Here is a 144179-nt window from a genome sequence, read left to right on the forward strand (position 1 = left end):
GGAATACTTAACGAAAATCTTAGTTTTCTAGAGGGAGAAAGGCTCATTTCATTCCAAAATGCCCAATTGAGCTTAGTGAAGTTAACACAAGTATCTCTCCAAAAAGAACAATGTGTGTTGGAGGCTGCAGCATCTTGCCACGGGTTTCCCTGTGTGAGTTCACTTAGTTTTTAATGGAATTCTTTCTGCAATATGGGTTTCTCAAGGTTGTGATAGGCTCTCTAAATTGCAAAGAGGCTTATGCAGCTGAGTTGAGGAAACACATGTATCTGTCTAAAGACAACCATTGATGTTAAAAGCAGTAGCATGTAGAACATTGTTTCCCTGTGAGAACCGAGTTAATTGTTGAAAGGAATACTTCAAGACAATCATAGTTTCCAAGCTGGAGAAAGGCTCATTTAGTTCCAAATAGGCCTATTCACCTGAGTTGAAGGAAAACACGTACCTCTGCAAAGACAACCATTTCTGTTAGAAGCATTGGCATGAAGAACATTGTTTCCAAGCAAGAATGGAGTCGTTTTTGACAGGATTACTTCCTGCAACATAGGTGTTTCAGGGTGGGGATAGGATCTGTTAGCTCCATTATAGGCCTATTCAGCTAAGTTGAAGGAAAACATATATCACTTCAAAAAAACCATCTTAGTTAGAAAGTGAAACATTTTGCATATTGTATCCTGTGACTGTCGATTTAGCTTTTGAAAGGGATCCTTCCTGCAACATAGGATTTTCAAAGAGGAGATAGGTACGTTTGCTTAAATAGGCCTATACAACTAAGAGGAAGAAACACATATATCAGGCAGAGGAAAACCATCTGTGTTCGAAGCATAAGCATCTAATTCATTGCTACCCTGTTAGAATTCTGTTAGTTTTTGACAGCAATACATCCTCTAAATCATTGTTTTGAAGCAGGAGAAAGGCTCTGTGTGATCCAGATAGGCCTTTTCAGCTATTTTGAAAGAACACATCTATCCTTCAGTAGAAATTCATCATTGTAAGAAGCACGAGTATTAGAACCTTGTTGCCCAGTGAGAATTGAGTTCATTTCTCACAGGAATACTTCCAGAATATCACAGTTTTCATGATGGGGAAAGGCTCACTTTGTTCACAATAGACCTATTCAGCTGAGCTGAAGAAACACATGTACCTGTCCAAAGACCACCAACAGTAGTAGAAGGATTGGCATGTAGAACGTGGTTTGCAAGTGAGAACTTAGTTAATTTTTGAAAGGAATACTTCCTGGATATCATAGTTTTAAAGGAGGAGAAAGGCTTATTTTACTCCACATGGCTGATTCAACTGAGTTGAAGAAACACATGAATCTCGCTAAAGGAAACTTTCTGTCTTAGAGGTTGCAGCGTCATGCACATTCTTTCCCAGAGACTTGAGTTGTACTTGAAGGGAATACATCTTGCAGCGTGGTTTTTCCCAGGTCGGGATAGGCTCTATTTGCTTCAAATCCGACTGTTTAGCTAAGGTGAGGACACAATGTATCTCTCGGTAGGAAATCTTCAGTGTTAGAAGCAGGAGTTTCAAGCACATTTTTTCCCTGTAAGTAATACATCAATAAAATCATAATTGTCTAGGTTTACAAAGCCTCTTTTAGAACCAAATAGTCCTGTTCAATTGAGTTGAAGAAACACATGTATCTCTCCAAAGGAAACCATCTATACTAGACCTTGCAGTGTCCTGCACATTGTTTCCCACATAGTTGAGTTAGTTTGTGAAAGGAATACATCTTGCAGCGTGTGTTTTCCTAGGTCGGGATAGGCTATGGGTGCTTCCCATCGGCCTGTTTAGCTAAGGTGAGGAAGCACATGTATCTCTCAGAAGGAAATCTTCAGTGTTAGAAGCAGGAGCTTCAATCACATTTTGTCCCTGTAATAATTGAGTAAGTTTTGGAAAGGAATAATTCCCTAAAATCATAATTTTCAACACTTAGAAAGGCTCATTTTGTTCCAAATTGGCCTATTCAGTTGAGTTGAAGAAACACAAGTATCTCTCCAAAGACACCCATGTTTGTAGAACAGAATGATGTAGAACATTGTTCTCTGTGAGAATAGAATTAGTTTTGCAAGGTATACTGCCTGCAACTTAGGTGGTTCAAGTTGGAGATAGGCTCTGTTTGCTCAAACTGGGCCAAGTGAGTTTCGATGTAGAAACACATGCATCGCTCCAAAAAATCATCTTTCTTAGAATCAGGAGGCTCGAGAACACTGTTTCCCTGTGAGAATTAAGTTAGTTTAGGAAGGAATACTGCCTGAAAACCATACTTTTCATGGTGGAGAAACGGTCACGTTGTTGCAAATAGGCCTGTTGAACTGAGTTGGAGAAACACATGTATATCTCCACAGACACCCATCTGTCCTTGAAGCAGGATGATGTGGGCTACTGATTTATTTGAGAATTGTGTTAGGTTTTCAAGGAATCCTTCCTGCAAATTAGGAGTTTCAAGGCGGAGATACACTGTGCATGCTCCAATTAGGCCTCTTCAGTGAATTTCAAGACACACATGTATCTCTCGGAGGACAACCTTCTGTGTATGAATCAGAAGCAGATAGCACATTGTGGCATAGTGAGAATTGAGCTAATTTTGAAAAAAAACACTTCGTGAGAATCTATGTTTTCAACGGATATGTAGGTTCTGTTCATTCCAAATAGGCCATGTCAGCTAAGGTAAGGAAACCAATGTATCTCTCCAAAGGAAAACATGGGTGTTTGAAGCACGAGCTTCAAGCACATTGTTTCCCGGGTATAATTCATTGAGTTTTTGAAAGCACAGCTGCCTGAAAATCATCATTTACAAGATGGAGAAAGGCTCATTTTGTTCCAAATAGCAGTATTCAGCTGATTTGGAGAAACACATGTGTCTCACCAGAGAAGACCTTGTCTGTAAAAAGCAGTAGGATGAAGAACGTTGTTTTGAAGGGATAACTGTCTTAGTTATTTAAGGAATACATCCTGCAAATCATAGTTTTCAAGGTGGATATGAGCTAAGTTTGCTCTAATTGGCCTACACAGCACACCTGAAGAAACACATATATCACTCCAAAGAAAACCATCAGTCTTAGAAGCTGCAACATCGAGAGCATTGCTTTCTCTTGTGAAACGGTTAAGTATTTGAAAAGAATACCTCCTGTAACAAAGGGCTTTCAAGGTGGAGATAGGCTCTGTTTGCTCCAACTAGACCTATTCATGTGAGTGGAAAAATCTCATGAATCTCTCCAAAGTAAACCATGTGTGTTACATGCTGTAGCATCTATCATCCTGTTTCCCTGTGAAAATCAATTGAGGTTTTGAAAGGAATACTGCCTGCTACTCAAGTGTTTGAAGGTAAAGATAGGTTCTGTTTCCTCCAAACAGTCCTATTCAGACACCCTGAAGAAACACATACATCTATGCATATAATCCATTTCTGTTTTAAGCAGAAGCATCTAGCACACTGTTTCCCTGTGAGAATTCAGTCAGTTGTGAAAGGAATACTTTCTGCAACGTAGATGTTTCAAGGTGAAGATATGTTCTCTTTCTTCCAATTAAGCCTATTCAGCTGACTTGAAGAAACACATATATCTCTCCAAATAAACCTACCACATCAGAAGCTGTAGCAGTTACCATATTGTTTCTGTGTGAGAATCGAATTCTGTTTTTCTTGGAATGTTCCTACAACTTACATGTTTCAAGGTGAACATAGGCTCAGTTAGCTCCAAATAGGCCTGTCTATCTCAGCTGAAGAAAACCATGTATCTCTCAAAGTAAAACCATTGGTGTTAGAGGAATGACAGTCCAGCATATTGTTCTTTGTGAGAATTGAGTTAGTTTTTCAGAGGAATAGTTCCTGCAAATCACACTTTTCATGGCAGAGAAAGGCTCATTTCTTTAACAAATGGCCGACTTAGCTCAGTTGTAGAAATGCTACCTACCTCTCCAAAGGAAACCATGGATGTTAGTGGCTGCAGCATCCTGCACATTGTTTCCCCGTGAGAGTTTAGATAATTTTGGAAAGGAGCACTTCGTGCATTGTGGGTTTTTCAAGGTGTTGATAGACTGTCTTTCTTGTAAATGTGCCTATTCAGCCGAATTGAAGTAACTCATGGATCTCTCCCAAGACAACCATCTGTTTTAGAAGCAGAATCATGTAGAATATCGTTTCCCTTTGTGAACTGAGTTACTTTTAATTAATACTTGCTGTAACTTAGATGTTTCAAGGTGGGGATAGGATCTGTTTGCTGCAGGTAGCCATGTTCTGCTAAGTTGAAGAAACACATGTATCTATGGACAGAAAACCATGTGTGTTAGAAGTGGGAGCGTGATGCTCATTGTTGTCCAGTTAAAATTGTGTTAGTTTTGGAAAGGAATACTTAACGAAAATCTTAGTTTTCTAGAGGGAGAAAGGCTCATTTCATTCCAAAATGCCCAATTGAGCTTAGTGAAGTTAACACAAGTATCTCTCCAAAAAGAACAATGTGTGTTGGAGGCTGCAGCATCTTGCCACGGGTTTCCCTGTGTGAGTTCACTTAGTTTTTAATGGAATTCTTTCTGCAATATGGGTTTCTCAAGGTTGTGATAGGCTCTCTAAATTGCAAAGAGGCTTATGCAGCTGAGTTGAGGAAACACATGTATCTGTCTAAAGACAACCATTGATGTTAAAAGCAGTAGCATGTAGAACATTGTTTCCCTGTGAGAACCGAGTTAATTGTTGAAAGGAATACTTCAAGACAATCATAGTTTCCAAGCTGGAGAAAGGCTCATTTAGTTCCAAATAGGCCTATTCACCTGAGTTGAAGGAAAACACGTACCTCTGCAAAGACAACCATTTCTGTTAGAAGCATTGGCATGAAGAACATTGTTTCCAAGCTAGAATGGAGTCGTTTTTGACAGGATTACTTCCTGCAACATAGGTGTTTCAGGGTGGGGATAGGATCTGTTAGCTCCATTATAGGCCTATTCAGCTAAGTTGAAGGAAAACATATATCACTTCAAAAAAACCATCTTAGTTAGAAAGTGAAACATTTTGCATATTGTATCCTGTGACTGTCGATTTAGCTTTTGAAAGGGATCCTTCCTGCAACATAGGATTTTCAAAGAGGAGATAGGTACGTTTGCTTAAATAGGCCTATACAACTAAGAGGAAGAAACACATATATCAGGCAGAGGAAAACCATCTGTGTTCGAAGCATAAGCATCTAATTCATTGCTACCCTGTTAGAATTCTGTTAGTTTTTGACAGCAATACATCCTCTAAATCATTGTTTTGAAGCAGGAGAAAGGCTCTATGTGATCCAGATAGGCCTTTTCAGCTATTTTGAAAGAACACATCTATCCTTCAGTAGAAATTCATCATTGTAAGAAGCACGAGTATTAGAACCTTGTTGCCCAGTGAGAATTGAGTTCATTTCTCACAGGAATACTTCCAGAATATCACAGTTTTCATGATGGGGAAAGGCTCACTTTGTTCACAATAGACCTATTCAGCTGAGCTGAAGAAACACATGTACCTGTCCAAAGACCACCAACAGTAGTAGAAGGATTGGCATGTAGAACGTGGTTTGCAAGTGAGAACTTAGTTAATTTTTGAAAGGAATACTTCCTGGATATCATAGTTTTAAAGGAGGAGAAAGGCTTATTTTACTCCACATGGCTGATTCAACTGAGTTGAAGAAACACATGAATCTCGCTAAAGGAAACTTTCTGTCTTAGAGGTTGCAGCGTCATGCACATTCTTTCCCAGAGACTTGAGTTGTACTTGAAGGGAATACATCTTGCAGCGTGGTTTTTCCCAGGTCGGGATAGGCTCTATTTGCTTCAAATCCGACTGTTTAGCTAAGGTGAGGACACAATGTATCTCTCGGTAGGAAATCTTCAGTGTTAGAAGCCGGAGTTTCAAGCACATTTTTTCCCTGTAAGTAATACATCAATAAAATCATAATTGTCTAGGTTTACAAAGCCTCTTTTAGAACCAAATAGTCCTGTTCAATTGAGTTGAAGAAACACATGTATCTCTCCAAAGGAAACCATCTATACTAGACCTTGCAGTGTCCTGCACATTGTTTCCCACATAGTTGAGTTAGTTTGTGAAAGGAATACATCTTGCAGCGTGTGTTTTCCTAGGTCGGGATAGGCTATGGGTGCTTCCCATCGGCCTGTTTAGCTAAGGTGAGGAAGCACATGTATCTCTCAGAAGGAAATCTTCAGTGTTAGAAGCAGGAGCTTCAATCACATTTTGTCCCTGTAATAATTGAGTAAGTTTTGGAAAGGAATAATTCCCTAAAATCATAATTTTCAACACTTAGAAAGGCTCATTTTGTTCCAAATTGGCCTATTCAGTTGAGTTGAAGAAACACAAGTATCTCTCCAAAGACACCCATGTTTGTAGAACAGAATGATGTAGAACATTGTTCTCTGTGAGAATAGAATTAGTTTTGCAAGGTATACTGCCTGCAACTTAGGTGGTTCAAGTTGGAGATAGGCTCTGTTTGCTCAAACTGGGCCAAGTGAGTTTCGATGTAGAAACACATGCATCGCTCCAAAAAATCATCTTTCTTAGAATCAGGAGGCTCGAGAACACTGTTTCCCTGTGAGAATTAAGTTAGTTTAGGAAGGAATACTGCCTGAAAACCATACTTTTCATGGTGGAGAAACGGTCACGTTGTTGCAAATAGGCCTGTTGAACTGAGTTGGAGAAACACATGTATATCTCCACAGACACCCATCTGTCCTTGAAGCAGGATGATGTGGGCTACTGATTTATTTGAGAATTGTGTTAGGTTTTCAAGGAATCCTTCCTGCAAATTAGGAGTTTCAAGGCGGAGATACACTGTGCATGCTCCAATTAGGCCTCTTCAGTGAATTTCAAGACACACATGTATCTCTCGGAGGACAACCTTCTGTGTATGAATCAGAAGCAGATAGCACATTGTGGCATAGTGAGAATTGAGCTAATTTTGAAAAAAAACACTTCGTGAGAATCTATGTTTTCAACGGATATGTAGGTTCTGTTCATTCCAAATAGGCCATGTCAGCTAAGGTAAGGAAACCAATGTATCTCTCCAAAGGAAAACATGGGTGTTTGAAGCACGAGCTTCAAGCACATTGTTTCCCGGGTATAATTCATTGAGTTTTTGAAAGCACAGCTGCCTGAAAATCATCATTTACAAGATGGAGAAAGGCTCATTTTGTTCCAAATAGCAGTATTCAGCTGATTTGGAGAAACACATGTGTCTCACCAGAGAAGACCTTGTCTGTAAAAAGCAGTAGGATGAAGAACGTTGTTTTGAAGGGATAACTGTCTTAGTTATTTAAGGAATACATCCTGCAAATCATAGTTTTCAAGGTGGATATGAGCTAAGTTTGCTCTAATTGGCCTACACAGCACACCTGAAGAAACACATATATCACTCCAAAGAAAACCATCAGTCTTAGAAGCTGCAACATCGAGAGCATTGCTTTCTCTTGTGAAACGGTTAAGTATTTGAAAAGAATACCTCCTGTAACAAAGGGCTTTCAAGGTGGAGATAGGCTCTGTTTGCTCCAACTAGACCTATTCATGTGAGTGGAAAAATCTCATGAATCTCTCCAAAGTAAACCATGTGTGTTACATGCTGTAGCATCTATCATCCTGTTTCCCTGTGAAAATCAATTGAGGTTTTGAAAGGAATACTGCCTGCTACTCAAGTGTTTGAAGGTAAAGATAGGTTCTGTTTCCTCCAAACAGTCCTATTCAGACACCCTGAAGAAACACATACATCTATGCATATAATCCATTTCTGTTTTAAGCAGAAGCATCTAGCACACTGTTTCCCTGTGAGAATTCAGTCAGTTGTGAAAGGAATACTTTCTGCAACGTAGATGTTTCAAGGTGAAGATATGTTCTCTTTCTTCCAATTAAGCCTATTCAGCTGACTTGAAGAAACACATATATCTCTCCAAATAAACCTACCACATCAGAAGCTGTAGCAGTTACCATATTGTTTCTGTGTGAGAATCGAATTCTGTTTTTCTTGGAATGTTCCTACAACTTACATGTTTCAAGGTGAACATAGGCTCAGTTAGCTCCAAATAGGCCTGTCTATCTCAGCTGAAGAAAACCATGTATCTCTCAAAGTAAAACCATTGGTGTTAGAGGAATGACAGTCTAGCGTATTGTTCTTTGTGAGAATTGAGTTAGTTTTTCAGAGGAATAGTTCCTGCAAATCACACTTTTCATGGCAGAGAAAGGCTCATTTCTTTAACAAATGGCCGACTTAGCTCAGTTGTAGAAATGCTACCTACCTCTCCAAAGGAAACCATGGATGTTAGTGGCTGCAGCATCCTGCACATTGTTTCCCCGTGAGAGTTTAGATAATTTTGGAAAGGAGCACTTCGTGCATTGTGGGTTTTTCAAGGTGTTGATAGACTGTCTTTCTTGTAAATGTGCCTATTCAGCCGAATTGAAGTAACTCATGGATCTCTCCCAAGACAACCATCTGTTTTAGAAGCAGAATCATGTAGAATATCGTTTCCCTTTGTGAACTGAGTTACTTTTAATTAATACTTGCTGTAACTTAGATGTTTCAAGGTGGGGATAGGATCTGTTTGCTGCAGGTAGCCATGTTCTGCTAAGTTGAAGAAACACATGTATCTATGGACAGAAAACCATGTGTGTTAGAAGTGGGAGCGTGATGCTCATTGTTGTCCAGTTAAAATTGTGTTAGTTTTGGAAAGGAATACTTAACGAAAATCTTAGTTTTCTAGAGGGAGAAAGGCTCATTTCATTCCAAAATGCCCAATTGAGCTTAGTGAAGTTAACACAAGTATCTCTCCAAAAAGAACAATGTGTGTTGGAGGCTGCAGCATCTTGCCACGGGTTTCCCTGTGTGAGTTCACTTAGTTTTAATGGAATTCTTTCTGCAATATGGGTTTCTCAAGGTTGTGATAGGCTCTCTAAATTGCAAAGAGGCTTATGCAGCTGAGTTGAGGAAACACATGTATCTGTCTAAAGACAACCATTGATGTTAAAAGCAGTAGCATGTAGAACATTGTTTCCCTGTGAGAACCGAGTTAATTGTTGAAAGGAATACTTCAAGACAATCATAGTTTCCAAGCTGGAGAAAGGCTCATTTAGTTCCAAATAGGCCTATTCACCTGAGTTGAAGGAAAACATGGACCTCTGCAAAGACAACCATTTCTGTTAGAAGCATTGGCATGAAGAACATTGTTTCCAAGCAAGAATGGAGTCGTTTTTGACAGGATTACTTCCTGCAACATAGGTGTTTCAGGGTGGGGATAGGATCTGTTAGCTCCATTATAGGCCTATTCAGCTAAGTTGAAGGAAAACATATATCACTTCAAAAAAACCATCTTAGTTAGAAAGTGAAACATTTTGCATATTGTATCCTGTGACTGTCGATTTAGCTTTTGAAAGGGATCCTTCCTGCAACATAGGATTTTCAAAGAGGAGATAGGTACGTTTGCTTAAATAGGCCTATACAACTAAGAGGAAGAAACACATATATCAGGCAGAGGAAAACCATCTGTGTTCGAAGCATAAGCATCTAATTCATTGCTACCCTGTTAGAATTCTGTTAGTTTTTGACAGCAATACATCCTCTAAATCATTGTTTTGAAGCAGGAGAAAGGCTCTGTGTGATCCAGATAGGCCTTTTCAGCTATTTTGAAAGAACACATCTATCCTTCAGTAGAAATTCATCATTGTAAGAAGCACGAGTATTAGAACCTTGTTGCCCAGTGAGAATTGAGTTCATTTCACACAGGAATACTTCCAGAATATCACAGTTTTCATGATGGGGAAAGGCTCACTTTGTTCACAATAGACCTATTCAGCTGAGCTGAAGAAACACATGTACCTGTCCAAAGACCACCAACAGTAGTAGAAGGATTGGCATGTAGAACGTGGTTTGCAAGTGAGAACTTAGTTAATTTTTGAAAGGAATACTTCCTGGATATCATAGTTTTAAAGGAGGAGAAAGGCTTATTTTACTCCACATGGCTGATTCAACTGAGTTGAAGAAACACATGAATCTCGCTAAAGGAAACTTTCTGTCTTAGAGGTTGCAGCGTCATGCACATTCTTTCCCAGAGACTTGAGTTGTACTTGAAGGGAATACATCTTGCAGCGTGGTTTTTCCCAGGTCGGGATAGGCTCTATTTGCTTCAAATCCGACTGTTTAGCTAAGGTGAGGACACAATGTATCTCTCGGTAGGAAATCTTCAGTGTTAGAAGCCGGAGTTTCAAGCACATTTTTTCCCTGTAAGTAATACATCAATAAAATCATAATTGTCTAGGTTTACAAAGCCTCTTTTAGAACCAAATAGTCCTGTTCAATTGAGTTGAAGAAACACATGTATCTCTCCAAAGGAAACCATCTATACTAGACCTTGCAGTGTCCTGCACATTGTTTCCCACATAGTTGAGTTAGTTTGTGAAAGGAATACATCTTGCAGCGTGTGTTTTCCTAGGTCGGGATAGGCTATGGGTGCTTCCCATCGGCCTGTTTAGCTAAGGTGAGGAAGCACATGTATCTCTCAGAAGGAAATCTTCAGTGTTAGAAGCAGGAGCTTCAATCACATTTTGTCCCTGTAATAATTGAGTAAGTTTTGGAAAGGAATAATTCCCTAAAATCATAATTTTCAACACTTAGAAAGGCTCATTTTGTTCCAAATTGGCCTATTCAGTTGAGTTGAAGAAACACAAGTATCTCTCCAAAGACACCCATGTTTGTAGAACAGAATGATGTAGAACATTGTTCTCTGTGAGAATAGAATTAGTTTTGCAAGGTATACTGCCTGCAACTTAGGTGGTTCAAGTTGGAGATAGGCTCTGTTTGCTCAAACTGGGCCAAGTGAGTTTCGATGTAGAAACACATGCATCGCTCCAAAAAATCATCTTTCTTAGAATCAGGAGGCTCGAGAACACTGTTTCCCTGTGAGAATTAAGTTAGTTTAGGAAGGAATACTGCCTGAAAACCATACTTTTCATGGTGGAGAAATGGTCACGTTGTTGCAAATAGGCCTGTTGAACTGAGTTGGAGAAACACATGTATATCTCCACAGACACCCATCTGTCCTTGAAGCAGGATGATGTGGGCTACTGATTTATTTGAGAATTGTGTTAGGTTTTCAAGGAATCCTTCCTGCAAATTAGGAGTTTCAAGGCGGAGATACACTGTGCATGCTCCAATTAGGCCTCTTCAGTGAATTTCAAGACACACATGTATCTCTCGGAGGACAACCTTCTGTGTATGAATCAGAAGCAGATAGCACATTGTGGCATAGTGAGAATTGAGCTAATTTTGAAAAAAAACACTTCGTGAGAATCTATGTTTTCAACGGATATGTAGGTTCTGTTCATTCCAAATAGGCCATGTCAGCTAAGGTAAGGAAACCAATGTATCTCTCCAAAGGAAAACATGGGTGTTTGAAGCACGAGCTTCAAGCACATTGTTTCCCGGGTATAATTCATTGAGTTTTTGAAAGCACAGCTGCCTGAAAATCATCATTTACAAGATGGAGAAAGGCTCATTTTGTTCCAAATAGCAGTATTCAGCTGATTTGGAGAAACACATGTGTCTCACCAGAGAAGACCTTGTCTGTAAAAAGCAGTAGGATGAAGAACGTTGTTTTGAAGGGATAACTGTCTTAGTTATTTAAGGAATACATCCTGCAAATCATAGTTTTCAAGGTGGATATGAGCTAAGTTTGCTCTAATTGGCCTACACAGCACACCTGAAGAAACACATATATCACTCCAAAGAAAACCATCAGTCTTAGAAGCTGCAACATCGAGCGCATTGCTTTCTCTTGTGAAACGGTTAAGTATTTGAAAAGAATACCTCCTGTAACAAAGGGCTTTCAAGGTGGAGATAGGCTCTGTTTGCTCCAACTAGACCTATTCATGTGAGTGGAAAAATCTCATGAATCTCTCCAAAGTAAACCATGTGTGTTACATGCTGTAGCATCTATCATCCTGTTTCCCTGTGAAAATCAATTGAGGTTTTGAAAGGAATACTGCCTGCTACTCAAGTGTTTGAAGGTAAAGATAGGTTCTGTTTCCTCCAAACAGTCCTATTCAGACACCCTGAAGAAACACATACATCTATGCATATAATCCATTTCTGTTTTAAGCAGAAGCATCTAGCACACTGTTTCCCTGTGAGAATTCAGTCAGTTGTGAAAGGAATACTTTCTGCAACGTAGATGTTTCAAGGTGAAGATATGTTCTCTTTCTTCCAATTAAGCCTATTCAGCTGACTTGAAGAAACACATATATCTCTCCAAATAAACCTACCACATCAGAAGCTGTAGCAGTTACCATATTGTTTCTGTGTGAGAATCGAATTCTGTTTTTCTTGGAATGTTCCTACAACTTACATGTTTCAAGGTGAACATAGGCTCAGTTAGCTCCAAATAGGCCTGTCTATCTCAGCTGAAGAAAACCATGTATCTCTCAAAGTAAAACCATTGGTGTTAGAGGAATGACAGTCTAGCGTATTGTTCTTTGTGAGAATTGAGTTAGTTTTTCAGAGGAATAGTTCCTGCAAATCACACTTTTCATGGCAGAGAAAGGCTCATTTCTTTAACAAATGGCCGACTTAGCTCAGTTGTAGAAATGCTACCTACCTCTCCAAAGGAAACCATGGATGTTAGTGGCTGCAGCATCCTGCACATTGTTTCCCCGTGAGAGTTTAGATAATTTTGGAAAGGAGCACTTCGTGCATTGTGGGTTTTTCAAGGTGTTGATAGACTGTCTTTCTTGTAAATGTGCCTATTCAGCCGAATTGAAGTAACTCATGGATCTCTCCCAAGACAACCATCTGTTTTAGAAGCAGAATCATGTAGAACATCGTTTCCCTTTGTGAACTGAGTTACTTTTAATTAATACTTGCTGTAACTTAGATGTTTCAAGGTGGGGATAGGATCTGTTTGCTGCAGGTAGCCATGTTCTGCTAAGTTGAAGAAACACATGTATCTATGGACAGAAAACCATGTGTGTTAGAAGTGGGAGCGTGATGCTCATTGTTGTCCAGTTAAAATTGTGTTAGTTTTGGAAAGGAATACTTAACGAAAATCTTAGTTTTCTAGAGGGAGAAAGGCTCATTTCATTCCAAAATGCCCAATTGAGCTTAGTGAAGTTAACACAAGTATCTCTCCAAAAAGAACAATGTGTGTTGGAGGCTGCAGCATCTTGCCACGGGTTTCCCTGTGTGAGTTCACTTAGTTTTAATGGAATTCTTTCTGCAATATGGGTTTCTCAAGGTTGTGATAGGCTCTCTAAATTGCAAAGAGGCTTATGCAGCTGAGTTGAGGAAACACATGTATCTGTCTAAAGACAACCATTGATGTTAAAAGCAGTAGCATGTAGAACATTGTTTCCCTGTGAGAACCGAGTTAATTGTTGAAAGGAATACTTCAAGACAATCATAGTTTCCAAGCTGGAGAAAGGCTCATTTAGTTCCAAATAGGCCTATTCACCTGAGTTGAAGGAAAACATGGACCTCTGCAAAGACAACCATTTCTGTTAGAAGCATTGGCATGAAGAACATTGTTTCCAAGCAAGAATGGAGTCGTTTTTGACAGGATTACTTCCTGCAACATAGGTGTTTCAGGGTGGGGATAGGATCTGTTAGCTCCATTATAGGCCTATTCAGCTAAGTTGAAGGAAAACATATATCACTTCAAAAAAACCATCTTAGTTAGAAAGTGAAACATTTTGCATATTGTATCCTGTGACTGTCGATTTAGCTTTTGAAAGGGATCCTTCCTGCAACATAGGATTTTCAAAGAGGAGATAGGTACGTTTGCTTAAATAGGCCTATACAACTAAGAGGAAGAAACACATATATCAGGCAGAGGAAAACCATCTGTGTTCGAAGCATAAGCATCTAATTCATTGCTACCCTGTTAGAATTCTGTTAGTTTTTGACAGCAATACATCCTCTAAATCATTGTTTTGAAGCAGGAGAAAGGCTCTGTGTGATCCAGATAGGCCTTTTCAGCTATTTTGAAAGAACACATCTATCCTTCAGTAGAAATTCATCATTGTAAGAAGCACGAGTATTAGAACCTTGTTGCCCAGTGAGAATTGAGTTCATTTCTCACAGGAATACTTCCAGAATATCACAGTTTTCATGATGGGGAAAGGCTCACTTTGTTCACAATAGACCTATTCAGCTGAGCTGAAGAAACACATGTACCTGTCCAAAGACCACCAACAGTAGTAGAAGGATTGGCATGTAGAACGTGGTTTGCAAGTGAGAACTTAGTTAATTTTTGAAAGGAATACTTCCTGGATATCATAGTTTTAAAGGAGGAGAAAGGCTTATTTTACTCCACATGGCTGATTCAACTGAGTTGAAGAAACACATGAATCTCGCTAAAGGAAACTTTCTGTCTTAGAGGTTGCAGCGTCATGCACATTCTTTCCCAGAGACTTGAGTTGTACTTGAAGGGAATACATCTTGCAGCGTGGTTTTTCCCAGGTCGGGATAGGCTCTATTTGCTTCAAATCCGACTGTTTAGCTAAGGTGAGGACACAATGTATCTCTCGGTAGGAAATCTTCAGTGTTAGAAGCCGGAGTTTCAAGCACATTTTTCCCTGTAAGTAATACATCAATAAAATCATAATTGTCTAGGTTTACAAAGCCTCTTTTAGAACCAAATAGTCCTGTTCAATTGAGTTGAAGAAACACATGTATCTCTCCAAAGGAAACCATCTATACTAGACCTTGCAGTGTCCTGCACATTGTTTCCCACATAGTTGAGTTAGTTTGTGAAAGGAATACATCTTGCAGCGTGTGTTTTCCTAGGTCGGGATAGGCTATGGGTGCTTCCCATCGGCCTGTTTAGCTAAGGTGAGGAAGCACATGTATCTCTCAGAAGGAAATCTTCAGTGTTAGAAGCAGGAGCTTCAATCACATTTTGTCCCTGTAATAATTGAGTAAGTTTTGGAAAGGAATAATTCCCTAAAATCATAATTTTCAACACTTAGAAAGGCTCATTTTGTTCCAAATTGGCCTATTCAGTTGAGTTGAAGAAACACAAGTATCTCTCCAAAGACACCCATGTTTGTAGAACAGAATGATGTAGAACATTGTTCTCTGTGAGAATAGAATTAGTTTTGCAAGGTATACTGCCTGCAACTTAGGTGGTTCAAGTTGGAGATAGGCTCTGTTTGCTCAAACTGGGCCAAGTGAGTTTCGATGTAGAAACACATGCATCGCTCCAAAAAATCATCTTTCTTAGAATCAGGAGGCTCGAGAACACTGTTTCCCTGTGAGAATTAAGTTAGTTTAGGAAGGAATACTGCCTGAAAACCATACTTTTCATGGTGGAGAAATGGTCACGTTGTTGCAAATAGGCCTGTTGAACTGAGTTGGAGAAACACATGTATATCTCCACAGACACCCATCTGTCCTTGAAGCAGGATGATGTGGGCTACTGATTTATTTGAGAATTGTGTTAGGTTTTCAAGGAATCCTTCCTGCAAATTAGGAGTTTCAAGGCGGAGATACACTGTGCATGCTCCAATTAGGCCTCTTCAGTGAATTTCAAGACACACATGTATCTCTCGGAGGACAACCTTCTGTGTATGAATCAGAAGCAGATAGCACATTGTGGCATAGTGAGAATTGAGCTAATTTTGAAAAAAAACACTTCGTGAGAATCTATGTTTTCAACGGATATGTAGGTTCTGTTCATTCCAAATAGGCCATGTCAGCTAAGGTAAGGAAACCAATGTATCTCTCCAAAGGAAAACATGGGTGTTTGAAGCACGAGCTTCAAGCACATTGTTTCCCGGGTATAATTCATTGAGTTTTTGAAAGCACAGCTGCCTGAAAATCATCATTTACAAGATGGAGAAAGGCTCATTTTGTTCCAAATAGCAGTATTCAGCTGATTTGGAGAAACACATGTGTCTCACCAGAGAAGACCTTGTCTGTAAAAAGCAGTAGGATGAAGAACGTTGTTTTGAAGGGATAACTGTCTTAGTTATTTAAGGAATACATCCTGCAAATCATAGTTTTCAAGGTGGATATGAGCTAAGTTTGCTCTAATTGGCCTACACAGCACACCTGAAGAAACACATATATCACTCCAAAGAAAACCATCAGTCTTAGAAGCTGCAACATCGAGCGCATTGCTTTCTCTTGTGAAACGGTTAAGTATTTGAAAAGAATACCTCCTGTAACAAAGGGCTTTCAAGGTGGAGATAGGCTCTGTTTGCTCCAACTAGACCTATTCATGTGAGTGGAAAAATCTCATGAATCTCTCCAAAGTAAACCATGTGTGTTACATGCTGTAGCATCTATCATCCTGTTTCCCTGTGAAAATCAATTGAGGTTTTGAAAGGAATACTGCCTGCTACTCAAGTGTTTGAAGGTAAAGATAGGTTCTGTTTCCTCCAAACAGTCCTATTCAGACACCCTGAAGAAACACATACATCTATGCATATAATCCATTTCTGTTTTAAGCAGAAGCATCTAGCACACTGTTTCCCTGTGAGAATTCAGTCAGTTGTGAAAGGAATACTTTCTGCAACGTAGATGTTTCAAGGTGAAGATATGTTCTCTTTCTTCCAATTAAGCCTATTCAGCTGACTTGAAGAAACACATATATCTCTCCAAATAAACCTACCACATCAGAAGCTGTAGCAGTTACCATATTGTTTCTGTGTGAGAATCGAATTCTGTTTTTCTTGGAATGTTCCTACAACTTACATGTTTCAAGGTGAACATAGGCTCAGTTAGCTCCAAATAGGCCTGTCTATCTCAGCTGAAGAAAACCATGTATCTCTCAAAGTAAAACCATTGGTGTTAGAGGAATGACAGTCTAGCGTATTGTTCTTTGTGAGAATTGAGTTAGTTTTTCAGAGGAATAGTTCCTGCAAATCACACTTTTCATGGCAGAGAAAGGCTCATTTCTTTAACAAATGGCCGACTTAGCTCAGTTGTAGAAATGCTACCTACCTCTCCAAAGGAAACCATGGATGTTAGTGGCTGCAGCATCCTGCACATTGTTTCCCCGTGAGAGTTTAGATAATTTTGGAAAGGAGCACTTCGTGCATTGTGGGTTTTTCAAGGTGTTGATAGACTGTCTTTCTTGTAAATGTGCCTATTCAGCCGAATTGAAGTAACTCATGGATCTCTCCCAAGACAACCATCTGTTTTAGAAGCAGAATCATGTAGAACATCGTTTCCCTTTGTGAACTGAGTTACTTTTAATTAATACTTGCTGTAACTTAGATGTTTCAAGGTGGGGATAGGATCTGTTTGCTGCAGGTAGCCATGTTCTGCTAAGTTGAAGAAACACATGTATCTATGGACAGAAAACCATGTGTGTTAGAAGTGGGAGCGTGATGCTCATTGTTGTCCAGTTAAAATTGTGTTAGTTTTGGAAAGGAATACTTAATGAAAATCTTAGTTTTCTAGAGGGAGAAAGGCTCATTTCATTCCAAAATGCCCAATTGAGCTTAGTGAAGTTAACACAAGTATCTATCCAAAAAGAACAATGTGTGTTGGAGGCTGCAGCATCTTGCCACGGGTTTCCCTGTGTGAGTTCACTTAGTTTTTAATGGAATTCTTTCTGGAATATGGGTTTCTCAAGGTTGTGATAGGCTCTCTAAATTGCAAAGAGGCTTCTGCAGCTGAGTTGAGGAAACACATTTATCTGTCTAAAGACAACCATTGATGTTAAAAGCAGTAGCATGTAGAACATTGTTTCCCTGTGAGAACCGAGTTAATTGTTGAAAGAAATACTTCAAGACAATCATAGTTTCCAAGCTGGAGAAAGGCTCATTTAGTTCCAAATAGGCCTATTCACCTGAGTTGAAGGAAAACACGTACCTCTGCAAAGACAACCATTTCTGTTAGAAGCATTGGCATGAAGAACATTGTTTCCAAGCAAGAATGGAGTCGTTTTTGACAGGATTACTTCCTGCAACATAGGTGTTTCAGGGTGGGGATAGGATCTGTTAGCTCCATTATAGGCCTATTCAGCTAAGTTGAAGGAAAACATATATCACTTCAAAAAAACCATCTTAGTTAGAAAGTGAAACATTTTGCATATTGTATCCTGTGACTGTCGATTTAGCTTTTGAAAGGGATCCTTCCTGCAACATAGGATTTTCAAAGAGGAGATAGGTACGTTTGCTTAAATAGGCCTATACAACTAAGAGGAAGAAACACATATATCAGGCAGAGGAAAACCATCTGTGTTCGAAGCATAAGCATCTAATTCATTGCTACCCTGTTAGAATTCTATTAGTTTTTGACAGCAATAAATCCTCTAAATCATTGTTTTGAAGCAGGAGAAAGGCTCTGTGTGATCCAGATAGGCCTTTTCAGCTATTTTGAAAGAACACATCTATCCTTCAGTAGAAATTCATCATTGTAAGAAGCACGAGTATTAGAACCTTGTTGCCCAGTGAGAATTGAGTTCATTTCTCACAGGAATACTTCCAGAATATCACAGTTTTCATGATGGGGAAAGGCTCACTTTGTTCACAAAAGACCTATTCAGCTGAGCTGAAGAAACACATGTACCTGTCCAAAGACCACCAACAGTAGTAGAAGGATTGGCATGTAGAACGTGGTTTGCAAGTGAGAACTTAGTTAATTTTTGAAAGGAATACTTCCTGGATATCATAGTTTTAAAGGAGGAGAAAGGCTTATTTTACTCCACATGGCTGATTCAACTGAGTTGAAGAAACACATGAATCTCGCTAAAGGAAACTTTCTGTCTTAGAGGTTGCAGCGTCATGCACATTCTTTCCCAGAGACTTGAGTTGTACTTGAAGGCAATACATCTTGCAGCGTGGTTTTTCCCAGGTCGGGATAGGCTCTATTTGCTTCAAATCCGACTGTTTAGCTAAGGTGAGGACACAATGTATCTCTCGGTAGGAAATCTTCAGTGTTAGAAGCCGGAGTTTCAAGCACATTTTTTTCCCTGTAAGTAATACATCAATAAAATCATAATTGTCTAGGTTTACAAAGCCTCTTTTAGAACCAAATAGTCCTGTTCAATTGAGTTGAAGAAACACATGTATCTCTCCAAAGGAAACCATCTATACTAGACCTTGCAGTGTCCTGCACATTGTTTCCCACATAGTTGAGTTAGTTTGTGAAAGGAATACATCTTGCAGCGTGTGTTTTCCTAGGTCGGGATAGGCTATGGGTGCTTCCCATCGGCCTGTTTAGCTAAGGTGAGGAAGCACATGTATCTCTCAGAAGGAAATCTTCAGTGTTAGAAGCAGGAGCTTCAATCACATTTTGTCCCTGTAATAATTGAGTAAGTTTTGGAAAGGAATAATTCCCTAAAATCATAATTTTCAACACTTAGAAAGGCTCATTTTGTTCCAAATTGGCCTATTCAGTTGAGTTGAAGAAACACAAGTATCTCTCCAAAGACACCCATGTTTGTAGAACAGAATGATGTAGAACATTGTTCTCTGTGAGAATAGAATTAGTTTTGCAAGGTATACTGCCTGCAACTTAGGTGGTTCAAGTTGGAGATAGGCTCTGTTTGCTCAAACTGGGCCAAGTGAGTTTCGATGTAGAAACACATGCATTGCTCCAAAAAATCATCTTTCTTAGAATCAGGAGGCTCGAGAACACTGTTTCCCTGTGAGAATTAAGTTAGTTTAGGAAGGAATACTGCCTGAAAACCATACTTTTCATGGTGGAGAAACGGTCACGTTGTTGCAAATAGGCCTGTTGAACTGAGTTGGAGAAACACATGTATATCTCCACAGACACCCATCTGTCCTTGAAGCAGGATGATGTGGGCTACTGATTTATTTGAGAATTGTGTTAGGTTTTCAAGGAATCCTTCCTGCAAATTAGGAGTTTCAAGGCGGAGATACACTGTGCATGCTCCAATTAGGCCTCTTCAGTGAATTTCAAGACACACATGTATCTCTCGGAGGACAACCTTCTGTGTATGAATCAGAAGCAGATAGCACATTGTGGCATAGTGAGAATTGAGCTAATTTTGAAAAAAAACACTTCGTGAGAATCTATGTTTTCAACGGATATGTAGGTTCTGTTCATTCCAAATAGGCCATGTCAGCTAAGGTAAGGAAACCAATGTATCTCTCCAAAGGAAAACATGGGTGTTTGAAGCACGAGCTTCAAGCACATTGTTTCCCGGGTATAATTCATTGAGTTTTTGAAAGCACAGCTGCCTGAAAATCATCATTTACAAGATGGAGAAAGGCTCATTTTGTTCCAAATAGCAGTATTCAGCTGATTTGGAGAAACACATGTGTCTCACCAGAGAAGACCTTGTCTGTAAAAAGCAGTAGGATGAAGAATGTTGTTTTGAAGGGATAACTGTCTTAGTTATTTAAGGAATACATCCTGCAAATCATAGTTTTCAAAGTGGATATGAGCTAAGTTTGCTCTAATTGGCCTACTCAGCAAACCTGAAGAAACACATATATCACTCCAAAGAAAACCATCAGTCTTAGAAGCTGCAACATCGAGCGCATTGCTTTCTCTTGTGAAACGGTTAAGTATTTGAAAAGAATACCTCCTGTAACAAAGGGCTTTCAAGGTGGAGATAGGCTCTGTTTGCTCCAACTAGACCTATTCATGTGAGTGGAAAAATCTCATGAATCTCTCCAAAGTAAACCATGTGTGTTACATGCTGTAGCATCTATCATCCTGTTTCCCTGTGAAAATCAATTGAGGTTTTGAAAGGAATACTGCCTGCTACTCAAGTGTTTGAAGGTAAAGATAGGTTCTGTTTCCTCCAAACAGTCCTATTCAGACACCCTGAAGAAACACATACATCTATGCATATAATCCATTTCTGTTTTAAGCAGAAGCATCTAGCACACTGTTTCCCTGTGAAAATTCAGTCAGTTGTGAAAGGAATACTTTCTGCAACGTAGATGTTTCAAGGTGAAGATATGTTCTCTTTCTTCCAATTAAGCCTATTCAGCTGACTTGAAGAAACACATATATCTCTCCAAATAAACCTACCACATCAGAAGCTGTAGCAGTTACCAAAAACAGAATCGAATTCTGTTTTTCTTGGAATGTTCCTACAACTTACATGTTTCAAGGTGAACATAGGCTCAGTTAGCTCCAAATAGGCCTGTCTATCTCAGCTGAAGAAAACCATGTATCTCTCAAAGTAAAACCATTGGTGTTAGAGGAATGACAGTCTAGCGTATTGTTCTTTGTGAGAATTGAGTTAGTTTTTCAGAGGAATAGTTCCTGCAAATCACACTTTTCATGGCAGAGAAAGGCTCATTTCTTTAACAAATGGCCGACTTAGCTCAGTTGTAGAAATGCTACCTACCTCTCCAAAGGAAACCATGGATGTTAGTGGCTGTAGCATCCTGCACATTGTTTCCCCGTGAGAGTTTAGATAATTTTGGAAAGGAGCACTTCGTGCATTGTGGGTTTTTCAAGGTGTTGATAGACTGTCTTTCTTGTAAATGTGCCTATTCAGCCGAATTGAAGTAACTCATGGATCTCTCCCAAGACAACCATCTGTTTTAGAAGCAGAATCATGTAGAACATCGTTTCCCTTTGTGAACTGAGTTACTTTTAATTAATACTTGCTGTAACTTAGATGTTTCAAGGTGGGGATAGGATCTGTTTGATGCAGGTAGCCATGTTCTGCTAAGTTGAACAAACACATGTATCTATGGACAGAAAACCATGTGTGTTAGAAGTGGGAGCGTGATGCTCATTGTTGTCCAGTTAAAATTGTGTTAGTTTTGGAAAGGAATACTTAATGAAAATCTTAGTTTTCTAGAGGGAGAAAGGCTCATTTCATTCCAAAATGCCCAATTGAGCTTAGTGAAGTTAACACAAGTATCTATCCAAAAAGAACAATGTGTGTTGGAGGCTGCAGCATCTTGCCACGGGTTTCCCTGTGTGAGTTCACTTAGTTTTTAATGGAATTCTTTCTGGAATATGGGTTTCTCAAGGTTGTGATAGGCTCTCTAAATTGCAAAGAGGCTTCTGCAGCTGAGTTGAGGAAACACATTTATCTGTCTAAAGACAACCATTGATGTTAAAAGCAGTAGCATGTAGAACATTGTTTCCCTGTGAGAACCGAGTTAATTGTTGAAAGGAATACTTCAAGACAATCATAGTTTCCAAGCTGGAGAAAGGCTCATTTAGTTCCAAATAGGCCTATTCACCTGAGTTGAAGGAAAACACGGACCTCTGCAAAGACAACCATTTCTGTTAGAAGCATTGGCATGAAGAACATTGTTTCCAAGCAAGAATGGAGTCGTTTTTGACAGGATTACTTCCTGCAACATAGGTGTTTCAGGGTGGGGATAGGATCTGTTAGCTCCATTATAGGCCTATTCAGCTAAGTTGAAGGAAAACATATATCACTTCAAAAAAACCATCTTAGTTAGAAAGTGAAACATTTTGCATATTGTATCCTGTGACTGTCGATTTAGCTTTTGAAAGGGATCCTTCCTGCAACATAGGATTTTCAAAGAGGAGATAGGTACGTTTGCTTAAATAGGCCTATACAACTAAGAGGAAGAAACACATATATCAGGCAGAGGAAAACCATCTGTGTTCGAAGCATAAGCATCTAATTCATTGCTACCCTGTTAGAATTCTATTAGTTTTTGACAGCAATAAATCCTCTAAATCATTGTTTTGAAGCAGGAGAAAGGCTCTGTGTGATCCAGATAGGCCTTTTCAGCTATTTTGAAAGAACACATCTATCCTTCAGTAGAAATTCATCATTGTAAGAAGCACGAGTATTAGAACCTTGTTGCCCAGTGAGAATTGAGTTCATTTCTCACAGGAATACTTCCAGAATATCACAGTTTTCATGATGGGGAAAGGCTCACTTTGTTCACAAAAGACCTATTCAGCTGAGCTGAAGAAACACATGTACCTGTCCAAAGACCACCAACAGTAGTAGAAGGATTGGCATGTAGAACGTGGTTTGCAAGTGAGAACTTAGTTAATTTTTGAAAGGAATACTTCCTGGATATCATAGTTTTAAAGGAGGAGAAAGGCTTATTTTACTCCACATGGCTGATTCAACTGAGTTGAAGAAACACATGAATCTCGCTAAAGGAAACTTTCTGTCTTAGAGGTTGCAGCGTCATGCACATTCTTTCCCAGAGACTTGAGTTGTACTTGAAGGCAATACATCTTGCAGCGTGGTTTTTCCCAGGTCGGGATAGGCTCTATTTGCTTCAAATCCGACTGTTTAGCTAAGGTGAGGACACAATGTATCTCTCGGTAGGAAATCTTCAGTGTTAGAAGCCGGAGTTTCAAGCACATTTTTTTCCCTGTAAGTAATACATCAATAAAATCATAATTGTCTAGGTTTACAAAGCCTCTTTTAGAACCAAATAGTCCTGTTCAATTGAGTTGAAGAAACACATGTATCTCTCCAAAGGAAACCATCTATACTAGACCTTGCAGTGTCCTGCACATTGTTTCCCACATAGTTGAGTTAGTTTGTGAAAGGAATACATCTTGCAGCGTGTGTTTTCCTAGGTCGGGATAGGCTATGGGTGCTTCCCATCGGCCTGTTTAGCTAAGGTGAGGAAGCACATGTATCTCTCAGAAGGAAATCTTCAGTGTTAGAAGCAGGAGCTTCAATCACATTTTGTCCCTGTAATAATTGAGTAAGTTTTGGAAAGGAATAATTCCCTAAAATCATAATTTTCAACACTTAGAAAGGCTCATTTTGTTCCAAATTGGCCTATTCAGTTGAGTTGAAGAAACACAAGTATCTCTCCAAAGACACCCATGTTTGTAGAACAGAATGATGTAGAACATTGTTCTCTGTGAGAATAGAATTAGTTTTGCAAGGTATACTGCCTGCAACTTAGGTGGTTCAAGTTGGAGATAGGCTCTGTTTGCTCAAACTGGGCCAAGTGAGTTTCGATGTAGAAACACATGCATTGCTCCAAAAAATCATCTTTCTTAGAATCAGGAGGCTCGAGAACACTGTTTCCCTGTGAGAATTAAGTTAGTTTAGGAAGGAATACTGCCTGAAAACCATACTTTTCATGGTGGAGAAACGGTCACGTTGTTGCAAATAGGCCTGTTGAACTGAGTTGGAGAAACACATGTATATCTCCACAGACACCCATCTGTCCTTGAAGCAGGATGATGTGGGCTACTGATTTATTTGAGAATTGTGTTAGGTTTTCAAGGAATCCTTCCTGCAAATTAGGAGTTTCAAGGCGGAGATACACTGTGCATGCTCCAATTAGGCCTCTTCAGTGAATTTCAAGACACACATGTATCTCTCGGAGGACAACCTTCTGTGTATGAATCAGAAGCAGATAGCACATTGTGGCATAGTGAGAATTGAGCTAATTTTGAAAAAAAACACTTCGTGAGAATCTATGTTTTCAACGGATATGTAGGTTCTGTTCATTCCAAATAGGCCATGTCAGCTAAGGTAAGGAAACCAATGTATCTCTCCAAAGGAAAACATGGGTGTTTGAAGCACGAGCTTCAAGCACATTGTTTCCCGGGTATAATTCATTGAGTTTTTGAAAGCACAGCTGCCTGAAAATCATCATTTACAAGATGGAGAAAGGCTCATTTTGTTCCAAATAGCAGTATTCAGCTGATTTGGAGAAACACATGTGTCTCACCAGAGAAGACCTTGTCTGTAAAAAGCAGTAGGATGAAGAATGTTGTTTTGAAGGGATAACTGTCTTAGTTATTTAAGGAATACATCCTGCAAATCATAGTTTTCAAGGTGGATATGAGCTAAGTTTGCTCTAATTGGCCTACTCAGCACACCTGAAGAAACACATATATCACTCCAAAGAAAACCATCAGTCTTAGAAGCTGCAACATCGAGCGCATTGCTTTCTCTTGTGAAACGGTTAAGTATTTGAAAAGAATACCTCCTGTAACAAAGGGCTTTCAAGGTGGAGATAGGCTCTGTTTGCTCCAACTAGACCTATTCATGTGAGTGGAAAAATCTCATGAATCTCTCCAAAGTAAACCATGTGTGTTACATGCTGTAGCATCTATCATCCTGTTTCCCTGTGAAAATCAATTGAGGTTTTGAAAGGAATACTGCCTGCTACTCAAGTGTTTGAAGGTAAAGATAGGTTCTGTTTCCTCCAAACAGTCCTATTCAGACACCCTGAAGAAACACATACATCTATGCATATAATCCATTTCTGTTTTAAGCAGAAGCATCTAGCACACTGTTTCCCTGTGAGAATTCAGTCAGTTGTGAAAGGAATACTTTCTGCAACGTAGATGTTTCAAGGTGAAGATATGTTCTCTTTCTTCCAATTAAGCCTATTCAGCTGACTTGAAGAAACACATATATCTCTCCAAATAAACCTACCACATCAGAAGCTGTAGCAGTTACCATATTGTTTCTGTGTGAGAATCGAATTCTGTTTTTCTTGGAATGTTCCTACAACTTACATGTTTCAAGGTGAACATAGGCTCAGTTAGCTCCAAATAGGCCTGTCTATCTCAGCTGAAGAAAACCATGTATCTCTCAAAGTAAAACCATTGGTGTTAGAGGAATGACAGTCTAGCGTATTGTTCTTTGTGAGAATTGAGTTAGTTTTTCAGAGGAATAGTTCCTGCAAATCACACTTTTCATGGCAGAGAAAGGCTCATTTCTTTAACAAATGGCCGACTTAGCTCAGTTGTAGAAATGCTACCTACCTCTCCAAAGGAAACCATGGATGTTAGTGGCTGCAGCATCCTGCACATTGTTTCCCAGTGAGAGTTTAGATAATTTTGGAAAGGAGCACTTCGTGCATTGTGGGTTTTTCAAGGTGTTGATAGACTGTCTTTCTTGTAAATGTGCCTATTCAGCCGAATTGAAGTAACTCATGGATCTCTCCCAAGACAACCATCTGTTTTAGAAGCAGAATCATGTAGAATATCATTTCCCTTTGTGAACTGAGTTACTTTTAATTAATACTTGCTGTAACTTAGATGTTTCAAGGTGGGGATAGGATCTGTTTGCTGCAGCTAGCCATGTTCTGCTAAGTTGAAGAAACACATGTATATATGGACAGAAAACCATGTGTGTTAGAAGTGGGAGTGTGATGCTCATTGTTGTCCAGTTAAAATTGTGTTAGTTTTGGAAAGGAATACTTAACGAAAATCTTAGTTTTCTAGAGGGAGAAAGGCTCATTTCATTCCAAAATGCCCAATTGAGCTTAGTGAAGTTAACACAAGTATCTCTCCAAAAAGAACAATGTGTGTTGGAGGCTGCAGCATCTTGCCACGGGTTTCCCTGTGTGAGTTCACTTAGTTTTTAATGGAATTCTTTCTGGAATATGGGTTTCTCAAGGTTGTGATAGGCTCTCTAAATTGCAAAGAGGCTTCTGCAGCTGAGTTGAGGAAACACATGTATCTGTCTAAAGACAACCATTGATGTTAAAAGCAGTAGCATGTAGAACATTGTTTCCCTGTGAGAACCGAGTTAATTGTTGAAAGGAATACTTCAAGACAATCATAGTTTCCAAGCTGGAGAAAGGCTCATTTAGTTCCAAATAGGCCTATTCACCTGAGTTGAAGGAAAACACGGACCTCTGCAAAGACAACCATTTCTGTTAGAAGCATTGGCATGAAGAACATTGTTTCCAAGCAAGAATGGAGTCGTTTTTGACAGGATTACTTCCTGCAACATAGGTGTTTCAGGGTGGGGATAGGATCTGTTAGCTCCATTATAGGCCTATTCAGCTTAGTTGAAGGAAAACATATATCACTTCAAAAAAACCATCTTAGTTAGAAAGTGAAACATTTTGCATATTGTATCCTGTGACTGTCGATTTAGCTTTTGAAAGGGATCCTTCCTGCAACATAGGATTTTCAAAGAGGAGATAGGTACGTTTGCTTAAATAGGCCTATACAACTAAGAGGAAGAAACACATATATCAGGCAGAGGAAAACCATCTGTGTTTGAAGCATAAGCATCTAATTCATTGCTACCCTGTTAGAATTCTGTTAGTTTTTGACAGCAATAAATCCTCTAAATCATTGTTTTGAAGCAGGAGAAAGGCTCTGTGTGATCCAGATAGGCCTTTTCAGCTATTTTGAAAGAACACATCTATCCTTCAGTAGAAATTCATCATTGTAAGAAGCACGAGTATTAGAACCTTGTTGCCCAGTGAGAATTGAGTTCATTTCTCACAGGAATACTTCCAGAATATCACAGTTTTCATGATGGGGAAAGGCTCACTTTGTTCACAAAAGACCTATTCAGCTGAGCTGAAGAAACACATGTACCTGTCCAAAGACCACCAACAGTAGTAGAAGGATTGGCATGTAGAACGTGGTTTGCAAGTGAGAACTTAGTTAATTTTTGAAAGGAATACTTCCTGGATATCATAGTTTTAAAGGAGGAGAAAGGCTTATTTTACTCCACATGGCTGATTCAACTGAGTTGAAGAAACACATGAATCTCGCTAAAGGAAACTTTCTGTCTTAGAGGTTGCAGCGTCATGCACATTCTTTCCCAGAGACTTGAGTTGTACTTGAAGGGAATACATCTTGCAGCGTGGTTTTTCCCAGGTCGGGATAGGCTCTATTTGCTTCAAATCCGACTGTTTAGCTAAGGTGAGGACACAATGTATCTCTCGGTAGGAAATCTTCAGTGTTAGAAGCCGGAGTTTCAAGCACATTTTTTTCCCTGTAAGTAATACATCAATAAAATCATAATTGTCTAGGTTTACAAAGCCTCTTTTAGAACCAAATAGTCCTGTTCAATTGAGTTGAAGAAACACATGTATCTCTCCAAAGGAAACCATCTATACTAGACCTTGCAGTGTCCTGCACATTGTTTCCCACATAGTTGAGTTAGTTTGTGAAAGGAATACATCTTGCAGCGTGTGTTTTCCTAGGTCGGGATAGGCTATGGGTGCTTCCCATCGGCCTGTTTAGCTAAGGTGAGGAAGCACATGTATCTCTCAGAAGGAAATCTTCAGTGTTAGAAGCAGGAGCTTCAATCACATTTTGTCCCTGTAATAATTGAGTAAGTTTTGGAAAGGAATAATTCCCTAAAATCATAATTTTCAACACTTAGAAAGGCTCATTTTGTTCCAAATTGGCCTATTCAGTTGAGTTGAAGAAACACAAGTATCTCTCCAAAGACACCCATGTTTGTAGAACAGAATGATGTAGAACATTGTTCTCTGTGAGAATAGAATTAGTTTTGCAAGGTATACTGCCTGCAACTTAGGTGGTTCAAGTTGGAGATAGGCTCTGTTTGCTCAAACTGGGCCAAGTGAGTTTCGATGTAGAAACACATGCATCGCTCCAAAAAATCATCTTTCTTAGAATCAGGAGGCTCGAGAACACTGTTTCCCTGTGAGAATTAAGTTAGTTTAGGAAGGAATACTGCCTGAAAACCATACTTTTCATGGTGGAGAAATGGTCACGTTGTTGCAAATAGGCCTGTTGAACTGAGTTGGAGAAACACATGTATATCTCCACAGACACCCATCTGTCCTTGAAGCAGGATGATGTGGGCTACTGATTTATTTGAGAATTGTGTTAGGTTTTCAAGGAATCCTTCCTGCAAATTAGGAGTTTCAAGGCGGAGATACACTGTGCATGCTCCAATTAGGCCTCTTCAGTGAATTTCAAGACACACATGTATCTCTCGGAGGACAACCTTCTGTGTATGAATCAGAAGCAGATAGCACATTGTGGCATAGTGAGAATTGAGCTAATTTTGAAAAAAAACACTTCGTGAGAATCTATGTTTTCAACGGATATGTAGGTTCTGTTCATTCCAAATAGGCCATGTCAGCTAAGGTAAGGAAACCAATGTATCTCTCCAAAGGAAAACATGGGTGTTTGAAGCACGAGCTTCAAGCACATTGTTTCCCGGGTATAATTCATTGAGTTTTTGAAAGCACAGCTGCCTGAAAATCATCATTTACAAGATGGAGAAAGGCTCATTTTGTTCCAAATAGCAGTATTCAGCTGATTTGGAGAAACACATGTGTCTCACCAGAGAAGACCTTGTCTGTAAAAAGCAGTAGGATGAAGAATGTTGTTTTGAAGGGATAACTGTCTTAGTTATTTAAGGAATACATCCTGCAAATCATAGTTTTCAAGGTGGATATGAGCTAAGTTTGCTCTAATTGGCCTACTCAGCACACCTGAAGAAACACATATATCACTCCAAAGAAAACCATCAGTCTTAGAAGCTGCAACATCGAGCGCATTGCTTTCTCTTGTGAAACGGTTAAGTATTTGAAAAGAATACCTCCTGTAACAAAGGGCTTTCAAGGTGGAGATAGGCTCTGTTTGCTCCAACTAGACCTATTCATGTGAGTGGAAAAATCTCATGAATCTCTCCAAAGTAAACCATGTGTGTTACATGCTGTAGCATCTATCATCCTGTTTCCCTGTGAAAATCAATTGAGGTTTTGAAAGGAATACTGCCTGCTACTCAAGTGTTTGAAGGTAAAGATAGGTTCTGTTTCCTCCAAACAGTCCTATTCAGACACCCTGAAGAAACACATACATCTATGCATATAATCCATTTCTGTTTTAAGCAGAAGCATCTAGCACACTGTTTCCCTGTGAGAATTCAGTCAGTTGTGAAAGGAATACTTTCTGCAACGTAGATGTTTCAAGGTGAAGATATGTTCTCTTTCTTCCAATTAAGCCTATTCAGCTGACTTGAAGAAACACATATATCTCTCCAAATAAACCTACCACATCAGAAGCTGTAGCAGTTACCATATTGTTTCTGTGTGAGAATCGAATTCTGTTTTTCTTGGAATGTTCCTACAACTTACATGTTTCAAGGTGAACATAGGCTCAGTTAGCTCCAAATAGGCCTGTCTATCTCAGCTGAAGAAAACCATGTATCTCTCAAAGTAAAACCATTGGTGTTAGAGGAATGACAGTCTAGCGTATTGTTCTTTGTGAGAATTGAGTTAGTTTTTCAGAGGAATAGTTCCTGCAAATCACACTTTTCATGGCAGAGAAAGGCTCATTTCTTTAACAAATGGCCGACTTAGCTCAGTTGTAGAAATGCTACCTACCTCTCCAAAGGAAACCATGGATGTTAGTGGCTGCAGCATCCTGCACATTGTTTCCCAGTGAGAGTTTAGATAATTTTGGAAAGGAGCACTTCGTGCATTGTGGGTTTTTCAAGGTGTTGATAGACTGTCTTTCTTGTAAATGTGCCTATTCAGCCGAATTGAAGTAACTCATGGATCTCTCCCAAGACAACCATCTGTTTTAGAAGCAGAATCATGTAGAATATCATTTCCCTTTGTGAACTGAGTTACTTTTAATTAATACTTGCTGTAACTTAGATGTTTCAAGGTGGGGATAGGATCTGTTTGCTGCAGCTAGCCATGTTCTGCTAAGTTGAAGAAACACATGTATATAGGGACAGAAAACCATGTGTGTTAGAAGTGGGAGTGTGATGCTCATTGTTGTCCAGTTAAAATTGTGTTAGTTTTGGAAAGGAATACTTAACGAAAATCTTAGTTTTCTAGAGGGAGAAAGGCTCATTTCATTCCAAAATGCCCAATTGAGCTTAGTGAAGTTAACACAAGTATCTCTCCAAAAAGAACAATGTGTGTTGGAGGCTGCAGCATCTTGCCACGGGTTTCCCTGTGTGAGTTCACTTAGTTTTTAATGGAATTCTTTCTGGAATATGGGTTTCTCAAGGTTGTGATAGGCTCTCTAAATTGCAAAGAGGCTTCTGCAGCTGAGTTGAGGAAACACATGTATCTGTCTAAAGACAACCATTGATGTTAAAAGCAGTAGCATGTAGAACATTGTTTCCCTGTGAGAACCGAGTTAATTGTTGAAAGGAATACTTCAAGACAATCATAGTTTCCAAGCTGGAGAAAGGCTCATTTAGTTCCAAATAGGCCTATTCACCTGAGTTGAAGGAAAACACGGACCTCTGCAAAGACAACCATTTCTGTTAGAAGCATTGGCATGAAGAACATTGTTTCCAAGCAAGAATGGAGTCGTTTTTGACAGGATTACTTCCTGCAACATAGGTGTTTCAGGGTGGGGATAGGATCTGTTAGCTCCATTATAGGCCTATTCAGCTTAGTTGAAGGAAAACATATATCACTTCAAAAAAACCATCTTAGTTAGAAAGTGAAACATTTTGCATATTGTATCCTGTGACTGTCGATTTAGCTTTTGAAAGGGATCCTTCCTGCAACATAGGATTTTCAAAGAGGAGATAGGTACGTTTGCTTAAATAGGCCTATACAACTAAGAGGAAGAAACACATATATCAGGCAGAGGAAAACCATCTGTGTTCGAAGCATAAGCATCTAATTCATTGCTACCCTGTTAGAATTCTATTAGTTTTTGACAGCAATACATCCTCTAAATCATTGTTTTGAAGCAGGAGAAAGGCTCTGTGTGATCCAGATAGGCCTTTTCAGCTATTTTGAAAGAACACATCTATCCTTCAGTAGAAATTCATCATTGTAAGAAGCACGAGTATTAGAACCTTGTTGCCCAGTGAGAATTGAGTTCATTTCTCACAGGAATACTTCCAGAATATCACAGTTTTCATGATGGGGAAAGGCTCACTTTGTTCACAAAAGACCTATTCAGCTGAGCTGAAGAAACACATGTACCTGTCCAAAGACCACCAACAGTAGTAGAAGGATTGGCATGTAGAACGTGGTTTGCAAGTGAGAACTTAGTTAATTTTTGAAAGGAATACTTCCTGGATATCATAGTTTTAAAGGAGGAGAAAGGCTTATTTTACTCCACATGGCTGATTCAACTGAGTTGAAGAAACACATGAATCTCGCTAAAGGAAACTTTCTGTCTTAGAGGTTGCAGCGTCATGCACATTCTTTCCCAGAGATTTGAGTTGTACTTGAAGGGAATACATCTTGCAGCGTGGTTTTTCCCAGGTCGGGATAGGCTCTATTTGCTTCAAATCCGACTGTTTAGCTAAGGTGAGGACACAATGTATCTCTCGGTAGGAAATCTTCAGTGTTAGAAGCCGGAGTTTCAAGCACATTTTTTTCCCTGTAAGTAATACATCAATAAAATCATAATTGTCTAGGTTTACAAAGCCTCTTTTAGAACCAAATAGTCCTGTTCAATTGAGTTGAAGAAACACATGTATCTCTCCAAAGGAAACCATCTATACTAGACCTTGCAGTGTCCTGCACATTGTTTCCCACATAGTTGAGTTAGTTTGTGAAAGGAATACATCTTGCAGCGTGTGTTTTCCTAGGTCGGGATAGGCTATGGGTGCTTCCCATCGGCCTGTTTAGCTAAGGTGAGGAAGCACATGTATCTCTCAGAAGGAAATCTTCAGTGTTAGAAGCAGGAGCTTCAATCACATTTTGTCCCTGTAATAATTGAGTAAGTTTTGGAAAGGAATAATTCCCTAAAATCATAATTTTCAACACTTAGAAAGGCTCATTTTGTTCCAAATTGGCCTATTCAGTTGAGTTGAAGAAACACAAGTATCTCTCCAAAGACACCCATGTTTGTAGAACAGAATGATGTAGAACATTGTTCTCTGTGAGAATAGAATTAGTTTTGCAAGGTATACTGCCTGCAACTTAGGTGGTTCAAGTTGGAGATAGGCTCTGTTTGCTCAAACTGGGCCAAGTGAGTTTCGATGTAGAAACACATGCATCGCTCCAAAAAATCATCTTTCTTAGAATCAGGAGGCTCGAGAACACTGTTTCCCTGTGAGAATTAAGTTAGTTTAGGAAGGAATACTGCCTGAAAACCATACTTTTCATGGTGGAGAAATGGTCACGTTGTTGCAAATAGGCCTGTTGAACTGAGTTGGAGAAACACATGTATATCTCCACAGACACCCATCTGTCCTTGAAGCAGGATGATGTGGGCTACTGATTTATTTGAGAATTGTGTTAGGTTTTCAAGGAATCCTTCCTGCAAATTAGGAGTTTCAAGGCGGAGATACACTGTGCATGCTCCAATTAGGCCTCTTCAGTGAATTTCAAGACACACATGTATCTCTCGGAGGACAACCTTCTGTGTATGAATCAGAAGCAGATAGCACATTGTGGCATAGTGAGAATTGAGCTAATTTTGAAAAAAAACACTTCGTGAGAATCTATGTTTTCAACGGATATGTAGGTTCTGTTCATTCCAAATAGGCCATGTCAGCTAAGGTAAGGAAACCAATGTATCTCTCCAAAGGAAAACATGGGTGTTTGAAGCACGAGCTTCAAGCACATTGTTTCCCGGGTATAATTCATTGAGTTTTTGAAAGCACAGCTGCCTGAAAATCATCATTTACAAGATGGAGAAAGGCTCATTTTGTTCCAAATAGCAGTATTCAGCTGATTTGGAGAAACACATGTGTCTCACCAGAGAAGACCTTGTCTGTAAAAAGCAGTAGGATGAAGAACGTTGTTTTGAAGGGATAACTGTCTTAGTTATTTAAGGAATACATCCTGCAAATCATAGTTTTCAAGGTGGATATGAGCTAAGTTTGCTCTAATTGGCCTACACAGCACACCTGAAGAAACACATATATCACTCCAAAGAAAACCATCAGTCTTAGAAGCTGCAACATCGAGCGCATTGCTTTCTCTTGTGAAACGGTTAAGTATTTGAAAAGAATACCTCCTGTAACAAAGGGCTTTCAAGGTGGAGATAGGCTCTGTTTGCTCCAACTAGACCTATTCATGTGAGTGGAAAAATCTCATGAATCTCTCCAAAGTAAACCATGTGTGTTACATGCTGTAGCATCTATCATCCTGTTTCCCTGTGAAAATCAATTGAGGTTTTGAAAGGAATACTGCCTGCTACTCAAGTGTTTGAAGGTAAAGATAGGTTCTGTTTCCTCCAAACAGTCCTATTCAGACACCCTGAAGAAACACATACATCTATGCATATAATCCATTTCTGTTTTAAGCAGAAGCATCTAGCACACTGTTTCCCTGTGAGAATTCAGTCAGTTGTGAAAGGAATACTTTCTGCAACGTAGATGTTTCAAGGTGAAGATATGTTCTCTTTCTTCCAATTAAGCCTATTCAGCTGACTTGAAGAAACACATATATCTCTCCAAATAAACCTACCACATCAGAAGCTGTAGCAGTTACCATATTGTTTCTGTGTGAGAATCGAATTCTGTTTTTCTTGGAATGTTCCTACAACTTACATGTTTCAAGGTGAACATAGGCTCAGTTAGCTCCAAATAGGCCTGTCTATCTCAGCTGAAGAAAACCATGTATCTCTCAAAGTAAAACCATTGGTGTTAGAGGAATGACAGTCTAGCGTATTGTTCTTTGTGAGAATTGAGTTAGTTTTTCAGAGGAATAGTTCCTGCAAATCACACTTTTCATGGCAGAGAAAGGCTCATTTCTTTAACAAATGGCCGACTTAGCTCAGTTGTAGAAATGCTACCTACCTCTCCAAAGGAAACCATGGATGTTAGTGGCTGCAGCATCCTGCACATTGTTTCCCCGAGAGAGTTTAGATAATTTTGGAAAGGAGCACTTCGTGCATTGTGGGTTTTTCAAGGTGTTGATAGACTGTCTTTCTTGTAAATGTGCCTATTCAGCCGAATTGAAGTAACTCATGGATCTCTCCCAAGACAACCATCTGTTTTAGAAGCAGAATCATGTAGAACATCATTTCCCTTTGTGAACTGAGTTACTTTTAATTAATACTTGCTGTAACTTAGATGTTTCAAGGTGGGGATAGGATCTGTTTGCTGCAGGTAGCCATGTTCTGCTAAGTTGAAGAAACACATGTATCTATGGACAGAAAACCATGTGTGTTAGAAGTGGGAGCGTGATGCTCATTGTTGTCCAGTTAAAATTGTGTTAGTTTTGGAAAGGAATACTTAATGAAAATCTTAGTTTTCTAGAGGGAGAAAGGCTCATTTCATTCCAAAATGCCCAATTGAGCTTAGTGAAGTTAACACAAGTATCTATCCAAAAAGAACAATGTGTGTTGGAGGCTGCAGCATCTTGCCACGGGTTTCCCTGTGTGAGTTCACTTAGTTTTTAATGGAATTCTTTCTGGAATATGGGTTTCTCAAGGTTGTGATAGGCTCTCTAAATTGCAAAGAGGCTTCTGCAGCTGAGTTGAGGAAACACATTTATCTGTCTAAAGACAACCATTGATGTTAAAAGCAGTAGCATGTAGAACATTGTTTCCCTGTGAGAACCGAGTTAATTGTTGAAAGGAATACTTCAAGACAATCATAGTTTCCAAGCTGGAGAAAGGCTCATTTAGTTCCAAATAGGCCTATTCACCTGAGTTGAAGGAAAACACGTACCTCTGCAAAGACAACCATTTCTGTTAGAAGCATTGGCATGAAGAACATTGTTTCCAAGCAAGAATGGAGTCGTTTTTGACAGGATTACTTCCTGCAACATAGGTGTTTCAGGGTGGGGATAGGATCTGTTAGCTCCATTATAGGCCTATTCAGCTAAGTTGAAGGAAAACATATATCACTTCAAAAAAACCATCTTAGTTAGAAAGTGAAACATTTTGCATATTGTATCCTGTGACTGTCGATTTAGCTTTTGAAAGGGATCCTTCCTGCAACATAGGATTTTCAAAGAGGAGATAGGTACGTTTGCTTAAATAGGCCTATACAACTAAGAGGAAGAAACACATATATCAGGCAGAGGAAAACCATCTGTGTTCGAAGCATAAGCATCTAATTCATTGCTACCCTGTTAGAATTCTATTAGTTTTTGACAGCAATAAATCCTCTAAATCATTGTTTTGAAGCAGGAGAAAGGCTCTGTGTGATCCAGATAGGCCTTTTCAGCTATTTTGAAAGAACACATCTATCCTTCAGTAGAAATTCATCATTGTAAGAAGCACGAGTATTAGAACCTTGTTGCCCAGTGAGAATTGAGTTCATTTCTCACAGGAATACTTCCAGAATATCACAGTTTTCATGATGGGGAAAGGCTCACTTTGTTCACAAAAGACCTATTCAGCTGAGCTGAAGAAACACATGTACCTGTCCAAAGACCACCAACAGTAGTAGAAGGATTGGCATGTAGAACGTGGTTTGCAAGTGAGAACTTAGTTAATTTTTGAAAGGAATACTTCCTGGATATCATAGTTTTAAAGGAGGAGAAAGGCTTATTTTACTCCACATGGCTGATTCAACTGAGTTGAAGAAACACATGAATCTCGCTAAAGGAAACTTTCTGTCTTAGAGGTTGCAGCGTCATGCACATTCTTTCCCAGAGACTTGAGTTGTACTTGAAGGCAATACATCTTGCAGCGTGGTTTTTCCCAGGTCGGGATAGGCTCTATTTGCTTCAAATCCGACTGTTTAGCTAAGGTGAGGACACAATGTATCTCTCGGTAGGAAATCTTCAGTGTTAGAAGCCGGAGTTTCAAGCACATTTTTTTCCCTGTAAGTAATACATCAATAAAATCATAATTGTCTAGGTTTACAAAGCCTCTTTTAGAACCAAATAGTCCTGTTCAATTGAGTTGAAGAAACACATGTATCTCTCCAAAGGAAACCATCTATACTAGACCTTGCAGTGTCCTGCACATTGTTTCCCACATAGTTGAGTTAGTTTGTGAAAGGAATACATCTTGCAGCGTGTGTTTTCCTAGGTCGGGATAGGCTATGGGTGCTTCCCATCGGCCTGTTTAGCTAAGGTGAGGAAGCACATGTATCTCTCAGAAGGAAATCTTCAGTGTTAGAAGCAGGAGCTTCAATCACATTTTGTCCCTGTAATAATTGAGTAAGTTTTGGAAAGGAATAATTCCCTAAAATCATAATTTTCAACACTTAGAAAGGCTCATTTTGTTCCAAATTGGCCTATTCAGTTGAGTTGAAGAAACACAAGTATCTCTCCAAAGACACCCATGTTTGTAGAACAGAATGATGTAGAACATTGTTCTCTGTGAGAATAGAATTAGTTTTGCAAGGTATACTGCCTGCAACTTAGGTGGTTCAAGTTGGAGATAGGCTCTGTTTGCTCAAACTGGGCCAAGTGAGTTTCGATGTAGAAACACATGCATTGCTCCAAAAAATCATCTTTCTTAGAATCAGGAGGCTCGAGAACACTGTTTCCCTGTGAGAATTAAGTTAGTTTAGGAAGGAATACTGCCTGAAAACCATACTTTTCATGGTGGAGAAACGGTCACGTTGTTGCAAATAGGCCTGTTGAACTGAGTTGGAGAAACACATGTATATCTCCACAGACACCCATCTGTCCTTGAAGCAGGATGATGTGGGCTACTGATTTATTTGAGAATTGTGTTAGGTTTTCAAGGAATCCTTCCTGCAAATTAGGAGTTTCAAGGCGGAGATACACTGTGCATGCTCCAATTAGGCCTCTTCAGTGAATTTCAAGACACACATGTATCTCTCGGAGGACAACCTTCTGTGTATGAATCAGAAGCAGATAGCACATTGTGGCATAGTGAGAATTGAGCTAATTTTGAAAAAAAACACTTCGTGAGAATCTATGTTTTCAACGGATATGTAGGTTCTGTTCATTCCAAATAGGCCATGTCAGCTAAGGTAAGGAAACCAATGTATCTCTCCAAAGGAAAACATGGGTGTTTGAAGCACGAGCTTCAAGCACATTGTTTCCCGGGTATAATTCATTGAGTTTTTGAAAGCACAGCTGCCTGAAAATCATCATTTACAAGATGGAGAAAGGCTCATTTTGTTCCAAATAGCAGTATTCAGCTGATTTGGAGAAACACATGTGTCTCACCAGAGAAGACCTTGTCTGTAAAAAGCAGTAGGATGAAGAATGTTGTTTTGAAGGGATAACTGTCTTAGTTATTTAAGGAATACATCCTGCAAATCATAGTTTTCAAGGTGGATATGAGCTAAGTTTGCTCTAATTGGCCTACTCAGCACACCTGAAGAAACACATATATCACTCCAAAGAAAACCATCAGTCTTAGAAGCTGCAACATCGAGCGCATTGCTTTCTCTTGTGAAACGGTTAAGTATTTGAAAAGAATACCTCCTGTAACAAAGGGCTTTCAAGGTGGAGATAGGCTCTGTTTGCTCCAACTAGACCTATTCATGTGAGTGGAAAAATCTCATGAATCTCTCCAAAGTAAACCATGTGTGTTACATGCTGTAGCATCTATCATCCTGTATCCCTGTGAAAATCAATTGAGGTTTTGAAAGGAATACTGCCTGCTACTCAAGTGTTTGAAGGTAAAGATAGGTTCTGTTTCCTCCAAACAGTCCTATTCAGACACCCTGAAGAAACACATACATCTATGCATATAATCCATTTCTGTTTTAAGCAGAAGCATCTAGCACACTGTTTCCCTGTGAGAATTCAGTCAGTTGTGAAAGGAATACTTTCTGCAACGTAGATGTTTCAAGGTGAAGATATGTTCTCTTTCTTCCAATTAAGCCTATTCAGCTGACTTGAAGAAACACATATATCTCTCCAAATAAACCTACCACATCAGAAGCTGTAGCAGTTACCAAAAACAGAATCGAATTCTGTTTTTCTTGGAATGTTCCTACAACTTACATGTTTCAAGGTGAACATAGGCTCAGTTAGCTCCAAATAGGCCTGTCTATCTCAGCTGAAGAAAACCATGTATCTCTCAAAGTAAAACCATTGGTGTTAGAGGAATGACAGTCTAGCGTATTGTTCTTTGTGAGAATTGAGTTAGTTTTTCAGAGGAATAGTTCCTGCAAATCACACTTTTCATGGCAGAGAAAGGCTCATTTCTTTAACAAATGGCCGACTTAGCTCAGTTGTAGAAATGCTACCTACCTCTCCAAAGGAAACCATGGATGTTAGTGGCTGCAGCATCCTGCACATTGTTTCCCAGTGAGAGTTTAGATAATTTTGGAAAGGAGCACTTCGTGCATTGTGGGTTTTTCAAGGTGTTGATAGACTGTCTTTCTTGTAAATGTGCCTATTCAGCCGAATTGAAGTAACTCATGGATCTCTCCCAAGACAACCATCTGTTTTAGAAGCAGAATCATGTAGAATATCATTTCCCTTTGTGAACTGAGTTACTTTTAATTAATACTTGCTGTAACTTAGATGTTTCAAGGTGGGGATAGGATCTGTTTGCTGCAGGTAGCCATGTTCTGCTAAGTTGAAGAAACACATGTATCTATGGACAGAAAACCATGTGTGTTAGAAGTGGGAGCGTGATGCTCATTGTTGTCCAGTTAAAATTGTGTTAGTTTTGGAAAGGAATACTTAACGAAAATCTTAGTTTTCTAGAGGGAGAAAGGCTCATTTCATTCCAAAATGCCCAATTGAGCTTAGTGAAGTTAACACAAGTATCTCTCCAAAAAGAACAATGTGTGTTGGAGGCTGCAGCATCTTGCCACGGGTTTCCCTGTGTGAGTTCACTTAGTTTTTAATGGAATTCTTTCTGGAATATGGGTTTCTCAAGGTTGTGATAGGCTCTCTAAATTGCAAAGAGGCTTCTGCAGCTGAGTTGAGGAAACACATGTATCTGTCTAAAGACAACCATTGATGTTAAAAGCAGTAGCATGTAGAACATTGTTTCCCTGTGAGAACCGAGTTAATTGTTGAAAGGAATACTTCAAGACAATCATAGTTTCCAAGCTGGAGAAAGGCTCATTTAGTTCCAAATAGGCCTATTCACCTGAGTTGAAGGAAAACACGGACCTCTGCAAAGACAACCATTTCTGTTAGAAGCATTGGCATGAAGAACATTGTTTCCAAGCAAGAATGGAGTCGTTTTTGACAGGATTACTTCCTGCAACATAGGTGTTTCAGGGTGGGGATAGGATCTGTTAGCTCCATTATAGGCCTATTCAGCTTAGTTGAAGGAAAACATATATCACTTCAAAAAAACCATCTTAGTTAGAAAGTGAAACATTTTGCATATTGTATCCTGTGACTGTCGATTTAGCTTTTGAAAGGGATCCTTCCTGCAACATAGGATTTTCAAAGAGGAGATAGGTACGTTTGCTTAAATAGGCCTATACAACTAAGAGGAAGAAACACATATATCAGGCAGAGGAAAACCATCTGTGTTCGAAGCATAAGCATCTAATTCATTGCTACCCTGTTAGAATTCTGTTAGTTTTTGACAGCAATAAATCCTCTAAATCATTGTCTTGAAGCAGGAGAAAGGCTCTGTGTGATCCAGATAGGCCTTTTCAGCTATTTTGAAAGAACACATCTATCCTTCAGTAGAAATTCATCATTGTAAGAAGCACGAGTATTAGAACCTTGTTGCCCAGTGAGAATTGAGTTCATTTCTCACAGGAATACTTCCAGAATATCACAGTTTTCATGATGGGGAAAGGCTCACTTTGTTCACAAAAGACCTATTCAGCTGAGCTGAAGAAACACATGTACCTGTCCAAAGACCACCAACAGTAGTAGAAGGATTGGCATGTAGAACGTGGTTTGCAAGTGAGAACTTAGTTAATTTTTGAAAGGAATACTTCCTGGATATCATAGTTTTAAAGGAGGAGAAAGGCTTATTTTACTCCACATGGCTGATTCAACTGAGTTGAAGAAACACATGAATCTCGCTAAAGGAAACTTTCTGTCTTAGAGGTTGCAGCGTCATGCACATTCTTTCCCAGAGACTTGAGTTGTACTTGAAGGGAATACATCTTGCAGCGTGGTTTTTCCCAGGTCGGGATAGGCTCTATTTGCTTCAAATCCGACTGTTTAGCTAAGGTGAGGACACAATGTATCTCTCGGTAGGAAATCTTCAGTGTTAGAAGCCGGAGTTTCAAGCACATTTTTTTCCCTGTAAGTAATACATCAATAAAATCATAATTGTCTAGGTTTACAAAGCCTCTTTTAGAACCAAATAGTCCTGTTCAATTGAGTTGAAGAAACACATGTATCTCTCCAAAGGAAACCATCTATACTAGACCTTGCAGTGTCCTGCACATTGTTTCCCACATAGTTGAGTTAGTTTGTGAAAGGAATACATCTTGCAGCGTGTGTTTTCCTAGGTCGGGATAGGCTATGGGTGCTTCCCATCGGCCTGTTTAGCTAAGGTGAGGAAGCACATGTATCTCTCAGAAGGAAATCTTCAGTGTTAGAAGCAGGAGCTTCAATCACATTTTGTCCCTGTAATAATTGAGTAAGTTTTGGAAAGGAATAATTCCCTAAAATCATAATTTTCAACACTTAGAAAGGCTCATTTTGTTCCAAATTGGCCTATTCAGTTGAGTTGAAGAAACACAAGTATCTCTCCAAAGACACCCATGTTTGTAGAACAGAATGATGTAGAACATTGTTCTCTGTGAGAATAGAATTAGTTTTGCAAGGTATACTGCCTGCAACTTAGGTGGTTCAAGTTGGAGATAGGCTCTGTTTGCTCAAACTGGGCCAAGTGAGTTTCGATGTAGAAACACATGCATTGCTCCAAAAAATCATCTTTCTTAGAATCAGGAGGCTCGAGAACACTGTTTCCCTGTGAGAATTAAGTTAGTTTAGGAAGGAATACTGCCTGAAAACCATACTTTTCATGGTGGAGAAACGGTCACGTTGTTGCAAATAGGCCTGTTGAACTGAGTTGGAGAAACACATGTATATCTCCACAGACACCCATCTGTCCTTGAAGCAGGATGATGTGGGCTACTGATTTATTTGAGAATTGTGTTAGGTTTTCAAGGAATCCTTCCTGCAAATTAGGAGTTTCAAGGCGGAGATACACTGTGCATGCTCCAATTAGGCCTCTTCAGTGAATTTCAAGACACACATGTATCTCTCGGAGGACAACCTTCTGTGTATGAATCAGAAGCAGATAGCACATTGTGGCATAGTGAGAATTGAGCTAATTTTGAAAAAAAACACTTCGTGAGAATCTATGTTTTCAACGGATATGTAGGTTCTGTTCATTCCAAATAGGCCATGTCAGCTAAGGTAAGGAAACCAATGTATCTCTCCAAAGGAAAACATGGGTGTTTGAAGCACGAGCTTCAAGCACATTGTTTCCCGGGTATAATTCATTGAGTTTTTGAAAGCACAGCTGCCTGAAAATCATCATTTACAAGATGGAGAAAGGCTCATTTTGTTCCAAATAGCAGTATTCAGCTGATTTGGAGAAACACATGTGTCTCACCAGAGAAGACCTTGTCTGTAAAAAGCAGTAGGATGAAGAATGTTGTTTTGAAGGGATAACTGTCTTAGTTATTTAAGGAATACATCCTGCAAATCATAGTTTTCAAGGTGGATATGAGCTAAGTTTGCTCTAATTGGCCTACTCAGCACACCTGAAGAAACACATATATCACTCCAAAGAAAACCATCAGTCTTAGAAGCTGCAACATCGAGCGCATTGCTTTCTCTTGTGAAACGGTTAAGTATTTGAAAAGAATACCTCCTGTAACAAAGGGCTTTCAAGGTGGAGATAGGCTCTGTTTGCTCCAACTAGACCTATTCATGTGAGTGGAAAAATCTCATGAATCTCTCCAAAGTAAACCATGTGTGTTACATGCTGTAGCATCTATCATCCTGTTTCCCTGTGAAAATCCATTGAGGTTTTGAAAGGAATACTGCCTGCTACTCAAGTGTTTGAAGGTAAAGATAGGTTCTGTTTCCTCCAAACAGTCCTATTCAGACACCCTGAAGAAACACATACATCTATGCATATAATCCATTTCTGTTTTAAGCAGAAGCATCTAGCACACTGTTTCCCTGTGAGAATTCAGTCAGTTGTGAAAGGAATACTTTCTGCAACGTAGATGTTTCAAGGTGAAGATATGTTCTCTTTCTTCCAATTAAGCCTATTCAGCTGACTTGAAGAAACACATATATCTCTCCAAATAAACCTACCACATCAGAAGCTGTAGCAGTTACCAAAAACAGAATCGAATTCTGTTTTTCTTGGAATGTTCCTACAACTTACATGTTTCAAGGTGAACATAGGCTCAGTTAGCTCCAAATAGGCCTGTCTATCTCAGCTGAAGAAAACCATGTATCTCTCAAAGTAAAACCATTGGTGTTAGAGGAATGACAGTCTAGCGTATTGTTCTTTGTGAGAATTGAGTTAGTTTTTCAGAGGAATAGTTCCTGCAAATCACACTTTTCATGGCAGAGAAAGGCTCATTTCTTTAACAAATGGCCGACTTAGCTCAGTTGTAGAAATGCTACCTACCTCTCCAAAGGAAACCATGGATGTTAGTGGCTGCAGCATCCTGCACATTGTTTCCCAGTGAGAGTTTAGATAATTTTGGAAAGGAGCACTTCGTGCATTGTGGGTTTTTCAAGGTGTTGATAGACTGTCTTTCTTGTAAATGTGCCTATTCAGCCGAATTGAAGTAACTCATGGATCTCTACCAAGACAACCATCTGTTTTAGAAGCAGAATCATGTAGAATATCATTTCCCTTTGTGAACTGAGTTACTTTTAATTAATACTTGCTGTAACTTAGATGTTTCAAGGTGGGGATAGGATCTGTTTGCTGCAGGTAGCCATGTTCTGCTAAGTTGAAGAAACACATGTATCTATGGACAGAAAACCATGTGTGTTAGAAGTGGGAGTGTGATGCTCATTGTTGTCCAGTTAAAATTGTGTTAGTTTTGGAAAGGAATACTTAACGAAAATCTTAGTTTTCTAGAGGGAGAAAGGCTCATTTCATTCCAAAATGCCCAATTGAGCTTAGTGAAGTTAACACAAGTATCTCTCCAAAAAGAACAATGTGTGTTGGAGGCTGCAGCATCTTGCCACGGGTTTCCCTGTGTGAGTTCACTTAGTTTTTAATGGAATTCTTTCTGGAATATGGGTTTCTCAAGGTTGTGATAGGCTCTCTAAATTGCAAAGAGGCTTCTGCAGCTGAGTTGAGGAAACACATGTATCTGTCTAAAGACAACCATTGATGTTAAAAGCAGTAGCATGTAGAACATTGTTTCCCTGTGAGAACCGAGTTAATTGTTGAAAGGAATACTTCAAGACAATCATAGTTTCCAAGCTGGAGAAAGGCTCATTTAGTTCCAAATAGGCCTATTCACCTGAGTTGAAGGAAAACACGGACCTCTGCAAAGACAACCATTTCTGTTAGAAGCTTTGGCATGAAGAACATTGTTTCCAAGCAAGAATGGAGTCGTTTTTGACAGGATTACTTCCTGCAACATAGGTGTTTCAGGGTGGGGATAGGATCTGTTAGCTCCATTATAGGCCTATTCAGCTTAGTTGAAGGAAAACATATATCACTTCAAAAAAACCATCTTAGTTAGAAAGTGAAACATTTTGCATATTGTATCCTGTGACTGTCGATTTAGCTTTTGAAAGGGATCCTTCCTGCAACATAGGATTTTCAAAGAGGAGATAGGTACGTTTGCTTAAATAGGCCTATACAACTAAGAGGAAGAAACACATATATCAGGCAGAGGAAAACCATCTGTGTTCGAAGCATAAGCATCTAATTCATTGCTACCCTGTTAGAATTCTGTTAGTTTTTGACAGCAATAAATCCTCTAAATCATTGTTTTGAAGCAGGAGAAAGGCTCTGTGTGATCCAGATAGGCCTTTTCAGCTATTTTGAAAGAACACATCTATCCTTCAGTAGAAATTCATCATTGTAAGAAGCACGAGTATTAGAACCTTGTTGCCCAGTGAGAATTGAGTTCATTTCTCACAGGAATACTTCCAGAATATCACAGTTTTCATGATGGGGAAAGGCTCACTTTGTTCACAAAAGACCTATTCAGCTGAGCTGAAGAAACACATGTACCTGTCCAAAGACCACCAACAGTAGTAGAAGGATTGGCATGTAGAACGTGGTTTGCAAGTGAGAACTTAGTTAATTTTTGAAAGGAATACTTCCTGGATATCATAGTTTTAAAGGAGGAGAAAGGCTTATTTTACTCCACATGGCTGATTCAACTGAGTTGAAGAAACACATGAATCTCGCTAAAGGAAACTTTCTGTCTTAGAGGTTGCAGCGTCATGCACATTCTTTCCCAGAGACTTGAGTTGTACTTGAAGGGAATACATCTTGCAGCGTGGTTTTTCCCAGGTCGGGATAGGCTCTATTTGCTTCAAATCCGACTGTTTAGCTAAGGTGAGGACACAATGTATCTCTCGGTAGGAAATCTTCAGTGTTAGAAGCCGGAGTTTCAAGCACATTTTTTTCCCTGTAAGTAATACATCAATAAAATCATAATTGTCTAGGTTTACAAAGCCTCTTTTAGAACCAAATAGTCCTGTTCAATTGAGTTGAAGAAACACATGTATCTCTCCAAAGGAAACCATCTATACTAGACCTTGCAGTTTCCTGCACATTGTTTCCCACATAGTTGAGTTAGTTTGTGAAAGGAATACATCTTGCAGCGTGTGTTTTCCTAGGTCGGGATAGGCTATGGGTGCTTCCCATCGGCCTGTTTAGCTAAGGTGAGGAAGCACATGTATCTCTCAGAAGGAAATCTTCAGTGTTAGAAGCAGGAGCTTCAATCACATTTTGTCCCTGTAATAATTGAGTAAGTTTTGGAAAGGAATAATTCCCTAAAATCATAATTTTCAACACTTAGAAAGGCTCATTTTGTTCCAAATTGGCCTATTCAGTTGAGTTGAAGAAACACAAGTATCTCTCCAAAGACACCCATGTTTGTAGAACAGAATGATGTAGAACATTGTTCTCTGTGAGAATAGAATTAGTTTTGCAAGGTATACTGCCTGCAACTTAGGTGGTTCAAGTTGGAGATAGGCTCTGTTTGCTCAAACTGGGCCAAGTGAGTTTCGATGTAGAAACACATGCATCGCTCCAAAAAATCATCTTTCTTAGAATCAGGAGGCTCGAGAACACTGTTTCCCTGTGAGAATTAAGTTAGTTTAGGAAGGAATACTGCCTGAAAACCATACTTTTCATGGTGGAGAAACGGTCACGTTGTTGCAAATAGGCCTGTTGAACTGAGTTGGAGAAACACATGTATATCTCCACAGACACCCATCTGTCCTTGAAGCAGGATGATGTGGGCTACTGATTTATTTGAGAATTGTGTTAGGTTTTCAAGGAATCCTTCCTGCAAATTAGGAGTTTCAAGGCGGAGATACACTGTGCATGCTCCAATTAGGCCTCTTCAGTGAATTTCAAGACACACATGTATCTCTCGGAGGACAACCTTCTGTGTATGAATCAGAAGCAGATAGCACATTGTGGCATAGTGAGAATTGAGCTAATTTTAAAAAAAAACACTTCGTGAGAATCTATGTTTTCAACGGATATGTAGGTTCTGTTCATTCCAAATAGGCCATGTCAGCTAAGGTAAGGAAACCAATGTATCTCTCCAAAGGAAAACATGGGTGTTTGAAGCACGAGCTTCAAGCACATTGTTTCCCGGGTATAATTCATTGAGTTTTTGAAAGCACAGCTACCTGAAAATCATCATTTACAAGAGGGAGAAAGGCTCATTTTGTTCCAAATAGCAGTATTCAGCTGATTTGGAGAAACACATGTGTCTCACCAGAGAAGACCTTGTCTGTAAAAAGCAGTAGGATGAAGAATGTTGTTTTGAAGGGATAACTGTCTTAGTTATTTAAGGAATACATCCTGCAAATCATAGTTTTCAAGGTGGATATGAGCTAAGTTTGCTCTAATTGGCCTACTCAGCACACCTGAAGAAACACATATATCACTCCAAAGAAAACCATCAGTCTTAGAAGGTGCGACATCGAGCGCATTGCTTTCTCTTGTGAAACGGTTAAGTATTTGAAAAGAATACCTCCTGTAACAAAGGGCTTTCAAGGTGGAGATAGGCTCTGTTTGCTCCAACTAGACCTATTCATGTGAGTGGAAAAATCTCATGAATCTCTCCAAAGTAAACCATGTGTGTTACATGCTGTAGCATCTATCATCCTGTTTCCCTGTGAAAATCCATTGAGGTTTTGAAAGGAATACTGCCTGCTACTCAAGTGTTTGAAGGTAAAGATAGGTTCTGTTTCCTCCAAACAGTCCTATTCAGACACCCTGAAGAAACACATACATCTATGCATATAATCCATTTCTGTTTTAAGCAGAAGCATCTAGCACACTGTTTCCCTGTGAGAATTCAGTCAGTTGTGAAAGGAATACTTTCTGCAACGTAGATGTTTCAAGGTGAAGATATGTTCTCTTTCTTCCAATTAAGCCTATTCAGCTGACTTGAAGAAACACATATATCTCTCCAAATAAACCTACCACATCAGAAGCTGTAGCAGTTACCATATTGTTTCTGTGTGAGAATCGAATTCTGTTTTTCTTGGAATGTTCCTACAACTTATATGTTTCAAGGTGAACATAGGCTCAGTTAGCTCCAAATAGGCCTGTCTATCTCAGCTGAAGAAAACCATGTATCTCTCAAAGTAAAACCATTGGTGTTAGAGGAATGACAGTCTAGCGTATTGTTCTTTGTGAGAATTGAGTTAGTTTTTCAGAGGAATAGTTCCTGCAAATCACACTTTTCATGGCAGAGAAAGGCTCATTTCTTTAACAAATGGCCGACTTAGCTCAGTTGTAGAAATGCTACCTACCTCTCCAAAGGAAACCATGGATGTTAGTGGCTGCAGCATCCTGCACATTGTTTCCCCGTGAGAGTTTAGATAATTTTGGAAAGGAGCACTTCGTGCATTGTGGGTTTTTCAAGGTGTTGATAGACTGTCTTTCTTGTAAATGTGCCTATTCAGCCGAATTGAAGTAACTCATGGATCTCTCCCAAGACAACCATCTGTTTTAGAAGCAGAATCATGTAGAACATCGTTTCCCTTTGTGAACTGAGTTACTTTTAATTAATACTTGCTGTAACTTAGATGTTTCAAGGTGGGGATAGTATCTGTTTGCTGCAGGTAGCCATGTTCTGCTAAGTTGAAGAAACACATGTATCTATGGACAGAAAACCATGTGTGTTAGAAGTGGGAGCGTGATGCTCATTGTTGTCCAGTTAAAATTGTGTTAGTTTTGGAAAGGAATACTTAATGAAAATCTTAGTTTTCTAGAGGGAGAAAGGCTCATTTCATTCCAAAATGCCCAATTGAGCTTAGTGAAGTTAACACAAGTATCTATCCAAAAAGAACAATGTGTGTTGGAGGCTGCAGCATCTTGCCACGGGTTTCCCTGTGTGAGTTCACTTAGTTTTTAATGGAATTCTTTCTGGAATATGGGTTTCTCAAGGTTGTGATAGGCTCTCTAAATTGCAAAGAGGCTTCTGCAGCTGAGTTGAGGAAACACATTTATCTGTCTAAAGACAACCATTGATGTTAAAAGCAGTAGCATGTAGAACATTGTTTCCCTGTGAGAACCGAGTTAATTGTTGAAAGGAATACTTCAAGACAATCATAGTTTCCAAGCTGGAGAAAGGCTCATTTAGTTCCAAATAGGCCTATTCACCTGAGTTGAAGGAAAACACGTACCTCTGCAAAGACAACCATTTCTGTTAGAAGCATTGGCATGAAGAACATTGTTTCCAAGCAAGAATGGAGTCGTTTTTGACAGGATTACTTCCTGCAACATAGGTGTTTCAGGGTGGGGATAGGATCTGTTAGCTCCATTATAGGCCTATTCAGCTAAGTTGAAGGAAAACATATATCACTTCAAAAAAACCATCTTAGTTAGAAAGTGAAACATTTTGCATATTGTATCCTGTGACTGTCGATTTAGCTTTTGAAAGGGATCCTTCCTGCAACATAGGATTTTCAAAGAGGAGATAGGTACGTTTGCTTAAATAGGCCTATACAACTAAGAGGAAGAAACACATATATCAGGCAGAGGAAAACCATCTGTGTTCGAAGCATAAGCATCTAATTCATTGCTACCCTGTTAGAATTCTATTAGTTTTTGACAGCAATACATCCTCTAAATCATTGTTTTGAAGCAGGAGAAAGGCTCTGTGTGATCCAGATAGGCCTTTTCAGCTATTTTGAAAGAACACATCTATCCTTCAGTAGAAATTCATCATTGTAAGAAGCACGAGTATTAGAACCTTGTTGCCCAGTGAGAATTGAGTTCATTTCTCACAGGAATACTTCCAGAATATCACAGTTTTCATGATGGGGAAAGGCTCACTTTGTTCACAAAAGACCTATTCAGCTGAGCTGAAGAAACACATGTACCTGTCCAAAGACCACCAACAGTAGTAGAAGGATTGGCATGTAGAACGTGGTTTGCAAGTGAGAACTTAGTTAATTTTTGAAAGGAATACTTCCTGGATATCATAGTTTTAAAGGAGGAGAAAGGCTTATTTTACTCCACATGGCTGATTCAACTGAGTTGAAGAAACACATGAATCTCGCTAAAGGAAACTTTCTGTCTTAGAGGTTGCAGCGTCATGCACATTCTTTCCCAGAGATTTGAGTTGTACTTGAAGGGAATACATCTTGCAGCGTGGTTTTTCCCAGGTCGGGATAGGCTCTATTTGCTTCAAATCCGACTGTTTAGCTAAGGTGAGGACACAATGTATCTCTCGGTAGGAAATCTTCAGTGTTAGAAGCCGGAGTTTCAAGCACATTTTTTTCCCTGTAAGTAATACATCAATAAAATCATAATTGTCTAGGTTTACAAAGCCTCTTTTAGAACCAAATAGTCCTGTTCAATTGAGTTGAAGAAACACATGTATCTCTCCAAAGGAAACCATCTATACTAGACCTTGCAGTGTCCTGCACATTGTTTCCCACATAGTTGAGTTAGTTTGTGAAAGGAATACATCTTGCAGCGTGTGTTTTCCTAGGTCGGGATAGGCTATGGGTGCTTCCCATCGGCCTGTTTAGCTAAGGTGAGGAAGCACATGTATCTCTCAGAAGGAAATCTTCAGTGTTAGAAGCAGGAGCTTCAATCACATTTTGTCCCTGTAATAATTGAGTAAGTTTTGGAAAGGAATAATTCCCTAAAATCATAATTTTCAACACTTAGAAAGGCTCATTTTGTTCCAAATTGGCCTATTCAGTTGAGTTGAAGAAACACAAGTATCTCTCCAAAGACACCCATGTTTGTAGAACAGAATGATGTAGAACATTGTTCTCTGTGAGAATAGAATTAGTTTTGCAAGGTATACTGCCTGCAACTTAGGTGGTTCAAGTTGGAGATAGGCTCTGTTTGCTCAAACTGGGCCAAGTGAGTTTCGATGTAGAAACACATGCATCGCTCCAAAAAATCATCTTTCTTAGAATCAGGAGGCTCGAGAACACTGTTTCCCTGTGAGAATTAAGTTAGTTTAGGAAGGAATACTGCCTGAAAACCATACTTTTCATGGTGGAGAAACGGTCACGTTGTTGCAAATAGGCCTGTTGAACTGAGTTGGAGAAACACATGTATATCTCCACAGACACCCATCTGTCCTTGAAGCAGGATGATGTGGGCTACTGATTTATTTGAGAATTGTGTTAGGTTTTCAAGGAATCCTTCCTGCAAATTAGGAGTTTCAAGGCGGAGATACACTGTGCATGCTCCAATTAGGCCTCTTCAGTGAATTTCAAGACACACATGTATCTCTCGGAGGACAACCTTCTGTGTATGAATCAGAAGCAGATAGCACATTGTGGCATAGTGAGAATTGAGCTAATTTTGAAAAAAAACACTTCGTGAGAATCTATGTTTTCAACGGATATGTAGGTTCTGTTCATTCCAAATAGGCCATGTCAGCTAAGGTAAGGAAACCAATGTATCTCTCCAAAGGAAAACATGGGTGTTTGAAGCACGAGCTTCAAGCACATTGTTTCCCGGGTATAATTCATTGAGTTTTTGAAAGCACAGCTGCCTGAAAATCATCATTTACAAGATGGAGAAAGGCTCATTTTGTTCCAAATAGCAGTATTCAGCTGATTTGGAGAAACACATGTGTCTCACCAGAGAAGACCTTGTCTGTAAAAAGCAGTAGGATGAAGAATGTTGTTTTGAAGGGATAACTGTCTTAGTTATTTAAGGAATACATCCTGCAAATCATAGTTTTCAAGGTGGATATGAGCTAAGTTTGCTCTAATTGGCCTACTCAGCACACCTGAAGAAACACATATATCACTCCAAAGAAAACCATCAGTCTTAGAAGCTGCAACATCGAGCGCATTGCTTTCTCTTGTGAAACGGTTAAGTATTTGAAAAGAATACCTCCTGTAACAAAGGGCTTTCAAGGTGGAGATAGGCTCTGTTTGCTCCAACTAGACCTATTCATGTGAGTGGAAAAATCTCATGAATCTCTCCAAAGTAAACCATGTGTGTTACATGCTGTAGCATCTATCATCCTGTTTCCCTGTGAAAATCCATTGAGGTTTTGAAAGGAATACTGCCTGCTACTCAAGTGTTTGAAGGTAAAGATAGGTTCTGTTTCCTCCAAACAGTCCTATTCAGACACCCTGAAGAAACACATACATCTATGCATATAATCCATTTCTGTTTTAAGCAGAAGCATCTAGCACACTGTTTCCCTGTGAGAATTCAGTCAGTTGTGAAAGGAATACTTTCTGCAACGTAGATGTTTCAAGGTGAAGATATGTTCTCTTTCTTCCAATTAAGCCTATTCAGCTGACTTGAAGAAACACATATATCTCTCCAAATAAACCTACCACATCAGAAGCTGTAGCAGTTACCAAAAACAGAATCGAATTCTGTTTTTCTTGGAATGTTCCTACAACTTACATGTTTCAAGGTGAACATAGGCTCAGTTAGCTCCAAATAGGCCTGTCTATCTCAGCTGAAGAAAACCATGTATCTCTCAAAGTAAAACCATTGGTGTTAGAGGAATGACAGTCTAGCGTATTGTTCTTTGTGAGAATTGAGTTAGTTTTTCAGAGGAATAGTTCCTGCAAATCACACTTTTCATGGCAGAGAAAGGCTCATTTCTTTAACAAATGGCCGACTTAGCTCAGTTGTAGAAATGCTACCTACCTCTCCAAAGGAAACCATGGATGTTAGTGGCTGCAGCATCCTGCACATTGTTTCCCAGTGAGAGTTTAGATAATTTTGGAAAGGAGCACTTCGTGCATTGTGGGTTTTTCAAGGTGTTGATAGACTGTCTTTCTTGTAAATGTGCCTATTCAGCCGAATTGAAGTAACTCATGGATCTCTACCAAGACAACCATCTGTTTTAGAAGCAGAATCATGTAGAATATCATTTCCCTTTGTGAACTGAGTTACTTTTAATTAATACTTGCTGTAACTTAGATGTTTCAAGGTGGGGATAGGATCTGTTTGCTGCAGGTAGCCATGTTCTGCTAAGTTGAAGAAACACATGTATCTATGGACAGAAAACCATGTGTGTTAGAAGTGGGAGTGTGATGCTCATTGTTGTCCAGTTAAAATTGTGTTAGTTTTGGAAAGGAATACTTAACGAAAATCTTAGTTTTCTAGAGGGAGAAAGGCTCATTTCATTCCAAAATGCCCAATTGAGCTTAGTGAAGTTAACACAAGTATCTCTCCAAAAAGAACAATGTGTGTTGGAGGCTGCAGCATCTTGCCACGGGTTTCCCTGTGTGAGTTCACTTAGTTTTTAATGGAATTCTTTCTGGAATATGGGTTTCTCAAGGTTGTGATAGGCTCTCTAAATTGCAAAGAGGCTTCTGCAGCTGAGTTGAGGAAACACATGTATCTGTCTAAAGACAACCATTGATGTTAAAAGCAGTAGCATGTAGAACATTGTTTCCCTGTGAGAACCGAGTTAATTGTTGAAAGGAATACTTCAAGACAATCATAGTTTCCAAGCTGGAGAAAGGCTCATTTAGTTCCAAATAGGCCTATTCACCTGAGTTGAAGGAAAACACGGACCTCTGCAAAGACAACCATTTCTGTTAGAAGCTTTGGCATGAAGAACATTGTTTCCAAGCAAGAATGGAGTCGTTTTTGACAGGATTACTTCCTGCAACATAGGTGTTTCAGGGTGGGGATAGGATCTGTTAGCTCCATTATAGGCCTATTCAGCTTAGTTGAAGGAAAACATATATCACTTCAAAAAAACCATCTTAGTTAGAAAGTGAAACATTTTGCATATTGTATCCTGTGACTGTCGATTTAGCTTTTGAAAGGGATCCTTCCTGCAACATAGGATTTTCAAAGAGGAGATAGGTACGTTTGCTTAAATAGGCCTATACAACTAAGAGGAAGAAACACATATATCAGGCAGAGGAAAACCATCTGTGTTCGAAGCATAAGCATCTAATTCATTGCTACCCTGTTAGAATTCTGTTAGTTTTTGACAGCAATAAATCCTCTAAATCATTGTTTTGAAGCAGGAGAAAGGCTCTGTGTGATCCAGATAGGCCTTTTCAGCTATTTTGAAAGAACACATCTATCCTTCAGTAGAAATTCATCATTGTAAGAAGCACGAGTATTAGAACCTTGTTGCCCAGTGAGAATTGAGTTCATTTCTCACAGGAATACTTCCAGAATATCACAGTTTTCATGATGGGGAAAGGCTCACTTTGTTCACAAAAGACCTATTCAGCTGAGCTGAAGAAACACATGTACCTGTCCAAAGACCACCAACAGTAGTAGAAGGATTGGCATGTAGAACGTGGTTTGCAAGTGAGAACTTAGTTAATTTTTGAAAGGAATACTTCCTGGATATCATAGTTTTAAAGGAGGAGAAAGGCTTATTTTACTCCACATGGCTGATTCAACTGAGTTGAAGAAACACATGAATCTCGCTAAAGGAAACTTTCTGTCTTAGAGGTTGCAGCGTCATGCACATTCTTTCCCAGAGACTTGAGTTGTACTTGAAGGGAATACATCTTGCAGCGTGGTTTTTCCCAGGTCGGGATAGGCTCTATTTGCTTCAAATCCGACTGTTTAGCTAAGGTGAGGACACAATGTATCTCTCGGTAGGAAATCTTCAGTGTTAGAAGCCGGAGTTTCAAGCACATTTTTTTCCCTGTAAGTAATACATCAATAAAATCATAATTGTCTAGGTTTACAAAGCCTCTTTTAGAACCAAATAGTCCTGTTCAATTGAGTTGAAGAAACACATGTATCTCTCCAAAGGAAACCATCTATACTAGACCTTGCAGTTTCCTGCACATTGTTTCCCACATAGTTGAGTTAGTTTGTGAAAGGAATACATCTTGCAGCGTGTGTTTTCCTAGGTCGGGATAGGCTATGGGTGCTTCCCATCGGCCTGTTTAGCTAAGGTGAGGAAGCACATGTATCTCTCAGAAGGAAATCTTCAGTGTTAGAAGCAGGAGCTTCAATCACATTTTGTCCCTGTAATAATTGAGTAAGTTTTGGAAAGGAATAATTCCCTAAAATCATAATTTTCAACACTTAGAAAGGCTCATTTTGTTCCAAATTGGCCTATTCAGTTGAGTTGAAGAAACACAAGTATCTCTCCAAAGACACCCATGTTTGTAGAACAGAATGATGTAGAACATTGTTCTCTGTGAGAATAGAATTAGTTTTGCAAGGTATACTGCCTGCAACTTAGGTGGTTCAAGTTGGAGATAGGCTCTGTTTGCTCAAACTGGGCCAAGTGAGTTTCGATGTAGAAACACATGCATCGCTCCAAAAAATCATCTTTCTTAGAATCAGGAGGCTCGAGAACACTGTTTCCCTGTGAGAATTAAGTTAGTTTAGGAAGGAATACTGCCTGAAAACCATACTTTTCATGGTGGAGAAACGGTCACGTTGTTGCAAATAGGCCTGTTGAACTGAGTTGGAGAAACACATGTATATCTCCACAGACACCCATCTGTCCTTGAAGCAGGATGATGTGGGCTACTGATTTATTTGAGAATTGTGTTAGGTTTTCAAGGAATCCTTCCTGCAAATTAGGAGTTTCAAGGCGGAGATACACTGTGCATGCTCCAATTAGGCCTCTTCAGTGAATTTCAAGACACACATGTATCTCTCGGAGGACAACCTTCTGTGTATGAATCAGAAGCAGATAGCACATTGTGGCATAGTGAGAATTGAGCTAATTTTAAAAAAAAACACTTCGTGAGAATCTATGTTTTCAACGGATATGTAGGTTCTGTTCATTCCAAATAGGCCATGTCAGCTAAGGTAAGGAAACCAATGTATCTCTCCAAAGGAAAACATGGGTGTTTGAAGCACGAGCTTCAAGCACATTGTTTCCCGGGTATAATTCATTGAGTTTTTGAAAGCACAGCTACCTGAAAATCATCATTTACAAGAGGGAGAAAGGCTCATTTTGTTCCAAATAGCAGTATTCAGCTGATTTGGAGAAACACATGTGTCTCACCAGAGAAGACCTTGTCTGTAAAAAGCAGTAGGATGAAGAATGTTGTTTTGAAGGGATAACTGTCTTAGTTATTTAAGGAATACATCCTGCAAATCATAGTTTTCAAGGTGGATATGAGCTAAGTTTGCTCTAATTGGCCTACTCAGCACACCTGAAGAAACACATATATCACTCCAAAGAAAACCATCAGTCTTAGAAGGTGCGACATCGAGCGCATTGCTTTCTCTTGTGAAACGGTTAAGTATTTGAAAAGAATACCTCCTGTAACAAAGGGCTTTCAAGGTGGAGATAGGCTCTGTTTGCTCCAACTAGACCTATTCATGTGAGTGGAAAAATCTCATGAATCTCTCCAAAGTAAACCATGTGTGTTACATGCTGTAGCATCTATCATCCTGTTTCCCTGTGAAAATCCATTGAGGTTTTGAAAGGAATACTGCCTGCTACTCAAGTGTTTGAAGGTAAAGATAGGTTCTGTTTCCTCCAAACAGTCCTATTCAGACACCCTGAAGAAACACATACATCTATGCATATAATCCATTTCTGTTTTAAGCAGAAGCATCTAGCACACTGTTTCCCTGTGAGAATTCAGTCAGTTGTGAAAGGAATACTTTCTGCAACGTAGATGTTTCAAGGTGAAGATATGTTCTCTTTCTTCCAATTAAGCCTATTCAGCTGACTTGAAGAAACACATATATCTCTCCAAATAAACCTACCACATCAGAAGCTGTAGCAGTTACCATATTGTTTCTGTGTGAGAATCGAATTCTGTTTTTCTTGGAATGTTCCTACAACTTATATGTTTCAAGGTGAACATAGGCTCAGTTAGCTCCAAATAGGCCTGTCTATCTCAGCTGAAGAAAACCATGTATCTCTCAAAGTAAAACCATTGGTGTTAGAGGAATGACAGTCTAGCGTATTGTTCTTTGTGAGAATTGAGTTAGTTTTTCAGAGGAATAGTTCCTGCAAATCACACTTTTCATGGCAGAGAAAGGCTCATTTCTTTAACAAATGGCCGACTTAGCTCAGTTGTAGAAATGCTACCTACCTCTCCAAAGGAAACCATGGATGTTAGTGGCTGCAGCATCCTGCACATTGTTTCCCCGTGAGAGTTTAGATAATTTTGGAAAGGAGCACTTCGTGCATTGTGGGTTTTTCAAGGTGTTGATAGACTGTCTTTCTTGTAAATGTGCCTATTCAGCCGAATTGAAGTAACTCATGGATCTCTCCCAAGACAACCATCTGTTTTAGAAGCAGAATCATGTAGAACATCGTTTCCCTTTGTGAACTGAGTTACTTTTAATTAATACTTGCTGTAACTTAGATGTTTCAAGGTGGGGATAGTATCTGTTTGCTGCAGGTAGCCATGTTCTGCTAAGTTGAAGAAACACATGTATCTATGGACAGAAAACCATGTGTGTTAGAAGTGGGAGCGTGATGCTCATTGTTGTCCAGTTAAAATTGTGTTAGTTTTGGAAAGGAATACTTAATGAAAATCTTAGTTTTCTAGAGGGAGAAAGGCTCATTTCATTCCAAAATGCCCAATTGAGCTTAGTGAAGTTAACACAAGTATCTATCCAAAAAGAACAATGTGTGTTGGAGGCTGCAGCATCTTGCCACGGGTTTCCCTGTGTGAGTTCACTTAGTTTTTAATGGAATTCTTTCTGGAATATGGGTTTCTCAAGGTTGTGATAGGCTCTCTAAATTGCAAAGAGGCTTCTGCAGCTGAGTTGAGGAAACACATTTATCTGTCTAAAGACAACCATTGATGTTAAAAGCAGTAGCATGTAGAACATTGTTTCCCTGTGAGAACCGAGTTAATTGTTGAAAGGAATACTTCAAGACAATCATAGTTTCCAAGCTGGAGAAAGGCTCATTTAGTTCCAAATAGGCCTATTCACCTGAGTTGAAGGAAAACACGTACCTCTGCAAAGACAACCATTTCTGTTAGAAGCATTGGCATGAAGAACATTGTTTCCAAGCAAGAATGGAGTCGTTTTTGACAGGATTACTTCCTGCAACATAGGTGTTTCAGGGTGGGGATAGGATCTGTTAGCTCCATTATAGGCCTATTCAGCTAAGTTGAAGGAAAACATATATCACTTCAAAAAAACCATCTTAGTTAGAAAGTGAAACATTTTGCATATTGTATCCTGTGACTGTCGATTTAGCTTTTGAAAGGGATCCTTCCTGCAACATAGGATTTTCAAAGAGGAGATAGGTACGTTTGCTTAAATAGGCCTATACAACTAAGAGGAAGAAACACATATATCAGGCAGAGGAAAACCATCTGTGTTCGAAGCATAAGCATCTAATTCATTGCTACCCTGTTAGAATTCTATTAGTTTTTGACAGCAATACATCCTCTAAATCATTGTTTTGAAGCAGGAGAAAGGCTCTGTGTGATCCAGATAGGCCTTTTCAGCTATTTTGAAAGAACACATCTATCCTTCAGTAGAAATTCATCATTGTAAGAAGCACGAGTATTAGAACCTTGTTGCCCAGTGAGAATTGAGTTCATTTCTCACAGGAATACTTCCAGAATATCACAGTTTTCATGATGGGGAAAGGCTCACTTTGTTCACAAAAGACCTATTCAGCTGAGCTGAAGAAACACATGTACCTGTCCAAAGACCACCAACAGTAGTAGAAGGATTGGCATGTAGAACGTGGTTTGCAAGTGAGAACTTAGTTAATTTTTGAAAGGAATACTTCCTGGATATCATAGTTTTAAAGGAGGAGAAAGGCTTATTTTACTCCACATGGCTGATTCAACTGAGTTGAAGAAACACATGAATCTCGCTAAAGGAAACTTTCTGTCTTAGAGGTTGCAGCGTCATGCACATTCTTTCCCAGAGATTTGAGTTGTACTTGAAGGGAATACATCTTGCAGCGTGGTTTTTCCCAGGTCGGGATAGGCTCTATTTGCTTCAAATCCGACTGTTTAGCTAAGGTGAGGACACAATGTATCTCTCGGTAGGAAATCTTCAGTGTTAGAAGCCGGAGTTTCAAGCACATTTTTTTCCCTGTAAGTAATACATCAATAAAATCATAATTGTCTAGGTTTACAAAGCCTCTTTTAGAACCAAATAGTCCTGTTCAATTGAGTTGAAGAAACACATGTATCTCTCCAAAGGAAACCATCTATACTAGACCTTGCAGTGTCCTGCACATTGTTTCCCACATAGTTGAGTTAGTTTGTGAAAGGAATACATCTTGCAGCGTGTGTTTTCCTAGGTCGGGATAGGCTATGGGTGCTTCCCATCGGCCTGTTTAGCTAAGGTGAGGAAGCACATGTATCTCTCAGAAGGAAATCTTCAGTGTTAGAAGCAGGAGCTTCAATCACATTTTGTCCCTGTAATAATTGAGTAAGTTTTGGAAAGGAATAATTCCCTAAAATCATAATTTTCAACACTTAGAAAGGCTCATTTTGTTCCAAATTGGCCTATTCAGTTGAGTTGAAGAAACACAAGTATCTCTCCAAAGACACCCATGTTTGTAGAACAGAATGATGTAGAACATTGTTCTCTGTGAGAATAGAATTAGTTTTGCAAGGTATACTGCCTGCAACTTAGGTGGTTCAAGTTGGAGATAGGCTCTGTTTGCTCAAACTGGGCCAAGTGAGTTTCGATGTAGAAACACATGCATCGCTCCAAAAAATCATCTTTCTTAGAATCAGGAGGCTCGAGAACACTGTTTCCCTGTGAGAATTAAGTTAGTTTAGGAAGGAATACTGCCTGAAAACCATACTTTTCATGGTGGAGAAATGGTCACGTTGTTGCAAATAGGCCTGTTGAACTGAGTTGGAGAAACACATGTATATCTCCACAGACACCCATCTGTCCTTGAAGCAGGATGATGTGGGCTACTGATTTATTTGAGAATTGTGTTAGGTTTTCAAGGAATCCTTCCTGCAAATTAGGAGTTTCAAGGCGGAGATACACTGTGCATGCTCCAATTAGGCCTCTTCAGTGAATTTCAAGACACACATGTATCTCTCGGAGGACAACCTTCTGTGTATGAATCAGAAGCAGATAGCACATTGTGGCATAGTGAGAATTGAGCTAATTTTGAAAAAAAACACTTCGTGAGAATCTATGTTTTCAACGGATATGTAGGTTCTGTTCATTCCAAATAGGCCATGTCAGCTAAGGTAAGGAAACCAATGTATCTCTCCAAAGGAAAACATGGGTGTTTGAAGCACGAGCTTCAAGCACATTGTTTCCCGGGTATAATTCATTGAGTTTTTGAAAGCACAGCTGCCTGAAAATCATCATTTACAAGATGGAGAAAGGCTCATTTTGTTCCAAATAGCAGTATTCAGCTGATTTGGAGAAACACATGTGTCTCACCAGAGAAGACCTTGTCTGTAAAAAGCAGTAGGATGAAGAACGTTGTTTTGAAGGGATAACTGTCTTAGTTATTTAAGGAATACATCCTGCAAATCATAGTTTTCAAGGTGGATATGAGCTAAGTTTGCTCTAATTGGCCTACACAGCACACCTGAAGAAACACATATATCACTCCAAAGAAAACCATCAGTCTTAGAAGCTGCAACATCGAGCGCATTGCTTTCTCTTGTGAAACGGTTAAGTATTTGAAAAGAATACCTCCTGTAACAAAGGGCTTTCAAGGTGGAGATAGGCTCTGTTTGCTCCAACTAGACCTATTCATGTGAGTGGAAAAATCTCATGAATCTCTCCAAAGTAAACCATGTGTGTTACATGCTGTAGCATCTATCATCCTGTTTCCCTGTGAAAATCAATTGAGGTTTTGAAAGGAATACTGCCTGCTACTCAAGTGTTTGAAGGTAAAGATAGGTTCTGTTTCCTCCAAACAGTCCTATTCAGACACCCTGAAGAAACACATACATCTATGCATATAATCCATTTCTGTTTTAAGCAGAAGCATCTAGCACACTGTTTCCCTGTGAGAATTCAGTCAGTTGTGAAAGGAATACTTTCTGCAACGTAGATGTTTCAAGGTGAAGATATGTTCTCTTTCTTCCAATTAAGCCTATTCAGCTGACTTGAAGAAACACATATATCTCTCCAAATAAACCTACCACATCAGAAGCTGTAGCAGTTACCATATTGTTTCTGTGTGAGAATCGAATTCTGTTTTTCTTGGAATGTTCCTACAACTTACATGTTTCAAGGTGAACATAGGCTCAGTTAGCTCCAAATAGGCCTGTCTATCTCAGCTGAAGAAAACCATGTATCTCTCAAAGTAAAACCATTGGTGTTAGAGGAATGACAGTCTAGCGTATTGTTCTTTGTGAGAATTGAGTTAGTTTTTCAGAGGAATAGTTCCTGCAAATCACACTTTTCATGGCAGAGAAAGGCTCATTTCTTTAACAAATGGCCGACTTAGCTCAGTTGTAGAAATGCTACCTACCTCTCCAAAGGAAACCATGGATGTTAGTGGCTGCAGCATCCTGCACATTGTTTCCCCGAGAGAGTTTAGATAATTTTGGAAAGGAGCACTTCGTGCATTGTGGGTTTTTCAAGGTGTTGATAGACTGTCTTTCTTGTAAATGTGCCTATTCAGCCGAATTGAAGTAACTCATGGATCTCTCCCAAGACAACCATCTGTTTTAGAAGCAGAATCATGTAGAACATCATTTCCCTTTGTGAACTGAGTTACTTTTAATTAATACTTGCTGTAACTTAGATGTTTCAAGGTGGGGATAGGATCTGTTTGCTGCAGGTAGCCATGTTCTGCTAAGTTGAAGAAACACATGTATCTATGGACAGAAAACCATGTGTGTTAGAAGTGGGAGCGTGATGCTCATTGTTGTCCAGTTAAAATTGTGTTAGTTTTGGAAAGGAATACTTAATGAAAATCTTAGTTTTCTAGAGGGAGAAAGGCTCATTTCATTCCAAAATGCCCAATTGAGCTTAGTGAAGTTAACACAAGTATCTATCCAAAAAGAACAATGTGTGTTGGAGGCTGCAGCATCTTGCCACGGGTTTCCCTGTGTGAGTTCACTTAGTTTTTAATGGAATTCTTTCTGGAATATGGGTTTCTCAAGGTTGTGATAGGCTCTCTAAATTGCAAAGAGGCTTCTGCAGCTGAGTTGAGGAAACACATTTATCTGTCTAAAGACAACCATTGATGTTAAAAGCAGTAGCATGTAGAACATTGTTTCCCTGTGAGAACCGAGTTAATTGTTGAAAGGAATACTTCAAGACAATCATAGTTTCCAAGCTGGAGAAAGGCTCATTTAGTTCCAAATAGGCCTATTCACCTGAGTTGAAGGAAAACACGTACCTCTGCAAAGACAACCATTTCTGTTAGAAGCATTGGCATGAAGAACATTGTTTCCAAGCAAGAATGGAGTCGTTTTTGACAGGATTACTTCCTGCAACATAGGTGTTTCAGGGTGGGGATAGGATCTGTTAGCTCCATTATAGGCCTATTCAGCTAAGTTGAAGGAAAACATATATCACTTCAAAAAAACCATCTTAGTTAGAAAGTGAAACATTTTGCATATTGTATCCTGTGACTGTCGATTTAGCTTTTGAAAGGGATCCTTCCTGCAACATAGGATTTTCAAAGAGGAGATAGGTACGTTTGCTTAAATAGGCCTATACAACTAAGAGGAAGAAACACATATATCAGGCAGAGGAAAACCATCTGTGTTCGAAGCATAAGCATCTAATTCATTGCTACCCTGTTAGAATTCTATTAGTTTTTGACAGCAATAAATCCTCTAAATCATTGTTTTGAAGCAGGAGAAAGGCTCTGTGTGATCCAGATAGGCCTTTTCAGCTATTTTGAAAGAACACATCTATCCTTCAGTAGAAATTCATCATTGTAAGAAGCACGAGTATTAGAACCTTGTTGCCCAGTGAGAATTGAGTTCATTTCTCACAGGAATACTTCCAGAATATCACAGTTTTCATGATGGGGAAAGGCTCACTTTGTTCACAAAAGACCTATTCAGCTGAGCTGAAGAAACACATGTACCTGTCCAAAGACCACCAACAGTAGTAGAAGGATTGGCATGTAGAACGTGGTTTGCAAGTGAGAACTTAGTTAATTTTTGAAAGGAATACTTCCTGGATATCATAGTTTTAAAGGAGGAGAAAGGCTTATTTTACTCCACATGGCTGATTCAACTGAGTTGAAGAAACACATGAATCTCGCTAAAGGAAACTTTCTGTCTTAGAGGTTGCAGCGTCATGCACATTCTTTCCCAGAGACTTGAGTTGTACTTGAAGGGAATACATCTTGCAGCGTGGTTTTTCCCAGGTCGGGATAGGCTCTATTTGCTTCAAATCCGACTGTTTAGCTAAGGTGAGGACACAATGTATCTCTCGGTAGGAAATCTTCAGTGTTAGAAGCCGGAGTTTCAAGCACATTTTTTTCCCTGTAAGTAATACATCAATAAAATCATAATTGTCTAGGTTTACAAAGCCTCTTTTAGAACCAAATAGTCCTGTTCAATTGAGTTGAAGAAACACATGTATCTCTCCAAAGGAAACCATCTATACTAGACCTTGCAGTGTCCTGCACATTGTTTCCCACATAGTTGAGTTAGTTTGTGAAAGGAATACATCTTGCAGCGTGTGTTTTCCTAGGTCGGGATAGGCTATGGGTGCTTCCCATCGGCCTGTTTAGCTAAGGTGAGGAAGCACATGTATCTCTCAGAAGGAAATCTTCAGTGTTAGAAGCAGGAGCTTCAATCACATTTTGTCCCTGTAATAATTGAGTAAGTTTTGGAAAGGAATAATTCCCTAAAATCATAATTTTCAACACTTAGAAAGGCTCATTTTGTTCCAAATTGGCCTATTCAGTTGAGTTGAAGAAACACAAGTATCTCTCCAAAGACACCCATGTTTGTAGAACAGAATGATGTAGAACATTGTTCTCTGTGAGAATAGAATTAGTTTTGCAAGGTATACTGCCTGCAACTTAGGTGGTTCAAGTTGGAGATAGGCTCTGTTTGCTCAAACTGGGCCAAGTGAGTTTCGATGTAGAAACACATGCATTGCTCCAAAAAATCATCTTTCTTAGAATCAGGAGGCTCGAGAACACTGTTTCCCTGTGAGAATTAAGTTAGTTTAGGAAGGAATACTGCCTGAAAACCATACTTTTCATGGTGGAGAAACGGTCACGTTGTTGCAAATAGGCCTGTTGAACTGAGTTGGAGAAACACATGTATATCTCCACAGACACCCATCTGTCCTTGAAGCAGGATGATGTGGGCTACTGATTTATTTGAGAATTGTGTTAGGTTTTCAAGGAATCCTTCCTGCAAATTAGGAGTTTCAAGGCGGAGATACACTGTGCATGCTCCAATTAGGCCTCTTCAGTGAATTTCAAGACACACATGTATCTCTCGGAGGACAACCTTCTGTGTATGAATCAGAAGCAGATAGCACATTGTGGCATAGTGAGAATTGAGCTAATTTTGAAAAAAAACACTTCGTGAGAATCTATGTTTTCAACGGATATGTAGGTTCTGTTCATTCCAAATAGGCCATGTCAGCTAAGGTAAGGAAACCAATGTATCTCTCCAAAGGAAAACATGGGTGTTTGAAGCACGAGCTTCAAGCACATTGTTTCCCGGGTATAATTCATTGAGTTTTTGAAAGCACAGCTGCCTGAAAATCATCATTTACAAGATGGAGAAAGGCTCATTTTGTTCCAAATAGCAGTATTCAGCTGATTTGGAGAAACACATGTGTCTCACCAGAGAAGACCTTGTCTGTAAAAAGCAGTAGGATGAAGAATGTTGTTTTGAAGGGATAACTGTCTTAGTTATTTAAGGAATACATCCTGCAAATCATAGTTTTCAAGGTGGATATGAGCTAAGTTTGCTCTAATTGGCCTACTCAGCACACCTGAAGAAACACATATATCACTCCAAAGAAAACCATCAGTCTTAGAAGCTGCAACATCGAGCGCATTGCTTTCTCTTGTGAAACGGTTAAGTATTTGAAAAGAATACCTCCTGTAACAAAGGGCTTTCAAGGTGGAGATAGGCTCTGTTTGCTCCAACTAGACCTATTCATGTGAGTGGAAAAATCTCATGAATCTCTCCAAAGTAAACCATGTGTGTTACATGCTGTAGCATCTATCATCCTGTATCCCTGTGAAAATCAATTGAGGTTTTGAAAGGAATACTGCCTGCTACTCAAGTGTTTGAAGGTAAAGATAGGTTCTGTTTCCTCCAAACAGTCCTATTCAGACACCCTGAAGAAACACATACATCTATGCATATAATCCATTTCTGTTTTAAGCAGAAGCATCTAGCACACTGTTTCCCTGTGAGAATTCAGTCAGTTGTGAAAGGAATACTTTCTGCAACGTAGATGTTTCAAGGTGAAGATATGTTCTCTTTCTTCCAATTAAGCCTATTCAGCTGACTTGAAGAAACACATATATCTCTCCAAATAAACCTACCACATCAGAAGCTGTAGCAGTTACCAAAAACAGAATCGAATTCTGTTTTTCTTGGAATGTTCCTACAACTTACATGTTTCAAGGTGAACATAGGCTCAGTTAGCTCCAAATAGGCCTGTCTATCTCAGCTGAAGAAAACCATGTATCTCTCAAAGTAAAACCATTGGTGTTAGAGGAATGACAGTCTAGCGTATTGTTCTTTGTGAGAATTGAGTTAGTTTTTCAGAGGAATAGTTCCTGCAAATCACACTTTTCATGGCAGAGAAAGGCTCATTTCTTTAACAAATGGCCGACTTAGCTCAGTTGTAGAAATGCTACCTACCTCTCCAAAGGAAACCATGGATGTTAGTGGCTGCAGCATCCTGCACATTGTTTCCCAGTGAGAGTTTAGATAATTTTGGAAAGGAGCACTTCGTGCATTGTGGGTTTTTCAAGGTGTTGATAGACTGTCTTTCTTGTAAATGTGCCTATTCAGCCGAATTGAAGTAACTCATGGATCTCTCCCAAGACAACCATCTGTTTTAGAAGCAGAATCATGTAGAATATCATTTCCCTTTGTGAACTGAGTTACTTTTAATTAATACTTGCTGTAACTTAGATGTTTCAAGGTGGGGATAGGATCTGTTTGCTGCAGGTAGCCATGTTCTGCTAAGTTGAAGAAACACATGTATCTATGGACAGAAAACCATGTGTGTTAGAAGTGGGAGCGTGATGCTCATTGTTGTCCAGTTAAAATTGTGTTAGTTTTGGAAAGGAATACTTAACGAAAATCTTAGTTTTCTAGAGGGAGAAAGGCTCATTTCATTCCAAAATGCCCAATTGAGCTTAGTGAAGTTAACACAAGTATCTCTCCAAAAAGAACAATGTGTGTTGGAGGCTGCAGCATCTTGCCACGGGTTTCCCTGTGTGAGTTCACTTAGTTTTTAATGGAATTCTTTCTGGAATATGGGTTTCTCAAGGTTGTGATAGGCTCTCTAAATTGCAAAGAGGCTTCTGCAGCTGAGTTGAGGAAACACATGTATCTGTCTAAAGACAACCATTGATGTTAAAAGCAGTAGCATGTAGAACATTGTTTCCCTGTGAGAACCGAGTTAATTGTTGAAAGGAATACTTCAAGACAATCATAGTTTCCAAGCTGGAGAAAGGCTCATTTAGTTCCAAATAGGCCTATTCACCTGAGTTGAAGGAAAACACGGACCTCTGCAAAGACAACCATTTCTGTTAGAAGCATTGGCATGAAGAACATTGTTTCCAAGCAAGAATGGAGTCGTTTTTGACAGGATTACTTCCTGCAACATAGGTGTTTCAGGGTGGGGATAGGATCTGTTAGCTCCATTATAGGCCTATTCAGCTTAGTTGAAGGAAAACATATATCACTTCAAAAAAACCATCTTAGTTAGAAAGTGAAACATTTTGCATATTGTATCCTGTGACTGTCGATTTAGCTTTTGAAAGGGATCCTTCCTGCAACATAGGATTTTCAAAGAGGAGATAGGTACGTTTGCTTAAATAGGCCTATACAACTAAGAGGAAGAAACACATATATCAGGCAGAGGAAAACCATCTGTGTTCGAAGCATAAGCATCTAATTCATTGCTACCCTGTTAGAATTCTGTTAGTTTTTGACAGCAATAAATCCTCTAAATCATTGTCTTGAAGCAGGAGAAAGGCTCTGTGTGATCCAGATAGGCCTTTTCAGCTATTTTGAAAGAACACATCTATCCTTCAGTAGAAATTCATCATTGTAAGAAGCACGAGTATTAGAACCTTGTTGCCCAGTGAGAATTGAGTTCATTTCTCACAGGAATACTTCCAGAATATCACAGTTTTCATGATGGGGAAAGGCTCACTTTGTTCACAAAAGACCTATTCAGCTGAGCTGAAGAAACACATGTACCTGTCCAAAGACCACCAACAGTAGTAGAAGGATTGGCATGTAGAACGTGGTTTGCAAGTGAGAACTTAGTTAATTTTTGAAAGGAATACTTCCTGGATATCATAGTTTTAAAGGAGGAGAAAGGCTTATTTTACTCCACATGGCTGATTCAACTGAGTTGAAGAAACACATGAATCTCGCTAAAGGAAACTTTCTGTCTTAGAGGTTGCAGCGTCATGCACATTCTTTCCCAGAGACTTGAGTTGTACTTGAAGGGAATACATCTTGCAGCGTGGTTTTTCCCAGGTCGGGATAGGCTCTATTTGCTTCAAATCCGACTGTTTAGCTAAGGTGAGGACACAATGTATCTCTCGGTAGGAAATCTTCAGTGTTAGAAGCCGGAGTTTCAAGCACATTTTTTTCCCTGTAAGTAATACATCAATAAAATCATAATTGTCTAGGTTTACAAAGCCTCTTTTAGAACCAAATAGTCCTGTTCAATTGAGTTGAAGAAACACATGTATCTCTCCAAAGGAAACCATCTATACTAGACCTTGCAGTGTCCTGCACATTGTTTCCCACATAGTTGAGTTAGTTTGTGAAAGGAATACATCTTGCAGCGTGTGTTTTCCTAGGTCGGGATAGGCTATGGGTGCTTCCCATCGGCCTGTTTAGCTAAGGTGAGGAAGCACATGTATCTCTCAGAAGGAAATCTTCAGTGTTAGAAGCAGGAGCTTCAATCACATTTTGTCCCTGTAATAATTGAGTAAGTTTTGGAAAGGAATAATTCCCTAAAATCATAATTTTCAACACTTAGAAAGGCTCATTTTGTTCCAAATTGGCCTATTCAGTTGAGTTGAAGAAACACAAGTATCTCTCCAAAGACACCCATGTTTGTAGAACAGAATGATGTAGAACATTGTTCTCTGTGAGAATAGAATTAGTTTTGCAAGGTATACTGCCTGCAACTTAGGTGGTTCAAGTTGGAGATAGGCTCTGTTTGCTCAAACTGGGCCAAGTGAGTTTCGATGTAGAAACACATGCATTGCTCCAAAAAATCATCTTTCTTAGAATCAGGAGGCTCGAGAACACTGTTTCCCTGTGAGAATTAAGTTAGTTTAGGAAGGAATACTGCCTGAAAACCATACTTTTCATGGTGGAGAAACGGTCACGTTGTTGCAAATAGGCCTGTTGAACTGAGTTGGAGAAACACATGTATATCTCCACAGACACCCATCTGTCCTTGAAGCAGGATGATGTGGGCTACTGATTTATTTGAGAATTGTGTTAGGTTTTCAAGGAATCCTTCCTGCAAATTAGGAGTTTCAAGGCGGAGATACACTGTGCATGCTCCAATTAGGCCTCTTCAGTGAATTTCAAGACACACATGTATCTCTCGGAGGACAACCTTCTGTGTATGAATCAGAAGCAGATAGCACATTGTGGCATAGTGAGAATTGAGCTAATTTTGAAAAAAAACACTTCGTGAGAATCTATGTTTTCAACGGATATGTAGGTTCTGTTCATTCCAAATAGGCCATGTCAGCTAAGGTAAGGAAACCAATGTATCTCTCCAAAGGAAAACATGGGTGTTTGAAGCACGAGCTTCAAGCACATTGTTTCCCGGGTATAATTCATTGAGTTTTTGAAAGCACAGCTGCCTGAAAATCATCATTTACAAGATGGAGAAAGGCTCATTTTGTTCCAAATAGCAGTATTCAGCTGATTTGGAGAAACACATGTGTCTCACCAGAGAAGACCTTGTCTGTAAAAAGCAGTAGGATGAAGAATGTTGTTTTGAAGGGATAACTGTCTTAGTTATTTAAGGAATACATCCTGCAAATCATAGTTTTCAAGGTGGATATGAGCTAAGTTTGCTCTAATTGGCCTACTCAGCACACCTGAAGAAACACATATATCACTCCAAAGAAAACCATCAGTCTTAGAAGCTGCAACATCGAGCGCATTGCTTTCTCTTGTGAAACGGTTAAGTATTTGAAAAGAATACCTCCTGTAACAAAGGGCTTTCAAGGTGGAGATAGGCTCTGTTTGCTCCAACTAGACCTATTCATGTGAGTGGAAAAATCTCATGAATCTCTCCAAAGTAAACCATGTGTGTTACATGCTGTAGCATCTATCATCCTGTTTCCCTGTGAAAATCCATTGAGGTTTTGAAAGGAATACTGCCTGCTACTCAAGTGTTTGAAGGTAAAGATAGGTTCTGTTTCCTCCAAACAGTCCTATTCAGACACCCTGAAGAAACACATACATCTATGCATATAATCCATTTCTGTTTTAAGCAGAAGCATCTAGCACACTGTTTCCCTGTGAGAATTCAGTCAGTTGTGAAAGGAATACTTTCTGCAACGTAGATGTTTCAAGGTGAAGATATGTTCTCTTTCTTCCAATTAAGCCTATTCAGCTGACTTGAAGAAACACATATATCTCTCCAAATAAACCTACCACATCAGAAGCTGTAGCAGTTACCAAAAACAGAATCGAATTCTGTTTTTCTTGGAATGTTCCTACAACTTACATGTTTCAAGGTGAACATAGGCTCAGTTAGCTCCAAATAGGCCTGTCTATCTCAGCTGAAGAAAACCATGTATCTCTCAAAGTAAAACCATTGGTGTTAGAGGAATGACAGTCTAGCGTATTGTTCTTTGTGAGAATTGAGTTAGTTTTTCAGAGGAATAGTTCCTGCAAATCACACTTTTCATGGCAGAGAAAGGCTCATTTCTTTAACAAATGGCCGACTTAGCTCAGTTGTAGAAATGCTACCTACCTCTCCAAAGGAAACCATGGATGTTAGTGGCTGCAGCATCCTGCACATTGTTTCCCAGTGAGAGTTTAGATAATTTTGGAAAGGAGCACTTCGTGCATTGTGGGTTTTTCAAGGTGTTGATAGACTGTCTTTCTTGTAAATGTGCCTATTCAGCCGAATTGAAGTAACTCATGGATCTCTACCAAGACAACCATCTGTTTTAGAAGCAGAATCATGTAGAATATCATTTCCCTTTGTGAACTGAGTTACTTTTAATTAATACTTGCTGTAACTTAGATGTTTCAAGGTGGGGATAGGATCTGTTTGCTGCAGGTAGCCATGTTCTGCTAAGTTGAAGAAACACATGTATCTATGGACAGAAAACCATGTGTGTTAGAAGTGGGAGTGTGATGCTCATTGTTGTCCAGTTAAAATTGTGTTAGTTTTGGAAAGGAATACTTAACGAAAATCTTAGTTTTCTAGAGGGAGAAAGGCTCATTTCATTCCAAAATGCCCAATTGAGCTTAGTGAAGTTAACACAAGTATCTCTCCAAAAAGAACAATGTGTGTTGGAGGCTGCAGCATCTTGCCACGGGTTTCCCTGTGTGAGTTCACTTAGTTTTTAATGGAATTCTTTCTGGAATATGGGTTTCTCAAGGTTGTGATAGGCTCTCTAAATTGCAAAGAGGCTTCTGCAGCTGAGTTGAGGAAACACATGTATCTGTCTAAAGACAACCATTGATGTTAAAAGCAGTAGCATGTAGAACATTGTTTCCCTGTGAGAACCGAGTTAATTGTTGAAAGGAATACTTCAAGACAATCATAGTTTCCAAGCTGGAGAAAGGCTCATTTAGTTCCAAATAGGCCTATTCACCTGAGTTGAAGGAAAACACGGACCTCTGCAAAGACAACCATTTCTGTTAGAAGCTTTGGCATGAAGAACATTGTTTCCAAGCAAGAATGGAGTCGTTTTTGACAGGATTACTTCCTGCAACATAGGTGTTTCAGGGTGGGGATAGGATCTGTTAGCTCCATTATAGGCCTATTCAGCTTAGTTGAAGGAAAACATATATCACTTCAAAAAAACCATCTTAGTTAGAAAGTGAAACATTTTGCATATTGTATCCTGTGACTGTCGATTTAGCTTTTGAAAGGGATCCTTCCTGCAACATAGGATTTTCAAAGAGGAGATAGGTACGTTTGCTTAAATAGGCCTATACAACTAAGAGGAAGAAACACATATATCAGGCAGAGGAAAACCATCTGTGTTCGAAGCATAAGCATCTAATTCATTGCTACCCTGTTAGAATTCTGTTAGTTTTTGACAGCAATAAATCCTCTAAATCATTGTTTTGAAGCAGGAGAAAGGCTCTGTGTGATCCAGATAGGCCTTTTCAGCTATTTTGAAAGAACACATCTATCCTTCAGTAGAAATTCATCATTGTAAGAAGCACGAGTATTAGAACCTTGTTGCCCAGTGAGAATTGAGTTCATTTCTCACAGGAATACTTCCAGAATATCACAGTTTTCATGATGGGGAAAGGCTCACTTTGTTCACAAAAGACCTATTCAGCTGAGCTGAAGAAACACATGTACCTGTCCAAAGACCACCAACAGTAGTAGAAGGATTGGCATGTAGAACGTGGTTTGCAAGTGAGAACTTAGTTAATTTTTGAAAGGAATACTTCCTGGATATCATAGTTTTAAAGGAGGAGAAAGGCTTATTTTACTCCACATGGCTGATTCAACTGAGTTGAAGAAACACATGAATCTCGCTAAAGGAAACTTTCTGTCTTAGAGGTTGCAGCGTCATGCACATTCTTTCCCAGAGACTTGAGTTGTACTTGAAGGGAATACATCTTGCAGCGTGGTTTTTCCCAGGTCGGGATAGGCTCTATTTGCTTCAAATCCGACTGTTTAGCTAAGGTGAGGACACAATGTATCTCTCGGTAGGAAATCTTCAGTGTTAGAAGCCGGAGTTTCAAGCACATTTTTTTCCCTGTAAGTAATACATCAATAAAATCATAATTGTCTAGGTTTACAAAGCCTCTTTTAGAACCAAATAGTCCTGTTCAATTGAGTTGAAGAAACACATGTATCTCTCCAAAGGAAACCATCTATACTAGACCTTGCAGTTTCCTGCACATTGTTTCCCACATAGTTGAGTTAGTTTGTGAAAGGAATACATCTTGCAGCGTGTGTTTTCCTAGGTCGGGATAGGCTATGGGTGCTTCCCATCGGCCTGTTTAGCTAAGGTGAGGAAGCACATGTATCTCTCAGAAGGAAATCTTCAGTGTTAGAAGCAGGAGCTTCAATCACATTTTGTCCCTGTAATAATTGAGTAAGTTTTGGAAAGGAATAATTCCCTAAAATCATAATTTTCAACACTTAGAAAGGCTCATTTTGTTCCAAATTGGCCTATTCAGTTGAGTTGAAGAAACACAAGTATCTCTCCAAAGACACCCATGTTTGTAGAACAGAATGATGTAGAACATTGTTCTCTGTGAGAATAGAATTAGATTTGCAAGGTATACTGCCTGCAACTTAGGTGGTTCAAGTTGGAGATAGGCTCTGTTTGCTCAAACTGGGCCAAGTGAGTTTCGATGTAGAAACACATGCATCGCTCCAAAAAATCATCTTTCTTAGAATCAGGAGGCTCGAGAACACTGTTTCCCTGTGAGAATTAAGTTAGTTTAGGAAGGAATACTGCCTGAAAACCATACTTTTCATGGTGGAGAAACGGTCACGTTGTTGCAAATAGGCCTGTTGAACTGAGTTGGAGAAACACATGTATATCTCCACAGACACCCATCTGTCCTTGAAGCAGGATGATGTGGGCTACTGATTTATTTGAGAATTGTGTTAGGTTTTCAAGGAATCCTTCCTGCAAATTAGGAGTTTCAAGGCGGAGATACACTGTGCATGCTCCAATTAGGCCTCTTCAGTGAATTTCAAGACACACATGTATCTCTCGGAGGACAACCTTCTGTGTATGAATCAGAAGCAGATAGCACATTGTGGCATAGTGAGAATTGAGCTAATTTTAAAAAAAAACACTTCGTGAGAATCTATGTTTTCAACGGATATGTAGGTTCTGTTCATTCCAAATAGGCCATGTCAGCTAAGGTAAGGAAACCAATGTATCTCTCCAAAGGAAAACATGGGTGTTTGAAGCACGAGCTTCAAGCACATTGTTTCCCGGGTATAATTCATTGAGTTTTTGAAAGCACAGCTACCTGAAAATCATCATTTACAAGAGGGAGAAAGGCTCATTTTGTTCCAAATAGCAGTATTCAGCTGATTTGGAGAAACACATGTGTCTCACCAGAGAAGACCTTGTCTGTAAAAAGCAGTAGGATGAAGAATGTTGTTTTGAAGGGATAACTGTCTTAGTTATTTAAGGAATACATCCTGCAAATCATAGTTTTCAAGGTGGATATGAGCTAAGTTTGCTCTAATTGGCCTACTCAGCACACCTGAAGAAACACATATATCACTCCAAAGAAAACCATCAGTCTTAGAAGGTGCGACATCGAGCGCATTGCTTTCTCTTGTGAAACGGTTAAGTATTTGAAAAGAATACCTCCTGTAACAAAGGGCTTTCAAGGTGGAGATAGGCTCTGTTTGCTCCAACTAGACCTATTCATGTGAGTGGAAAAATCTCATGAATCTCTCCAAAGTAAACCATGTGTGTTACATGCTGTAGCATCTATCATCCTGTTTCCCTGTGAAAATCAATTGAGGTTTTGAAAGGAATACTGCCTGCTACTCAAGTGTTTGAAGGTAAAGATAGGTTCTGTTTCCTCCAAACAGTCCTATTCAGACACCCTGAAGAAACACATACATCTATGCATATAATCCATTTCTGTTTTAAGCAGAAGCATCTAGCACACTGTTTCCCTGTGAGAATTCAGTCAGTTGTGAAAGGAATACTTTCTGCAACGTAGATGTTTCAAGGTGAAGATATGTTCTCTTTCTTCCAATTAAGCCTATTCAGCTGACTTGAAGAAACACATATATCTCTCCAAATAAACCTACCACATCAGAAGCTGTAGCAGTTACCAAAAACAGAATCGAATTCTGTTTTTCTTGGAATGTTCCTACAACTTACATGTTTCAAGGTGAACATAGGCTCAGTTAGCTCCAAATAGGCCTGTCTATCTCAGCTGAAGAAAACCATGTATCTCTCAAAGTAAAACCATTGGTGTTAGAGGAATGACAGTCTAGCGTATTGTTCTTTGTGAGAATTGAGTTAGTTTTTCAGAGGAATAGTTCCTGCAAATCACACTTTTCATGGCAGAGAAAGGCTCATTTCTTTAACAAATGGCCGACTTAGCTCAGTTGTAGAAATGCTACCTACCTCTCCAAAGGAAACCATGGATGTTAGTGGCTGCAGCATCCTGCACATTGTTTCCCCATGAGAGTTTAGATAATTTTGGAAAGGAGCACTTCGTGCATTGTGGGTTTTTCAAGGTGTTGATAGACTGTCTTTCTTGTAAATGTGCCTATTCAGCCGAATTGAAGTAACTCATGGATCTCTACCAAGACAACCATCTGTTTTAGAAGCAGAATCATGTAGAATATCATTTCCCTTTGTGAACTGAGTTACTTTTAATTAATACTTGCTGTAACTTAGATGTTTCAAGGTGGGGATAGGATCTGTTTGCTGCAGGTAGCCATGTTCTGCTAAGTTGAAGAAACACATGTATCTATGGACAGAAAACCATGTGTGTTAGAAGTGGGAGTGTGATGCTCATTGTTGTCCAGTTAAAATTGTGTTAGTTTTGGAAAGGAATACTTAACGAAAATCTTAGTTTTCTAGAGGGAGAAAGGCTCATTTCATTCCAAAATGCCCAATTGAGCTTAGTGAAGTTAACACAAGTATCTCTCCAAAAAGAACAATGTGTGTTGGAGGCTGCAGCATCTTGCCACGGGTTTCCCTGTGTGAGTTCACTTAGTTTTTAATGGAATTCTTTCTGGAATATGGGTTTCTCAAGGTTGTGATAGGCTCTCTAAATTGCAAAGAGGCTTCTGCAGCTGAGTTGAGGAAACACATGTATCTGTCTAAAGACAACCATTGATGTTAAAAGCAGTAGCATGTAGAACTTTGTTTCCCTGTGAGAACCGAGTTAATTGTTGAAAGGAATACTTCAAGACAATCATAGTTTCCAAGCTGGAGAAAGGCTCATTTAGTTCCAAATAGGCCTATTCACCTGAGTTGAAGGAAAACACGGACCTCTGCAAAGACAACCATTTCTGTTAGAAGCATTGGCATGAAGAACATTGTTTCCAAGCAAGAATGGAGTCGTTTTTGACAGGATTACTTCCTGCAACATAGGTGTTTCAGGGTGGGGATAGGATCTGTTAGCTCCATTATAGGCCTATTCAGCTTAGTTGAAGGAAAACATATATCACTTCAAAAAAACCATCTTAGTTAGAAAGTGAAACATTTTGCATATTGTATCCTGTGACTGTCGATTTAGCTTTTGAAAGGGATCCTTCCTGCAACATAGGATTTTCAAAGAGGAGATAGGTACGTTTGCTTAAATAGGCCTATACAACTAAGAGGAAGAAACACATATATCAGGCAGAGGAAAACCATCTGTGTTCGAAGCATAAGCATCTAATTCATTGCTACCCTGTTAGAATTCTGTTAGTTTTTGACAGCAATAAATCCTCTAAATCATTGTTTTGAAGCAGGAGAAAGGCTCTGTGTGATCCAGATAGGCCTTTTCAGCTATTTTGAAAGAACACATCTATCCTTCAGTAGAAATTCATCATTGTAAGAAGCACGAGTATTAGAACCTTGTTGCCCAGTGAGAATTGAGTTCATTTCTCACAGGAATACTTCCAGAATATCACAGTTTTCATGATGGGGAAAGGCTCACTTTGTTCACAAAAGACCTATTCAGCTGAGCTGAAGAAACACATGTACCTGTCCAAAGACCACCAACAGTAGTAGAAGGATTGGCATGTAGAACGTGGTTTGCAAGTGAGAACTTAGTTAATTTTTGAAAGGAATACTTCCTGGATATCATAGTTTTAAAGGAGGAGAAAGGCTTATTTTACTCCACATGGCTGATTCAACTGAGTTGAAGAAACACATGAATCTCGCTAAAGGAAACTTTCTGTCTTAGAGGTTGCAGCGTCATGCACATTCTTTCCCAGAGACTTGAGTTGTACTTGAAGGGAATACATCTTGCAGCGTGGTTTTTCCCAGGTCGGGATAGGCTCTATTTGCTTCAAATCCGACTGTTTAGCTAAGGTGAGGACACAATGTATCTCTCGGTAGGAAATCTTCAGTGTTAGAAGCCGGAGTTTCAAGCACAATTTTTTCCCTGTATGTAATACATCAATAAAATCATAATTGTCTAGGTTTACAAAGCCTCTTTTAGAACCAAATAGTCCTGTTCAATTGAGTTGAAGAAACACATGTATCTCTCCAAAGGAAACCATCTATACTAGACCTTGCAGTTTCCTGCACATTGTTTCCCACATAGTTGAGTTAGTTTGTGAAAGGAATACATCTTGCAGCGTGTGTTTTCCTAGGTCGGGATAGGCTATGGGTGCTTCCCATCGGCCTGTTTAGCTAAGGTGAGGAAGCACATGTATCTCTCAGAAGGAAATCTTCAGTGTTAGAAGCAGGAGCTTCAATCACATTTTGTCCCTGTAATAATTGAGTAAGTTTTGGAAAGGAATAATTCCCTAAAATCATAATTTTCAACACTTAGAAAGGCTCATTTTGTTCCAAATTGGCCTATTCAGTTGAGTTGAAGAAACACAAGTATCTCTCCAAAGACACCCATGTTTGTAGAACAGAATGATGTAGAACATTGTTCTCTGTGAGAATAGAATTAGTTTTGCAAGGTATACTGCCTGCAACTTAGGTGGTTCAAGTTGGAGATAGGCTCTGTTTGCTCAAACTGGGCCAAGTGAGTTTCGATGTAGAAACACATGCATCGCTCCAAAAAATCATCTTTCTTAGAATCAGGAGGCTCGAGAACACTGTTTCCCTGTGAGAATTAAGTTAGTTTAGGAAGGAATACTGCCTGAAAACCATACTTTTCATGGTGGAGAAACGGTCACGTAGTTGCAAATAGGCCTGTTGAACTGAGTTGGAGAAACACATGTATATCTCCACAGACACCCATCTGTCCTTGAAGCAGGATGATGTGGGCTACTGATTTATTTGAGAATTGTGTTAGGTTTTCAAGGAATCCTTCCTGCAAATTAGGAGTTTCAAGGCGGAGATACACTGTGCATGCTCCAATTAGGCCTCTTCAGTGAATTTCAAGACACACATGTATCTCTCGGAGGACAACCTTCTGTGTATGAATCAGAAGCAGATAGCACATTGTGGCATAGTGAGAATTGAGCTAATTTTGAAAAAAAACACTTCGTGAGAATCTATGTTTTCAACGGATATGTAGGTTCTGTTCATTCCAAATAGGCCATGTCAGCTAAGGTAAGGAAACCAATGTATCTCTCCAAAGGAAAACATGGGTGTTTGAAGCACGAGCTTCAAGCACATTGTTTCCCGGGTATAATTCATTGAGTTTTTGAAAGCACAGCTACCTGAAAATCATCATTTACAAGAGGGAGAAAGGCTCATTTTGTTCCAAATAGCAGTATTCAGCTGATTTGGAGAAACACATGTGTCTCACCAGAGAAGACCTTGTCTGTAAAAAGCAGTAGGATGAAGAATGTTGTTTTGAAGGGATAACTGTCTTAGTTATTTAAGGAATACATCTTGCAAATCATAGTTTTCAAGGTGGATATGAGCTAAGTTTGCTCTAATTGGCCTACTCAGCACACCTGAAGAAACACATATATCACTCCAAAGAAAACCATCAGTCTTAGAAGCTGCGACATCGAGCGCATTGCTTTCTCTTGTGAAACGGTTAAGTATTTGAAAAGAATACCTCCTGTAACAAAGGGCTTTCAAGGTGGAGATAGGCTCTGTTTGCTCCAACTAGACCTATTCATGTGAGTGGAAAAATCTCATGAATCTCTCCAAAGTAAACCATGTGTGTTACATGCTGTAGCATCTATCATCCTGTTTCCCTGTGAAAATCAATTGAGGTTTTGAAAGGAATACTGCCTGCTACTCAAGTGTTTGATGGTAAAGATAGGTTCTGTTTCCTCCAAACAGTCCTATTCAGACACCCTGAAGAAACACATACATCTATGCATATAATCCATTTCTGTTTTAAGCAGAAGCATCTAGCACACTGTTTCCCTGTGAGAATTCAGTCAGTTGTGAAAGGAATACTTTCTGCAACGTAGATGTTTCAAGGTGAAGATATGTTCTCTTTCTTCCAATTAAGCCTATTCAGCTGACTTGAAGAAACACATATATCTCTCCAAATAAACCTACCACATCAGAAGCTGTAGCAGTTACCAAAAACAGAATCGAATTCTGTTTTTCTTGGAATGTTCCTACAACTTACATGTTTCAAGGTGAACATAGGCTCAGTTAGCTCCAAATAGGCCTGTCTATCTCAGCTGAAGAAAACCATGTATCTCTCAAAGTAAAACCATTGGTGTTAGAGGAATGACAGTCTAGCGTATTGTTCTTTGTGAGAATTGAGTTAGTTTTTCAGAGGAATAGTTCCTGCAAATCACACTTTTCATGGCAGAGAAAGGCTCATTTCTTTAACAAATGGCCGACTTAGCTCAGTTGTAGAAATGCTACCTACCTCTCCAAAGGAAACCATGGATGTTAGTGGCTGCAGCATCCTGCACATTGTTTCCCAGTGAGAGTTTAGATAATTTTGGAAAGGAGCACTTCGTGCATTGTGGGTTTTTCAAGGTGTTGATAGACTGTCTTTCTTGTAAATGTGCCTATTCAGCCGAATTGAAGTAACTCATGGATCTCTACCAAGACAACCATCTGTTTTAGAAGCAGAATCATGTAGAATATCATTTCCCTTTGTGAACTGAGTTACTTTTAATTAATACTTGCTGTAACTTAGATGTTTCAAGGTGGGGATAGGATCTGTTTGCTGCAGGTAGCCATGTTCTGCTAAGTTGAAGAAACACATGTATCTATGGACAGAAAACCATGTGTGTTAGAAGTGGGAGTGTGATGCTCATTGTTGTCCAGTTAAAATTGTGTTAGTTTTGGAAAGGAATACTTAACGAAAATCTTAGTTTTCTAGAGGGAGAAAGGCTCATTTCATTCCAAAATGCCCAATTGAGCTTAGTGAAGTTAACACAAGTATCTCTCCAAAAAGAACAATGTGTGTTGGAGGCTGCAGCATCTTGCCACGGGTTTCCCTGTGTGAGTTCACTTAGTTTTTAATGGAATTCTTTCTGGAATATGGGTTTCTCAAGGTTGTGATAGGCTCTCTAAATTGCAAAGAGGCTTCTGCAGCTGAGTTGAGGAAACACATGTATCTGTCTAAAGACAACCATTGATGTTAAAAGCAGTAGCATGTAGAACATTGTTTCCCTGTGAGAACCGAGTTAATTGTTGAAAGGAATACTTCAAGACAATCATAGTTTCCAAGCTGGAGAAAGGCTCATTTAGTTCCAAATAGGCCTATTCACCTGAGTTGAAGGAAAACACGGACCTCTGCAAAGACAACCATTTCTGTTAGAAGCATTGGCATGAAGAACATTGTTTCCAAGCAAGAATGGAGTCGTTTTTGACAGGATTACTTCCTGCAACATAGGTGTTTCAGGGTGGGGATAGGATCTGTTAGCTCCATTATAGGCCTATTCAGCTTAGTTGAAGGAAAACATATATCACTTCAAAAAAACCATCTTAGTTAGAAAGTGAAACATTTTGCATATTGTATCCTGTGACTGTCGATTTAGCTTTTGAAAGGGATCCTTCCTGCAACATAGGATTTTCAAAGAGGAGATAGGTACGTTTGCTTAAATAGGCCTATACAACTAAGAGGAAGAAACACATATATCAGGCAGAGGAAAACCATCTGTGTTCGAAGCATAAGCATCTAATTCATTGCTACCCTGTTAGAATTCTGTTAGTTTTTGACAGCAATAAATCCTCTAAATCATTGTCTTGAAGCAGGAGAAAGACTCTGTGTGATCCAGATAGGCCTTTTCAGCTATTTTGAAAGAACACATCTATCCTTCAGTAGAAATTCATCATTGTAAGAAGCACGAGTATTAGAACCTTGTTGCCCAGTGAGAATTGAGTTCATTTCTCACAGGAATACTTCCAGAATATCACAGTTTTCATGATGGGGAAAGGCTCACTTTGTTCACAAAAGACCTATTCAGCTGAGCTGAAGAAACACATGTACCTGTCCAAAGACCACCAACAGTAGTAGAAGGATTGGCATGTAGAACGTGGTTTGCAAGTGAGAACTTAGTTAATTTTTGAAAGGAATACTTCCTGGATATCATAGTTTTAAAGGAGGAGAAAGGCTTATTTTACTCCACATGGCTGATTCAACTGAGTTGAAGAAACACATGAATCTCGCTAAAGGAAACTTTCTGTCTTAGAGGTTGCAGCGTCATGCACATTCTTTCCCAGAGACTTGAGTTGTACTTGAAGGGAATACATCTTGCAGCGTGGTTTTTCCCAGGTTGGGATAGGCTCTATTTGCTTCAAATCCGACTGTTTAGCTAAGGTGAGGACACAATGCATCTCTCGGTAGGAAATCTTCAGTGTTAGAAGCCGGAGTTTCAAGCACATTTTTTTCCCTGTAAGTAATACATCAATAAAATCATAATTGTCTAGGTTTACAAAGCCTCTTTTAGAACCAAATAGTCCTGTTCAATTGAGTTGAAGAAACACATGTATCTCTCCAAAGGAAACCATCTATACTAGACCTTGCAGTGTCCTGCACATTGTTTCCCACATAGTTGAGTTAGTTTGTGAAAGGAATACATCTTGCAGCGTGTGTTTTCCTAGGTCGGGATAGGCTATGGGTGCTTCCCATCGGCCTGTTTAGCTAAGGTGAGGAAGCACATGTATCTCTCAGAAGGAAATCTTCAGTGTTAGAAGCAGGAGCTTCAATCACATTTTGTCCCTGTAATAATTGAGTAAGTTTTGGAAAGGAATAATTCCCTAAAATCATAATTTTCAACACTTAGAAAGGCTCATTTTGTTCCAAATTGGCCTATTCAGTTGAGTTGAAGAAACACAAGTATCTCTCCAAAGACACCCATGTTTGTAGAACAGAATGATGTAGAACATTGTTCTCTGTGAGAATAGAATTAGTTTTGCAAGGTATACTGCCTGCAACTTAGGTGGTTCAAGTTGGAGATAGGCTCTGTTTGCTCAAACTGGGCCAAGTGAGTTTCGATGTAGAAACACATGCATCGCTCCAAAAAATCATCTTTCTTAGAATCAGGAGGCTCGAGAACACTGTTTCCCTGTGAGAATTAAGTTAGTTTAGGAAGGAATACTGCCTGAAAACCATACTTTTCATGGTGGAGAAACGGTCACGTTGTTGCAAATAGGCCTGTTGAACTGAGTTGGAGAAACACATGTATATCTCCACAGACACCCATCTGTCCTTGAAGCAGGATGATGTGGGCTACTGATTTATTTGAGAATTGTGTTAGGTTTTCAAGGAATCCTTCCTGCAAATTAGGAGTTTCAAGGCAGAGATACACTGTGCATGCTCCAATTAGGCCTCTTCAGTGAATTTCAAGACACACATGTATCTCTCGGAGGACAACCTTCTGTGTATGAATCAGAAGCAGATAGCACATTGTGGCATAGTGAGAATTGAGCTAATTTTGAAAAAAAACACTTCGTGAGAATCTATGTTTTCAACGGATATGTAGGTTCTGTTCATTCCAAATAGGCCATGTCAGCTAAGGTAAGGAAACCAATGTATCTCTCCAAAGGAAAACATGGGTGTTTGAAGCACGAGCTTCAAGCACATTGTTTCCCGGGTATAATTCATTGAGTTTTTGAAAGCACAGCTGCCTGAAAATCATCATTTACAAGAGGGAGAAAGGCTCATCTTGTTCCAAATAGCAGTATTCAGCTGATTTGGAGAAACACATGTGTCTCACCAGAGAAGACCTTGTCTGTAAAAAGCAGTAGGATGAAGAATGTTGTTTTGAAGGGATAACTGTCTTAGTTATTTAAGGAATACATCCTGCAAATCATAGTTTTCAAGGTGGATATGAGCTAAGTTTGCTCTAATTGGCCTACTCAGCACACCTGAAGAAACACATATATCACTCCAAAGAAAACCATCAGTCTTAGAAGCTGCGACATCGAGCGCATTGCTTTCTCTTGTGAAACGGTTAAGTATTTGAAAAGAATACCTCCTGTAACAAAGGGCTTTCAAGGTGGAGATAGGCTCTGTTTGCTCCAACTAGACCTATTCATGTGAGTGGAAAAATCTCATGAATCTCTCCAAAGTAAACCATGTGTGTTACATGCTGTAGCATCTATCATCCTGTTTCCCTGTGAAAATCAATTGAGGTTTTGAAAGGAATACTGCCTGCTACTCAAGTGTTTGAAGGTAAAGATAGGTTCTGTTTCCTCCAAACAGTCCTATTCAGACACCCTGAAGAAACACATACATCTATGCATATAATCCATTTCTGTTTTAAGCAGAAGCATCTAGCACACTGTTTCCCTGTGAGAATTCAGTCAGTTGTGAAAGGAATACTTTCTGCAACGTAGATGTTTCAAGGTGAAGATATGTTCTCTTTCTTCCAATTAAGCCTATTCAGCTGACTTGAAGAAACACATATATCTCTCCAAATAAACCTACCACATCAGAAGCTGTAGCAGTTACCAAAAACAGAATCGAATTCTGTTTTTCTTGGAATGTTCCTACAACTTACATGTTTCAAGGTGAACATAGGCTCAGTTAGCTCCAAATAGGCCTGTCTATCTCAGCTGAAGAAAACCATGTATCTCTCAAAGTAAAACCATTGGTGTTAGAGGAATGACAGTCTAGCGTATTGTTCTTTGTGAGAATTGAGTTAGTTTTTCAGAGGAATAGTTCCTGCAAATCACACTTTTCATGGCAGAGAAAGGCTCATTTCTTTAACAAATGGCCGACTTAGCTCAGTTGTAGAAATGCTACCTACCTCTCCAAAGGAAACCATGGATGTTAGTGGCTGCAGCATCCTGCACATTGTTTCCCCGTGAGAGTTTAGATAATTTTGGAAAGGAGCACTTCGTGCATTGTGGGTTTTTCAAGGTGTTGATAGACTGTCTTTCTTGTAAATGTGCCTATTCAGCCGAATTGAAGTAACTCATGGATCTCTCCCAAGACAACCATCTGTTTTAGAAGCAGAATCATGTAGAATATCGTTTCCCTTTGTGAACTGAGTTACTTTTAATTAATACTTGCTGTAACTTAGATGTTTCAAGGTGGGGATAGGATCTGTTTGCTGCAGGTAGCCATGTTCTGCTAAGTTGAAGAAACACATGTATCTATGGACAGAAAACCATGTGTGTTAGAAGTGGGAGTGTGATGCTCATTGTTGTCCAGTTAAAATTGTGTTAGTTTTGGAAAGGAATACTTAACGAAAATCTTAGTTTTCTAGAGGGAGAAAGGCTCATTTCATTCCAAAATGCCCAATTGAGCTTAGTGAAGTTAACACAAGTATCTCTCCAAAAAGAACAATGTGTGTTGGAGGCTGCAGCATCTTGCCACGGGTTTCCCTGTGTGAGTTCACTTAGTTTTTAATGGAATTCTTTCTGGAATATGGGTTTCTCAAGGTTGTGATAGGCTCTCTAAATTGCAAAGAGGCTTCTGCAGCTGAGTTGAGGAAACACATGTATCTGTCTAAAGACAACCATTGATGTTAAAAGCAGTAGCATGTAGAACATTGTTTCCCTGTGAGAACCGAGTTAATTGTTGAAAGGAATACTTCAAGACAATCATAGTTTCCAAGCTGGAGAAAGGCTCATTTAGTTCCAAATAGGCCTATTCACCTGAGTTGAAGGAAAACACGGACCTCTGCAAAGACAACCATTTCTGTTAGAAGCATTGGCATGAAGAACATTGTTTCCAAGCAAGAATGGAGTCGTTTTTGACAGGATTACTTCCTGCAACATAGGTGTTTCAGGGTGGGGATAGGATCTGTTAGCTCCATTATAGGCCTATTCAGCTTAGTTGAAGGAAAACATATATCACTTCAAAAAAACCATCTTAGTTAGAAAGTGAAACATTTTGCATATTGTATCCTGTGACTGTCGATTTAGCTTTTGAAAGGGATCCTTCCTGCAACATAGGATTTTCAAAGAGGAGATAGGTACGTTTGCTTAAATAGGCCTATACAACTAAGAGGAAGAAACACATATATCAGGCAGAGGAAAACCATCTGTGTTCGAAGCATAAGCATCTAATTCATTGCTACCCTGTTAGAATTCTGTTAGTTTTTGACAGCAATAAATCCTCTAAATCATTGTCTTGAAGCAGGAGAAAGACTCTGTGTGATCCAGATAGGCCTTTTCAGCTATTTTGAAAGAACACATCTATCCTTCAGTAGAAATTCATCATTGTAAGAAGCACGAGTATTAGAACCTTGTTGCCCAGTGAGAATTGAGTTCATTTCTCATAGGAATACTTCCAGAATATCACAGTTTTCATGATGGGGAAAGGCTCACTTTGTTCACAAAAGACCTATTCAGCTGAGCTGAAGAAACACATGTACCTGTCCAAAGACCACCAACAGTAGTAGAAGGATTGGCATGTAGAACGTGGTTTGCAAGTGAGAACTTAGTTAATTTTTGAAAGGAATACTTCCTGGATATCATAGTTTTAAAGGAGGAGAAAGGCTTATTTTACTCCACATGGCTGATTCAACTGAGTTGAAGAAACACATGAATCTCGCTGAAGGAAACTTTCTGTCTTAGAGGTTGCAGCGTCATGCACATTCTTTCCCAGAGACTTGAGTTGTACTTGAAGGGAATACATCTTGCAGCGTGGTTTTTCCCAGGTCGGGATAGGCTCTATTTGCTTCAAATCCGACTGTTTAGCTAAGGTGAGGACACAATGCATCTCTCGGTAGGAAATCTTCAGTGTTAGAAGCCGGAGTTTCAAGCACATTTTTTTCCCTGTAAGTAATACATCAATAAAATCATAATTGTCTAGGTTTACAAAGCCTCTTTTAGAACCAAATAGTCCTGTTCAATTGAGTTGAAGAAACACATGTATCTCTCCAAAGGAAACCATCTATACTAGACCTTGCAGTGTCCTGCACATTGTTTCCCACATAGTTGAGTTAGTTTGTGAAAGGAATACATCTTGCAGCGTGTGTTTTCCTAGGTCGGGATAGGCTATGGGTGCTTCCCATCTGCCTGTTTAGCTAAGGTGAGGAAGCACATGTATCTCTCAGAAGGAAATCTTCAGTGTTAGAAGCAGGAGCTTCAATCACATTTTGTCCCTGTAATAATTGAGTAAGTTTTGGAAAGGAATAATTCCCTAAAATCATAATTTTCAACACTTAGAAAGGCTCATTTTGTTCCAAATTGGCCTATTCAGTTGAGTTGAAGAAACACAAGTATCTCTCCAAAGACACCCATGTTTGTAGAACAGAATGATGTAGAACATTGTTCTCTGTGAGAATAGAATTAGTTTTGCAAGGTATACTGCCTGCAACTTAGGTGGTTCAAGTTGGAGATAGGCTCTGTTTGCTCAAACTGGGCCAAGTGAGTTTCGATGTAGAAACACATGCATCGCTCCAAAAAATCATCTTTCTTAGAATCAGGAGGCTCGAGAACACTGTTTCCCTGTGAGAATTAAGTTAGTTTAGGAAGGAATACTGCCTGAAAACCATACTTTTCATGGTGGAGAAACGGTCACGTAGTTGCAAATAGGCCTGTTGAACTGAGTTGGAGAAACACATGTATATCTCCACAGACACCCATCTGTCCTTGAAGCAGGATGATGTGGGCTACTGATTTATTTGAGAATTGTGTTAGGTTTTCAAGGAATCCTTCCTGCAAATTAGGAGTTTCAAGGCGGAGATACACTGTGCATGCTCCAATTAGGCCTCTTCAGTGAATTTCAAGACACACATGTATCTCTCGGAGGACAACCTTCTGTGTATGAATCAGAAGCAGATAGCACATTGTGGCATAGTGAGAATTGAGCTAATTTTGAAAAAAAACACTTCGTGAGAATCTATGTTTTCAACGGATATGTAGGTTCTGTTCATTCCAAATAGGCCATGTCAGCTAAGGTAAGGAAACCAATGTATCTCTCCAAAGGAAAACATGGGTGTTTGAAGCACGAGCTTCAAGCACATTGTTTCCCGGGTATAATTCATTGAGTTTTTGAAAGCACAGCTACCTGAAAATCATCATTTACAAGAGGGAGAAAGGCTCATTTTGTTCCAAATAGCAGTATTCAGCTGATTTGGAGAAACACATGTGTCTCACCAGAGAAGACCTTGTCTGTAAAAAGCAGTAGGATGAAGAATGTTGTTTTGAAGGGATAACTGTCTTAGTTATTTAAGGAATACATCTTGCAAATCATAGTTTTCAAGGTGGATATGAGCTAAGTTTGCTCTAATTGGCCTACTCAGCACACCTGAAGAAACACATATATCACTCCAAAGAAAACCATCAGTCTTAGAAGCTGCGACATCGAGCGCATTGCTTTCTCTTGTGAAACGGTTAAGTATTTGAAAAGAATACCTCCTGTAACAAAGGGCTTTCAAGGTGGAGATAGGCTCTGTTTGCTCCAACTAGACCTATTCATGTGAGTGGAAAAATCTCATGAATCTCTCCAAAGTAAACCATGTGTGTTACATGCTGTAGCATCTATCATCCTGTTTCCCTGTGAAAATCAATTGAGGTTTTGAAAGGAATACTGCCTGCTACTCAAGTGTTTGATGGTAAAGATAGGTTCTGTTTCCTCCAAACAGTCCTATTCAGACACCCTGAAGAAACACATACATCTATGCATATAATCCATTTCTGTTTTAAGCAGAAGCATCTAGCACACTGTTTCCCTGTGAGAATTCAGTCAGTTGTGAAAGGAATACTTTCTGCAACGTAGATGTTTCAAGGTGAAGATATGTTCTCTTTCTTCCAATTAAGCCTATTCAGCTGACTTGAAGAAACACATATATCTCTCCAAATAAACCTACCACATCAGAAGCTGTAGCAGTTACCAAAAACAGAATCGAATTCTGTTTTTCTTGGAATGTTCCTACAACTTACATGTTTCAAGGTGAACATAGGCTCAGTTAGCTCCAAATAGGCCTGTCTATCTCAGCTGAAGAAAACCATGTATCTCTCAAAGTAAAACCATTGGTGTTAGAGGAATGACAGTCTAGCGTATTGTTCTTTGTGAGAATTGAGTTAGTTTTTCAGAGGAATAGTTCCTGCAAATCACACTTTTCATGGCAGAGAAAGGCTCATTTCTTTAACAAATGGCCGACTTAGCTCAGTTGTAGAAATGCTACCTACCTCTCCAAAGGAAACCATGGATGTTAGTGGCTGCAGCATCCTGCACATTGTTTCCCAGTGAGAGTTTAGATAATTTTGGAAAGGAGCACTTCGTGCATTGTGGGTTTTTCAAGGTGTTGATAGACTGTCTTTCTTGTAAATGTGCCTATTCAGCCGAATTGAAGTAACTCATGGATCTCTACCAAGACAACCATCTGTTTTAGAAGCAGAATCATGTAGAATATCATTTCCCTTTGTGAACTGAGTTACTTTTAATTAATACTTGCTGTAACTTAGATGTTTCAAGGTGGGGATAGGATCTGTTTGCTGCAGGTAGCCATGTTCTGCTAAGTTGAAGAAACACATGTATCTATGGACAGAAAACCATGTGTGTTAGAAGTGGGAGTGTGATGCTCATTGTTGTCCAGTTAAAATTGTGTTAGTTTTGGAAAGGAATACTTAACGAAAATCTTAGTTTTCTAGAGGGAGAAAGGCTCATTTCATTCCAAAATGCCCAATTGAGCTTAGTGAAGTTAACACAAGTATCTCTCCAAAAAGAACAATGTGTGTTGGAGGCTGCAGCATCTTGCCACGGGTTTCCCTGTGTGAGTTCACTTAGTTTTTAATGGAATTCTTTCTGGAATATGGGTTTCTCAAGGTTGTGATAGGCTCTCTAAATTGCAAAGAGGCTTCTGCAGCTGAGTTGAGGAAACACATGTATCTGTCTAAAGACAACCATTGATGTTAAAAGCAGTAGCATGTAGAACATTGTTTCCCTGTGAGAACCGAGTTAATTGTTGAAAGGAATACTTCAAGACAATCATAGTTTCCAAGCTGGAGAAAGGCTCATTTAGTTCCAAATAGGCCTATTCACCTGAGTTGAAGGAAAACACGGACCTCTGCAAAGACAACCATTTCTGTTAGAAGCATTGGCATGAAGAACATTGTTTCCAAGCAAGAATGGAGTCGTTTTTGACAGGATTACTTCCTGCAACATAGGTGTTTCAGGGTGGGGATAGGATCTGTTAGCTCCATTATAGGCCTATTCAGCTTAGTTGAAGGAAAACATATATCACTTCAAAAAAACCATCTTAGTTAGAAAGTGAAACATTTTGCATATTGTATCCTGTGACTGTCGATTTAGCTTTTGAAAGGGATCCTTCCTGCAACATAGGATTTTCAAAGAGGAGATAGGTACGTTTGCTTAAATAGGCCTATACAACTAAGAGGAAGAAACACATATATCAGGCAGAGGAAAACCATCTGTGTTCGAAGCATAAGCATCTAATTCATTGCTACCCTGTTAGAATTCTGTTAGTTTTTGACAGCAATAAATCCTCTAAATCATTGTCTTGAAGCAGGAGAAAGACTCTGTGTGATCCAGATAGGCCTTTTCAGCTATTTTGAAAGAACACATCTATCCTTCAGTAGAAATTCATCATTGTAAGAAGCACGAGTATTAGAACCTTGTTGCCCAGTGAGAATTGAGTTCATTTCTCACAGGAATACTTCCAGAATATCACAGTTTTCATGATGGGGAAAGGCTCACTTTGTTCACAAAAGACCTATTCAGCTGAGCTGAAGAAACACATGTACCTGTCCAAAGACCACCAACAGTAGTAGAAGGATTGGCATGTAGAACGTGGTTTGCAAGTGAGAACTTAGTTAATTTTTGAAAGGAATACTTCCTGGATATCATAGTTTTAAAGGAGGAGAAAGGCTTATTTTACTCCACATGGCTGATTCAACTGAGTTGAAGAAACACATGAATCTCGCTAAAGGAAACTTTCTGTCTTAGAGGTTGCAGCGTCATGCACATTCTTTCCCAGAGACTTGAGTTGTACTTGAAGGGAATACATCTTGCAGCGTGGTTTTTCCCAGGTTGGGATAGGCTCTATTTGCTTCAAATCCGACTGTTTAGCTAAGGTGAGGACACAATGCATCTCTCGGTAGGAAATCTTCAGTGTTAGAAGCCGGAGTTTCAAGCACATTTTTTTCCCTGTAAGTAATACATCAATAAAATCATAATTGTCTAGGTTTACAAAGCCTCTTTTAGAACCAAATAGTCCTGTTCAATTGAGTTGAAGAAACACATGTATCTCTCCAAAGGAAACCATCTATACTAGACCTTGCAGTGTCCTGCACATTGTTTCCCACATAGTTGAGTTAGTTTGTGAAAGGAATACATCTTGCAGCGTGTGTTTTCCTAGGTCGGGATAGGCTATGGGTGCTTCCCATCGGCCTGTTTAGCTAAGGTGAGGAAGCACATGTATCTCTCAGAAGGAAATCTTCAGTGTTAGAAGCAGGAGCTTCAATCACATTTTGTCCCTGTAATAATTGAGTAAGTTTTGGAAAGGAATAATTCCCTAAAATCATAATTTTCAACACTTAGAAAGGCTCATTTTGTTCCAAATTGGCCTATTCAGTTGAGTTGAAGAAACACAAGTATCTCTCCAAAGACACCCATGTTTGTAGAACAGAATGATGTAGAACATTGTTCTCTGTGAGAATAGAATTAGTTTTGCAAGGTATACTGCCTGCAACTTAGGTGGTTCAAGTTGGAGATAGGCTCTGTTTGCTCAAACTGGGCCAAGTGAGTTTCGATGTAGAAACACATGCATCGCTCCAAAAAATCATCTTTCTTAGAATCAGGAGGCTCGAGAACACTGTTTCCCTGTGAGAATTAAGTTAGTTTAGGAAGGAATACTGCCTGAAAACCATACTTTTCATGGTGGAGAAACGGTCACGTTGTTGCAAATAGGCCTGTTGAACTGAGTTGGAGAAACACATGTATATCTCCACAGACACCCATCTGTCCTTGAAGCAGGATGATGTGGGCTACTGATTTATTTGAGAATTGTGTTAGGTTTTCAAGGAATCCTTCCTGCAAATTAGGAGTTTCAAGGCAGAGATACACTGTGCATGCTCCAATTAGGCCTCTTCAGTGAATTTCAAGACACACATGTATCTCTCGGAGGACAACCTTCTGTGTATGAATCAGAAGCAGATAGCACATTGTGGCATAGTGAGAATTGAGCTAATTTTGAAAAAAAACACTTCGTGAGAATCTATGTTTTCAACGGATATGTAGGTTCTGTTCATTCCAAATAGGCCATGTCAGCTAAGGTAAGGAAACCAATGTATCTCTCCAAAGGAAAACATGGGTGTTTGAAGCACGAGCTTCAAGCACATTGTTTCCCGGGTATAATTCATTGAGTTTTTGAAAGCACAGCTGCCTGAAAATCATCATTTACAAGAGGGAGAAAGGCTCATCTTGTTCCAAATAGCAGTATTCAGCTGATTTGGAGAAACACATGTGTCTCACCAGAGAAGACCTTGTCTGTAAAAAGCAGTAGGATGAAGAATGTTGTTTTGAAGGGATAACTGTCTTAGTTATTTAAGGAATACATCCTGCAAATCATAGTTTTCAAGGTGGATATGAGCTAAGTTTGCTCTAATTGGCCTACTCAGCACACCTGAAGAAACACATATATCACTCCAAAGAAAACCATCAGTCTTAGAAGCTGCGACATCGAGCGCATTGCTTTCTCTTGTGAAACGGTTAAGTATTTGAAAAGAATACCTCCTGTAACAAAGGGCTTTCAAGGTGGAGATAGGCTCTGTTTGCTCCAACTAGACCTATTCATGTGAGTGGAAAAATCTCATGAATCTCTCCAAAGTAAACCATGTGTGTTACATGCTGTAGCATCTATCATCCTGTTTCCCTGTGAAAATCAATTGAGGTTTTGAAAGGAATACTGCCTGCTACTCAAGTGTTTGAAGGTAAAGATAGGTTCTGTTTCCTCCAAACAGTCCTATTCAGACACCCTGAAGAAACACATACATCTATGCATATAATCCATTTCTGTTTTAAGCAGAAGCATCTAGCACACTGTTTCCCTGTGAGAATTCAGTCAGTTGTGAAAGGAATACTTTCTGCAACGTAGATGTTTCAAGGTGAAGATATGTTCTCTTTCTTCCAATTAAGCCTATTCAGCTGACTTGAAGAAACACATATATCTCTCCAAATAAACCTACCACATCAGAAGCTGTAGCAGTTACCAAAAACAGAATCGAATTCTGTTTTTCTTGGAATGTTCCTACAACTTACATGTTTCAAGGTGAACATAGGCTCAGTTAGCTCCAAATAGGCCTGTCTATCTCAGCTGAAGAAAACCATGTATCTCTCAAAGTAAAACCATTGGTGTTAGAGGAATGACAGTCTAGCGTATTGTTCTTTGTGAGAATTGAGTTAGTTTTTCAGAGGAATAGTTCCTGCAAATCACACTTTTCATGGCAGAGAAAGGCTCATTTCTTTAACAAATGGCCGACTTAGCTCAGTTGTAGAAATGCTACCTACCTCTCCAAAGGAAACCATGGATGTTAGTGGCTGCAGCATCCTGCACATTGTTTCCCCGTGAGAGTTTAGATAATTTTGGAAAGGAGCACTTCGTGCATTGTGGGTTTTTCAAGGTGTTGATAGACTGTCTTTCTTGTAAATGTGCCTATTCAGCCGAATTGAAGTAACTCATGGATCTCTCCCAAGACAACCATCTGTTTTAGAAGCAGAATCATGTAGAATATCGTTTCCCTTTGTGAACTGAGTTACTTTTAATTAATACTTGCTGTAACTTAGATGTTTCAAGGTGGGGATAGGATCTGTTTGCTGCAGGTAGCCATGTTCTGCTAAGTTGAAGAAACACATGTATCTATGGACAGAAAACCATGTGTGTTAGAAGTGGGAGTGTGATGCTCATTGTTGTCCAGTTAAAATTGTGTTAGTTTTGGAAAGGAATACTTAACGAAAATCTTAGTTTTCTAGAGGGAGAAAGGCTCATTTCATTCCAAAATGCCCAATTGAGCTTAGTGAAGTTAACACAAGTATCTCTCCAAAAAGAACAATGTGTGTTGGAGGCTGCAGCATCTTGCCACGGGTTTCCCTGTGTGAGTTCACTTAGTTTTTAATGGAATTCTTTCTGGAATATGGGTTTCTCAAGGTTGTGATAGGCTCTCTAAATTGCAAAGAGGCTTCTGCAGCTGAGTTGAGGAAACACATGTATCTGTCTAAAGACAACCATTGATGTTAAAAGCAGTAGCATGTAGAACATTGTTTCCCTGTGAGAACCGAGTTAATTGTTGAAAGGAATACTTCAAGACAATCATAGTTTCCAAGCTGGAGAAAGGCTCATTTAGTTCCAAATAGGCCTATTCACCTGAGTTGAAGGAAAACACGGACCTCTGCAAAGACAACCATTTCTGTTAGAAGCATTGGCATGAAGAACATTGTTTCCAAGCAAGAATGGAGTCGTTTTTGACAGGATTACTTCCTGCAACATAGGTGTTTCAGGGTGGGGATAGGATCTGTTAGCTCCATTATAGGCCTATTCAGCTTAGTTGAAGGAAAACATATATCACTTCAAAAAAACCATCTTAGTTAGAAAGTGAAACATTTTGCATATTGTATCCTGTGACTGTCGATTTAGCTTTTGAAAGGGATCCTTCCTGCAACATAGGATTTTCAAAGAGGAGATAGGTACGTTTGCTTAAATAGGCCTATACAACTAAGAGGAAGAAACACATATATCAGGCAGAGGAAAACCATCTGTGTTCGAAGCATAAGCATCTAATTCATTGCTACCCTGTTAGAATTCTGTTAGTTTTTGACAGCAATAAATCCTCTAAATCATTGTCTTGAAGCAGGAGAAAGACTCTGTGTGATCCAGATAGGCCTTTTCAGCTATTTTGAAAGAACACATCTATCCTTCAGTAGAAATTCATCATTGTAAGAAGCACGAGTATTAGAACCTTGTTGCCCAGTGAGAATTGAGTTCATTTCTCATAGGAATACTTCCAGAATATCACAGTTTTCATGATGGGGAAAGGCTCACTTTGTTCACAAAAGACCTATTCAGCTGAGCTGAAGAAACACATGTACCTGTCCAAAGACCACCAACAGTAGTAGAAGGATTGGCATGTAGAACGTGGTTTGCAAGTGAGAACTTAGTTAATTTTTGAAAGGAATACTTCCTGGATATCATAGTTTTAAAGGAGGAGAAAGGCTTATTTTACTCCACATGGCTGATTCAACTGAGTTGAAGAAACACATGAATCTCGCTAAAGGAAACTTTCTGTCTTAGAGGTTGCAGCGTCATGCACATTCTTTCCCAGAGACTTGAGTTGTACTTGAAGGGAATACATCTTGCAGCGTGGTTTTTCCCAGGTCGGGATAGGCTCTATTTGCTTCAAATCCGACTGTTTAGCTAAGGTGAGGACACAATGCATCTCTCGGTAGGAAATCTTCAGTGTTAGAAGCCGGAGTTTCAAGCACATTTTTTTCCCTGTAAGTAATACATCAATAAAATCATAATTGTCTAGGTTTACAAAGCCTCTTTTAGAACCAAATAGTCCTGTTCAATTGAGTTGAAGAAACACATGTATCTCTCCAAAGGAAACCATCTATACTAGACCTTGCAGTGTCCTGCACATTGTTTCCCACATAGTTGAGTTAGTTTGTGAAAGGAATACATCTTGCAGCGTGTGTTTTCCTAGGTCGGGATAGGCTATGGGTGCTTCCCATCTGCCTGTTTAGCTAAGGTGAGGAAGCACATGTATCTCTCAGAAGGAAATCTTCAGTGTTAGAAGCAGGAGCTTCAATCACATTTTGTCCCTGTAATAATTGAGTAAGTTTTGGAAAGGAATAATTCCCTAAAATCATAATTTTCAACACTTAGAAAGGCTCATTTTGTTCCAAATTGGCCTATTCAGTTGAGTTGAAGAAACACAAGTATCTCTCCAAAGACACCCATGTTTGTAGAACAGAATGATGTAGAACATTGTTCTCTGTGAGAATAGAATTAGTTTTGCAAGGTATACTGCCTGCAACTTAGGTGGTTCAAGTTGGAGATAGGCTCTGTTTGCTCAAACTGGGCCAAGTGAGTTTCGATGTAGAAACACATGCATCGCTCCAAAAAATCATCTTTCTTAGAATCAGGAGGCTCGAGAACACTGTTTCCCTGTGAGAATTAAGTTAGTTTAGGAAGGAATACTGCCTGAAAACCATACTTTTCATGGTGGAGAAACGGTCACGTTGTTGCAAATAGGCCTGTTGAACTGAGTTGGAGAAACACATGTATATCTCCACAGACACCCATCTGTCCTTGAAGCAGGATGATGTGGGCTACTGATTTATTTGAGAATTGTGTTAGGTTTTCAAGGAATCCTTCCTGCAAATTAGGAGTTTCAAGGCGGAGATACACTGTGCATGCTCCAATTAGGCCTCTTCAGTGAATTTCAAGACACACATGTATCTCTCGGAGGACAACCTTCTGTGTATGAATCAGAAGCAGATAGCACATTGTGGCATAGTGAGAATTGAGCTAATTTTGAAAAAAAACACTTCGTGAGAATCTATGTTTTCAACGGATATGTAGGTTCTGTTCATTCCAAATAGGCCATGTCAGCTAAGGTAAGGAAACCAATGTATCTCTCCAAAGGAAAACATGGGTGTTTGAAGCACGAGCTTCAAGCACATTGTTTCCCGGGTATAATTCATTGAGTTTTTGAAAGCACAGCTGCCTGAAAATCATCATTTACAAGAGGGAGAAAGGCTCATCTTGTTCCAAATAGCAGTATTCAGCTGATTTGGAGAAACACATGTGTCTCACCAGAGAAGACCTTGTCTGTAAAAAGCAGTAGGATGAAGAATGTTGTTTTGAAGGGATAACTGTCTTAGTTATTTAAGGAATACATCCTGCAAATCATAGTTTTCAAGGTGGATATGAGCTAAGTTTGCTCTAATTGGCCTACTCAGCACACCTGAAGAAACACATATATCACTCCAAAGAAAACCATCAGTCTTAGAAGCTGCGACATCGAGCGCATTGCTTTCTCTTGTGAAACGGTTAAGTATTTGAAAAGAATACCTCCTGTAACAAAGGGCTTTCAAGGTGGAGATAGGCTCTGTTTGCTCCAACTAGACCTATTCATGTGAGTGGAAAAATCTCATGAATCTCTCCAAAGTAAACCATGTGTGTTACATGCTGTAGCATCTATCATCCTGTTTCCCTGTGAAAATCAATTGAGGTTTTGAAAGGAATACTGCCTGCTACTCAAGTGTTTGAAGGTAAAGATAGGTTCTGTTTCCTCCAAACAGTCCTATTCAGACACCCTGAAGAAACACATACATCTATGCATATAATCCATTTCTGTTTTAAGCAGAAGCATCTAGCACACTGTTTCCCTGTGAGAATTCAGTCAGTTGTGAAAGGAATACTTTCTGCAACGTAGATGTTTCAAGGTGAAGATATGTTCTCTTTCTTCCAATTAAGACTATTCAGCTGACTTGAAGAAACACATATATCTCTCCAAATAAACCTACCACATCAGAAGCTGTAGCAGTTACCAAAAACAGAATCGAATTCTGTTTTTCTTGGAATGTTCCTACAACTTACATGTTTCAAGGTGAACATAGGCTCAGTTAGCTCCAAATAGGCCTGTCTATCTCAGCTGAAGAAAACCATGTATCTCTCAAAGTAAAACCATTGGTGTTAGAGGAATGACAGTCTAGCGTATTGTTCTTTGTGAGAATTGAGTTAGTTTTTCAGAGGAATAGTTCCTGCAAATCACACTTTTCATGGCAGAGAAAGGCTCATTTCTTTAACAAATGGCCGACTTAGCTCAGTTGTAGAAATGCTACCTACCTCTCCAAAGGAAACCATGGATGTTAGTGGCTGCAGCATCCTGCACATTGTTTCCCCGTGAGAGTTTAGATAATTTTGGAAAGGAGCACTTCGTGCATTGTGGGTTTTTCAAGGTGTTGATAGACTGTCTTTCTTGTAAATGTGCCTATTCAGCCGAATTGAAGTAACTCATGGATCTCTACCAAGACAACCATCTGTTTTAGAAGCAGAATCATACAGAACATCGTTTCCCTTTGTGAACTGAGTTACTTTTAATTAATACTTGCTGTAACTTAGATGTTTCAAGGTGGGGATAGGATCTGTTTGCTGCAGGTAGCCATGTTCTGCTAAGTTGTAGAAACACATGTATCTATGGACAGAAAACCATGTGTGTTAGAAGTGGGAGCGTGATGCTCATTGTTGTCCAGTTAAAATTGTGTTAGTTTTGGAAAGGAATACTTAATGAAAATCTTAGTTTTCTAGAGGGAGAAAGGCTCATTTCATTCCAAAATGCCCAATTGAGCTTAGTGAAGTTAACACAAGTATCTATCCAAAAAGAACAATGTGTGTTGGAGGCTGCAGCATCTTGCCACGGGTTTCCCTGTGTGAGTTCACTTAGTTTTTAATGGAATTCTTTCTGGAATATGGGTTTCTCAAGGTTGTGATAGGCTCTCTAAATTGCAAAGAGGCTTCTGCAGCTGAGTTGAGGAAACACATGTATCTGTCTAAAGACAACCATTGATGTTAAAAGCAGTAGCATGTAGAACATTGTTTCCCTGTGAGAACCGAGTTAATTGTTGAAAGGAATACTTCAAGACAATCATAGTTTCCAAGCTGGAGAAAGGCTCATTTAGTTCCAAATAGGCCTATTCACCTGAGTTGAAGGAAAACACGGACCTCTGCAAAGACAACCATTTCTGTTAGAAGCATTGGCATGAAGAACATTGTTTCCAAGCAAGAATGGAGTCGTTTTTGACAGGATTACTTCCTGCAACATAGGTGTTTCAGGGTGGGGATAGGATCTGTTAGCTCCATTATAGGCCTATTCAGCTAAGTTGAAGGAAAACATATATCACTTCAAAAAAACCATCTTAGTTAGAAAGTGAAACATTTTGCATATTGTATCCTGTGACTGTCGATTTAGCTTTTGAAAGGGATCCTTCCTGCAACATAGGATTTTCAAAGAGGAGATAGGTACGTTTGCTTAAATAGGCCTATACAACTAAGAGGAAGAAACACATATATCAGGCAGAGGAAAACCATCTGTGTTCGAAGCATAAGCATCTAATTCATTGCTACCCTGTTAGAATTCTGTTAGTTTTTGACAGCAATAAATCCTCTAAATCATTGTCTTGAAGCAGGAGAAAGGCTCTGTGTGATCCAGATAGGCCTTTTCAGCTATTTTGAAAGAACACATCTATCCTTCAGTAGAAATTCATCATTGTAAGAAGCACGAGTATTAGAACCTTGTTGCCCAGTGAGAATTGAGTTCATTTCTCACAGGAATACTTCCAGAATATCACAGTTTTCATGATGGGGAAAGGCTCACTTTGTTCACAAAAGACCTATTCAGCTGAGCTGAAGAAACACATGTACCTGTCCAAAGACCACCAACAGTAGTAGAAGGATTGGCATGTAGAACGTGGTTTGCAAGTGAGAACTTAGTTAATTTTTGAAAGGAATACTTCCTGGATATCATAGTTTTAAAGGAGGAGAAAGGCTTATTTTACTCCACATGGCTGATTCAACTGAGTTGAAGAAACACATGAATCTCGCTAAAGGAAACTTTCTGTCTTAGAGGTTGCAGCGTCATGCACATTCTTTCCCAGAGACTTGAGTTGTACTTGAAGGGAATACATCTTGCAGCGTGGTTTTTCCCAGGTCGGGATAGGCTCTATTTGCTTCAAATCCGACTGTTTAGCTAAGGTGAGGACACAATGTATCTCTCGGTAGGAAATCTTCAGTGTTAGAAGCCGGAGTTTCAAGCACATTTTTTCCCTGTAAGTAATACATCAATAAAATCATAATTGTCTACGTTTACAAAGCCTCTTTTAGAACCAAATAGTCCTGTTCAATTGAGTTGAAGAAACACATGTATCTCTCCAAAGGAAACCATCTATACTAGACCTTGCAGTGTCCTGCACATTGTTTCCCACATAGTTGAGTTAGTTTGTGAAAGGAATACATCTTGTAGCGTGTGTTTTCATAGGTCGGGATAGGCTATGGGTGCTTCCCATTGGCCTGTTTAGCTAAGGTGAGGAAGCACATGTATCTCTCAGAAGGAAATCTTCAGTGTTAGAAGCAGGAGCTTCAATCACATTTTGTCCCTGTAATAATTGAGTAAGTTTTGGAAAGGAATAATTCCCTAAAATCATAATTTTCAACACTTAGAAAGGCTCATTTTGTTCCAAATTGGCCTATTCAGTTGAGTTGAAGAAACACAAGTATCTCTCCAAAGACACCCATGTTTGTAGAACAGAATGATGTAGAACATTGTTCTCTGTGAGAATAGAATTAGTTTTGCAAGGTATACTGCCTGCAACTTAGGTGGTTCAAGTTGGAGATAGGCTCTGTTTGCTCAAACTGGGCCAAGTGAGTTTCGATGTAGAAACACATGCATCGCTCCAAAAAATCATCTTTCTTAGAATCAGGAGGCTCGAGAACACTGTTTCCCTGTGAGAATTAAGTTAGTTTAGGAAGGAATACTGCCTGAAAACCATACTTTTCATGGTGGAGAAACGGTCACGTTGTTGCAAATAGGCCTGTTGAACTGAGTTGGAGAAACACATGTATATCTCCACAGACACCCATCTGTCCTTGAAGCAGGATGATGTGGGCTACTGATTTATTTGAGAATTGTGTTAGGTTTTCAAGGAATCCTTCCTGCAAATTAGGAGTTTCAAGGCGGAGATACACTGTGCATGCTCCAATTAGGCCTCTTCAGTGAATTTCAAGACACACATGTATCTCTCGGAGGACAACCTTCTGTGTATGAATCAGAAGCAGATAGCACATTGTGGCATAGTGAGAATTGAGCTAATTTTGAAAAAAAACACTTCGTGAGAATCTATGTTTTCAACGGATATGTGGGTTCTGTTCATTCCAAATAGGCCATGTCAGCTAAGGTAAGGAAACCAATGTATCTCTCCAAAGGAAAACATGGGTGTTTGAAGGACGAGCTTCAAGCACATTGTTTCTCGGGTATAATTCATTGAGTTTTTGAAAGCACAGCTGCCTGAAAATCATCATTTACAAGATGGAGAAAGGCTCATTTTGTTCCAAATAGCAGTATTCAGCTGATTTGGAGAAACACATGTGTCTCACCAGTGAAGACCTTGTCTGTAAAAAGCAGTAGGATGAAGAATGTTGTTTTGAAGGGATAACTGTCTTAGTTATTTAAGGAATACATCCTGCAAATCATAGTTTTCAAGGTGGATATGAGCTAAGTTTGCTCTAATTGGCCTACTCAGCACACCTGAAGAAACACATATATCACTCCAAAGAAAACCATCAGTCTTAGAAGCTGCAACATCGAGCGCATTGCTTTCTCTTGTGAAACGGTTAAGTATTTGAAAAGAATACCTCCTGTAACAAAGGGCTTTCAAGGTGGAGATAGGCTCTGTTTGCTCCAACTAGACCTATTCATGTGAGTGGAAAAATCTCATGAATCTCTCCAAAGTAAACCATGTGTGTTACATGCTGTAGCATCTATCATCCTGTTTCCCTGTGAAAATCAATTGAGGTTTTGAAAGGAATACTGCCTGCTACTCAAGTGTTTGAAGGTAAAGATAGGTTCTGTTTCCTCCAAACAGTCCTATTCAGACACCCTGAAGAAACACATACAGCTATGCATATAATCCATTTCTGTTTTAAGCAGAAGCATCTAGCACACTGTTTCCCTGTGAGAATTCAGTCAGTTGTGAAAGGAATACTTTCTGCAACGTAGATGTTTCAAGGTGAAGATATGTTCTCTTTCTTCCAATTAAGACTATTCAGCTGACTTGAAGAAACACATATATCTCTCCAAATAAACCTACTACATCAGAAGCTGTAGCAGTTACCATATTGTTTCTGTGTGAGAATCGAATTCTGTTTTTCTTGGAATGTTCCTACAACTTACATGTTTCAAGGTGAACATAGGCTCAGTTAGCTCCAAATAGGCCTGTCTATCTCAGCTGAAGAAAACCATGTATCTCTCAAAGTAAAACCATTGGTGTTAGAGGAATGACAGTCTAGCGTATTGTTCTTTGTGAGAATTGAGTTAGTTTTTCAGAGGAATAGTTCCTGCAAATCACACTTTTCATGGCAGAGAAAGGCTCATTTCTTTAACAAATGGCCGACTTAGCTCAGCTGTAGAAATGCTACCTACCTCTCCAAAGGAAACCATGGATGTTAGTGGCTGCAGCATCCTGCACATTGTTTCCCCGTGAGAGTTTAGATAATTTTGGAAAGGAGCACTTCGTGCATTGTGGGTTTTTCAAGGTGTTGATAGACTGTCTTCCTTGTAAATGTGCCTATTCAGCTGAATTGAAGTAACTCATGGATCTCTCCCAAGACAACCATCTGTTTTAGAAGCAGAATCATATAGAACATCGTTTCCCTTTGTGAACTGAGTTACTTTTAATTAATACTTGCTGTAACTTAGATGTTTCAAGGTGGGGATAGGATCTGTTTGCTGCAGGTAGCCATGTTCTGCTAAGTTGAAGAAACACATGTATCTATGGACAGAAAACCATGTGTGTTAGAAGTGGGAGCGTGATGCTCATTGTTGTCCAGTTAAAATTGTGTTAGTTTTGGAAAGGAATACTTAATGAAAATCTTAGTTTTCTAGAGGGAGAAAGGCTCATTTCATTCCAAAATGCCCAATTGAGCTTAGTGAAGTTAACACAAGTATCTCTCCAAAAAGAACAATGTGTGTTGGAGGCTGCAGCATCTTGCCACGGGTTTCCCTGTGTGAGTTCACTTAGTTTTTAATGGAATTCTTTCTGGAATATGGGTTTCTCAAGGTTGTGATAGGCTCTCTAAATTGCAAAGAGGCTTCTGCAGCTGAGTTGAGGAAACACATGTATCTGTCTAAAGACAACCATTGATGTTAAAAGCAGTAGCATGTAGAACATTGTTTCCCTGTGAGAACCGAGTTCATTGTTGAAAGGAATACTTCAAGACAATCATAGTTTCCAAGCTGGAGAAAGGCTCATTTAGTTCCAAATAGGCCTATTCACCTGAGTTGAAGGAAAACACGTACCTCTGCAAAGACAACCATTTCTGTTAGAAGCATTGGCATGAAGAACATTGTTTCCAAGCAAGAATGGAGTCGTTTTTGACAGGATTACTTCCTGCAACATAGGTGTTTCAGGGTGGGGATAGGATCTGTTAGCTCCATTATAGGCCTATTCAGCTAAGTTGAAGGAAAACATATATCACTTCAAAAAAACCATCTTAGTTAGAAAGTGAAACATTTTGCATATTGTATCCTGTGACTGTCGATTTAGCTTTTGAAAGGGATCCTTCCTGCAACATAGCATTTTCAAAGAGGAGATAGGTACGTTTGCTTAAATAGGCCTATACAACTAAGAGGAAGAAACACATATATCAGGCAGAGGAAAACCATCTGTGTTCGAAGCATAAGCATCTAATTCATTGCTACCCTGTTAGAATTCTGTTAGTTTTTGACAGCAATAAATCCTCTAAATCATTGTTTTGAAGCAGGAGAAAGGCTCTGTGTGATCCAGATAGGCCTTTTCAGCTATTTTGAAAGAACACATCTATCCTTCAGTAGAAATTCATCATTGTAAGAAGCACGAGTATTAGAACCTTGTTGCCCAGTGAGAATTGAGTTCATTTCTCACAGGAATACTTCCAGAATATCACAGTTTTCATGATGGGGAAAGGCTCACTTTGTTCACAAAAGACCTATTCAGCTGAGCTGAAGAAACACATGTACCTGTCCAAAGACCACCAACAGTAGTAGAAGGATTGGCATGTAGAACGTGGTTTGCAAGTGAGAACTTAGTTAATTTTTGAAAGGAATACTTCCTGGATATCATAGTTTTAAAGGAGGAGAAAGGCTTATTTTACTCCACATGGCTGATTCAACTGAGTTGAAGAAACACATGAATCTCGCTAAAGGAAACTTTCTGTCTTAGAGGTTGCAGCGTCATGCACATTCTTTCCCAGAGACTTGAGTTGTACTTGAAGGGAATACATCTTGCAGCGTGGTTTTTCCCAGGTCGGGATAGGCTCTATTTGCTTCAAATCCGACTGTTTAGCTAAGGTGAGGACACAATGTATCTCTCGGTAGGAAATCTTCAGTGTTAGAAGCCGGAGTTTCAAGCACATTTTTTCCCTGTAAGTAATACATCAATAAAATCATAATTGTCTAGGTTTACAAAGCCTCTTTTAGAACCAAATAGTCCTGTTCAATTGAGTTGAAGAAACACATGTATCTCTCCAAAGGAAACCATCTATACTAGACCTTGCAGTGTCCTGCACATTGTTTCCCACATAGTTGAGTTAGTTTGTGAAAGGAATACATCTTGCAGCGTGTGTTTTCCTAGGTCGGGATAGGCTATGGGTGCTTCCCATCGGCCTGTTTAGCTAAGGTGAGGAAGCACATGTATCTCTCAGAAGGAAATCTTCAGTGTTAGAAGCAGGAGCTTCAATTACATTTTGTCCCTGTAATAATTGAGTAAGTTTTGGAAAGGAATAATTCCCTAAAATCATAATTTTCAACACTTAGAAAGGCTCATTTTGTTCCAAATTGGCCTATTCAGTTGAGTTGAAGAAACACAAGTATCTCTCCAAAGACACCCATGTTTGTAGAACAGAATGATGTAGAACATTGTTCTCTGTGAGAATAGAATTAGTTTTGCAAGGTATACTGCCTGCAACTTAGGTGGTTCAAGTTGGAGATAGGCTCTGTTTGCTCAAACTGGGCCAAGTGAGTTTCGATGTAGAAACACATGCATCGCTCCAAAAAATCATCTTTCTTAGAATCAGGAGGCTCGAGAACACTGTTTCCCTGTGAGAATTAAGTTAGTTTAGGAAGGAATACTGCCTGAAAACCATACTTTTCATGGTGGAGAAACGGTCACGTTGTTGCAAATAGGCCTGTTGAACTGAGTTGGAGAAACACATGTATATCTCCACAGACACCCATCTGTCCTTGAAGCAGGATGATGTGGGCTACTGATTTATTTGAGAATTGTGTTAGGTTTTCAAGGAATCCTTCCTGCAAATTAGGAGTTTCAAGGCGGAGATACACTGTGCATGCTCCAATTAGGCCTCTTCAGTGAATTTCAAGACACACATTTATCTCTCGGAGGACAACCTTCTGTGTATGAATCAGAAGCAGATAGCACATTGTGGCATAGTGAGAATTGAGCTAATTTTGAAAAAAAACACTTCGTGAGAATCTATGTTTTCAACGGATATGTAGGTTCTGTTCATTCCAAATAGGCCATGTCAGCTAAGGTAAGGAAACCAATGTATCTCTCCAAAGGAAAACATGGGTGTTGGAAGCACGAGCTTCAAGCACATTGTTTCCCGGGTATAATTCATTGAGTTTTTGAAAGCACAGCTGCCTGAAAATCATCATTTACAAGATGGAGAAAGGCTCATTTTGTTCCAAATAGCAGTATTCAGCTGATTTGGAGAAACACATGTGTCTCACCAGAGAAGACCTTGTCTGTAAAAAGCAGTAGGATGAAGAACGTTGTTTTGAAGGGATAACTGTCTTAGTTATTTAAGGAATACATCCTGCAAATCATAGTTTTCAAGGTGGATATGAGCTAAGTTTGCTCTAATTGGCCTACTCAGCACACCTGAAGAAACACATATATCACTCCAAAGAAAACCATCAGTCTTAGAAGCTGCAACATCGAGCGCATTGCTTTCTCTTGTGAAACGGTTAAGTATTTGAAAAGAATACCTCCTGTAACAAAGGGCTTTCAAGGTGGAGATAGGCTCTGTTTGCTCCAACTAGACCTATTCATGTGAGTGGAAAAATCTCATGAATCTCTCCAAAGTAAACCATGTGTGTTACATGCTGTAGCATCTATCATCCTGTTTCCCTGTGAAAATCAATTGAGGTTTTGAAAGGAATACTGCCTGCTACTCAAGTGTTTGAAGGTAAAGATAGGTTCTGTTTCCTCCAAACAGTCCTATTCAGACACCCTGAAGAAACACATACATCTATGCATATAATCCATTTCTGTTTTAAGCAGAAGCATCTAGCACACTGTTTCCCTGTGAGAATTCAGTCAGTTGTGAAAGGAATACTTTCTGCAACGTAGATGTTTCAAGGTGAAGATATGTTCTCTTTCTTCCAATTAAGCCTATTCAGCTGACTTGAAGAAACACATATATCTCTCCAAATAAACCTACTACATCAGAAGCTGTAGCAGTTACCATATTGTTTCTGTGTGAGAATCGAATTCTGTTTTTCTTGGAATGTTCCTACAACTTACATGTTTCAAGGTGAACATAGGCTCAGTTAGCTCCAAATAGGCCTGTCTATCTCAGCTGAAGAAAACCATGTATCTCTCAAAGTAAAACCATTGGTGTTAGAGGAATGACAGTCTAGCGTATTGTTCTTTGTGAGAATTGAGTTAGTTTTTCAGAGGAATAGTTCCTGCAAATCACACTTTTCATGGCAGAGAAAGGCTCATTTCTTTAACAAATGGCCGACTTAGCTCAGCTGTAGAAATGCTACCTACCTCTCCAAAGGAAACCATGGATGTTAGTGGCTGCAGCATCCTGCACATTGTTTCCCCGTGAGAGTTTAGATAATTTTGGAAAGGAGCACTTCGTGCATTGTGGGTTTTTCAAGGTGTTGATAGACTGTCTTCCTTGTAAATGTGCCTATTCAGCTGAATTGAAGTAACTCATGGATCTCTCCCAAGACAACCATCTGTTTTAGAAGCAGAATCATATAGAACATCGTTTCCCTTTGTGAACTGAGTTACTTTTAATTAATACTTGCTGTAACTTAGATGTTTCAAGGTGGGGATAGGATCTGTTTGCTGCAGGTAGCCATGTTCTGCTAAGTTGAAGAAACACATGTATCTATGGACAGAAAACCATGTGTGTTAGAAGTGGGAGCGTGATGCTCATTGTTGTCCAGTTAAAATTGTGTTAGTTTTGGAAAGGAATACTTAATGAAAATCTTAGTTTTCTAGAGGGAGAAAGGCTCATTTCATTCCAAAATGCCCAATTGAGCTTAGTGAAGTTAACACAAGTATCTCTCCAAAAAGAACAATGTGTGTTGGAGGCTGCAGCATCTTGCCACGGGTTTCCCTGTGTGAGTTCACTTAGTTTTTAATGGAATTCTTTCTGGAATATGGGTTTCTCAAGGTTGTGATAGGCTCTCTAAATTGCAAAGAGGCTTCTGCAGCTGAGTTGAGGAAACACATGTATCTGTCTAAAGACAACCATTGATGTTAAAAGCAGTAGCATGTAGAACATTGTTTCCCTGTGAGAACCGAGTTCATTGTTGAAAGGAATACTTCAAGACAATCATAGTTTCCAAGCTGGAGAAAGGCTCATTTAGTTCCAAATAGGCCTATTCACCTGAGTTGAAGGAAAACACGTACCTCTGCAAAGACAACCATTTCTGTTAGAAGCATTGGCATGAAGAACATTGTTTCCAAGCAAGAATGGAGTCGTTTTTGACAGGATTACTTCCTGCAACATAGGTGTTTCAGGGTGGGGATAGGATCTGTTAGCTCCATTATAGGCCTATTCAGCTAAGTTGAAGGAAAACATATATCACTTCAAAAAAACCATCTTAGTTAGAAAGTGAAACATTTTGCATATTGTATCCTGTGACTGTCGATTTAGCTTTTGAAAGGGATCCTTCCTGCAACATAGCATTTTCAAAGAGGAGATAGGTACGTTTGCTTAAATAGGCCTATACAACTAAGAGGAAGAAACACATATATCAGGCAGAGGAAAACCATCTGTGTTCGAAGCATAAGCATCTAATTCATTGCTACCCTGTTAGAATTCTGTTAGTTTTTGACAGCAATAAATCCTCTAAATCATTGTTTTGAAGCAGGAGAAAGGCTCTGTGTGATCCAGATAGGCCTTTTCAGCTATTTTGAAAGAACACATCTATCCTTCAGTAGAAATTCATCATTGTAAGAAGCACGAGTATTAGAACCTTGTTGCCCAGTGAGAATTGAGTTCATTTCTCACAGGAATACTTCCAGAATATCACAGTTTTCATGATGGGGAAAGGCTCACTTTGTTCACAAAAGACCTATTCAGCTGAGCTGAAGAAACACATGTACCTGTCCAAAGACCACCAACAGTAGTAGAAGGATTGGCATGTAGAACGTGGTTTGCAAGTGAGAACTTAGTTAATTTTTGAAAGGAATACTTCCTGGATATCATAGTTTTAAAGGAGGAGAAAGGCTTATTTTACTCCACATGGCTGATTCAACTGAGTTGAAGAAACACATGAATCTCGCTAAAGGAAACTTTCTGTCTTAGAGGTTGCAGCGTCATGCACATTCTTTCCCAGAGACTTGAGTTGTACTTGAAGGGAATACATCTTGCAGCGTGGTTTTTCCCAGGTCGGGATAGGCTCTATTTGCTTCAAATCCGACTGTTTAGCTAAGGTGAGGACACAATGTATCTCTCGGTAGGAAATCTTCAGTGTTAGAAGCCGGAGTTTCAAGCACATTTTTTCCCTGTAAGTAATACATCAATAAAATCATAATTGTCTAGGTTTACAAAGCCTCTTTTAGAACCAAATAGTCCTGTTCAATTGAGTTGAAGAAACACATGTATCTCTCCAAAGGAAACCATCTATACTAGACCTTGCAGTGTCCTGCACATTGTTTCCCACATAGTTGAGTTAGTTTGTGAAAGGAATACATCTTGCAGCGTGTGTTTTCCTAGGTCGGGATAGGCTATGGGTGCTTCCCATCGGCCTGTTTAGCTAAGGTGAGGAAGCACATGTATCTCTCAGAAGGAAATCTTCAGTGTTAGAAGCAGGAGCTTCAATCACATTTTGTCCCTGTAATAATTGAGTAAGTTTTGGAAAGGAATAATTCCCTAAAATCATAATTTTCAAGACTTAGAAAGGCTCATTTTGTTCCAAATTGGCCTATTCAGTTGAGTTGAAGAAACACAAGTATCTCTCCAAAGACACCCATGTTTGTAGAACAGAATGATGTAGAACATTGTTCTCTGTGAGAATAGAATTAGTTTTGCAAGGTATACTGCCTGCAACTTAGGTGGTTCAAGTTGGAGATAGGCTCTGTTTGCTCAAACTGGGCCAAGTGAGTTTCGATGTAGAAACACATGTATCGCTCCAAAAAATCATCTTTCTTAGAATCAGGAGGCTCGAGAACACTGTTTCCCTGTGAGAATTAAGTTAGTTTAGGAAGGAATACTGCCTGAAAACCATACTTTTCGTGGTGGAGAAACGGTCACGTTGCAAATAGGCCTGTTGAACTGAGTTGGAGAAACACATGTATATCTCCACAGACACCCATCTGTCCTTGAAGCAGGATGATGTGGGCTACTGATTTATTTGAGAATTGTGTTAGGTTTTCAAGGAATCCTTCCTGCAAATTAGGAGTTTCAAGGCGGAGATACACTGTGCATGCTCCAATTAGGCCTCTTCAGTGAATTTCAAGACACACATGTATCTCTCGGAGGACAACCTTCTGTGTATGAATCAGAAGCAGATAGCACATTGTGGCATAGTGAGAATTGAGCTAATTTTGAAAAAAAAACACTTCGTGAGAATCTATGTTTTCAACGGATATGTAGGTTCTGTTCATTCCAAATAGGCCATGTCAGCTAAGGTAAGGAAACCAATGTATCTCTCCAAAGGAAAACATGGGTGTTGGAAGCACGAGCTTCAAGCACATTGTTTCCCGGGTATAATTCATTGAGTTTTTGAAAGCACAGCTGCCTGAAAATCATCATTTACAAGATGGAGAAAGGCTCATTTTGTTCCAAATAGCAGTATTCAGCTGATTTGGAGAAACACATGTGTCTCACCAGAGAAGACCTTGTCTGTAAAAAGCAGTAGGATGAAGAACGTTGTTTTGAAGGGATAACTGTCTTAGTTATTTAAGGAATACATCCTGCAAATCATAGTTTTCAAGGTGGATATGAGCTAAGTTTGCTCTAATTGGCCTACTCAGCACACCTGAAGAAACACATATATCACTCCAAAGAAAACCATCAGTCTTAGAAGCTGCGACATCGAGCGCATTGCTTTCTCTTGTGAAACGGTTAAGTATTTGAAAAGAATACCTCCTGTAACAAAGGGCTTTCAAGGTGGAGATAGGCTCTGTTTGCTCCAACTAGACCTATTCATGTGAGTGGAAAAATCTCATGAATCTCTCCAAAGTAAACCATGTGTGTTACATGCTGTAGCATCTATCATCCTGTTTCCCTGTGAAAATCAATTGAGGTTTTGAAAGGAATACTGCCTGCTACTCAAGTGTTTGAAGGTAAAGATAGGTTCTGTTTCCTCCAAACAGTCCTATTCAGACACCCTGAAGAAACACATACATCTATGCATATAATCCATTTCTGTTTTAAGCAGAAGCATCTAGCACACTGTTTCCCTGTGAGAATTCAGTCAGTTGTGAAAGGAATACTTTCTGCAACGTAGATGTTTCAAGGTGAAGATATGTTCTCTTTCTTCCAATTAAGCCTATTCAGCCTACTTGAAGAAACACATATATCTCTCCAAATAAACCTACCACATCAGAAGCTGTAGCAGTTACCATATTGTTTCTGTGTGAGAATCGAATTCTGTTTTTCTTGGAATGTTCCTACAACTTACATGTTTCAAGGTGAACATAGGCTCAGTTAGCTCCAAATAGGCCTGTCTATCTCAGCTGAAGAAAACCATGTATCTCTCAAAGTAAAACCATTGGTGTTAGAGGAACGACAGTCTAGCGTATTGTTCTTTGTGAGAATTGAGTTAGTTTTTCAGAGGAATACTTCCTGCAAATCACACTTTTCATGGCAGAGAAAGGCTCATTTCTTTAACAAATGGCCGACTTAGCTCAGTTGTAGAAATGCTACCTACCTCTCCAAAGGAAACCATGGATGTTAGTGGCTGCAGCATCCTGCACATTGTTTCCCCGTGAGAGTTTAGATAATTTTGGAAAGGAGCACTTCGTGCATTGTGGGTTTTTCAAGGTGTTGATAGACTGTCTTTCTTGTAAATGTGCCTATTCAGCCGAATTGAAGTAACTCATGGATCTCTCCCAAGACAACCATCTGTTTTAGAAGCAGAATCATGTAGAATATCGTTTCCCTTTGTGAACTGAGTTACTTTTAATTAATACTTGCTGTAACTTAGATGTTTCAAGGTGGGGATAGGATCTGTTTGCTGCAGGTAGCCATGTTCTGCTAAGTTGAAGAAACACATGTATCTATGGACAGAAAACCATGTGTGTTAGAAGTGGGAGCGTGATGCTCATTGTTGTCCAGTTAAAATTGTGTTAGTTTTGGAAAGGAATACTTAACGAAAATCTTAGTTTTCTAGAGGGAGAAAGGCTCATTTCATTCCAAAATGCCCAATTGAGCTTAGTGAAGTTAACACAAGTATCTCTCCAAAAAGAACAATGTGTGTTGGAGGCTGCAGCATCTTGCCACGGGTTTCCCTGTGTGAGTTCACTTAGTTTTTAATGGAATTCTTTCTGGAATATGGGTTTCTCAAGGTTGTGATAGGCTCTCTAAATTGCAAAGAGGCTTATGCAGCTGAGTTGAGGAAACACATGTATCTGTCTAAAGACAACCATTGATGTTAAAAGCAGTAGCATGTAGAACATTGTTTCCCTGTGAGAACCGAGTTAATTGTTGAAAGGAATACTTCAAGACAATCATAGTTTCCAAGCTGGAGAAAGGCTCATTTAGTTCCAAATAGGCCTATTCACCTGAGTTGAAGGAAAACACGGACCTCTGCAAAGACAACCATTTCTGTTAGAAGCATTGGCATGAAGAACATTGTTTCCAAGCAAGAATGGAGTCGTTTTTGACAGGATTACTTCCTGCAACATAGGTGTTTCAGGGTGGGGATAGGATCTGTTAGCTCCATTATAGGCCTATTCAGCTAAGTTGAAGGAAAACATATATCACTTCAAAAAAACCATCTTAGTTAGAAAGTGAAACATTTTGCATATTGTATCCTGTGACTGTCGATTTAGCTTTTGAAAGGGATCCTTCCTGCAACATAGGATTTTCAAAGAGGAGATAGGTACGTTTGCTTAAATAGGCCTATACAACTAAGAGGAAGAAACACATATATCAGGCAGAGGAAAACCATCTGTGTTCGAAGCATAAGCATCTAATTCATTGCTACCCTGTTAGAATTCTGTTAGTTTTTGACAGCAATACATCCTCTAAATCATTGTTTTGAAGCAGGAGAAAGGCTCTGTGTGATCCAGATAGGCCTTTTCAGCTATTTTGAAAGAACACATCTATCCTTCAGTAGAAATTCATCATTGTAAGAAGCACGAGTATTAGAACCTTGTTGCCCAGTGAGAATTGAGTTCATTTCTCACCGGAATACTTCCAGAATATCACAGTTTTCATGATGGGGAAAGGCTCACTTTGTTCACAATAGACCTATTCAGCTGAGCTGAAGAAACACATGTACCTGTCCAAAGACCACCAACAGTAGTAGAAGGATTGGCATGTAGAACGTGGTTTGCAAGTGAGAACTTAGTTAATTTTTGAAAGGAATACTTCCTGGATATCATAGTTTTAAAGGAGGAGAAAGGCTTATTTTACTCCACATGGCTGATTCAACTGAGTTGAAGAAACACATGAATCTCGCTAAAGGAAACTTTCTGTCTTAGAGGTTGCAGCGTCATGCACATTCTTTCCCAGAGACTTGAGTTGTACTTGAAGGGAATACATCTTGCAGCGTGGTTTTTCCCAGGTCGGGATAGGTTCTATTTGCTTCAAATCCGACTGTTTAGCTAAGGTGAGGACACAATGTATCTCTCGGTAGGAAATCTTCAGTGTTAGAAGCAGGAGTTTCAAGCACATTTTTTCCCTGTAAGTAATACATCAATAAAATCATAATTGTCTAGGTTTACAAAGCCTCTTTTAGAACCAAATAGTCCTGTTCAATTGAGTTGAAGAAACACATGTATCTCTCCAAAGGAAACCATCTATACTAGACCTTGCAGTGTCCTGCACATTGTTTCCCACATAGTTGAGTTAGTTTGTGAAAGGAATACATCTTGCAGCGTGTGTTTTCCTAGGTCGGGATAGGCTATGGGTGCTTCCCATCGGCCTGTTTAGCTAAGGTGAGGAAGCACATGTATCTCTCAGAAGGAAATCTTCAGTGTTAGAAGCAGGAGCTTCAATCACATTTTGTCCCTGTAATAATTGAGTAAGTTTTGGAAAGGAATAATTCCCTAAAATCATAATTTTCAACACTTAGAAAGGCTCATTTTGTTCCAAATTGGCCTATTCAGTTGAGTTGAAGAAACACAAGTATCTCTCCAAAGACACCCATGTTTGTAGAACAGAATGATGTAGAACATTGTTCTCTGTGAGAATAGAATTAGTTTTGCAAGGTATACTGCCTGCAACTTAGGTGGTTCAAGTTGGAGATAGGCTCTGTTTGCTCAAACTGGGCCAAGTGAGTTTCGATGTAGAAACACATTTATCGCTCCAAAAAATCATCTTTCTTAGAATCAGGAGGCTCGAGAACACTGTTTCCCTGTGAGAATTAAGTTAGTTTAGGAAGGAATACTGCCTGAAAACCATACTTTTCATGGTGGAGAAACGGTCACGTTGTTGCAAATAGGCCTGTTGAACTGAGTTGGAGAAACACATGTATATCTCCACAGACACCCATCTGTCCTTGAAGCAGGATGATGTGGGCTACTGATTTATTTGAGAATTGTGTTAGGTTTTCAAGGAATCCTTCCTGCAAATTAGGAGTTTCAAGGCGGAGATACACTGTGCATGCTCCAATTAGGCCTCTTCAGTGAATTTCAAGACACACATGTATCTCTCGGAGGACAACCTTCTGTGTATGAATCAGAAGCAGATAGCACATTGTGGCATAGTGAGAATTGAGCTAATTTTGAAAAAAAACACTTCGTGAGAATCTATGTTTTCAACGGATATGTAGGTTCTGTTCATTCCAAATAGGCCATGTCAGCTAAGGTAAGGAAACCAATGTATCTCTCCAAAGTAAAACATGGGTGTTGGAAGCACGAGCTTCAAGCACATTGTTTCCCGGGTATAATTCATTGAGTTTTTGAAAGCACAGCTGCCTGAAAATCATCATTTACAAGATGGAGAAAGGCTCATTTTGTTCCAAATAGCAGTATTCAGCTGATTTGGAGAAACACATGTGTCTCACCAGAGAAGACCTTGTCTGTAAAAAGCAGTAGGATGAAGAACGTTGTTTTGAAGGGATAACTGTCTTAGTTATTTAAGGAATACATCCTGCAAATCATAGTTTTCAAGGTGGATATGAGCTAAGTTTGCTCTAATTGGCCTACTCAGCACACCTGAAGAAACACATATATCACTCCAAAGAAAACCATCAGTCTTAGAAGCTGCGACATCGAGCGCATTGCTTTCTCTTGTGAAACGGTTAAGTATTTGAAAAGAATACCTCCTGTAACAAAGGGCTTTCAAGGTGGAGATAGGCTCTGTTTGCTCCAACTAGACCTATTCATGTGAGTGGAAAAATCTCATGAATCTCTCCAAAGTAAACCATGTGTGTTACATGCTGTAGCATCTATCATCCTGTTTCCCTGTGAAAATCAATTGAGGTTTTGAAAGGAATACTGCCTGCTACTCAAGTGTTTGAAGGTAAAGATAGGTTCTGTTTCCTCCAAACAGTCCTATTCAGACACCCTGAAGAAACACATACATCTATGCATATAATCCATTTCTGTTTTAAGCAGAAGCATCTAGCACACTGTTTCCCTGTGAGAATTCAGTCAGTTGTGAAAGGAATACTTTCTGCAACGTAGATGTTTCAAGGTGAAGATATGTTCTCTTTCTTCCAATTAAGCCTATTCAGCTGACTTGAAGAAACACATATATCTCTCCAAATAAACCTACCACATCAGAAGCTGTAGCAGTTACCATATTGTTTCTGTGTGAGAATCGAATTCTGTTTTTCTTGGAATGTTCCTACAACTTACATGTTTCAAGGTGAACATAGGCTCAGTTAGCTCCAAATAGGCCTGTCTATCTCAGCTGAAGAAAACCATGTATCTCTCAAAGTAAAACCATTGGTGTTAGAGGAACGACAGTCTAGCGTATTGTTCTTTGTGAGAATTGAGTTAGTTTTTCAGAGGAATACTTCCTGCAAATCACACTTTTCATGGCAGAGAAAGGCTCATTTCTTTAACAAATGGCCGACTTAGCTCAGTTGTAGAAATGCTACCTACCTCTCCAAAGGAAACCATGGATGTTAGTGGCTGCAGCATCCTGCACATTGTTTCCCCGTGAGAGTTTAGATAATTTTGGAAAGGAGCACTTCGTGCATTGTGGGTTTTTCAAGGTGTTGATAGACTGTCTTTCTTGTAAATGTGCCTATTCAGCCGAATTGAAGTAACTCATGGATCTCTCCCAAGACAACCATCTGTTTTAGAAGCAGAATCATGTAGAATATCGTTTCCCTTTGTGAACTGAGTTACTTTTAATTAATACTTGCTGTAACTTAGATGTTTCAAGGTGGGGATAGGATCTGTTTGCTGCAGGTAGCCATGTTCTGCTAAGTTGAAGAAACACATGTATCTATGGACAGAAAACCATGTGTGTTAGAAGTGGGAGCGTGATGCACATTGTTGTCCAGTTAAAATTGTGTTAGTTTTGGAAAGGAATACTTAACGAAAATCTTAGTTTTCTAGAGGGAGAAAGGCTCATTTCATTCCAAAATGCCCAATTGAGCTTAGTGAAGTTAACACAAGTATCTCTCCAAAAAGAACAATGTGTGTTGGAGGCTGCAGCATCTTGCCACGGGTTTCCCTGTGTGAGTTCACTTAGTTTTTAATGGAATTCTTTCTGGAATATGGGTTTCTCAAGGTTGTGATAGGCTCTCTAAATTGCAAAGAGGCTTCTGCAGCTGAGTTGAGGAAACACATGTATCTGTCTAAAGACAACCATTGATGTTAAAAGCAGTAGCATGTAGAACATTGTTTCCCTGTGAGAACCGAGTTAATTGTTGAAAGGAATACTTCAAGACAATCATAGTTTCCAAGCTGGAGAAAGGCTCATTTAGTTCCAAATAGGCCTATTCACCTGAGTTGAAGGAAAACACGGACCTCTGCAAAGACAACCATTTCTGTTAGAAGCATTGGCATGAAGAACATTGTTTCCAAGCAAGAATGGAGTCGTTTTTGACAGGATTACTTCCTGCAACATAGGTGTTTCAGGGTGGGGATAGGATCTGTTAGCTCCATTATAGGCCTATTCAGCTAAGTTGAAGGAAAACATATATCACTTCAAAAAAACCATCTTAGTTAGAAAGTGAAACATTTTGCATATTGTATCCTGTGACTGTCGATTTAGCTTTTGAAAGGGATCCTTCCTGCAACATAGGATTTTCAAAGAGGAGATAGGTACGTTTGCTTAAATAGGCCTATACAACTAAGAGGAAGAAACACATATATCAGGCAGAGGAAAACCATCTGTGTTCGAAGCATAAGCATCTAATTCATTGCTACCCTGTTAGAATTCTGTTAGTTTTTGACAGCAATACATCCTCTAAATCATTGTTTTGAAGCAGGAGAAAGGCTCTGTGTGATCCAGATAGGCCTTTTCAGCTATTTTGAAAGAACACATCTATCCTTCAGTAGAAATTCATCATTGTAAGAAGCACGAGTATTAGAACCTTGTTGCCCAGTGAGAATTGAGTTCATTTCTCACAGGAATACTTCCAGAATATCACAGTTTTCATGATGGGGAAAGGCTCACTTTGTTCACAATAGACCTATTCAGCTGAGCTGAAGAAACACATGTACCTGTCCAAAGACCACCAACAGTAGTAGAAGGATTGGCATGTAGAACGTGGTTTGCAAGTGAGAACTTAGTTAATTTTTGAAAGGAATACTTCCTGGATATCATAGTTTTAAAGGAGGAGAAAGGCTTATTTTACTCCACATGGCTGATTCAACTGAGTTGAAGAAACACATGAATCTCGCTAAAGGAAACTTTCTGTCTTAGAGGTTGCAGCGTCATGCACATTCTTTCCCAGAGACTTGAGTTGTACTTGAAGGGAATACATCTTGCAGCGTGGTTTTTCCCAGGTCGGGATAGGCTCTATTTGCTTCAAATCCGACTGTTTAGCTAAGGTGAGGACACAATGTATCTCTCGGTAGGAAATCTTCAGTGTTAGAAGCAGGAGTTTCAAGCACATTTTTTCCCTGTAAGTAATACATCAATAAAATCATAATTGTCTAGGTTTACAAAGCCTCTTTTAGAACCAAATAGTCCTGTTCAATTGAGTTGAAGAAACACATGTATCTCTCCAAAGGAAACCATCTATACTAGACCTTGCAGTGTCCTGCACATTGTTTCCCACATAGTTGAGTTAGTTTGTGAAAGGAATACATCTTGCAGCGTGTGTTTTCCTAGGTCAGGATAGGCTATGGGTGCTTCCCATCGGCCTGTTTAGCTAAGGTGAGGAAGCACATGTATCTCTCAGAAGGAAATCTTCAGTGTTAGAAGCAGGAGCTTCAATCACATTTTGTCCCTGTAATAATTGAGTAAGTTTTGGAAAGGAATAATTCCCTAAAATCATAATTTTCAACACTTAGAAAGGCTCATTTTGTTCCAAATTGGCCTATTCAGTTGAGTTGAAGAAACACAAGTATCTCTCCAAAGACACCCATGTTTGTAGAACAGAATGATGTAGAACATTGTTCTCTGTGAGAATAGAATTAGTTTTGCAAGGTATACTGCCTGCAACTTAGGTGGTTCAAGTTGGAGATAGGCTCTGTTTGCTCAAACTGGGCCAAGTGAGTTTCGATGTAGAAACACATGCATCGCTCCAAAAAATCATCTTTCTTAGAATCAGGAGGCTCGAGAACACTGTTTCCCTGTGAGAATTAAGTTAGTTTAGGAAGGAATACTGCCTGAAAACCATACTTTTCATGGTGGAGAAACGGTCACGTTGTTGCAAATAGGCCTGTTGAACTGAGTTGGAGAAACACATGTATATCTCCACAGACACCCATCTGTCCTTGAAGCAGGATGATGTGGGCTACTGATTTATTTGAGAATTGTGTTAGGTTTTCAAGGAATCCTTCCTGCAAATTAGGAGTTTCAAGGCGGAGATACACTGTGCATGCTCCAATTAGGCCTCTTCAGTGAATTTCAAGACACACATGTATCTCTCGGAGGACAACCTTCTGTGTATGAATCAGAAGCAGATAGCACATTGTGGCATAGTGAGAATTGAGCTAATTTTGAAAAAAAACACTTCGTGAGAATCTATGTTTTCAACGGATATGTAGGTTCTGTTCATTCCAAATAGGCCATGTCAGCTAAGGTAAGGAAACCAATGTATCTCTCCAAAGTAAAACATGGGTGTTTGAAGCACGAGCTTCAAGCACATTGTTTCCCGGGTATAATTCATGAGTTTTTGAAAGCACAGCTGCCTGAAAATCATCATTTACAAGATGGAGAAAGGCTCATTTTGTTCCAAATAGCAGTATTCAGCTGATTTGGAGAAACACATGTGTCTCACCAGAGAAGACCTTGTCTGTAAAAAGCAGTAGGATGAAGAACGTTGTTTTGAAGGGATAACTGTCTTAGTTATTTAAGGAATACATCCTGCAAATCATAGTTTTCAAGGTGGATATGAGCTAAGTTTGCTCTAATTGGCCTACTCAGCACACCTGAAGAAACACATATATCACTCCAAAGAAAACCATCAGTCTTAGAAGCTGCGACATCGAGCGCATTGCTTTCTCTTGTGAAACGGTTAAGTATTTGAAAAGAATACCTCCTGTAACAAAGGGCTTTCAAGGTGGAGATAGGCTCTGTTTGCTCCAACTAGACCTATTCATGTGAGTGGAAAAATCTCATGAATCTCTCCAAAGTAAACCATGTGTGTTACATGCTGTAGCATCTATCATCCTGTTTCCCTGTGAAAATCAATTGAGGTTTTGAAAGGAATACTGCCTGCTACTAGAGTGTTTGAAGGTAAAGATAGGTTCTGTTTCCTCCAAACAGTCCTATTCAGACACCCTGAAGAAACACATACATCTATGCATATAATCCATTTCTGTTTTAAGCAGAAGCATCTAGCACACTGTTTCCCTGTGAGAATTCAGTCAGTTGTGAAAGGAATACTTTCTGCAACGTAGATGTTTCAAGGTGAAGATATGTTCTCTTTCTTCCAATTAAGCCTATTCAGCTGACTTGAAGAAACACATATATCTCTCCAAATAAACCTACCACATCAGAAGCTGTAGCAGTTACCATATTGTTTCTGTGTGAGAATCGAATTCTGTTTTTCTTGGAATGTTCCTACAACTTACATGTTTCAAGGTGAACATAGGCTCAGTTAGCTCCAAATAGGCCTGTCTATCTCAGCTGAAGAAAACCATGTATCTCTCAAAGTAAAACCATTGGTGTTAGAGGAACGACAGTCTAGCGTATTGTTCTTTGTGAGAATTGAGTTAGTTTTTCAGAGGAATACTTCCTGCAAATCACACTTTTCATGGCAGAGAAAGGCTCATTTCTTTAACAAATGGCCGACTTAGCTCAGTTGTAGAAATGCTACCTACCTCTCCAAAGGAAACCATGGATGTTAGTGGCTGCAGCATCCTGCACATTGTTTCCCCGTGAGAGTTTAGATAATTTTGGAAAGGAGCACTTCGTGCATTGTGGGTTTTTCAAGGTGTTGATAGACTGTCTTTCTTGTAAATGGGCCTATTCAGCCGAATTGAAGTAACTCATGGATCTCTCCCAAGACAACCATCTGTTTTAGAAGCAGAATCATGTAGAACATCGTTTCCCTTTGTGAACTGAGTTACTTTTAATTAATACTTGCTGTAACTTAGATGTTTCAAGGTGGGGATAGGATCTGTTTGCTGCAGGTAGCCATGTTCTGCTAAGTTGAAGAAACACATGTATCTATGGACAGAAAACCATGTGTGTTAGAAGTGGGAGCGTGATGCTCATTGTTGTCCAGTTAAAATTGTGTTAGTTTTGGAAAGGAATACTTAACGAAAATCTTAGTTTTCTAGAGGGAGAAAGGCTCATTTCATTCCAAAATGCCCAATTGAGCTTAGTGAAGTTAACACAAGTATCTCTCCAAAAAGAACAATGTGTGTTGGAGGCTGCAGCATCTTGCCACGGGTTTCCCTGTGTGAGTTCACTTAGTTTTTAATGGAATTCTTTCTGGAATATGGGTTTCTCAAGGTTGTGATAGGCTCTCTAAATTGCAAAGAGGCTTCTGCAGCTGAGTTGAGGAAACACATGTATCTGTCTAAAGACAACCATTGATGTTAAAAGCAGTAGCATGTAGAACATTGTTTCCCTGTGAGAACCGAGTTAATTGTTGAAAGGAATACTTCAAGACAATCATAGTTTCCAAGCTGGAGAAAGGCTCATTTAGTTCCAAATAGGCCTATTCACCTGAGTTGAAGGAAAACACGGACCTCTGCAAAGACAACCATTTCTGTTAGAAGCATTGGCATGAAGAACATTGTTTCCAAGCAAGAATGGAGTCGTTTTTGACAGGATTACTTCCTGCAACATAGGTGTTTCAGGGTGGGGATAGGATCTGTTAGCTCCATTATAGGCCTATTCAGCTAAGTTGAAGGAAAACATATATCACTTCAAAAAAACCATCTTAGTTAGAAAGTGAAACATTTTGCATATTGTATCCTGTGACTGTCGATTTAGCTTTTGAAAGGGATCCTTCCTGCAACATAGGATTTTCAAAGAGGAGATAGGTACGTTTGCTTAAATAGGCCTATACAACTAAGAGGAAGAAACACATATATCAGGCAGAGGAAAACCATCTGTGTTCGAAGCATAAGCATCTAATTCATTGCTACCCTGTTAGAATTCTGTTAGTTTTTGACAGCAATACATCCTCTAAATCATTGTTTTGAAGCAGGAGAAAGGCTCTGTGTGATCCAGATAGGCCTTTTCAGCTATTTTGAAAGAACACATCTATCCTTCAGTAGAAATTCATCATTGTAAGAAGCACGAGTATTAGAACCTTGTTGCCCAGTGAGAATTGAGTTCATTTCTCACCGGAATACTTCCAGAATATCACAGTTTTCATGATGGGGAAAGGCTCACTTTGTTCACAATAGACCTATTCAGCTGAGCTGAAGAAACACATGTACCTGTCCAAAGACCACCAACAGTAGTAGAAGGATTGGCATGTAGAACGTGGTTTGCAAGTGAGAACTTAGTTAATTTTTGAAAGGAATACTTCCTGGATATCATAGTTTTAAAGGAGGAGAAAGGCTTATTTTACTCCACATGGCTGATTCAACTGAGTTGAAGAAACACATGAATCTCGCTAAAGGAAACTTTCTGTCTTAGAGGTTGCAGCGTCATGCACATTCTTTCCCAGAGACTTGAGTTGTACTTGAAGGGAATACATCTTGCAGCGTGGTTTTTCCCAGGTCGGGATAGGCTCTATTTGCTTCAAATCCGACTGTTTAGCTAAGGTGAGGACACAATGTATCTCTCGGTAGGAAATCTTCAGTGTTAGAAGCAGGAGTTTCAAGCACATTTTTTCCCTGTAAGTAATACATCAATAAAATCATAATTGTCTAGGTTTACAAAGCCTCTTTTAGAACCAAATAGTCCTGTTCAATTGAGTTGAAGAAACACATGTATCTCTCCAAAGGAAACCATCTATACTAGACCTTGCAGTGTCCTGCACATTGTTTCCCACATAGTTGAGTTAGTTTGTGAAAGGAATACATCTTGCAGCGTGTGTTTTCCTAGGTCGGGATAGGCTATGGGTGCTTCCCATCGGCCTGTTTAGCTAAGGTGAGGAAGCACATGTATCTCTCAGAAGGAAATCTTCAGTGTTAGAAGCAGGAGCTTCAATCACATTTTGTCCCTGTAATAATTGAGTAAGTTTTGGAAAGGAATAATTCCCTAAAATCATAATTTTCAACACTTAGAAAGGCTCATTTTGTTCCAAATTGGCCTATTCAGTTGAGTTGAAGAAACACAAGTATCTCTCCAAAGACACCCATGTTTGTAGAACAGAATGATGTAGAACATTGTTCTCTGTGAGAATAGAATTAGTTTTGCAAGGTATACTGCCTGCAACTTAGGTGGTTCAAGTTGGAGATAGGCTCTGTTTGCTCAAACTGGGCCAAGTGAGTTTCGATGTAGAAACACATGCATCGCTCCAAAAAATCATCTTTCTTAGAATCAGGAGGCTCGAGAACACTGTTTCCCTGTGAGAATTAAGTTAGTTTAGGAAGGAATACTGCCTGAAAACCATACTTTTCATGGTGGAGAAACGGTCACGTTGTTGCAAATAGGCCTGTTGAACTGAGTTGGAGAAACACATGTATATCTCCACAGACACCCATCTGTCCTTGAAGCAGGATGATGTGGGCTACTGATTTATTTGAGAATTGTGTTAGGTTTTCAAGGAATCCTTCCTGCAAATTAGGAGTTTCAAGGCGGAGATACACTGTGCATGCTCCAATTAGGCCTCTTCAGTGAATTTCAAGACACACATGTATCTCTCGGAGGACAACCTTCTGTGTATGAATCAGAAGCAGATAGCACATTGTGGCATAGTGAGAATTGAGCTAATTTTGAAAAAAAACACTTCGTGAGAATCTATGTTTTCAACGGATATGTAGGTTCTGTTCATTCCAAATAGGCCATGTCAGCTAAGGTAAGGAAACCAATGTATCTCTCCAAAGTAAAACATGGGTGTTTGAAGCACGAGCTTCAAGCACATTGTTTCCCGGGTATAATTCATGAGTTTTTGAAAGCACAGCTGCCTGAAAATCATCATTTACAAGATGGAGAAAGGCTCATTTTGTTCCAAATAGCAGTATTCAGCTGATTTGGAGAAACACATGTGTCTCACCAGAGAAGACCTTGTCTGTAAAAAGCAGTAGGATGAAGAACGTTGTTTTGAAGGGATAACTGTCTTAGTTATTTAAGGAATACATCCTGCAAATCATAGTTTTCAAGGTGGATATGAGCTAAGTTTGCTCTAATTGGCCTACTCAGCACACCTGAAGAAACACATATATCACTCCAAAGAAAACCATCAGTCTTAGAAGCTGCGACATCGAGCGCATTGCTTTCTCTTGTGAAACGGTTAAGTATTTGAAAAGAATACCTCCTGTAACAAAGGGCTTTCAAGGTGGAGATAGGCTCTGTTTGCTCCAACTAGACCTATTCATGTGAGTGGAAAAATCTCATGAATCTCTCCAAAGTAAACCATGTGTGTTACATGCTGTAGCATCTATCATCCTGTTTCCCTGTGAAAATCAATTGAGGTTTTGAAAGGAATACTGCCTGCTACTAGAGTGTTTGAAGGTAAAGATAGGTTCTGTTTCCTCCAAACAGTCCTATTCAGACACCCTGAAGAAACACATACATCTATGCATATAATCCATTTCTGTTTTAAGCAGAAGCATCTAGCACACTGTTTCCCTGTGAGAATTCAGTCAGTTGTGAAAGGAATACTTTCTGCAACGTAGATGTTTCAAGGTGAAGATATGTTCTCTTTCTTCCAATTAAGCCTATTCAGCTGACTTGAAGAAACACATATATCTCTCCAAATAAACCTACCACATCAGAAGCTGTAGCAGTTACCATATTGTTTCTGTGTGAGAATCGAATTCTGTTTTTCTTGGAATGTTCCTACAACTTACATGTTTCAAGGTGAACATAGGCTCAGTTAGCTCCAAATAGGCCTGTCTATCTCAGCTGAAGAAAACCATGTATCTCTCAAAGTAAAACCATTGGTGTTAGAGGAACGACAGTCTAGCGTATTGTTCTTTGTGAGAATTGAGTTAGTTTTTCAGAGGAATACTTCCTGCAAATCACACTTTTCATGGCAGAGAAAGGCTCATTTCTTTAACAAATGGCCGACTTAGCTCAGTTGTAGAAATGCTACCTACCTCTCCAAAGGAAACCATGGATGTTAGTGGCTGCAGCATCCTGCACATTGTTTCCCCGTGAGAGTTTAGATAATTTTGGAAAGGAGCACTTCGTGCATTGTGGGTTTTTCAAGGTGTTGATAGACTGTCTTTCTTGTAAATGTGCCTATTCAGCCGAATTGAAGTAACTCATGGATCTCTCCCAAGACAACCATCTGTTTTAGAAGCAGAATCATGTAGAACATCGTTTCCCTTTGTGAACTGAGTTACTTTTAATTAATACTTGCTGTAACTTAGATGTTTCAAGGTGGGGATAGGATCTGTTTGCTGCAGGTAGCCATGTTCTGCTAAGTTGAAGAAACACATGTATCTATGGACAGAAAACCATGTGTGTTAGAAGTGGGAGCGTGATGCTCATTGTTGTCCAGTTAAAATTGTGTTAGTTTTGGAAAGGAATACTTAAGGAAAATCTTAGTTTTCTAGAGGGAGAAAGGCTCATTTCATTCCAAAATGCCCAATTGAGCTTAGTGAAGTTAACACAAGTATCTCTCCAAAAAGAACAATGTGTGTTGGAGGCTGCAGCATCTTGCCACGGGTTTCCCTGTGTGAGTTCACTTAGTTTTTAATGGAATTCTTTCTGGAATATGGGTTTCTCAAGGTTGTGATAGGCTCTCTAAATTGCAAAGAGGCTTCTGCAGCTGAGTTGAGGAAACACATGTATCTGTCTAAAGACAACCATTGATGTTAAAAGCAGTAGCATGTAGAACATTGTTTCCCTGTGAGAACCGAGTTAATTGTTGAAAGGAATACTTCAAGACAATCATAGTTTCCAAGCTGGAGAAAGGCTCATTTAGTTCCAAATAGGCCTATTCACCTGAGTTGAAGGAAAACACGGACCTCTGCAAAGACAACCATTTCTGTTAGAAGCATTGGCATGAAGAACATTGTTTCCAAGCAAGAATGGAGTCGTTTTTGACAGGATTACTTCCTGCAACATAGGTGTTTCAGGGTGGGGATAGGATCTGTTAGCTCCATTATAGGCCTATTCAGCTAAGTTGAAGGAAAACATATATCACTTCAAAAAAACCATCTTAGTTAGAAAGTGAAACATTTTGCATATTGTATCCTGTGACTGTCGATTTAGCTTTTGAAAGGGATCCTTCCTGCAACATAGGATTTTCAAAGAGGAGATAGGTACGTTTGCTTAAATAGGCCTATACAACTAAGAGGAAGAAACACATATATCAGGCAGAGGAAAACCATCTGTGTTCGAAGCATAAGCATCTAATTCATTGCTACCCTGTTAGAATTCTGTTAGTTTTTGACAGCAATACATCCTCTAAATCATTGTTTTGAAGCAGGAGAAAGGCTCTGTGTGATCCAGATAGGCCTTTTCAGCTATTTTGAAAGAACACATCTATCCTTCAGTAGAAATTCATCATTGTAAGAAGCACGAGTATTAGAACCTTGTTGCCCAGTGAGAATTGAGTTCATTTCTCACCGGAATACTTCCAGAATATCACAGTTTTCATGATGGGGAAAGGCTCACTTTGTTCACAATAGACCTATTCAGCTGAGCTGAAGAAACACATGTACCTGTCCAAAGACCACCAACAGTAGTAGAAGGATTGGCATGTAGAACGTGGTTTGCAAGTGAGAACTTAGTTAATTTTTGAAAGGAATACTTCCTGGATATCATAGTTTTAAAGGAGGAGAAAGGCTTATTTTACTCCACATGGCTGATTCAACTGAGTTGAAGAAACACATGAATCTCGCTAAAGGAAACTTTCTGTCTTAGAGGTTGCAGCGTCATGCACATTCTTTCCCAGAGACTTGAGTTGTACTTGAAGGGAATACATCTTGCAGCGTGGTTTTTCCCAGGTCGGGATAGGCTCTATTTGCTTCAAATCCGACTGTTTAGCTAAGGTGAGGACACAATGTATCTCTCGGTAGGAAATCTTCAGTGTTAGAAGCAGGAGTTTCAAGCACATTTTTTCCCTGTAAGTAATACATCAATAAAATCATAATTGTCTAGGTTTACAAAGCCTCTTTTAGAACCAAATAGTCCTGTTCAATTGAGTTGAAGAAACACATGTATCTCTCCAAAGGAAACCATCTATACTAGACCTTGCAGTGTCCTGCACATTGTTTCCCACATAGTTGAGTTAGTTTGTGAAAGGAATACATCTTGCAGCGTGTGTTTTCCTAGGTCGGGATAGGCTATGGGTGCTTCCCATCGGCCTGTTTAGCTAAGGTGAGGAAGCACATGTATCTCTCAGAAGGAAATCTTCAGTGTTAGAAGCAGGAGCTTCAATCACATTTTGTCCCTGTAATAATTGAGTAAGTTTTGGAAAGGAATAATTCCCTAAAATCATAATTTTCAACACTTAGAAAGGCTCATTTTGTTCCAAATTGGCCTATTCAGTTGAGTTGAAGAAACACAAGTATCTCTCCAAAGACACCCATGTTTGTAGAACAGAATGATGTAGAACATTGTTCTCTGTGAGAATAGAATTAGTTTTGCAAGGTATACTGCCTGCAACTTAGGTGGTTCAAGTTGGAGATAGGCTCTGTTTGCTCAAACTGGGCCAAGTGAGTTTCGATGTAGAAACACATGCATCGCTCCAAAAAATCATCTTTCTTAGAATCAGGAGGCTCGAGAACACTGTTTCCCTGTGAGAATTAAGTTAGTTTAGGAAGGAATACTGCCTGAAAACCATACTTTTCATGGTGGAGAAACGGTCACGTTGTTGCAAATAGGCCTGTTGAACTGAGTTGGAGAAACACATGTATATCTCCACAGACACCCATCTGTCCTTGAAGCAGGATGATGTGGGCTACTGATTTATTTGAGAATTGTGTTAGGTTTTCAAGGAATCCTTCCTGCAAATTAGGAGTTTCAAGGCGGAGATACACTGTGCATGCTCCAATTAGGCCTCTTCAGTGAATTTCAAGACACACATGTATCTCTCGGAGGACAACCTTCTGTGTATGAATCAGAAGCAGATAGCACATTGTGGCATAGTGAGAATTGAGCTAATTTTGAAAAAAAACACTTCGTGAGAATCTATGTTTTCAACGGATATGTAGGTTCTGTTCATTCCAAATAGGCCATGTCAGCTAAGGTAAGGAAACCAATGTATCTCTCCAAAGTAAAACATGGGTGTTTGAAGCACGAGCTTCAAGCACATTGTTTCCCGGGTATAATTCATGAGATTTTGAAAGCACAGCTGCCTGAAAATCATCATTTACAAGATGGAGAAAGGCTCATTTTGTTCCAAATAGCAGTATTCAGCTGATTTGGAGAAACACATGTGTCTCACCAGAGAAGACCTTGTCTGTAAAAAGCAGTAGGATGAAGAACGTTGTTTTGAAGGGATAACTGTCTTAGTTATTTAAGGAATACATCCTGCAAATCATAGTTTTCAAGGTGGATATGAGCTAAGTTTGCTCTAATTGGCCTACTCAGCACACCTGAAGAAACACATATATCACTCCAAAGAAAACCATCAGTCTTAGAAGCTGCGACATCGAGCGCATTGCTTTCTCTTGTGAAACGGTTAAGTATTTGAAAAGAATACCTCCTGTAACAAAGGGCTTTCAAGGTGGAGATAGGCTCTGTTTGCTCCAACTAGACCTATTCATGTGAGTGGAAAAATCTCATGAATCTCTCCAAAGTAAACCATGTGTGTTACATGCTGTAGCATCTATCATCCTGTTTCCCTGTGAAAATCAATTGAGGTTTTGAAAGGAATACTGCCTGCTACTAGAGTGTTTGAAGGTAAAGATAGGTTCTGTTTCCTCCAAACAGTCCTATTCAGACACCCTGAAGAAACACATACATCTATGCATATAATCCATTTCTGTTTTAAGCAGAAGCATCTAGCACACTGTTTCCCTGTGAGAATTCAGTCAGTTGTGAAAGGAATACTTTCTGCAACGTAGATGTTTCAAGGTGAAGATATGTTCTCTTTCTTCCAATTAAGCCTATTCAGCTGACTTGAAGAAACACATATATCTCTCCAAATAAACCTACCACATCAGAAGCTGTAGCAGTTACCATATTGTTTCTGTGTGAGAATCGAATTCTGTTTTTCTTGGAATGTTCCTACAACTTACATGTTTCAAGGTGAACATAGGCTCAGTTAGCTCCAAATAGGCCTGTCTATCTCAGCTGAAGAAAACCATGTATCTCTCAAAGTAAAACCATTGGTGTTAGAGGAACGACAGTCTAGCGTATTGTTCTTTGTGAGAATTGAGTTAGTTTTTCAGAGGAATACTTCCTGCAAATCACACTTTTCATGGCAGAGAAAGGCTCATTTCTTTAACAAATGGCCGACTTAGCTCAGTTGTAGAAATGCTACCTACCTCTCCAAAGGAAACCATGGATGTTAGTGGCTGCAGCATCCTGCACATTGTTTCCCCGTGAGAGTTTAGATAATTTTGGAAAGGAGCACTTCGTGCATTGTGGGTTTTTCAAGGTGTTGATAGACTGTCTTTCTTGTAAATGTGCCTATTCAGCCGAATTGAAGTAACTCATGGATCTCTCCCAAGACAACCATCTGTTTTAGAAGCAGAATCATGTAGAACATCGTTTCCCTTTGTGAACTGAGTTACTTTTAATTAATACTTGCTGTAACTTAGATGTTTCAAGGTGGGGATAGGATCTGTTTGCTGCAGGTAGCCATGTTCTGCTAAGTTGAAGAAACACATGTATCTATGGACAGAAAACCATGTGTGTTAGAAGTGGGAGCGTGATGCTCATTGTTGTCCAGTTAAAATTGTGTTAGTTTTGGAAAGGAATACTTAACGAAAATCTTAGTTTTCTAGAGGGAGAAAGGCTCATTTCATTCCAAAATGCCCAATTGAGCTTAGTGAAGTTAACACAAGTATCTCTCCAAAAAGAACAATGTGTGTTGGAGGCTGCAGCATCTTGCCACGGGTTTCCCTGTGTGAGTTCACTTAGTTTTTAATGGAATTCTTTCTGGAATATGGGTTTCTCAAGGTTGTGATAGGCTCTCTAAATTGCAAAGAGGCTTATGCAGCTGAGTTGAGGAAACACATGTATCTGTCTAAAGACAACCATTGATGTTAAAAGCAGTAGCATGTAGAACATTGTTTCCCTGTGAGAACCGAGTTAATTGTTGAAAGGAATACTTCAAGACAATCATAGTTTCCAAGCTGGAGAAAGGCTCATTTAGTTCCAAATAGGCCTATTCACCTGAGTTGAAGGAAAACACGGACCTCTGCAAAGACAACCATTTCTGTTAGAAGCATTGGCATGAAGAACATTGTTTCCAAGCAAGAATGGAGTCGTTTTTGACAGGATTACTTCCTGCAACATAGGTGTTTCAGGGTGGGGATAGGATCTGTTAGCTCCATTATAGGCCTATTCAGCTAAGTTGAAGGAAAACATATATCACTTCAAAAAAACCATCTTAGTTAGAAAGTGAAACATTTTGCATATTGTATCCTGTGACTGTCGATTTAGCTTTTGAAAGGGATCCTTCCTGCAACATAGGATTTTCAAAGAGGAGATAGGTACGTTTGCTTAAATAGGCCTATACAACTAAGAGGAAGAAACACATATATCAGGCAGAGGAAAACCATCTGTGTTCGAAGCATAAGCATCTAATTCATTGCTACCCTGTTAGAATTCTGTTAGTTTTTGACAGCAATACATCCTCTAAATCATTGTTTTGAAGCAGGAGAAAGGCTCTGTGTGATCCAGATAGGCCTTTTCAGCTATTTTGAAAGAACACATCTATCCTTCAGTAGAAATTCATCATTGTAAGAAGCACGAGTATTAGAACCTTGTTGCCCAGTGAGAATTGAGTTCATTTCTCACCGGAATACTTCCAGAATATCACAGTTTTCATGATGGGGAAAGGCTCACTTTGTTCACAATAGACCTATTCAGCTGAGCTGAAGAAACACATGTACCTGTCCAAAGACCACCAACAGTAGTAGAAGGATTGGCATGTAGAACGTGGTTTGCAAGTGAGAACTTAGTTAATTTTTGAAAGGAATACTTCCTGGATATCATAGTTTTAAAGGAGGAGAAAGGCTTATTTTACTCCACATGGCTGATTCAACTGAGTTGAAGAAACACATGAATCTCGCTAAAGGAAACTTTCTGTCTTAGAGGTTGCAGTGTCATGCACATTCTTTCCCAGAGACTTGAGTTGTACTTGAAGGGAATACATCTTGCAGCGTGGTTTTTCCCAGGTCGGGATAGGCTCTATTTGCTTCAAATCCGACTGTTTAGCTAAGGTGAGGACACAATGTATCTCTCGGTAGGAAATCTTCAGTGTTAGAAGCAGGAGTTTCAAGCACATTTTTTCCCTGTAAGTAATACATCAATAAAATCATAATTGTCTAGGTTTACAAAGCCTCTTTTAGAACCAAATAGTCCTGTTCAATTGAGTTGAAGAAACACATGTATCTCTCCAAAGGAAACCATCTATACTAGACCTTGCAGTGTCCTGCACATTGTTTCCCACATAGTTGAGTTAGTTTGTGAAAGGAATACATCTTGCAGCGTGTGTTTTCCTAGGTCGGGATAGGCTATGGGTGCTTCCCATCGGCCTGTTTAGCTAAGGTGAGGAAGCACATGTATCTCTCAGAAGGAAATCTTCAGTGTTAGAAGCAGGAGCTTCAATCACATTTTGTCCCTGTAATAATTGAGTAAGTTTTGGAAAGGAATAATTCCCTAAAATCATAATTTTCAACACTTAGAAAGGCTCATTTTGTTCCAAATTGGCCTATTCAGTTGAGTTGAAGAAACACAAGTATCTCTCCAAAGACACCCATGTTTGTAGAACAGAATGATGTAGAACATTGTTCTCTGTGAGAATAGAATTAGTTTTGCAAGGTATACTGCCTGCAACTTAGGTGGTTCAAGTTGGAGATAGGCTCTGTTTGCTCAAACTGGGCCAAGTGAGTTTCGATGTAGAAACACATTTATCGCTCCAAAAAATCATCTTTCTTAGAATCAGGAGGCTCGAGAACACTGTTTCCCTGTGAGAATTAAGTTAGTTTAGGAAGGAATACTGCCTGAAAACCATACTTTTTATGGTGGAGAAACGGTCACGTTGTTGCAAATAGGCCTGTTGAACTGAGTTGGAGAAACACATGTATATCTCCACAGACACCCATCTGTCCTTGAAGCAGGATGATGTGGGCTACTGATTTATTTGAGAATTGTGTTAGGTTTTCAAGGAATCCTTCCTGCAAATTAGGAGTTTCAAGGCGGAGATACACTGTGCATGCTCCAATTAGGCCTCTTCAGTGAATTTCAAGACACACATGTATCTCTCGGAGGACAACCTTCTGTGTATGAATCAGAAGCAGATAGCACATTGTGGCATAGTGAGAATTGAGCTAATTTTGAAAAAAAACACTTCGTGAGAATCTATGTTTTCAACGGATATGTAGGTTCTGTTCATTCCAAATAGGCCATGTCAGCTAAGGTAAGGAAACCAATGTATCTCTCCAAAGGAAAACATGGGTGTTTGAAGCACGAGCTTCAAGCACATTGTTTCCCGGGTATAATTCATTGAGTTTTTGAAAGCACAGCTGCCTGAAAATCATCATTTACAAGATGGAGAAAGGCTCATTTTGTTCCAAATAGCAGTATTCAGCTGATTTGGAGAAACACATGTGTCTCACCAGAGAAGACCTTGTCTGTAAAAAGCAGTAGGATGAAGAACGTTGTTTTGAAGGGATAACTGTCTTAGTTATTTAAGGAATACATCCTGCAAATCATAGTTTTCAAGGTGGATATGAGCTAAGTTTGCTCTAATTGGCCTACTCAGCACACCTGAAGAAACACATATATCACTCCAAAGAAAACCATCAGTCTTAGAAGCTGCGACATCGAGCGCATTGCTTTCTCTTGTGAAACGGTTAAGTATTTGAAAAGAATACCTCCTGTAACAAAGGGCTTTCAAGGTGGAGATAGGCTCTGTTTGCTCCAACTAGACCTATTCATGTGAGTGGAAAAATCTCATGAATCTCTCCAAAGTAAACCATGTGTGTTACATGCTGTAGCATCTATCATCCTGTTTCCCTGTGAAAATCAATTGAGGTTTTGAAAGGAATACTGCCTGCTACTCAAGTGTTTGAAGGTAAAGATAGGTTCTGTTTCCTCCAAACAGTCCTATTCAGACACCCTGAAGAAACACATACATCTATGCATATAATCCATTTCTGTTTTAAGCAGAAGCATCTAGCACACTGTTTCCCTGTGAGAATTCAGTCAGTTGTGAAAGGAATACTTTCTGCAACGTAGATGTTTCAAGGTGAAGATATGTTCTCTTTCTTCCAATTAAGCCTATTCAGCTGACTTGAAGAAACACATATATCTCTCCAAATAAACCTACCACATCAGAAGCTGTAGCAGTTACCATATTGTTTCTGTGTGAGAATCGAATTCTGTTTTTCTTGGAATGTTCCTACAACTTACATGTTTCAAGGTGAACATAGGCTCAGTTAGCTCCAAATAGGCCTGTCTATCTCAGCTGAAGAAAACCATGTATCTCTCAAAGTAAAACCATTGGTGTTAGTTCTTTGTGAGAATTGAGTTAGTTTTTCAGAGGAATACTTCCTGCAAATCACACTTTTCATGGCAGAGAAAGGCTCATTTCTTTAACAAATGGCCGACTTAGCTCAGTTGTAGAAATGCTACCTACCTCTCCAAAGGAAACCATGGATGTTAGTGGCTGCAGCATCCTGCACATTGTTTCCCCGTGAGAGTTTAGATAATTTTGGAAAGGAGCACTTCGTGCATTGTGGGTTTTTCAAGGTGTTGATAGACTGTCTTTCTTGTAAATGTGCCTATTCAGCCGAATTGAAGTAACTCATGGATCTCTCCCAAGACAACCATCTGTTTTAGAAGCAGAATCATGTAGAACATCGTTTCCCTTTGTGAACTGAGTTACTTTTAATTAATACTTGCTGTAACTTAGATGTTTCAAGGTGGGGATAGGATCTGTTTGCTGCAGGTAGCCATGTTCTGCTAAGTTGAAGAAACACATGTATCTATGGACAGAAAACCATGTGTGTTAGAAGTGGGAGCGTGATGCTCATTGTTGTCCAGTTAAAATTGTGTTAGTTTTGGAAAGGAATACTTAACGAAAATCTTAGTTTTCTAGAGGGAGAAAGGCTCATTTCATTCCAAAATGCCCAATTGAGCTTAGTGAAGTTAACACAAGTATCTCTCCAAAAAGAACAATGTGTGTTGGAGGCTGCAGCATCTTGCCACGGGTTTCCCTGTGTGAGTTCACTTAGTTTTTAATGGAATTCTTTCTGGAATATGGGTTTCTCAAGGTTGTGATAGGCTCTCTAAATTGCAAAGAGGCTTCTGCAGCTGAGTTGAGGAAACACATGTATCTGTCTAAAGACAACCATTGATGTTAAAAGCAGTAGCATGTAGAACATTGTTTCCCTGTGAGAACCGAGTTAATTGTTGAAAGGAATACTTCAAGACAATCATAGTTTCCAAGCTGGAGAAAGGCTCATTTAGTTCCAAATAGGCCTATTCACCTGAGTTGAAGGAAAACACGGACCTCTGCAAAGACAACCATTTCTGTTAGAAGCATTGGCATGAAGAACATTGTTTCCAAGCAAGAATGGAGTCGTTTTTGACAGGATTACTTCCTGCAACATAGGTGTTTCAGGGTGGGGATAGGATCTGTTAGCTCCATTACAGGCCTATTCAGCTAAGTTGAAGGAAAACATATATCACTTCAAAAAAACCATCTTAGTTAGAAAGTGAAACATTTTGCATATTGTATCCTGTGACTGTCGATTTAGCTTTTGAAAGGGATCCTTCCTGCAACATAGGATTTTCAAAGAGGAGATAGGTACGTTTGCTTAAATAGGCCTATACAACTAAGAGGAAGAAACACATATATCAGGCAGAGGAAAACCATCTGTGTTCGAAGCATAAGCATCTAATTCATTGCTACCCTGTTAGAATTCTGTTAGTTTTTGACAGCAATACATCCTCTAAATCATTGTTTTGAAGCAGGAGAAAGGCTCTGTGTGATCCAGATAGGCCTTTTCAGCTATTTTGAAAGAACACATCTATCCTTCAGTAGAAATTCATCATTGTAAGAAGCACGAGTATTAGAACCTTGTTGCCCAGTGAGAATTGAGTTCATTTCTCACAGGAATACTTCCAGAATATCACAGTTTTCATGATGGGGAAAGGCTCACTTTGTTCACAATAGACCTATTCAGCTGAGCTGAAGAAACACATGTACCTGTCCAAAGACCACCAACAGTAGTAGAAGGATTGGCATGTAGAACGTGGTTTGCAAGTGAGAACTTAGTTAATTTTTGAAAGGAATACTTCCTGGATATCATAGTTTTAAAGGAGGAGAAAGGCTTATTTTACTCCACATGGCTGATTCAACTGAGTTGAAGAAACACATGAATCTCGCTAAAGGAAACTTTCTGTCTTAGAGGTTGCAGCGTCATGCACATTCTTTCCCAGAGACTTGAGTTGTACTTGAAGGGAATACATCTTGCAGCGTGGTTTTTCCCAGGTCGGGATAGGCTCTATTTGCTTCAAATCCGACTGTTTAGCTAAGGTGAGGACACAATGTATCTCTCGGTAGGAAATCTTCAGTGTTAGAAGCCGGAGTTTCAAGCACATTTTTTCCCTGTAAGTAATACATCAATAAAATCATAATTGTCTAGGTTTACAAAGCCTCTTTTAGAACCAAATAGTCCTGTTCAATTGAGTTGAAGAAACACATGTATCTCTCCAAAGGAAACCATCTATACTAGACCTTGCAGTGTCCTGCACATTGTTTCCCACATAGTTGAGTTAGTTTGTGAAAGGAATACATCTTGCAGCGTGTGTTTTCCTAGGTCGGGATAGGCTATGGGTGCTTCCCATCGGCCTGTTTAGCTAAGGTGAGGAAGCACATGTATCTCTCAGAAGGAAATCTTCAGTGTTAGAAGCAGGAGCTTCAATCACATTTTGTCCCTGTAATAATTGAGTAAGTTTTGGAAAGGAATAATTCCCTAAAATCATAATTTTCAACACTTAGAAAGGCTCATTTTGTTCCAAATTGGCCTATTCAGTTGAGTTGAAGAAACACAAGTATCTCTCCAAAGACACCCATGTTTGTAGAACAGAATGATGTAGAACATTGTTCTCTGTGAGAATAGAATTAGTTTTGCAAGGTATACTGCCTGCAACTTAGGTGGTTCAAGTTGGAGATAGGCTCTGTTTGCTCAAACTGGGCCAAGTGAGTTTCGATGTAGAAACACATTTATCGCTCCAAAAAATCATCTTTCTTAGAATCAGGAGGCTCGAGAACACTGTTTCCCTGTGAGAATTAAGTTAGTTTAGGAAGGAATACTGCCTGAAAACCATACTTTTCATGGTGGAGAAACGGTCACGTTGTTGCAAATAGGCCTGTTGAACTGAGTTGGAGAAACACATGTATATCTCCACAGACACCCATCTGTCCTTGAAGCAGGATGATGTGGGCTACTGATTTATTTGAGAATTGTGTTAGGTTTTCAAGGAATCCTTCCTGCAAATTAGGAGTTTCAAGGCGGAGATACACTGTGCATGCTCCAATTAGGCCTCTTCAGTGAATTTCAAGACACACATGTATCTCTCGGAGGACAACCTTCTGTGTATGAATCAGAAGCAGATAGCACATTGTGGCATAGTGAGAATTGAGCTAATTTTGAAAAAAAACACTTCGTGAGAATCTATGTTTTCAACGGATATGTAGGTTCTGTTCATTCCAAATAGGCCATGTCAGCTAAGGTAAGGAAACCAATGTATCTCTCCAAAGGAAAACATGGGTGTTGGAAGCACGAGCTTCAAGCACATTGTTTCCCGGGTATAATTCATTGAGTTTTTGAAAGCACAGCTGCCTGAAAATCATCATTTACAAGATGGAGAAAGGCTCATTTTGTTCCAAATAGCAGTATTCAGCTGATTTGGAGAAACACATGTGTCTCACCAGAGAAGACCTTGTCTGTAAAAAGCAGTAGGATGAAGAACGTTGTTTTGAAGGGATAACTGTCTTAGTTATTTAAGGAATACATCCTGCAAATCATAGTTTTCAAGGTGGATATGAGCTAAGTTTGCTCTAATTGGCCTACTCAGCACACCTGAAGAAACACATATATCACTCCAAAGAAAACCATCAGTCTTAGAAGCTGCGACATCGAGCGCATTGCTTTCTCTTGTGAAACGGTTAAGTATTTGAAAAGAATACCTCCTGTAACAAAGGGCTTTCAAGGTGGAGATAGGCTCTGTTTGCTCCAACTAGACCTATTCATGTGAGTGGAAAAATCTCATGAATCTCTCCAAAGTAAACCATGTGTGTTACATGCTGTAGCATCTATCATCCTGTTTCCCTGTGAAAATCAATTGAGGTTTTGAAAGGAATACTGCCTGCTACTCAAGTGTTTGAAGGTAAAGATAGGTTCTGTTTCCTCCAAACAGTCCTATTCAGACACCCTGAAGAAACACATACATCTATGCATATAATCCATTTCTGTTTTAAGCAGAAGCATCTAGCACACTGTTTCCCTGTGAGAATTCAGTCAGTTGTGAAAGGAATACTTTCTGCAATGTAGATGTTTCAAGGTGAAGATATGTTCTCTTTCTTCCAATTAAGCCTATTCAGCTGACTTGAAGAAACACATATATCTCTCCAAATAAACCTACCACATCAGAAGCTGTAGCAGTTACCATATTGTTTCTGTGTGAGAATCGAATTCTGTTTTTCTTGGAATGTTCCTACAACTTACATGTTTCAAGGTGAACATAGGCTCAGTTAGCTCCAAATAGGCCTGTCTATCTCAGCTGAAGAAAACCATGTATCTCTCAAAGTAAAACCATTGGTGTTAGAGGAACGACAGTCTAGCGTATTGTTCTTTGTGAGAATTGAGTTAGTTTTTCAGAGGAATACTTCCTGCAAATCACACTTTTCATGGCAGAGAAAGGCTCATTTCTTTAACAAATGGCCGACTTAGCTCAGTTGTAGAAATGCTACCTACCTCTCCAAAGGAAACCATGGATGTTAGTGGCTGCAGCATCCTGCACATTGTTTCCCCGTGAGAGTTTAGATAATTTTGGAAAGGAGCACTTCGTGCATTGTGGGTTTTTCAAGGTGTTGATAGACTGTCTTTCTTGTAAATGTGCCTATTCAGCCGAATTGAAGTAACTCATGGATCTCTCCCAAGACAACCATCTGTTTTAGAAGCAGAATCATGTAGAATATCGTTTCCCTTTGTGAACTGAGTTACTTTTAATTAATACTTGCTGTAACTTAGATGTTTCAAGGTGGGGATAGGATCTGTTTGCTGCAGGTAGCCATGTTCTGCTAAGTTGAAGAAACACATGTATCTATGGACAGAAAACCATGTGTGTTAGAAGTGGGAGCGTGATGCTCATTGTTGTCCAGTTAAAATTGTGTTAGTTTTGGAAAGGAATACTTAACGAAAATCTTAGTTTTCTAGAGGGAGAAAGGCTCATTTCATTCCAAAATGCCCAATTGAGCTTAGTGAAGTTAACACAAGTATCTCTCCAAAAAGAACAATGTGTGTTGGAGGCTGCAGCATCTTGCCACGGGTTTCCCTGTGTGAGTTCACTTAGTTTTTAATGGAATTCTTTCTGGAATATGGGTTTCTCAAGGTTGTGATAGGCTCTCTAAATTGCAAAGAGGCTTCTGCAGCTGAGTTGAGGAAACACATGTATCTGTCTAAAGACAACCATTGATGTTAAAAGCAGTAGCATGTAGAACATTGTTTCCCTGTGAGAACCGAGTTAATTGTTGAAAGGAATACTTCAAGACAATCATAGTTTCCAAGCTGGAGAAAGGCTCATTTAGTTCCAAATAGGCCTATTCACCTGAGTTGAAGGAAAACACGGACCTCTGCAAAGACAACCATTTCTGTTAGAAGCATTGGCATGAAGAACATTGTTTCCAAGCAAGAATGGAGTCGTTTTTGACAGGATTACTTCCTGCAACATAGGTGTTTCAGGGTGGGGATAGGATCTGTTAGCTCCATTATAGGCCTATTCAGCTAAGTTGAAGGAAAACATATATCACTTCAAAAAAACCATCTTAGTTAGAAAGTGAAACATTTTGCATATTGTATCCTGTGACTGTCGATTTAGCTTTTGAAAGGGATCCTTCCTGCAACATAGGATTTTCAAAGAGGAGATAGGTACGTTTGCTTAAATAGGCCTATACAACTAAGAGGAAGAAACACATATATCAGGCAGAGGAAAACCATCTGTGTTCGAAGCATAAGCATCTAATTCATTGCTACCCTGTTAGAATTCTGTTAGTTTTTGACAGCAATACATCCTCTAAATCATTGTTTTGAAGCAGGAGAAAGGCTCTGTGTGATCCAGATAGGCCTTTTCAGCTATTTTGAAAGAACACATCTATCCTTCAGTAGAAATTCATCATTGTAAGAAGCACGAGTATTAGAACCTTGTTGCCCAGTGAGAATTGAGTTCATTTCTCACAGGAATACTTCCAGAATATCACAGTTTTCATGATGGGGAAAGGCTCACTTTGTTCACAATAGACCTATTCAGCTGAGCTGAAGAAACACATGTACCTGTCCAAAGACCACCAACAGTAGTAGAAGGATTGGCATGTAGAACGTGGTTTGCAAGTGAGAACTTAGTTAATTTTTGAAAGGAATACTTCCTGGATATCATAGTTTTAAAGGAGGAGAAAGGCTTATTTTACTCCACATGGCTGATTCAACTGAGTTGAAGAAACACATGAATCTCGCTAAAGGAAACTTTCTGTCTTAGAGGTTGCAGCGTCATGCACATTCTTTCCCAGAGACTTGAGTTGTACTTGAAGGGAATACATCTTGCAGCGTGGTTTTTCCCAGGTCGGGATAGGCTCTATTTGCTTCAAATCCGACTGTTTAGCTAAGGTGAGGACACAATGTATCTCTCGGTAGGAAATCTTCAGTGTTAGAAGCCGTAGTTTCAAGCACATTTTTTCCCTGTAAGTAATACATCAATAAAATCATAATTGTCTAGGTTTACAAAGCCTCTTTTAGAACCAAATAGTCCTGTTCAATTGAGTTGAAGAAACACATGTATCTCTCCAAAGGAAACCATCTATACTAGACCTTGCAGTGTCCTGCACATTGTTTCCCACATAGTTGAGTTAGTTTGTGAAAGGAATACATCTTGCAGCGTGTGTTTTCCTAGGTCGGGATAGGCTATGGGTGCTTCCCATCGGCCTGTTTAGCTAAGGTGAGGAAGCACATGTATCTCTCAGAAGGAAATCTTCAGTGTTAGAAGCAGGAGCTTCAATCACATTTTGTCCCTGTAATAATTGAGTAAGTTTTGGAAAGGAATAATTCCCTAAAATCATAATTTTCAACACTTAGAAAGGCTCATTTTGTTCCAAATTGGCCTATTCAGTTGAGTTGAAGAAACACAAGTATCTCTCCAAAGACACCCATGTTTGTAGAACAGAATGATGTAGAACATTGTTCTCTGTGAGAATAGAATTAGTTTTGCAAGGTATACTGCCTGCAACTTAGGTGGTTCAAGTTGGAGATAGGCTCTGTTTGCTCAAACTGGGCCAAGTGAGTTTCGATGTAGAAACACATGTATCGCTCCAAAAAATCATCTTTCTTAGAATCAGGAGGCTCGAGAACACTGTTTCCCTGTGAGAATTAAGTTAGTTTAGGAAGGAATACTGCCTGAAAACCATACTTTTCATGGTGGAGAAACGGTCACGTTGTTGCAAATAGGCCTGTTGAACTGAGTTGGAGAAACACATGTATATCTCCACAGACACCCATCTGTCCTTGAAGCAGGATGATGTGGGCTACTGATTTATTTGAGAATTGTGTTAGGTTTTCAAGGAATCCTTCCTGCAAATTAGGAGTTTCAAGGCGGAGATACACTGTGCATGCTCCAATTAGGCCTCTTCAGTGAATTTCAAGACACACATGTATCTCTCGGAGGACAACCTTCTGTGTATGAATCAGAAGCAGATAGCACATTGTGGCATAGTGAGAATTGAGCTAATTTTGAAAAAAAACACTTCGTGAGAATCTATGTTTTCAACGGATATGTAGGTTCTGTTCATTCCAAATAGGCCATGTCAGCTAAGGTAAGGAAACCAATGTATCTCTCCAAAGGAAAACATGGGTGTTGGAAGCACGAGCTTCAAGCACATTGTTTCCCGGGTATAATTCATTGAGTTTTTGAAAGCACAGCTGCCTGAAAATCATCATTTACAAGATGGAGAAAGGCTCATTTTGTTCCAAATAGCAGTATTCAGCTGATTTGGAGAAACACATGTGTCTCACCAGAGAAGACCTTGTCTGTAAAAAGCAGTAGGATGAAGAACGTTGTTTTGAAGGGATAACTGTCTTAGTTATTTAAGGAATACATCCTGCAAATCATAGTTTTCAAGGTGGATATGAGCTAAGTTTGCTCTAATTGGCCTACTCAGCACACCTGAAGAAACACATATATCACTCCAAAGAAAACCATCAGTCTTAGAAGCTGCGACATCGAGCGCATTGCTTTCTCTTGTGAAACGGTTAAGTATTTGAAAAGAATACCTCATGTAACAAAGGGCTTTCAAGGTGGAGATAGGCTCTGTTTGCTCCAACTAGACCTATTCATGTGAGTGGAAAAATCTCATGAATCTCTCCAAAGTAAACCATGTGTGTTACATGCTGTAGCATCTATCATCCTGTTTCCCTGTGAAAATCAATTGAGGTTTTGAAAGGAATACTGCCTGCTACTCAAGTGTTTGAAGGTAAAGATAGGTTCTGTTTCCTCCAAACAGTCCTATTCAGACACCCTGAAGAAACACATACATCTATGCATATAATCCATTTCTGTTTTAAGCAGAAGCATCTAGCACACTGTTTCCCTGTGAGAATTCAGTCAGTTGTGAAAGGAATACTTTCTGCAACGTAGATGTTTCAAGGTGAAGATATGTTCTCTTTCTTCCAATTAAGCCTATTCAGCTGACTTGAAGAAACACATATATCTCTCCAAATAAACCTACCACATCAGAAGCTGTAGCAGTTACCATATTGTTTCTGTGTGAGAATCGAATTCTGTTTTTCTTGGAATGTTCCTACAACTTACATGTTTCAAGGTGAACATAGGCTCAGTTAGCTCCAAATAGGCCTGTCTATCTCAGCTGAAGAAAACCATGTATCTCTCAAAGTAAAACCATTGGTGTTAGAGGAACGACAGTCTAGCGTATTGTTCTTTGTGAGAATTGAGTTAGTTTTTCAGAGGAATACTTCCTGCAAATCACACTTTTCATGGCAGAGAAAGGCTCATTTCTTTAACAAATGGCCGACTTAGCTCAGTTGTAGAAATGCTACCTACCTCTCCAAAGGAAACCATGGATGTTAGTGGCTGCAGCATCCTGCACATTGTTTCCCCGTGAGAGTTTAGATAATTTTGGAAAGGAGCACTTCGTGCATTGTGGGTTTTTCAAGGTGTTGATAGACTGTCTTTCTTGTAAATGTGCCTATTCAGCCGAATTGAAGTAACTCATGGATCTCTCCCAAGACAACCATCTGTTTTAGAAGCAGAATCATGTAGAACATCGTTTCCCTTTGTGAACTGAGTTACTTTTAATTAATACTTGCTGTAACTTAGATGTTTCAAGGTGGGGATAGGATCTGTTTGCTGCATGTAGCCATGTTCTGCTAAGTTGAAGAAACACATGTATCTATGGACAGAAAACCATGTGTGTTAGAAGTGGGAGCGTGATGCTCATTGTTGTCCAGTTAAAATTGTGTTAGTTTTGGAAAGGAATACTTAAGGAAAATCTTAGTTTTCTAGAGGGAGAAAGGCTCATTTCATTCCAAAATGCCCAATTGAGCTTAGTGAAGTTAACACAAGTATCTCTCCAAAAAGAACAATGTGTGTTGGAGGCTGCAGCATCTTGCCACGGGTTTCCCTGTGTGAGTTCACTTAGTTTTTAATGGAATTCTTTCTGGAATATGGGTTTCTCAAGGTTGTGATAGGCTCTCTAAATTGCAAAGAGGCTTCTGCAGCTGAGTTGAGGAAACACATGTATCTGTCTAAAGACAACCATTGATGTTAAAAGCAGTAGCATGTAGAACATTGTTTCCCTGTGAGAACTGAGTTAATTGTTGAAAGGAATACTTCAAGACAATCATAGTTTCCAAGCTGGAGAAAGGCTCATTTAGTTCCAAATAGGCCTATTCACCTGAGTTGAAGGAAAACACGGACCTCTGCAAAGACAACCATTTCTGTTAGAAGCATTGGCATGAAGAACATTGTTTCCAAGCAAGAATGGAGTCGTTTTTGACAGGATTACTTCCTGCAACATAGGTGTTTCAGGGTGGGGATAGGATCTGTTAGCTCCATTATAGGCCTATTCAGCTAAGTTGAAGGAAAACATATTTCACTTCAAAAAACCATCTTAGTTAGAAAGTGAAACATTTTGCATATTGTATCCTGTGACTGTCGATTTAGCTTTTGAAAGGGATCCTTCCTGCAACATAGGATTTTTCAAAGAGGAGATAGGCTACGTTTGCTTAAATAGGCCTATACAACTAAGAGGAAGAAACACATATATCAGGCAGAGGAAAACCATCTGTGTTCGAAGCATAAGCATCTAATTCATTGCTACCCTGTTAGAATTCTGTTAGTTTTTGACAGCAATACATCCTCTAAATCATTGTTTTGAAGCAGGAGAAAGGCTCTGTGTGATCCAGATAGGCCTTTTCAGCTATTTTGAAAGAACACATCTATCCTTCAGTAGAAATTCATCATTGTAAGAAGCACGAGTATTAGAACCTTGTTGCCCAGTGAGAATTGAGTTCATTTCTCACAGGAATACTTCCAGAATATCACAGTTTTCATGATGGGGAAAGGCTCACTTTGTTCACAATAGACCTATTCAGCTGAGCTGAAGAAACACATGTACCTGTCCAAAGACCACCAACAGTAGTAGAAGGATTGGCATGTAGAACGTGGTTTGCAAGTGAGAACTTAGTTAATTTTTGAAAGGAATACTTCCTGGATATCATAGTTTTAAAGGAGGAGAAAGGCTTATTTTACTCCACATGGCTGATTCAACTGAGTTGAAGAAACACATGAATCTCGCTAAAGGAAACTTTCTGTCTTAGAGGTTGCAGCGTCATGCACATTCTTTCCCAGAGACTTGAGTTGTACTTGAAGGGAATACATCTTGCAGCGTGGTTTTTCCCAGGTCGGGATAGGCTCTATTTGCTTCAAATCCGACTGTTTAGCTAAGGTGAGGACACAATGTATCTCTCGGTAGGAAATCTTCAGTGTTAGAAGCCGTAGTTTCAAGCACATTTTTTCCCTGTAAGTAATACATCAATAAAATCATAATTGTCTAGGTTTACAAAGCCTCTTTTAGAACCAAATAGTCCTGTTCAATTGAGTTGAAGAAACACATGTATCTCTCCAAAGGAAACCATCTATACTAGACCTTGCAGTGTCCTGCACATTGTTTCCCACATAGTTGAGTTAGTTTGTGAAAGGAATACATCTTGCAGCGTGTGTTTTCCTAGGTCGGGATAGGCTATGGGTGCTTCCCATCGGCCTGTTTAGCTAAGGTGAGGAAGCACATGTATCTCTCAGAAGGAAATCTTCAGTGTTAGAAGCAGGAGCTTCAATCACATTTTGTCCCTGTAATAATTGAGTAAGTTTTGGAAAGGAATAATTCCCTAAAATCATAATTTTCAACACTTAGAAAGGCTCATTTTGTTCCAAATTGGCCTATTCAGTTGAGTTGAAGAAACACAAGTATCTCTCCAAAGACACCCATGTTTGTAGAACAGAATGATGTAGAACATTGTTCTCTGTGAGAATAGAATTAGTTTTGCAAGGTATACTGCCTGCAACTTAGGTGGTTCAAGTTGGAGATAGGCTCTGTTTGCTCAAACTGGGCCAAGTGAGTTTCGATGTAGAAACACATTTATCGCTCCAAAAAATCATCTTTCTTAGAATCAGGAGGCTCGAGAACACTGTTTCCCTGTGAGAATTAAGTTAGTTTAGGAAGGAATACTGCCTGAAAACCATACTTTTCATGGTGGAGAAACGGTCACGTTGTTGCAAATAGGCCTGTTGAACTGAGTTGGAGAAACACATGTATATCTCCACAGACACCCATCTGTCCTTGAAGCAGGATGATGTGGGCTACTGATTTATTTGAGAATTGTGTTAGGTTTTCAAGGAATCCTTCCTGCAAATTAGGAGTTTCAAGGCGGAGATACACTGTGCATGCTCCAATTAGGCCTCTTCAGTGAATTTCAAGACACACATGTATCTCTCGGAGGACAACCTTCTGTGTATGAATCAGAAGCAGATAGCACATTGTGGCATAGTGAGAATTGAGCTAATTTTGAAAAAAAACACTTCGTGAGAATCTATGTTTTCAACGGATATGTAGGTTCTGTTCATTCCAAATAGGCCATGTCAGCTAAGGTAAGGAAACCAATGTATCTCTCCAAAGGAAAACATGGGTGTTGGAAGCACGAGCTTCAAGCACATTGTTTCCCGGGTATAATTCATTGAGTTTTTGAAAGCACAGCTGCCTGAAAATCATCATTTACAAGATGGAGAAAGGCTCATTTTGTTCCAAATAGCAGTATTCAGCTGATTTGGAGAAACACATGTGTCTCACCAGAGAAGACCTTGTCTGTAAAAAGCAGTAGGATGAAGAACGTTGTTTTGAAGGGATAACTGTCTTAGTTATTTAAGGAATACATCCTGCAAATCATAGTTTTCAAGGTGGATATGAGCTAAGTTTGCTCTAATTGGCCTACTCAGCACACCTGAAGAAACACATATATCACTCCAAAGAAAACCATCAGTCTTAGAAGCTGCGACATCGAGCGCATTGCTTTCTCTTGTGAAACGGTTAAGTATTTGAAAAGAATACCTCATGTAACAAAGGGCTTTCAAGGTGGAGATAGGCTCTGTTTGCTCCAACTAGACCTATTCATGTGAGTGGAAAAATCTCATGAATCTCTCCAAAGTAAACCATGTGTGTTACATGCTGTAGCATCTATCATCCTGTTTCCCTGTGAAAATCAATTGAGGTTTTGAAAGGAATACTGCCTGCTACTCAAGTGTTTGAAGGTAAAGATAGGTTCTGTTTCCTCCAAACAGTCCTATTCAGACACCCTGAAGAAACACATACATCTATGCATATAATCCATTTCTGTTTTAAGCAGAAGCATCTAGCACACTGTTTCCCTGTGAGAATTCAGTCAGTTGTGAAAGGAATACTTTCTGCAACGTAGATGTTTCAAGGTGAAGATATGTTCTCTTTCTTCCAATTAAGCCTATTCAGCTGACTTGAAGAAACACATATATCTCTCCAAATAAACCTACCACATCAGAAGCTGTAGCAGTTACCATATTGTTTCTGTGTGAGAATCGAATTCTGTTTTTCTTGGAATGTTCCTACAACTTACATGTTTCAAGGTGAACATAGGCTCAGTTAGCTCCAAATAGGCCTGTCTATCTCAGCTGAAGAAAACCATGTATCTCTCAAAGTAAAACCATTGGTGTTAGAGGAACGACAGTCTAGCGTATTGTTCTTTGTGAGAATTGAGTTAGTTTTTCAGAGGAATACTTCCTGCAAATCACACTTTTCATGGCAGAGAAAGGCTCATTTCTTTAACAAATGGCCGACTTAGCTCAGTTGTAGAAATGCTACCTACCTCTCCAAAGGAAACCATGGATGTTAGTGGCTGCAGCATCCTGCACATTGTTTCCCCGTGAGAGTTTAGATAATTTTGGAAAGGAGCACTTCGTGCATTGTGGGTTTTTCAAGGTGTTGATAGACTGTCTTTCTTGTAAATGTGCCTATTCAGCCGAATTGAAGTAACTCATGGATCTCTCCCAAGACAACCATCTGTTTTAGAAGCAGAATCATGTAGAACATCGTTTCCCTTTGTGAACTGAGTTACTTTTAATTAATACTTGCTGTAACTTAGATGTTTCAAGGTGGGGATAGGATCTGTTTGCTGCATGTAGCCATGTTCTGCTAAGTTGAAGAAACACATGTATCTATGGACAGAAAACCATGTGTGTTAGAAGTGGGAGCGTGATGCTCATTGTTGTCCAGTTAAAATTGTGTTAGTTTTGGAAAGGAATACTTAAGGAAAATCTTAGTTTTCTAGAGGGAGAAAGGCTCATTTCATTCCAAAATGCCCAATTGAGCTTAGTGAAGTTAACACAAGTATCTCTCCAAAAAGAACAATGTGTGTTGGAGGCTGCAGCATCTTGCCACGGGTTTCCCTGTGTGAGTTCACTTAGTTTTTAATGGAATTCTTTCTGGAATATGGGTTTCTCAAGGTTGTGATAGGCTCTCTAAATTGCAAAGAGGCTTCTGCAGCTGAGTTGAGGAAACACATGTATCTGTCTAAAGACAACCATTGATGTTAAAAGCAGTAGCATGTAGAACATTGTTTCCCTGTGAGAACTGAGTTAATTGTTGAAAGGAATACTTCAAGACAATCATAGTTTCCAAGCTGGAGAAAGGCTCATTTAGTTCCAAATAGGCCTATTCACCTGAGTTGAAGGAAAACACGGACCTCTGCAAAGACAACCATTTCTGTTAGAAGCATTGGCATGAAGAACATTGTTTCCAAGCAAGAATGGAGTCGTTTTTGACAGGATTACTTCCTGCAACATAGGTGTTTCAGGGTGGGGATAGGATCTGTTAGCTCCATTATAGGCCTATTCAGCTAAGTTGAAGGAAAACATATTTCACTTCAAAAAACCATCTTAGTTAGAAAGTGAAACATTTTGCATATTGTATCCTGTGACTGTCGATTTAGCTTTTGAAAGGGATCCTTCCTGCAACATAGGATTTTTCAAAGAGGAGATAGGCTACGTTTGCTTAAATAGGCCTATACAACTAAGAGGAAGAAACACATATATCAGGCAGAGGAAAACCATCTGTGTTCGAAGCAT

The sequence above is a fragment of the Castor canadensis genome, chromosome 10 (assembly GCF_047511655.1).
Source record: "Castor canadensis chromosome 10, mCasCan1.hap1v2, whole genome shotgun sequence".
NCBI classification, from domain to species: Eukaryota; Metazoa; Chordata; class Mammalia; order Rodentia; family Castoridae; genus Castor; species Castor canadensis.